General features: G+C 42.8%; 7 protein-coding genes and 1 pseudogene across 10 annotated transcripts in view; 6 read left to right on the forward strand and 2 right to left on the reverse strand.

Annotated features, from left to right (window-relative positions):
- Positions 1–3450, forward strand: part of LOC106567723 (G protein-activated inward rectifier potassium channel 4) — a 5859-nt gene extending 2409 nt beyond the window's left edge. The window contains exons 3-4 of the mRNA XM_014137343.3: positions 1–1159; positions 1306–3450. The exon at positions 1–1159 is cut by the window's left edge and continues 57 nt beyond it. Coding sequence (XP_013992818.2) covers positions 1–1159; positions 1306–1502 — 1356 coding nt within the window. The 3' untranslated portion in view covers positions 1503–3450. The remainder of the gene's footprint in view (positions 1160–1305) is intronic.
- Positions 3451–4788: 1338 nt separating this feature from the next.
- Positions 4789–16785, forward strand: LOC106567722 (centromere/kinetochore protein zw10 homolog). 2 transcript variants are annotated; one of them, XM_014137342.3, is made up of 15 exons: positions 4789–5000; positions 10650–10784; positions 11002–11103; positions 11317–11554; positions 12170–12322; positions 12575–12769; positions 13062–13213; positions 13745–13927; positions 14193–14422; positions 14551–14622; positions 14714–14883; positions 15105–15235; positions 15732–15863; positions 15996–16198; positions 16369–16785. In XM_014137342.3, exons 1-15 carry the CDS (start codon positions 4896–4898, stop codon positions 16493–16495), a joined length of 2328 nt encoding a protein of 775 aa, XP_013992817.1. In that variant the 5' UTR covers positions 4789–4895; the 3' UTR covers positions 16496–16785. The 2 variants fall into 2 exon arrangements, with proteins under 2 accessions (XP_013992817.1, XP_082816434.1); XM_082960308.1 differs by lacking the exon at positions 4789–5000 and adding an exon at positions 10388–10412.
- Positions 16786–17453: 668 nt separating this feature from the next.
- ddx10 (DEAD (Asp-Glu-Ala-Asp) box polypeptide 10) lies at positions 17454–89331 on the forward strand. 2 transcript variants are annotated; one of them, XM_014137340.3, is made up of 18 exons: positions 17454–17794; positions 18607–18667; positions 18768–18898; positions 19033–19191; positions 19340–19460; positions 19676–19865; positions 25031–25157; positions 25273–25435; positions 26111–26195; positions 29762–29863; positions 38952–39039; positions 40533–40621; positions 40979–41333; positions 60222–60341; positions 61190–61360; positions 67971–68027; positions 84765–84910; positions 88911–89331. In XM_014137340.3, the coding sequence occupies exons 1-18, from the start codon at positions 17579–17581 to the stop codon at positions 89098–89100; spliced, it is 2571 nt and encodes an 856-aa protein (XP_013992815.1). In that variant the 5' UTR covers positions 17454–17578; the 3' UTR covers positions 89101–89331. The 2 variants fall into 2 exon arrangements, with proteins under 2 accessions (XP_013992815.1, XP_013992816.1); XM_014137341.3 differs by having other exon boundaries at positions 84771–84910.
- Positions 89332–102741: 13410 nt separating this feature from the next.
- On the forward strand, positions 102742–105457 carry yk005 (LOC399947 homolog). The gene is given in 2 exon segments (NM_001139995.1): positions 102742–102783; positions 103302–105457. A coding segment is annotated over 1 exon segment (486 nt). The 5' UTR covers positions 102742–102783; positions 103302–103412; the 3' UTR covers positions 103899–105457.
- A 1358-nt stretch (positions 105458–106815) lies between these two features.
- Positions 106816–113120, forward strand: si:dkey-183i3.5 (thread biopolymer filament subunit alpha). Its single transcript, XM_014137338.3, has 10 exons — positions 106816–107493; positions 108672–108883; positions 109448–109508; positions 109611–109706; positions 110447–110623; positions 111001–111126; positions 111294–111407; positions 111528–111634; positions 111722–112086; positions 112944–113120. Exons 1-10 carry the CDS (start codon positions 106879–106881, stop codon positions 112961–112963), a joined length of 1893 nt encoding a protein of 630 aa, XP_013992813.1. The 5' UTR covers positions 106816–106878; the 3' UTR covers positions 112964–113120.
- Positions 113075–131962, reverse strand: LOC106567719 (myb-binding protein 1A-like protein). The gene is made up of 26 exons (XM_014137337.3): positions 131597–131962; positions 131085–131180; positions 130859–130942; positions 129720–129794; positions 129417–129524; positions 129097–129287; positions 128807–128974; positions 127934–128051; positions 127463–127752; positions 127250–127360; positions 126872–126997; positions 124461–124667; positions 124245–124353; positions 124033–124129; positions 122851–123017; positions 122556–122681; positions 120724–120855; positions 120263–120436; positions 119586–119743; positions 116895–117114; positions 116619–116750; positions 116360–116428; positions 116025–116138; positions 115422–115526; positions 115209–115333; positions 113075–114410 (listed from the first exon to the last, which is right to left on the reverse strand). Exons 1-26 carry the CDS (start codon positions 131786–131788, stop codon positions 114125–114127), a joined length of 3780 nt encoding a protein of 1259 aa, XP_013992812.3. The 5' UTR covers positions 131789–131962; the 3' UTR covers positions 113075–114124.
- A 5293-nt stretch (positions 131963–137255) lies between these two features.
- LOC106567717 (linker for activation of T-cells family member 2-like) lies at positions 137256–142203 on the forward strand. Its single transcript, XM_014137335.3, has 12 exons — positions 137256–137378; positions 138594–138698; positions 138933–138975; positions 139213–139256; positions 139520–139565; positions 140063–140079; positions 140765–140806; positions 140977–141007; positions 141125–141198; positions 141656–141712; positions 141876–141944; positions 142082–142203. Exons 2-12 carry the CDS (start codon positions 138596–138598, stop codon positions 142111–142113), a joined length of 558 nt encoding a protein of 185 aa, XP_013992810.1. The 5' UTR covers positions 137256–137378; positions 138594–138595; the 3' UTR covers positions 142114–142203.
- Positions 142204–143081: 878 nt separating this feature from the next.
- LOC106567718 (replication factor C subunit 2-like) overlaps positions 143082–144179 on the reverse strand; it is an 11973-nt pseudogene continuing 10875 nt past the window's right edge. Inside the window, exon 11 of the transcript XR_014380147.1 lies at positions 143082–143425. The product of XR_014380147.1 is annotated as a replication factor C subunit 2-like (transcript). The remainder of the gene's footprint in view (positions 143426–144179) is intronic.

Raw genomic sequence — 144179 nt, forward strand, 5'->3', positions numbered from 1 at the left:
TTCCCCAGCACAAATAACAACTTCCCAGCTCTCCCACCCCAGCCAGTCTCCTCTGCATCCCCCCAGTCACATCCCAAGAGCCCAACCCCCCATAGGGTTGTTGCAGGATTGATCAGCCGGGAGGTAGACACCGGCCAGTACATCATTCCCACTGAGGAGCCAGAGGAGCCTGCCACTGCTCACCATGCTCACCGCAGACGCCACCTCAAGCGCTTCAGCTCCAGGTGGTACTCTGGCGCTCCTTCTGGTGGCCCCTTTGATAGCACCCAAAGCCCCAACCAAGGCACAAGTGGTGAGAACAAGCCCCACAAGCCACGCTGCAAACTTCTAGGTGAAGGGAGGCCAAATTACGGTACTGCCAACAAGCAGCGTCAACGCTATGTCACCAAAGACGGGAAGTGCCAGGTGAACCTGGGTCCCATCGAGGACAAGAGCCGTTTCCTCTCAGACATCTTCACCACTCTGGTGGACCTGAAGTACCGCTGGTTCCTCTTTGTCTTTACCATGTGCTACATTGTTACATGGGTGGCCTTTGCAGAGATCTATTTCCTAGATGCCTGGCTGCGGGACGACGTGGCCCACGTCCACGACCCGCAATGGCAGCCGTGCTTCGAGAACGTGGACAGTTTCATCTCCGCCCTGCTTCTGTCGGTGGAAAGCCAGAGGACCATTGGCTACGGCTCCAGATTGGTGACAGCCAACTGCATGGAGGGAGTGGTTCTCCTCATGGCCCAGTCTATCATTGGCTCAATCATTGACGCCCTCATGGTCGGCTGCATGTTCGTCAAAATCTCCAGGCCTCAGAAAAGGGCCCAGACTCTGATCTTCAGCAAGCACTGTGTCATATCGGAGCGTGACGAGAAACTCTGCCTTCTCTTCCGCATTGGAGACCTGAGGGCGAGTCACATGGTGGACGCCAAGATTCGAGCCAAGCTGATTAAGTCCAGACAGACCAAGGAAGGGGAGTTCATACCGCTGGAGCAATCAGAGATCAACCTTGGCTACGATACCGGAGGAGACAGGCTTCTGTTGGTCGAGCCTCAGACCATCACCCATGTCATCAATGAAAGCAGTCCCTTTTGGGAAATAGGGGCTGAGCGTCTGACAAGAGAGAGATTTGAGATCATCATCATTCTGGAGGGAATCGTGGAGGCATCAGGTTGGTTGGCTTTGAATGTTAGAATGTGATATCTAAAATCACTTGAACAAGTTTTAATGCCTTCATGTCTGTGACTGTAGCATAAGAGCTAGATGTGTAAAGATTAAACGTTTCATAATTGCCTGGCTGTCTCCTTTGTGTTGTAGGTATGACATGCCAAGCCAGAACCTCCTATACTGAGGAGGAGATTCTGTGGGGCCACAGATTTGAATCCTGCATGTCTCTGGAAAAAGGTTCTTACCGGGTGGACCATGGTGCATTTGATAAAACCTTCCCAGTACATACCCTCACCCTTAGTGCTAAAGAGAAGAGTGATGAAAAAGAAGACGAGGTCCTCTTTTAGATCAGTACTATTCACACTGAGCAAACAGCCCTTGTATTAATGTAATTTCAAGGCCATTACTTGTGAATGCCTAGGTTTCCCTCCTTAAAATGAACTTTCCTGTTGTCTCTAATATTGTGGACAAACATTCTCCAAGAATTACACATTGACATGCTAATCTACAGTGCTTTCGGAAAGTATTCAGACCTTGACTTTTTCCACATTTTGTTACGTAACAGCCTTATTCTAAAATTGCTTAAATTGTTATTTTTTTCCCTCATCAATCTACACACGATACCCCATAATGACCAAGCAAAAGTTTATTTTGTAAATGTATTACAAATGAAAATTGTAAATACCACATTTACATAAGTATTCAGACCCTTTACTCAGTACTTTGTTAAAGTACCTTTGACAAAGATTACAGCCTAGAGTCTTCTTGGGTATGACGCTACAAGCTTGGCACACCTGTATTTGGGGAGTTTCTCCCATTCTTCTCTGCGGATCCTCTCAAGTTCTGTCAGGTTGGATGGGGAGCGTCGCGACATAGCTATTTTCAGGTATCTCCAGAGATGTTCGATCGGGTTCAAGTCCGGGCTCTGGCTGGGCCATTCAAAGACATTCAGAGACTGCTGCTGAAAAACATCCCCACAGCATGATGCTGCCACCATGCTTCATCGTAGGGATGGTGCCAGGTTTCCTCCAGACGTGACACTTGGCATTCAGGCCAAAGAGTTCAATCTTGGTTTTCAAGGCCCTTCTCCCCTGATTGCTCAGTTTGGCTGTGTGGCCAGCTCTAGGAAGAGTCTTGGTGTTGTCCAATTCTTAACTTTAAGAATGATGGAGGCCACTGTGTTCTTGGGGACCTTCATTGCTGCAGAAAGGTTTTGGTACCCTTCCCTATATCTGTGCCTTCGACACTATCCTGTCTCGGAGCTCTACGCACAATTCCTTTGATTTCATGGCTTGGTTGTTGCTCTGACATGCAATGTCAACTGTGGGAACTTATATAGACAGGTGTGTGCCTTTCCAAATCATGTCAAGGGTGGACTCCAACCAAGTTATAGAAATATCTCAAGGATGATCAATGGAAACAGGATGCACCTGAGCTCAATTTCAAGTCTCATAGCAAATGGTCTGAATACTTATGTAAATATAGTATGTTTTTATTTTTAATATATTTGCAAAAATGTCTAAAAACCTCTTTTCGCTCTGTCATGGGGTATTGTGTGTAGATTGATGAGATTTCTTTTTATTTAATCCATTTTAGAATAATGCTGTAACGTAACAAAATGTAGAAAAGGGAAAGGGTCTGAATACTTTCCGAATACACTGTACACCCTTAACCAGAATTTGAACTTTGTTGACAGTGACAAGCATTCATGTGGGTGATTTACAAAGAACTTATCCAATCCTGGTTAAGTGTAGAAATGAGTATGCAGCCATGACTCCATGCTTTGTCAGTTTACAATACTGTTTATTTATCTGTGTGTCTAATTTATGGTTTATAATGGATAGTTGTAGTTGTGTTTATAATGTGTTAACTGCTACCTCCTAAATCATAGAATTATGGAGCCAATCACTATAGGGGTTGCTCATGCTCTCCTTGTTTTTGTCAGGAGTTTTGTTGTTTTGGAAGGTTGTTACATCTTCAGTCTGTTTGTTTTAAATCACAATGTGCTAAGTACTGCACAAATATGGTGTTCCTTATTTGTAGTCACGTGTATTTTCATCGTGATCATGAATGCATGATGATGTAGTGATACGGCCATTATGATTCAAAATGTGATACATTTGAAGGATGTCAGTGTCGTTAATCTGTTTCTATGTTATATGTACTCTATCCTTGATGCAAATGTATTACACATATCAGTCCTTTACAGTGCCTTGAAATGTGTCCTCCCACAGAGTTTTCAAATATGGTTGCCTTTTGACACATTAAACTTGGATTTTTGTCCTTTCACATAAAGGGACTCGTGATTTATAGTTTATAATAGGTTCCAGCTCTGTATATCCAAGAAAACGTTGTGAAATACGCCAAACGCTGCTTTTATCACATAAATGGACCTCCCCTTGACAGAGTACAACTCTACTCCAATTATCTACTGTAGTTGCTGATTTATCAATAGATCATTTATTGTCAATTTGATTCGAACATACTCTTTTTTTCTAACACTCCCAGTCCAGACATACACAGTTGAGAGGCACAGGGTCAGTCAGTCATGGTGCAGCGCCCCTGTTTGGAGAGCCGATGGCCTCTGGATGGACAGCCATTTTGCCTTGCTCAAGGGCACAACAGTAGTGATTCATAGCTGGGATCAGACCAGAAGCCCTTCAATTTCCTATTTTTGTTGCACGTAGCAACATTATTTGTTGGGCTATCGTGTCTTATCAGGTTTCTAACCTGTCCACAGGTAAGACAACTGAACAATACCATGATGTTGGGGTGGCGGGTAGCCTAGTGGTTCAAACATTGGACTAGTAACCGATAGGTTGCCAGATCGAATCCTCGAGCTGACAAGGTAAAAATCTGTCGTTCTGCCCCTGAATAAGGCAGTTAACCCACTGTTCCTAGGTCGTCATTGAAAATAAGAATTTGTTCTTAACTGACTTGCCTAGTTAAATAAAGGTAAACGTTACTGTACATACTGTAACTTGACATGCTATGGACCATGGTATTGTTCAGTATTGCTTTTTTTGGTTCAGTATAACTTCTCATAATGCATTTCCACTCAAGTCATGATATTAGTCCTTTCACATAAGGGGAAACATTATTTGGCAGTTGATGTTTTGGAAATATTTCTGCCCTTAGTCTAGACTAGGGGTTCCCAAACGTTTTCACTCATGCCCCCCTTCCAGCATTGAGGAACATCTCCTGCGTGTCTGTTTCTATGGGCACAAGCACTGTTCATGACACAAACTGTTCACACCCCTCTTGTTGGAGACCATTTTGCAGTTTTAAAGCTCGGTTTCTTGCAATTCTATACATTTTGCCATGTCTGTGTATTCATGTGATATTTGAGTAAATCAAACATTACAACAAAACCTAGGTAAAACATTAGCTGACATGGACTAGTCGATCTGGACATTTCTGACAAATTATAGGTATGTAATGACAACAGGACAACAAGATGCACTACCCAATTTCGAAATTGCACCTTGTGCATTCTACTATTATTTTAATCAAGGCTTGATAATGAGTTGGTTATTTCAGTCGGCTGTGTAGTGCTAGGGCAAAAAACAAAACGTGCACCCTGGGGGGGCAGTACCGAGCTTGGGAAACACTCGTCTAGGCTGGGCGTATAACGAAGTGGAACGCAGATTTGATTGGTTATTGTGAGCGGGCTTCTTCAACCTGCACACAGCCCTGAAGGATTTTGGTGCTAGCCAGCCAGCTGTTCTCCGAATCCAAATATGGCATCTTTCGTGACAGAAGTCCTTGCTAGTTCTGGTAAACTTGAAAAAGAAGATCTCAATGGTAAAATAAGCAAGTTGTCACGGAAAGTAGAAGAAACTAAGGTAAGCAAGCGACTTAGCTAACGTTCCCTAGACCGCGAAATAATCAAAACATTCGGCCAACTTTTCCACAAAGCTATCTAGCTTATTGTATATAACATATGTGATTTTATCGTTTGAACTCGTTTAAAACATTTGTTTTCATCGTTCGAAACAGTCTTGCTAACTACCCCAATTGGCTGTAACTAATGTTAGCCTAGCTAACAAACGTTAGCTGCTAACTATCGTGAGCTAGATGCCAACAGCCTTGTTAGTGGCAGCTAGGTGTCCCATTGTGTGGTGAACAACATTACATTAGCGCGGGCAACAGTGGAAATTCTGGAATCGGCGGGTTCTCTTCAAAATAAAAGTCACCATTGAAACAGATGCAAACGTATAAAAATAATCGAATCATGCCACAATTGACACTTCGCTAAGCCCCGCCCCAGAATATTTGGAAACCAATCGCAGCAATGGATAGAAACTGTCATCCAGTCCAACACTTCCGTAGTCGTGCACAGTCAACTCCGACTACTGTGGTTGCTGTCAACTCTTGCTCGACTCCCAAAACACGCTAAAATGAATGCGCACATACACTCCACGTCATTATTGCAGAATCCTACTCGTAAGACTACGTTTGCGTTTTAGAGTATTGACATAAGTATGATGTTGCTCATTAACTTAGCCTATAAAAGGCCTATTTTGACTATAGGTAATGTGTATGAACTATAATATTTCTGTGATATCTCTGCTGTGTGCAGCCTTGGCGGATCCCATGGGATGATGCGCGGTGCACTACGCAGATAAGCCTATTCTTTGCCATATTATAGCCCTATTCAGATGGGTAGGCTATTACTAGAGAGGTTGGTTTTGTAATTGCTATCCAAATATGTGTTATTCCAGAGGACGATTCACATAGGATTCGTTTTTCCAAAATGTCCCGTCATTAATTTTTTCAAGTTGAATCGACTCTTATGACAGAAGCCTGAGTTTTATTGTATGCGTGAATATATTTCAATGTCCTGTCTAGACCACACTGGTAACTGATAATTTGCTGCCAAATGTATAGGTGTCCCCATTAGAGGTCAACCGATTATGATTTTTCAACTCCGATACCGATTTATTGGAGGACCCCAAAAAAAGCCGATACCGATTAATCGGCCGATTTTAATTTAAAAACGTGTATAAATTAATACATAAAAATTGATATTTCATTTGTAATAATGACAATTACAACAATGCTGAATGGACACTTATTTTAACTTAATATAATACATAAATACTATCAATTTAGCCTCAAATAAATAATGAAATATGTTCAATTTGGTTTAAATAATGCAAAAACAAAGTGTTGGAGAAGAAAGTAAAAGTGCAATATGTGCCATGTAAAAAAGCTAACGTTTAAGTTCCTTGCTCAGAACATGAGAACATATGAAAGCTGGTGGTTCCTTTTAACATGAGTCTTCAATATTCCCAGGTAAGAAGGTTTAGGTTGTAGTTATTATAGGAATTATAGGACTATTTCTCTCTATACAATTTGTATTTCATATACCTTTGACTGTTGGATGTTCTTATAGGCACTTTAGTATTGCCAGTGTAACAGTATAGCTTCCGTCCCTCTCCTCGCTCCTACCTGGGCTCGAACCAGGAACACATCGACAACAGCCACCCTCGAAGCAGCGTTACCCATGTAGAGCAAGGGGAACAACCACTCCCAAGTCTCAGAGCGAGTGACGTTTGAAACACTATTAGCGCGCACCCGGCTAACTAGCTAGCCATTTCACATCGGTTACACCAGCCTAATCTCGGGGGTTGATAGGCTTGAAGTCATAAACAGCGCAATGCTTGAAAAATTGTGAAGAGCTGCTGGCAAACGCACGAAGGTGCTGTTTGAATGAATGCTTACGAGCCTGCTGCTGCCTACCATCGCTCAGTCAGACTGCTCTATCAAATATCAAATCATAGACTTAATTATAACATAATAACACACAGAAATACGAGCCTTTGGTCATTAATATGGTCGAATCCAGAAACTATAATTTCGAAAACGAAAGGTTTATTATTTCAGTGAAATATGGAACCGTTCCGTATTTTATCTAACGGGTGGCATCCCTAAGTCTAAATATTCCTGTTACATTGCACAACCTTCAATGTTATGTCATAATTATGTACAATTCTGGCAAATTAATTACGGCCTTTGTTAGGAATAAATGGACTTCACACAGTTCGCAATGAGCCAGGCGGCCCAAACTGCTGTATATATCCTGACTGCTTGCACGGAACGCAAGAGAAGTGACACAACTCCCCTAGTTATAAGAAATTCATGTTAGCAGGCAATTTTAACTAAATATGTAGGTTTAAAAATGTATACTTGTGTATTGATTTTTTTTTTTAAAAGGCATTGATGTTTATGGTTAGGTACATTGGTGCAACGACAGTGCTTTTTTTTCGCAAATGTGCTTGTTAAATCATCACCCGTTTGTCGAAGTAGGCTGTGATTCGATGACAAATTAACAGGCACCGCATCGATTATATGCAACGCAGGACACGTTAGATAAACTAGTAATATCATCAACCATGTGTAGTTAACTAGTGATTATGTTAAGATTGATCGTTTTTTATAAGATAAGTTTAATGCTAGCTAGCAACTTACCTTGGCTTCTTGCTGCCCTCGCGTAACAGGTAGTCAGCCTGCCACGCAGGCTCTTCGTGGAGTGCAATGTAAGGCAGGTGGTTAGAGCGTTGGACTAGTAACTGGAAGGTTGCATAAACGAATCCCCGAGGTGACAAGGTAAAAATCTGTTGTTCTGCCCCTGAACAAGGCAGTTAACCCCCGTTCCTAGGCCGTCATTGAAAATAAGAATGTGTTCTTAATCTGACTTGCCTAGTTAAATAAAGTTGTAAAAAAAAAAAATGTACATCTGCAAATCTGTGGCCAAAAATACCGATTACCAATTGTTATGAAATCTGCCCAAATTAATCGGCCATTCCGATTAAATCGGTCGACCTCTAGTCCCCATAATGTCTTCAAAATGACTAAAATGTAAAAACTGAAGTGTGATCATAATCACTATTTTATCGATATATGGTAGGTCCTTCCTAATAACAATGCTGCTGAACCATATTTGCACTTGAGATGCGTTTTGTGGAAGAGAAAGTGTATTTGTCATTTCCAAAACGTTTAGCGGGATGCTTTGATTATTTGCCTAGGACAGGGCTCTCCAAACCTGTTCGTGGAGAACTACCATCATGAAGGTTTTCACTCCAACCCTAATCTAGTTAATCTGATTTCAACCTGTCTAGCTGTGCCCCTCCCATTTCTCTCTTGCTAGCTCGCTCTTTCTTTGCTGTGAAAGATGCGAGAGTTTGTTATCGAAGTAGACTACGGCAACTAGTTACCTCCGTTGCAAAAATACAGAATCTTAGCAGTCGATTCCGCTTGACACCCAGAAATGGGAGTTGACACAGGGAGTCGATGGGCAAAGAGTCGAGGAATCACACCTCGTGTTTGAAACACATGAAAGCTATCGAGGGCATTACAAAAACAGCTTTCATCCAAAAACAAATTGTTTAAATGGGTAAATAATTTAACAGTGCACCAGGGATACTTGCTACTTTGATTCCTGAAATGCAGAGCAGTAGCTAGCTAAGTTATCCGGCTAGCTAATTGAGGTTGTTTTGCTGCACTCCCCGTCCTTGTTTACAACCACTCCATTCATATTAAACAACAGCCTACCTGTTGGTGGATCATTGTAGCCTACTCCGTCAACCAACTTAATCCATATTTTTTTTATTCCATTTACTACAAAAATATCCAACCTCACTTGCTACATAGTCTGACTATAGCACCACTATGATTGACCGACAATAACAACAAGCCACACGCTGTGAAACGTGTGTAGACTACCAGTGCATCTTTTTTTATGAGTTGCGCTCATAAAAACTGTCAAACTGTTTTATTAGAATGTGGTACTTAATGGCCTGTTCTTGTAGGTTATGTAGCAATGACACATATATACTTTTATTTCATTTTAGACAAAGCTTTTTCATTGTTAAAATAGTCCTATTGTTTTTGCTTCCAAAAAATGTATATAGTAAAGTAATCGACCTAACGACCATTTGAATAACCATGCCAAACCCTACTTGTTTAGCATTATACAAAGGCGGGTCTAATCCTGGATGCTGATTGGTTAAAACTGCATTCCATCCAGTGTCTATTCCACAAGTTACCACCAGCTAAAACTGACTTTTTTTTACTCTGTTCCATCTCACTGGGCAATTAATTCTCATCAGCCCAGCCAGGCAATTTATGAACTTGATCTCTACTATAAAAAGCATCTACACATTTTCTCCCATTTCTTTTAGACTAGCATTTGATTTTCAGTAGGGGAGATTTATATAAACCTTGCTGTCAGTCTCCGACATTTGCAACATTGAAATTCGATCTCCAGCTGTCCCATCGTAATGAACGTGTCCTGACGAGACAGGCAGGCAGCTTTTGAATCAGCTGGCATAATTTTTTAGGGAAATATATTGTAACGACCCTGGGTTTATAAGCGCGGATATCGACTCTGCAGCTTGAGCATGCTTTTGGGGCAGAGTCAATAGCGCTGGATTTAGGGCTAGAAGGTCGAGGGTTCGAGGCTGTTTCATTACATTACAAACACATTTAAATGCAGACAGTTTGATGTCTTTCCAACTTCAGTTTGAAGTGATTGTGTTAGCTGTGTTGTTGGCTAGATGGATCCCCTGAAAAACAGTGTCCTGCAGAGAGAGCACATTTCTTTGCCAGGCGAAATCGGGCATCATTAGCTCATTGCTATAGCTATATCAACATAAATGTCAATAGAAAACAGCTTTTAACAAACGCAAATTCAGATACTTTGCTGTTATTCTAGGTTGCACTGTTTTGACGTGACTGTAAGTTAGCCGTATTTGGCTAGCTATGAAGCAAGCGAGGTGGGATAAGAATATTGCCAGCCAGTATGGCAATGGAACATTTAGAACGAACGAATGGGCCGCATAGACACAGAAGAAAAAGACTGGGTCATGTCTTCGGCAACCGAACTGAAAGAACCAACGACCAGCCGGCTTGGGTAGCAACCTTAGATTTGTTTCGGGACTATATATTGTGGAAAGGTCAAATATTATGGAGAAATCTAAATAACGTTTTTAATGAACATAAATCATTATTTGTCTCGGGCCTAACACCCGTGGCAATATATCCTCAACACCATCTTTTATTTTGAAGGCGAACCACCGATTCCACTGTTCACGCTGTTCACGACACACACGTCTAGTTGACTACACTAAAGTTACTAGCTGGCTACAAACTAGTTGCTATAACGTTACAGATGAGGATCATGTCAGAAGTAGCTGTACCTACCAATGTGTTCTGAACAAGTTAGCTTAGTAAAAAGCTAGCTAACTAGCTTGGTATGTAAGTTAGCTAGGTTACTCTCGCACACTATACAACTTCTGATCACTCGTGACCATTCTATCTTGGGTACAAACTTGTTTTAAAATGCATACTCTGCCCAAATTGAAAAATAATGTATTGTCTCTTTTTACCGGTTGTATATTTATGCAATGTTGTATAGCTTTGACTCTTCTCGTATTTGCCTCACGCTTTGATTCTTTACCTAAATCTCACCATCTGCGTTTCTCCCATAGGAAGAGGTATGTGACATTATTAACAAGCGGTACAATGAGTTCCTACCTAGCATGCAGGGGGCAGAGGCACTTATGGGACAGGCCGAAGAGGTCTCTAAAGAAATTGACATCCTCAAAAGCCACATTGAGACAGAGGTAAGCTTCACTAACTACTCATGGATCATTGGGTTCGCCTTGTGTTTTTGGAGGTGTTATTTGATTGACAGTTGGCAGAGATCTACTGTGTGTGTGTGTGTGTGTGTGTGTGTGTGTGTGTGTGTGTGTGTGTGTGTGTGTGTGTGTGTGTGTGTGTGTGTGTGTGTGTGTGTGTGTGTGTGTGTGTGTGTGTGTGTGTGTGTGTGTGTGAATACAGGTGCAGCATAATCTACATACAGCTGTGACTGAACATGCCAAGCTGAAGCAGCAGCTGGAGAGAAACACTACTGTCATTGCCATGCTCAGGCACCTAGAAGAGGTAGCCTACATCCCTCTCAACTGTAGCTCTAACCTGGTCCCCACTGATATCTACACATGGCCCTGTTTGAACTGAATGTTATTTATAATAATGCACAGATTTATTGCTTGACTTCTGTCCTTGTGTACCTGGCCCGAGACACGAATTTGGGATGATCGTCAATAATATTGGTAAATGTTAGCATATTTACATGTTTTTCTGTTGTCGATTTAGTTTCACATTGCGATGGAGGAGTTTCACAAAGCCCTACTGGAGAAGAAGTATGTCATTTCGGCCAAGCAGTTAGAAAAGGCCCGGCACAGTGCAGACTCTCTGAAGGCGTGGAAAGGCTCTGAGCTGCCCCTGCTTAGAGCCCTCAGCTCAGAGCTCACTGTCCAGAGGGAGAACCTCATCTACCATCTGGGGGATGAGTGGAAGAGACTAGCTGTCTGGAAACTGCCTTCTTCCAAAGGTAAAAATACTCTCCCAGGCATTGTGTGTGTGGGGGGGGGGGCTGGTCTGATGCTAGGCCTCATAAGCACAGGGCTTAATTTATTGACCATGAGATGGTAGCAAGTAGCCATTCTAGGGCACTTGTATTGAGGATAAATATGTTGCCTGAGGTGTATCAGTTGGGGCTATAGCATGGAATCCCCTGATATAAATGTATTATTTAAAACATTTGACTTATTGTGGTAAATTGTGCTCTTCTAGTGATGGGGAGGGGGGGGTATTATATAGCATCGTTTCGACAATATCCAATATTATTTTTGCGCTAGTTGGCTGTACCTGCATAGCTTGTTCTCCATCTTCTTTTTAAATAGGAAGCCAATCATTTATTTCCATGACTGATCAAAACTGCTTTCTTTTGTCCCTGTACAGCAGACATTAGGTGAGCAATACGTTTGGAACATCGAATCGCAATACAATTACAGTACATATCGTGTCGGGACCTAACTATTGTGATAATATCGTGTCTTGAGGTCCCTGGCAATTCCCAGCCCTGCTTGATTCATGTTAACTCAGGTGAGCAGTGGTACCGTGTTATGCCATCACAGACACTGATTGTGTGTCCATCTGTCCTCAGAGTCGACGGGGATGAAGTCGTTCCTGAAGACGGAGCTCCAGCTGACCCTAGGCGGGACCAAGGAGCCCCAGCAGAACCCTCCCCCTCTGCTTTCCTGTGTCCTCCAGGCCCTGGCCATCCAAGGGGAACTCCAACACAAGATCAAACTCTTCAGTAAGACCCAGTGTCCAGTCAACTTTTATTTTTTTCTGTAAAGCTGACCACATTATATTGTAGTTGAACTCGTTGAAACCACCTTGTGAAATACCCCCCTATTATTTGAAAAATGATTATTTTCTGTTTGTATTAATCGGACTATTGAGTTTTAATAATGTGGACTGCCTCTGTTCTGTACATACACTGTGAGGCTGCTTCCATAGCATCCTGTTAGTCCGTCATGAGACAGCCAGCCTCTCCCCGCTCTAGGCCAGGTGCTGCTGAAGTACCTGCTGAAGCCCCTGATCATGTACCCCTCTCTGAACGTGGAGGTGTCGGAGCAGCAAGGCGAGGGCACCCTACTCTCTCTCCAGTGTGCCGAGACCCCCGAGGAGCACCCAAGTCCCTCGCAAGTCTACACCAAAGTCCTGGTGGTACTCAAGACCCTACACACACACCTGCTAGGTAGGCACTCCTGGTTTCCCACACACAGATTAAGCCTAGTCCGAGACTAAAAAGCTACAGTATTTCAATGGAGAATCTCCATTGGTCATGCTTTTTAGTCCCAAGACTAGGCTTAATCTGTTTCTGGGAAACTGGCCCATAGTCTCTTGTTTTAGAAGGATTATTGAGTTTCAATTTTACAAAAAATATTCTTTGGTCACAGCAAATATGAAACGAGTTGATATGCCAGCCGCCATTTTAGAGCCGTGCCATTGGCACTATAACGACACGTCTCTTTTGTTTTGCTTTGCAGACGTATCCGTTGCAGATGTATCAGTTGGCGAGAGAAAAGTGTCTGTCATACTGGGAGACCTGGTATGGCAGGAGATGTCTCACTGCATCATCCATGAGTGCCTCCTGCACTCCATCCCAACCAATAGCAGTCAGCTTGAACAGTACAGTGTGGTATGTATCAAAGGCTAACCAAGTACTCCGAATACACCCTTATCAGTCCCTCCAGGATTCTGAGATCCAAATTTTTCCAGCAAAATCAACAATTCCCTGCATATTATGCAAATGCTTGTAAATTTGACCAATGACCACACTATTTTCACATAAAATAGCAAAATCCTCGCAATATTATTGCATAAAACTGACCCATCACCGCAGTACAAAAAGAGGGCTTGCCATTTCAACCAATCTCCACATTTACTGCATAAAATGTTTCAATCAAGCCACACGTCAACAAACTTTTTTCCCCACGTCAGCAGATTTGTGACAAATTAGACAGTCTTTGCATTTTGCCATGCAAAAGGTCAGAATTGATGACGCAATGCAGTTTGTTCCTGTTGGTTTTATCGAAGAGGTGCAAATAACTATATTTTTGGAACTAATAACTTGATATAGACTATGTAAAGAACATTAGCTGCAAAGACGTGCTAGAAAGGAGACTTTTCATTCTGTCATTCATACCACCCTGTACGTTCTCACCCCCAGGTGATCAAAGAGACTGAGGAGTTTGAGAAGTCCCTGAAGGAGATGCAATACCTCAGAGGAGACGCCACCGAGCTGCTCAAGTACGCCCGGGACATCAACTGCCACTTTGCCAGCAAAAAATGCAAAGATGTGATTGTGGCGGCACGCAAGCTGATGACCTCTGAGATGCACAACACCGTCAAAGTGTGTGATGTTCTCCTACAGTCTATCCATGGTCTTATTTATCTGTGTGGTTTCTATTTATTAGGTACACAGTCAATAGCCACACAGATGACTCCCAATGTACAGTATGTGGTTTCTTGTGAATGCATGCACTAAATCAGAACCTACAGATACCCAGAGAAAATAAACACAACTAGGACAGGTGAACTGCTTTGCATCTTGTACTGCAGGTAAATGCACAGAGGTTGGACATGACTGTACTTCTAATATCACTTCCTGCCAACAGATCACACCCGATTCTAAGCTCTCGGTCACCAAGCTGCCCAGCCCAGGCTCTGGAGACAACAAGGGCAAGCAGAAGGCCAAGAAGCTTGAGGTGCCCCGGTTGGAGAACGAGAAGCAGCTGGGTGCGCTGACGCTGTGCCTGCCTGTGTGTCGCATCAGTGAGTCGGTGCAGCAGCTGATGGAGCTGGCCCTGCACACCCTGTCTGAGGCCGTGGGCAGCTCCAGCCAATGGTACGCTCTCATGTTACCCACTGCACATGATGACATAATATTAACTCTTCAGCTTTGGCCCAGTGTTTCCCTGAAGTTTTTAGTTTTGCGAAGATGACACTTTTCCCCCCCTCATTTGTCCCTCGAAGTGCTACCCAACTGTTCTTCACGGTGCGGAATATATTCCAGCTGTTCTATGATGTTGTGCCTACATACCATAAGTGAGTATATTCAGTTAATTTATACTATATTAGCATTTCCCCCCCGAGACTGTCTGTCTCACTGACTTCTCTCTGTGTCTCTGCTCTCCAGAGGGAACCTACTCAAGTTCCCCCACCTGGCAGCCATCCAGCACAACAACTGCATGTACATCGCCCACCACCTGCTCACCCTCGGCCACCAGTTCAGGCCACACCTGCCCGACCCCCTCAGCGAGGGCGCTGCCACCTTCGTGGACCTGGTGCCCGGCTTCAGGAAACTGGGTCAGGGAATGAGCGTGTCCCATGGCTTGCCCAGCATTAGAATGGCTACACTCTTGATGGGCTTTTGTGGGGGTTGAACTGCTGTTGTTTTTATTTCCAAAAAGGATGATGAGACCAGGGAGATTTGAGACAAATCATGTTCTAGAAACATCCCAACTCCGGTTTTGGTGAAAGGAGAATGTACATTTCTAGCTATCTGACTGTGTAGCTGTGTTCCCCAGGCGCTCAGTGCTTCCTGGCCCAGCTGAACGTCCAGAGAGCAGAGATGCTGGAGCGTCTCTCCACTGCACGCAACTTCTCCAACCTGGATGACGAGGAGAACTACTCCGCAGCCAGCAAGGCCGTCAGGCAGGTCGGTGTTCAAGTGAACCAGCAATATAGCTGAAAGAGATCTACAATTGTCCATATGATGACTGTAGCCACAAATATGGCATTAGAGCTCCAGTATTTTTCATAGAGGTTGTCTCAAACAGCAACTATCAGCCAGACATTCTAGAATGGTGAGTTAAGCATCAGTTAAAGGGATAGTTCAGGGGAAACGTATGTTTTGGTCAAACTTTGAAGGAAGCATGATTAGCATAGTAGGAGGCCATCAGTTGTTGGGACAATGCTAATTATACTAACTCATGCCCGTGGCAAAATGTAAACAACGGATTATTGTGGATGCTGTCACTACTGGCCTACAAGACAACTCAAGGTAAGAGGAATTTGACCCAAACAACTTTTGGCTGAACTATCCCTTTAAGCTTAAAAGTTAGAAATTCTTGGCTTGTATCAAATGCACAGTTACAATTCTTACAGGATGTGGTCACTGTTCCATCACTGAAAATGACTTGTTTCATTTGCAGGTCATCCATCAGCTGAAGAGGCTGGGCACAGTCTGGCAAGACGTTCTACCAGTCAACATATACTGTAAAGCCATGGGGACTCTACTCAACACTGCCATCTCAGAGCTGATTGCCAAAATCATGATGCTGGAGGTGAGGGCAGGTTCTTATTTGATAATGTGACTTGTGTTTTCTCCATGATTTTACAGAGGGCACATATTGTTCATCTTGGTTGAATGAGTGGTCTTCCTCATCCTATGGCTTCTATGCAATTTGCTCCACTAGGATATCTCCACTGAAGATGGGGAGCACCTACACATCCTCTGTCAGACTATTATCGAGGAAGGACCCCTGGTGTTCATTCCTCTGCCTGAGGAGGGCAAGAACAAGAAGTACCAGGAGGAGGTATCCGTGTACGTGACAAAGTGGATCACCTTCAAGGAGCTGGTCATAGTGCTGCGAGCTAACCTGCAGGAGATAGTCGACAGGTACAAAAAGGAACTTCTCAGCTTGTCAAATCACCATTAAAGCGATTTCATTTTCATCATAAGAAAAAAGTAAATGTATCTATAGTAGTCGTGTGTACACTTTTGGAATTGTCGTTGTTTGATTGGTATACCACTAAGTACTCTGATTTGTCTTTGTTTCCTGTCTGAAGGTGGGCGGAGGGCAAAGGGCCTCTGGCGCTGGAGTTCTGTAGTTCCGAGATGAAGAGCCTGATCCGTGCTTTGTTCCAGAACACTGAGAGGCGGGCGGTGGCTCTCAGCAAAATCAAAGACTCTTGATTCCAACAGACGACCCTAATATGCGCAGCACTTTCCTTCACTGCTGTAGAAAAGTGTTCATTAATATCTTAATGCCTAGTTGTGAACTTAAATGCAATATATAGCATTGTATACGATAACTGTGGCATATAAACTGCTGTTTTAAAATCCCAATAACGCTTCTACTTTCAGCAAAGCCATTAATGCAATGAGGACAAGCTCTACCACACTACTGCAAAAGGCTAGGGCTATTGCCTTTCATGAAACTGTTTTCTTTCTCCAATATTTCATAAAGTTATTTGTACCTGAAACTGCATTCTGAATGAGCACTGTGTGAACTGAAAAGATTTCTACATGTCTCTTCAACCATGATAATCCAAATGCTTTACTATTTTTCTTAATGTTTTGTGCTTGGAATTTTTTTGTAGTGTGCTTAGAAATTACATTGTGAGTTGATAATGCAGGAATATGGTTGAAGAAGTGCTGGTAGCTACACTGCGAAACCGGTACATCTATCAGTTAATGTATATTTTAGTTATGCGATAAATGATCATTTCCTATCAAATTCAACAAACTCGGGTTGTATTCATTATGCTGATTCAGTTAACTTTTCGTATAATTTACTCAACGCTCATCAGCGTGACAAATTTTTGTCTTCGTCAATGGAAGTTGTAGTAAATTGACCTCTTATGGTTTCTACTCATTGTAATTCCAATCCATATATTCTGCGACGTGTTTGGCGTGAACTGCACATCTATAAATTATTGATTCTTCCATGCTCTGAAGTGGAGTGAAGTCTGCGTTCCTTTCAACTTATTCCAGACTCATACTTTTGGGGAAGAAAGACACGACTGAACTACAACTTCCGTTTAAGAAAAAAAACGGAATTCAACAGCGTTTGGAATACACTGTTTCCGGTGTAATTAATACACCCCAGCAAATTTGATATTTTTCTTTGAACTACGTCACATGTGGAAGTTTCCGGTTTGCGTCGACGTCATATTTATGCGTCTACATGCTTGTGTGCCAGCGTTTACATGCGGTTTAGCTGAACCACCAAGCATTTATTTTTAAAACATTATCCTTGAAATTATTTATTTAACCATGGACAAGGGCAAACGACCAAACGTGTCCCACAATAAAAAAATGGGAAAGAAAAACCCAACCGACACCATTGACCCTGTGAAGAACTTCGAGCGATGGAAGAAGAAATACAACAAGACGAAAACCCGAGTTAAACAAGAGAAAAGACAGAAAAGGAAACCCGAATGGCAGGTGGAGAAAGAAGTTATTCAACGACTTGTCAACAAATATAACGAGGTAAGCAAGGTTTGTTTTAGCCTATGAAGTTGGGCGAGGCTAGATGGCTAGATAATTGCCTAATAAATCAGACCGATACAAATTCATGGTATAACATTAGTGTGAAACAAAGCACTGCAAAAACGTAAGTTTCTTCACAGGTCAGAATGTTGAATAAAATACACTTTAGTGGTTGTCTGTGCGGTTGGTCCTTCAGCTGGTCGAAATTTGAGGTAAAATATTCATAGGAAACTATTTGCCGTATTTTTGAGTGCCAGTACAACGTAAACACATGCTAGACTAATGTTATGAATCGCGTGCATGTACTTCTGTCTTGTGCACATTCCTTAAGTTATTTATTTTTATTTAACTAGGTAAGTCAGTTAAGAACAAATTATGTACAATGACGGCCTGCCAAGGAACAGTGGGTTAACGGCCTTGTTCAGGGGCAGAACGACAGATGTTTTACCTTGTCAGCTCAGGGATTCGATCCAGTAACCTTTCGGTTACCTTTCGGTTACTGGCCCAACACACGCTCTAGGCTACCTGCCGCCCAAATAGTTGTTTTCAATATTTACTTAGGGAAAAAACTATGTAAATCTGCATGGCTATGCTGTACAGGCAATGGAAAGCATCGCCACAAACGGTACTAGGACTGCAAATAAGCTATCACGTTTTCAGTCTAATCAAAGCAATCTAGATAGGCTAGATAACGTTTCTATTGTAATGCTAGCTACATTATTTCGCTTGACAGTGAGTTCATCATATCACTCTTCAGGGGATGTGTGTGTGTGAGAGAGAGAGAGCGTTAAACTAACACCTTTGTCATCTAGATAAATGCCAAGGATGCTGAGAGGTTTTCAGATTTCCCCATCTCAAAGAATACCCTGCGAGGTAAATATCAATTGGTTATGAAATTACCTTGACTGTGTGCCATGCAATATGGACCAACATGCCATTGTTATTCCATTGACAGTTTTGTTGTTTACTCCAGGTCTGATGGAAGCACAGTATCGTCAGCCCACAGAAATACAGAGACAGACCATTGGCTTTGCGTTGCAAGGTAAAGATGTTCTGGGTGCTGCAAAGACTGGCTCTGGAAAAACACTGGCCTTCCTCATTCCTGTGAGTACCCAATTGTTTTCTACTGTATATCTGTGCAATATTGCGAGCTGATATGAAGACAGATGCAGTGTGCATCCATTATTTGAGGCTATTGATGTGTCATTGCTGTTCACACGTGTTGGTGTTATTTCCAGGTATTGGAGTGTTTGTATCGTCAGCAGTGGACAGCCATGGATGGCCTGGGGGCCCTCATCATCTCCCCGACACGAGAGCTGGCCTATCAGACCTTCGAAGTACTCCGTAAAGTGGGCAAGAACCACGAGTTCTCTGCCGGCCTCATCATTGGCGGAAAGGTACTTTTATTTACTTTCAAGTGCCGGTATTGGCAGCTAATTTCATGTTAGTTTTGACACCTGTTGGTGTTGTTTGAAAGGAAAGGTTTGTGCCCAGTTATTATGTTGGATTCCAGAGTGTAATCTCTATGGTATGTTTTTTTTGTAGGACCTGAAAAATGAGTCTGAGAAGATCCACCGCACCAACATCATCATCTGCACGCCAGGACGCCTGCTCCAGCACATGGACGAGACTGCTGCGTTCCACGCCTCCGATCTTCACATGCTAGGTACATACGCTAGAGTTACCCCTTAGCTACTAGGCCGTCATAAAAATAGTTTCACAGTGGTATGAGCTAAAAGTTGTTTATGGGCATTTTACGTTCTCACTGTTAATGTTAAGCAACTTGGCTTTAGTAGCTCTTTGTTTTGATCTGTAGTCAGATCATTGGCAAAAGTGCTGGATTTCTGACATGGTTGTCATCGTGTGATTAATTCTTTTTAGTTTTGGATGAGGCGGATCGTATCCTGGACATGGGTTTTGCCGACACTATCAACGCCATAGTGGAGAACCTCCCCAAGACCCGTCAGACACTGCTGTTCTCAGCCACACAGACCAAGTCAGTGAAAGACCTGGCCCGCCTTAGCCTCAAAGACCCAGAGTATGTCTGGGTGCACGAGAAGGCCAAGTTCAGGTAGGGGCTCTATTATATCACACACAACAACAACGCCGCTATAGTCCAGTGTCTATAGACTCTTAGTCTTAGCATTTACAAATCTGGCAGTTGGTGTTAATGTCACTTGGATTTCCATGAACTCAGGAAATGAAACATGATATCTCAGTTAAAAATTATTGTGCCGTGTGATGTTTGAATTCTGTTGGGATTTCAGTGAGTCTCCTAAGCCACTGGTAGGTAATGCGAATGTTATTACTCAGTGATTGCAGGGAGCTTACATTGATTGCTTATACTTTTGTATATATAGTGTATGTGGACACCCCTTCAAATTAGTGGATTTTGCTATTTCAACCACACCCGTTGCTGACAGTTGTGTACAATCAATCACAAAGCCATGCAATCTCCAAAGACAAATATTGGCAGTAGAATGGCCTTACTTAAGCTCTGTGACTTTCAATGAGGCACTGTCATAGGATGCCACCTTTCCAGCAAGTCAGTTCGTCAAATATTCTGTCCTGCTGGCCCAGTCAACTGTAAGTACTGTTATTGTGTAGTGGAAACTTCTAGGATCAACAACAGCTCGGCCGTGAAGTGGTAGGCCACACAAGGTCACAGAACGGAATCACTGAGTGCTTAAGCGTAAAAATCATCTGTCCTCGGTTGCAACATCACTACCGAGTTCCAAACTGCCTCTGGAAGCAACATCAGCACAAGAACTGTTCGTCGGGAGCTTCATAAAATGGGTTTCCGTGGCCGAGCAGGCGCACACAAGCCTAAGATCACCATGCACAATGCCAAGTGTCCGCTGGAGTGGTGTAAAGCTTGCCTACATTGAACTCTGCGGCATTGGGAATGCGTTCTCTGGAGTGATGAATCACACTTCACCATCTGGCAGTCCGACGGACTAATCTGGGTTTGGCGGATGCCAGGAGAACTCTACCTACCCCAATGCATAGTGACAACTGTAAAGTTTGGTGGAGGAGGGATAATGGTCTAGGGCTGTTTTTCATGGTTCGGGCTAGGACCCTTAATTCCACTGAATGGAAATCTTAACTCTATACCATAGAATGTTGTTCTAGACAATTCTGTGCTTCCAACTTTGTGGCAACAGTTTGGGGAAGGCCTTTTTACTGTTTCAGTGTGATAATGCCCCCGTGCACAAATCGAGGTCCATACAGAAATGGTTTGTTGAGATTGGTGTGGAAGGACTTGACTGGCCTGAACCTCATCAAATGCTTTTGGGATAAGTTGGAACGCCGACTTCGAGCCAGACCTAATCGCCCAACATCAGTGCCCGACCTCACTAATGCTTGTGGCTGAATGGAAGCAAGTCCCCGCAGCAATGTTCCAACATCTAGTGGAAAGCCTTCCCAGAAGAGTGGAGGCTGTTAGAGCTGCCTGCTATCCAGGACCTCTACATCAGGTGGTGTCAGAGGAAGGCCCTAAAAATTATCAAAAAACTCCAGCCACCCCAGTCATAGACTGTTCTCTCTACTACCACATGGCAAGCGGTACCCGAGTGCCAAGTCTAGGACAAAAAGGCTTCTCAACAGTTTTTACCCCCAAGCCATAAGACTCCTGAAAAGGTAATCAAATGGCTACCCAGACTATTTGCATTGTGCCCCCCCAACCCCTCTTTTTACGCTGCTGCTACTCTCTGTTTATCATATATGCATAGTCACTTTAACCATACATTCATATACCGTATTTTCCGAACTATAAGCCGCAACTTTTTTCCCACGCTTTGAACCTCGCGGCTTAAACAATGACGCGGCTAATACACTGCTCAAAAAAATTAAGGGAACACTTAAACAACACAATGTAACTCCAAGTCAATCACACTTCTGTGAAATCAAACTGTCCACTTAGGAAGCAACACTGATTGACAATAAATTTCACATGCTGTTGTGCAAATGGAATAGACAACAGGTGGAAATTATAGGCAATTAGCTAGACACTCCCAATAAAGGAGTGGTTCTGCAGGTGGTGACCACAGACCACTTCTCAGTTCCTATGCTTCCTGGCTGATGTTTTGGTCAGTTTTGAATGCTGGCGGTGCTTTCACTCTAGTGGTAGCATGAGACGGAGTCTACAACCCACACAAGTGGCTCAGGTAGTCCAGCTCATCCAGGATGGCACATCAATGCGAGCTGTGGCAAGAAGGTTTGCTGTGTCTGTCAGCGTAGTGTCCAGAGCATGGAGGCGCTACCAGGAGACAGGCCAGTACATCAGGAGACGTGGAGGAGGCCGTAGGAGGGCAACAACCCAGCAGCAGGACCGCTACCTCCGCCTTTGTGCAAGGAGGAGCAGGAGGAGCACTGCCAGAGCCCTGCAAAATGACCTCCAGCAGGCCACAAATGTGCATGTGTCTGCTCAAACGGTCAGAAACAGACTCCATGAGGTGGTATGAGGGCCCGACGTCCACAGGTGGGGGTTGTGCTTACAGCCCAACACCGTGCAGGACGTTTGGCATTTGCCAGAGAACACCAAGATTGGCAAATTCGCCACTGGCGCCCTGTGCTCTTCACAGATGAAAGCAGGTTCACACTGAGCACATGTGACAGACGTGACAGAGTCTGGAGACGCCGTGGAGAACGTTCTGCTGCCTGCAACATCCTCCAGCATGACCGGTTTGGCGGTGGGTCAGTCATGGTGTGGGGTGGCATTTCTTTGGGGGGCCGCACAGCCCTCCATGTGCTCGCCAGAGGTAGCCTGACTGCCATTAGGTACCGAGATGAGATCCTCAGACCCCTTGTGAGACCATATGCTGGTGCGGTTGGCCCTGGGTTCCTCCTAGTGCAAGACAATGCTAGACCTCATGTGGCTGGAGTGTGTCAGCAGTTCCTGCAAGAGGAAGGCATTGATGCTATGGACTGGCCCGCCCGTTCCCCAGACCTGAATCCAATTGAGCACATCTGGGACATCATGTCTCGCTCCATCCACCAACGCCACGTTGCACCACAGACTGTCCAGGAGTTGGCGGATGCTTTAGTCCAGGTCTGGGAGGAGATCCCTCAGGAGACCATCCAACACCTCATCAGGAGCATGCCCAGGCGTTGTAGGGAGGTCATACAGGCACGTGGAGGCCACACACACTACTGAGCCTCATTTTGACTTGTTTTAAGGACATTACATCAAAGTTGGATCAGCCTGTAGTGTGGTTTTCCACTTTAATTTTGAGTGTGACTCCAAATCCAGACCTCCATGGGTTGATGAATTGGATTTCCATTGATTATTTTTGTGTGATTTTGTTGTCAGCACATTCAACTATGTAAAGAAAAAAGTATTTATTAAGATTATTTCATTCATTCAGATCTAGGATGTTATTTTAGTGTTCCCTTTATTTTTTTGAGCAGTGTATATGGATTTTTCCCGCTTTCAAATTTTTTCTCTCCAAAAAAACACATTCTGTGACATGCTCAGTTTTTTGGCGGCATGAAGCTTTCATTAGACCAATGAAATTGCCGAACGGGTTAAGGTCAAACAACTTTTTTGTTTACTGTTTAGATTAAATCGAACGCTCTCAAACTTCCCATCATTCTGATTACGGTAGTCATTTTGTCACCCTCATCATGGCAAATAGAGCTGCTGCACGGGAGCTTGGTCTTAATGAGTCGATGATAAGACGTTGGAAACAGTAGCGTGAGGAATTGACTCAGTGCAAAAAGACAACTAAAGCTTTCAGAGGGAAGAAAAGCAGATGGCCCGAACTAGAAAATGTGCTCGAAGACTGGGTCAACACACAGAGAGCAGACAGCCGGGTGTTGAGGCTTATAGACATGTGCAGCTTGTTTATGTTCAAAATAATATTTTAAATTCAGTGGGTGCGGCTTATATTCAGGTGCGCTCAATAGTCCGGAAATTACGGTACATACTACCTCAATTGGGCCGACCAACTAGTGCTCCTGGCTAACCCGGGCTATCTGCATTGTCCCACCCACTACCTGCCAACCCATCTTTTTACGCTACTGCTACTCTCTGTTTGTCATATATGCATAGTCACTTTAACCATACCTACATGTACATACTACCTCAATCAGCCTGACTAACCGGTGCCTGTATGTAGCCTCTTTTTACTGTTTTATTTCTTTACCTACCTATTGTTCACCTAATACCTTTTTTGCACAATTGGTTAGCGCCTATAAGTAAGCATTTCACTGTAAGTTCTACACCTGTTTGTATTTGGCGCACATGACAAACTTTGTTTTGATAGCAAGAAATGGGGGACCAACTCCATATTAATGCTCATGATTTTGGAATGAGATCGAGCAGGTGTCCACATCCTTTTGGTCATGTAGTGTATTTGAACAAACTGACAACCAGTATGTGGTATGGATTCAGGGGAGGTAAAAGTGGGCCGGTACATGCAACAAATACGAGTGTTGTTATGGAGGCTCTGTGAAGTCCCTAGCCCTACTAAATAATGATTTAATTTAGGGTGGATTCTCTCCCACTTTCAGGCTTGCATGGTAATTGGGTCGACCGTTAACAGACTGTTTTTATCTGAATGTCAGCAACTTCAATTCAGGTTTAGAAGCACCAGTTGACATTTTTTTATTTTTATCATTCTACTCTTGTTTTATGCTCTTGCATTTTGTTCCAGCTGCACTTCTTTTTCGATGAGTCATATGCTGATAGGCTGGTTTAGTGTTTATGCTGTTATGGCTTTGTCCTCGATGTTGAAGCTGTTTTGTTATATGGGAGAGATGAAAGAGAACTCTTTGCTTCCTCTGAATCAGCCTTATCAGGGCTCCTCAGTGCACCTCGGTGTTTTTAAACCACATTTGACCTGAAACCTGTTAGGAGCAAAGCAGGAGCACTGCACAACGGACATGCCTTGGATATAGCTTACTATTTGAAATTTCAAATACTTGTGAGTTTGCTTTAGCCTGCCTGGAGTGCCAGGTTGCCGTGGGTGAGGTTTTCACTTTTGGGACTTTCCTATTAGCTCATTGCAAAAGGCAAGTTCAGTCAAGCACAACTCAAGTTTTTGAAATTATTTTAATTCTTGCCTTTTTGAACCCAGGTCAGCTGTACAATCGAATGCAGCCCCAGCTTTAAACATTATTTTAAGGCACACAGTTCCATAGTTCTCTGTCCTCTGTAGCAACAAGTTGAAGTACAACACAAACGACCTGAAAGAGACCAATTAAAAGACTACATGTTTCTGTGTCCCCATGCAGCACGCCGGCCACGCTGGAGCAGAACTACGTGGTGTGTGAGCTGCACCAGAAAGTCAACATGCTCTTCTCCTTCATCAGGAGCCACCTGCAGAAGAAAGTCATTGTCTTCTTCGCCTGTTGCAAAGAGGTGAGGCTTCGCTAGTTTGTGCAAACGTTCCTCCATTAGGCTTATCGCTTCACGGTCTAGTCGTAGTCTTGGCTGCAAACATGAAGCCTCTCTCTTTTTCTCTCTCCCTCCGTAGGTCCAATACCTGTTCCGGGTGTTCTGTCGGCTGCGTCCGGGCATGCCCATCCTGGCCCTGCATGGGAAGCAACAGCAGATGAAGAGGGTGGAGGTCTACAATGACTTTATCAAGAAGAAGAACGCTGTGCTCTTCGCCACAGACATTGCAGCCAGAGGCCTAGGTACTAACACATCAGCCTTCTCTACAGACTGGCTGGATGTCTCTAGTCAGTAGGGACAGAGAATCTACTCTACAGACTGGCTGGATGTCTCTAGTCAGTAGGGACAGAGAATCTACTCTACAGACTGGCTGGATGTCTCTAGTCAGTAGGGACAGAGAATCTACTCTACAGACTGGCTGGATGTCTCTAGTCAGTAGGGACAGAGAATCTACTCTACAGACTGGCTGGATGTCTCTAGTCAGTAGGGACAGAGAATCTACTCTACAGACTGGCTGGATGTCTCTAGTCAGTAGGGACAGAGAATCTACTCTACAGACTGGCTGGATGTCTCTAGTCAGTAGGGACAGAGAATCTACTCTACAGACTGGCTGGATGTCTCTAGTCAGTAGGGACAGAGAATCTACTCTACAGACTGGCTGGATGTCTCTAGTCAGTAGGGACAGAGAATCTACTCTACAGACTGGCTGGATGTCTCTAGTCAGTAGGGACAGAGAATCTACTCTACAGACTGGCTGGATGTCTCTAGTCAGTAGGGACAGAGATTACATTTTGGGGCACAGCTCAAACACGAACCCTAAAATGAAATAAATATGTACTGCTCTGACACTAGAGCCAAAAGGTTGTTGCTTGTGGTGAATAATAATAATAATTCTGTTTTCTCCTCCCACTTTGCAGACTTCCCTGCCGTGAACTGGGTGTTGCAGTTTGACTGTCCAGAGGATGCCAACACATACATCCACAGAGTGGGACGAACCGCCAGGTAAAAACCCCCTTAACTGGACCTACAGTAAAAGGAAAGACATTGACTCTGTTTGCAGTCTATGCATCGTCTCCTTTAAGGGAATCTTTTCATTGTATATGCAGAGTGAGTCTATACATAGCTCTGAAAATACTATGTTTCTCCAACAGTAGTATTAAAGTGAAGTTATCACTGTGTAGTACTCCTGAATCTTACAGGGACACTGCCTTTTACACAAATGTACCCACAACAAGCCACCATTACAGTTATTGTACTGTGTGCAACAGTTGAAGATTCCTTCATAGTCAAGCCATTATCCTATCGCATCATCTCACAATCTCTCCTCTCAACAGTTGGTTGACCTCCTCACTAGACTCGCAACGGTTGACCTCCTCACTAGACTCGCAACGGTTGACCTCCTCACTAGACTCGCAACGGTTGACCTCCTCACTAGACTCGCAACGGTTGACCTCCTCACTAGACTCGCAACGGTTGACCTCCTCACTAGACTCGCAACGGTTGACCTCCTCACTAGACTCGCAACGGTTGACCTCCTCACTAGACTCGCAACGGTTGACCTCCTCACTAGACTCGCAGTGTTGTATGTTCCACCTCTCTCACTACCTCTGCCTGAAGCCTACACCCTCACACAGTCATTATACACACACGTTTTATCAGACTGGCTTTCAAATGTGTTCCAAAATCCAGAGCTTCCTTCTGTGGTGACATATGATGCTGTGTGGTATTGTTCTCTGCTAGTACAATGGTGAGTTGGTACCATTTGCAGTGCTGATAGAGAGAAAAAAATAGCTTGAGCATAGAACTTGCATCCAGCTATGTTGATTCTGAACGTGCAGTTCATTGGGCACGTGGTACAAACCATGTTTACCTCAGGTTGGTACAGTATTGTTTTGAACCAAAGTTTCGTGTACACTGAACTTCCTTTGGATAACACTTGGGAGCAGTAGAGTAGTGAGGGGAATATCTCTCAGCTTTGGCCATGTTTGCCCAACTGCAGTGCTGACTCATGGGGCTGTGTGTGATCTCTCACCGGTAGCACCCGGTAATTGCAGCAGTGTGAAAAGGAGAGGGAGTGTGTGTCTGAGACAGGAGAACAACAGACATTAGTGTGCTTTGCTTCTACGGAGCTCTGTGCAGCACACTTTCCGACAGCAGCAATGTGCATCTTAAGCAGGCAGGATGTGTTTCGAGCCGCTGCGCTGCCACGGTGATTAGTGAGCTGCTAAAATCTCTGCGCTGCTCTTCTCTCTTTTTTTGTGCTTTTGTGTTGCCGTACCCCTTGACAAACCTCTTGTGTGTCGGTTCTTTTGTGTGGCGTGACAGGACTGAAGGGTAATCCTTTCTAGGCTTATTGCAATCAGCCATTTGTATATGTTTGGAGGCTTTCAGCATCCTGCTGCTGTTGGAGTAAGATGTCCCCTAGCTGCCTGGTGTTATTCCATTTTGGGAGTCAGTGAGTTTGAAGGAAGGCCAAGTGCTCATCATGTGCACTCTACCAACCAGGGCTGTAGTGTAGCATCAGCCTCCACAGCTCTGTTTCCGTTTGTCTCTCTCCTGTGCTCGCTCTCTCTCTGTGCTCGCTCTCTCTCCTGTGCTCGCTCGCTCTCTCTCCTGTGCTCTCTCTCTCTCTCTCTCTCTCTCCTGTGCTCGCTCTCTCTCCTGTGCTCGCTCGCTCTCCTGTGCTCGCTCGCTCTCCTGTGCTCGCTCGCTCTCTCTCTCTCTCTCTCTCCTGTGCTCGCTCGCTCTCTCTCTCTCTCTCTCTCCTGTGCTCGCTCGCTCTCTCTCCTGTGCTCGCTCGCTCTCTCTCCTGTGCTCGCTCGCTCTCTCTCCTGTGCTCGCTCGCTCTCTCTCCTGTGCTCGCTCGCTCTCTCTCTCTCTCCTGTGCTCGCTCGCTCTCTCTCTCTCTCCTGTGCTCGCTCGCTCTCTCTCTCTCTCCTGTGCTCGCTCGCTCTCTCTCTCTCTCCTGTGCTCGCTCGCTCTCTCTCTCTCTCTCTCCTGTGTTCGCTCGCTCTCTCTCCTGTGCTCGCTCGCTCTCTCTCCTGTGCTCGCTCGCTCTCTCTCCTGTGCTCGCTCGCTCTCTCTCCTGTGCTCGCTCGCTCTCTCTCCTGTGCTCGCTCGCTCTCTCTCCTGTGCTCGCTCGCTCTCTCTCCTGTGCTCGCTCGCTCTCTCTCCTGTGCTCGCTCGCTCTCTCTCCTGTGCTCGCTCGCTCTCTCTCCTGTGCTCGCTCGCTCTCTCTCTCCTGTGCTCGCTCGCTCTCTCTCCTGTGCTCGCTCGCTCTCTCTCCTGTGCTCGCTCGCTCTCTCTCTCCTGTGCTCGCTCGCTCTCTCTCTCCTGTGCTCGCTCGCTCTCTCTCTCCTGTGCTCGCTCGCTCTCTCTCTCCTGTGCTCGCTCGCTCTCTCTCTCCTGTGCTCGCTCGCTCTCTCTCTCCTGTGCTCTCTCGCTCTCTCTCCTGTGCTCGCTCGCTCTCTCTCTCTCTCTCTCTCTCCTGTGCTCGCTCGCTCCTGTGCACGCTCGCTCTCTCTCTCTCTCTCTCTCTCCTGTGCTCGCTCGCTCCTGTGCACGCTCGCTCTCTCTCTCTCTCTCTTGAGAAATTGAAAATAAAAGTAACAAATGAATTAAACAGCAGCAGTAAAATAACCACTGAGGCTATATAAAGGGGGTACCTTAGTTGAGGTAATATCTCTCTCTCTGTCTGACTCTGCATGTATTTCACAGCTCCTCTTGGTGTGAGAGAACGTAGCTCTCCGCCACCTCTCTTTTCCTCTCGCACCCCGCCTGTCTCTCCCTATGCCTGTCTCTCCCTATGCCTGTCTCTCCCTATGCCTGTCTCTCCCTATGCCTGTCTCTCCCTATGCCTGTCTCTCCCTATGCCTGTCTCTCCCTATGCCTGTCTCTCCCTATGCCTCTAACTTGGTCACGAAACCATACAAAGGAGTCGTTCATGATGGTAAGAAGCGTACCATTAACTGTGCAAATTTTGCAGATTGATTGCACAAGTTATGTACACATTTGAGGTTGAGCAGAATCATTATTTTACATTATTACACCCACTCCTCTGCACTATTGGCCAATTGCAGCGTATTCATACATTTAGGACATACAATAAAATAAGAATTAGGGATGTGGCGATTATGGAATTTGGGGTAACGATTAATTGTCATGCAAATGTTCACGGTTATTGTCATAATTGTCATTTTTGGCCTTTAATGCATCTTTTGAAAATGACCTACGACATACCTAATGAATACGACACAGCTTAGTGACACGCCTGTCAAAAACAAAAATGGTGCTGACCGCTTGGAACTTCTGGAAATGAACCTTCTCATCTCAACCGTGCCGCTCTGCTCGTAAAATGAGCACCAACTTTACCCACTTCATGTCAATATGAAAAGCTGCTATTGGGTAATCTATATCTACTTGAATATGAAGTTGAATTCCCCTTCTCCTAAAGTGAATGTATTAAGAGGATGCTTTAGTTCCTTGTTAATGTACATAATTGTCGCTTACACGCTTATACAATAATTGTGCCGGCCCAAATAAGAATGCATTTGTTTTTTCCCTAACAGGTATAAGGAGGGAGGAGAGGCTCTGCTTGTCCTGCTGCCCTCAGAAGAGAAGGAAATGCTTTCCCAGCTCCAGGAGAAGAAAGTCCCCATTAACAGAATTCAGTGAGTTCACCTACAACCTCTTGTATTTCACTGGGAAGGCTGTTGGCTGTGGCGGTCTGCATGTGAGGAGTTAATACAGAACAGGTGGTGGTCTGTATGTGAGGAGTTAGTACAGAACGGGTGGTGGTCTGTATGTGAGGAGTTAATACAGAACGGGTGGTGGTCTGTATGTGAGGAGTTAATACAGAACGGGTGGTGGTCTGTATGTGAGGAGTTAATACAGAACGGGTGGTGGTCTGTATGTGAGGAGTTAATACAGAACGGGTGGTGGTCTGTATGTGAGGAGTTAATACAGAACGGGTGGCGGTCTGTATGTGAGGAGTTAATACAGAACGGGTGGCGGTCTGTATGTGAGGAGTTAATACAGAACGGGTGGCGGTCTGTATGTGAGGAGTTAATACAGAACGGGTGGCGGTCTGTATGTGAGGAGTTAATACAGAACGGGTGGTGGTCTGTATGTGAGGAGTTAGTACAGAACGGGTGGCGGTCTGTATGTGAGGAGTTAGTACAGAACGGGTGGTGGTCTGTATGTGAGGAGTTAATACAGAACGGGTGGTGGTCTGTATGTGAGGAGTTAATACAGAACGGGTGGCGGTCTGTATGTGAGGAGTTAGTACAGAACGGGTGGTGGTCTGTATGTGAGGAGTTAGTACAGAACGGGTGGTGGTCTGTATGTGAGGAGTTAATACAGAACGGGTGGTGGTCTGTATGTGAGGAGTTAATACAGAACGGGTGGCGGTCTGTATGTGAGGAGTTAATACAGAACGGGTGGCGGTCTGTATGTGAGGAGTTAATACAGAACGGGTGGCGGTCTGTATGTGAGGAGTTAATACAGAACGGGTGGCGGTCTGTATGTGAGGAGTTAATACAGAACGGGTGGCGGTCTGTATGTGAGGAGTTAATACAGAACGGGTGGCGGTCTGTATGTGAGGAGTTAATACAGAACGGGTGGTGGTCTGTATGTGAGGAGTTAATACAGAACGGGTGGTGGTCTGTATGTGAGGAGTTAATACAGAACGGGTGGTGGTCTGTATGTGAGGAGTTAGTACAGAACGGGTGGTGGTCTGTATGTGAGGAGTTAGTACAGAACGGGTGGTGGTCTGTATGTGAGGAGTTAGTACAGAACGGGTGGTGGTCTGTATGTGAGGAGTTAGTACAGAACGGGTGGTGGTCTGTATGTGAGGAGTTAATACAGAACGGGTGGTGGTCTGTATGTGAGGAGTTAATACAGAACGGGTGGTGGTCTGTATGTGAGGAGTTAATACAGAACGGGTGGTGGTCTGTATGTGAGGAGTTAATACAGAACGGGTGGTGGTCTGTATGTGAGGAGTTAATACAGAACGGGTGGTGGTCTGTAGTTTGTTTTGTCTCTTACTGTTTTAGTGCTTTATTCCCTTGTCTCCATCTTCCCACCTGCTTTTTCATCTCCACCCCCCCCCCCCAAAAACAAATAAACAAACAAAAAGGCCCTGTGAGAATGTTTTACGTTATACCATATGCTTCAAAAGAATATTTCACCTTACCAGATGCATTGGACAGATGGGGGAGATTTCACCAAGCAGACATGGTCAACAAGTGAGCCAGCTGACTTTCCTCCAATTTCTGATTCTGAAACAACCTCATGATTTTCTCTGGGAGTTCAAATATATTGTAGATGCGTGCTATATAAATGCTATATAGATATTAAGCCTGTACCCTTGTCCTGTTTACTGTGTGTGCATGACACCATCAGTTACTTGTTGTCACAGTAAGTTCTCATAGTGATGTCCTGTTTGTTGGAGCTGTGTGTGAGATGGGGAGAGGCCGAGTGGATTTGGGGGGAGCTGAGGGGCTGTGAGCGATGCAGTAAAATAGGGCAACTGTGTGAGTGTGTGTGTGTGAGTGAGAGACTGGCTCTGCCATCACAGAGGACACCAGGCCTAAGCCCCTCTGGCTAAATGCTGATAAGCACCAAGCATGATGCCCCCACAGCACATACACACACAAACTTGCGCCACTCTCTCTCTTCCACATGCACAAATTTGTGTACACACAACACACACACACACACACACACACACACACACACATCACTCTTTTTCACACTTGCACAGAAATAATTAGAACGAAAATGAATTTTTATACAGTGCTTCTCATGCCCAAGTTGCTATATAACATACAATAATATTACTCAGACATGGAGATATATTACAGCATGTAGAAACTGGCGCGCTTGTGTTCTCCACCCCATGCGCCAGGTTTAGCAGTATACCTGTCTAATATTAGTTCGCTTGCGCTGAGGTGGGAGGGGCGGGGTGGCAGTATTTGAAGTGCACCCTTGAAAACAAGGGCAAAAGTGACCATTTCTTGCAGCACATATCGGAAGATTTAAGAGCAACGAAAAGCAGGTCTCAGCGGTAACACTGGTCATGGGATGGATGTGATGAGAGCTATCCAGCCACGACGCACAGTGCCCTTATGCTCATGGAACATGAGGGTAGATTTTTGTGCAGGGAATCCTTGTATTAATAAACATAAACAAATGAACACCGTGTTGTAATAAACTCAATCAGCTATGTGCACTGAGCTTGTCTGGTGCTTTAAACACTGTTTGATGAAATGAAGAGACGTAAATGACACGCGAGGGAGCCAGAGATCAAGAATTTTATACACATTTTAATAACCTATTTTTTGTTATTTTGCCAACTAGGTAAAAATAGCATACATAAAGCCAACAAATACAAACTCTGCAGGTAGAAAATATCCTATAAATCGCATGGAGTTTTGTTCATGTTCTTTCAATCACATTCGTCTCTCTACTTCGCCTGTCTGCAACGAACTTAAAACACTGAGTTTCCAGCGCCAGTGAGCTCTGGACCAGTAGTGGTACATGGGTAAAATCACCGGGGACGCCAATCCAGGGAAAAACCAAGACGTGTTGTGATCATTTAGTTGTTTGCTCTATAACCTGTTAGTTCATATGCTCTGACACTGAGATATATATGCGCTGAGGCCGAGAAAATAATACATTCAACCACACCTTTGTTTCATCACAAAACCGGAGAGCAACGTCTGTCCGTGGGGAGTCCACAAAGCATATTGCGTGTAACAAACGGTTACAAGACCTACAGCATTGTCAAGCAAGGTAATGTTTCTGACATTTTTTAAACAACTATTGATTTAGAACCACGGAGACTTACTGCAGGTCACATTTCAAACAGGTGCTGCCTCCACTATTCCAGCACCATTTCAACATTGTCTAAACATCTATGCTTAGTCTAATACAGTGACAACTAAAAGATGCCAAAAACTATTTAGTCCAGTCAACATAAGCTAAATATGATGTGGCAGTCCATAGTACTGATTTCTGTAGTAGAAAGAGAACATGTTGGCTCACCCTACTTGTAGAGAAACGCCAGTGTCAGAGCAGCTCACAGATCATTGCACCTGTAAATAGCCCATCTGTAAATAGCCCATCCAACTACCTCATCCCCATACTGTATTTATTTATTTTTCTCCTTTGCACCACAGTATCTCTACTTGCACATTCATCTTCTGCACATCTACCATTCAAGTGTTTAATTGCTCTATCGTTATTACCTCACTACCATGGCCTATTTATTGCCTTACCTCCCTTACCTCATCTGCACACACTGTATATTATAGACTTTTTCAACTGTATTATTGACTATGTTTATTCCATGTGTAACTTTGGTGTTGTATGTGTCGAACTGCTTTGCTTTATCTTGGCCAGGTTGCAGTTGTAAATGAGAACTTGTTTTCAACTAGCCTACCTGGTTAACCTCTATGGGCTACTCAACAGCCAGTGGAATCCCGTGGCGCGATATTCAAATACCTCAAAAATGCAAAAACAATTTTTCAAACATATGACTATTTTACACCATTTTAAAGACAAGACTCTCGTTAATCTAACCACACTGTCCGATTTCAAAAAGGCTTTACAACGAAAGCAAAACATTAGATTATGTCAGCAGAGTACCCAGCCAGAAATAATCAGACACCCATTTTTCAAGCTAGCATATGTCACAAAAACCAAAACCACAGGTAAATGCAGCACTAACCTTTGATGATCTTCATCAGATGACAACCCTAGGACATTATGTTATACAATGCATGCATGTTTTGTTCAATCAAGTTCATATTTGTATCAAAAACCAGCTTTTTACATTAGCATGTGACTAGCATTCCCACCGAACACTTCCGGTGAATTTACTAAATTACTCACGATAAACGTTCACAAAAAACATAATTATTTTAAGAATTATAGATACAGAACTCCTTTATGCAATCGCTATGTCCGATTTTAAAATAGCTTTTCGGTGAAAGCACATTCTGAAAAATTCTGAGTAGATAGCCCGGCCATCACAGGCTAGCTATTTTGACACCCACCAAGTTTGGTACTCACCAAACTCAGATTTACTATAACAAAAATTGGATTACCTTTGCTGTTCTTCGTCAGAATGTACTCCCAGGACTTCTACTTCAATAACAAATGTTGGTTTGGTTCCAAATAATCCATAGTTCTATCCAAATAGCGGCGTTTTGTTCGTGCGTTCAAGACACTATCCGAAGGGCGCGTTTCGTGACAAAAAAATTCAAAATATTCCATTACCATACTTCGAAGCATGTCAAACGCTGTTTAAAATCAATTTTTATGCGATTTTTCTCATAAAAAAGCGATAATGTTCCGACCGGGAAACCCTGTTTTCGTTCAGACTGAAAATGTAAACATGGTGGAGTCTCGTGCACGCACGCCCCAGTCTCATTGTTCTCCGATCGACCACTTACCAAATGCGCTACTGTTTTTCAGCCATGGCCTGCAAAGTCATCATTCAACTTTCTGGCGCCTTTGAGAGCCTATGGGAGCGTTAGAAAATGTCACGTTATGCCAGAGATCCCCTGTTTTGGATAGAGATGACAAAGAAGGCCAAGAAATGGTCAGAGAGGGCGCTTCCTGTTTGGAATCTTCTCAGGTTTTGGCCTGCCAAATGAGTACTGTTATACTCACAGACACCATTCAAACAGTTTTAGAAACTTTAGGATGTTTTCTATCCAAATCAAACAATTATATGCATATTCTAGTTACTGGGCAGGAGTAGTAACCAGATTAAATCGGGTACGTTTTTTTATCCGGCCGTGCAAATACTGCCCCCTATCCCCAACAGGTTAAATAAAGTTGAAATAAAAAAAATCTAAGTTAAGAACAAATTCTTATTTACAAAGACGGCCTACCCCGGCCAAACCCTAACCCAGACAATGCTGGGCCTATTGTGCGCTGCCCTATGGGACCAGTTGTGATACAGCCTGGAATTGAACCATGGTGCCTTAGACTGCTGCGCCACTCAGAAGCCCAAACGGTTTCTGACTGTCATACAGTACACGCTTTTAGTTTGTTGTCCTAGTCTGTTTAAAACACTTTATCGCTAGCTTAACTTCCTTTCAGGGGCAACAATACACCAGGCCAGCTAGTTAACATTAGCATACTAAATCTAGCTACTTATTGAACTTCCATCCTCTCAGGCCAGGGGCACAATGTATGAATTTATATTTGGATTAGAATTGCTGTTATAATCATTGGCCAGTACTGAGAATTCAGTAAAACCTCAAGTCCAAATCCCTAACTCCATCCATGGCTAATTTATTAAAGGGATGATTCTAGCCACTGGACAACAACACAATGAGATGCAACAATTCAAGTCTTTTTCTGTCAATAATGACGTTTGGCTTGTGATGTAATTGGTCTGAAGCCAAATCCAAACTGGCTTCCTTTTGACTTTTTTGTTGTTGTTGGTGAGCCAGGACCATTCACAGCTGAGCTCACTCAGTTTAGCACAAAGCTGATTGGCTATTATTATTTTATTTTAAATTATCAAGCCGGGCTAAATGCTTGCTGGCTTTCCTTGTATTCAATGCTATGAATGGCAACAATGTCATACTCTTTCTGACCATACAGCATCAGATACGTTATATGCATACTGAGCCAGATTCGTTCGCTCTGATTCTCCCATACGATACATTCAGCCTCTTGCAAATTGATGGAATTGCATGAATCACAGAGAGACGAAACAGAGTGCATTCGGAAAAGTATTCAGACCCTCAGTACTTTATTGACGAACCTTTGGCATTGATTACAGCCTTGTCGTCTTAGGTATGACGCTACAAGCTTGGCACAGCTGTATTTGGGGAGTTTCTCCCATTCTCCTCTGCTGATCCTCTCAAGCTCTGTCATGTTGGATAGGGAGTGTCGCTGCACAGCTATTTTCAGGTCTCCAGAGATGTTTTCATCGGGTTCAAGTCCAGGCTCTGGCTGGGCCACTTGAGTTCAATCTTGGTTTCATCAGAATCTTGTTTCTCATGGTCTGGGAGTCCTTTAATTTCCCTTTGGCAAACTCCAAGCGGGTCTGTCGTGCCTTTTACGGAGGAGTGGCTTCTGTCTGGCGTGCTGCAGAGATGGTTGTCCGTCTGGAAGGTTCTCCCATCCCCACAGAGGAACTCTGAAGCTCTGTCAGTGACCTTTTGGTCACCTGCCAAAAGGAACCTATAGATCTCTCAGACCATGAGAAACAAGAACTTTTCTCACAAGTGTAACAGGTTGTGAGCTCTGCAAACAACATGTCCACTCCGACAATGAGAACGGTAAATGACCTTAATAATAATAATGCATGTAATGTATTAAAATAAATAAGCATAACCAAAGAAACATTGTAGATTAGAAATTATGGGAATTAATGGTACATTTACTACTGGAGATGTATGTAATGAGGCATTAATAGACACTAACAATCAAATGGCAAACAATTCACACAATGAAGTTATGAAACAATGAATGCGCACCAATTGGCAGGAGAGAACGCATTCCTGAAACACGTGCCTTGTGCATCTAAGCCACACTCCGCTTGACTCAACATTTAAAATGATTCCCAAGACACATTTACTTCACACATTACTGTAGGCCTAAGAAATACTCTCACAAACAGTGTTAGGTTCAAAGCAGTAGCCATTTTATGGAAAAACCAACAGCCTATCGACCAAACATTGAGTCAACTAAATGGGAGGGTCAACCCTAGTTAGGCCGACATTATTTTAGACATCTTCTATTTTGGATGTGTGTGAAAAAAATGGCAGTTTAGGCTACGTGTCCGTATGCTCATTATGAAACGATGCTGGTAAACCTTGTATTTAGAACTTATTTTCCTGTAAAAATTGCTTGGTTTCTGTTTCATATTATTACAAACCAAGCCTTCCGTAGGTTACCCTTAACCTAGCTCTATAGCAGTGTTTTCCACCAGCCAAATAGAAAAAGTAGCCAGCCAGGGAGTTCCGGGCTGAGGGGTTCGAGAATTTAGTTTGTTTGGTGGCCTCTAGTACATTATTATGCCTTGATGCCATCTGAAATACAAAGCTAAATTATTGAGGACTTTACCGACGTTTACCTCCCAGATTGGTAATGAGTTGTGGTATTGAGTAGAAAGTCATGACCTTTGAATTCATGCATTTTCAGTCATTTCAATTTTATGTTTGTTTGTTCAAATGATGTATTTAATTGTCTCAGCTGCTGTGGACAATTAGGTAAGGAAACCAGTGTCATTTTGTAATTTGGGTGAACTATCCCTTTACCAGTTTGACCTATCAATCACTGTGGAGGGGGCAGGATGTCTGTGTCAAAGCGTTGGTAGGATTTCAGACATGTCAATCACTGGGTGGGACTTTGAGGGAAGGCGGTAGATTAGTATTCTAGTCAGAAACTTTATCTCCGGACACCCCCAACAGTGTGTGCACCACCACTTTTATACAAAGTCAGGCGCCCATGACATACAGGTATGATTAAAGAATTAAGCAGGTGTTAAACTTGGTCTTAGCTACACAGAAAACAGCATTTGACTTCTCCATTGTCGACACTGTAGTCAAACCTATATCAGTATCTTTAATAATGCCATAATAAGTATCATGACAATGAGAACGGTAAAAGACTGGAATAATATTATATGTAACGCATTAACAGACGCTACCGTAACCAAACAAACATTTGTAGATTATAATTTATAGGAATGAACAGTAAATGTACTACTGGTGATATATGTAATAGGGAATTCATAGACACTAACAAACACAAACAATTTACACAATGAAGTTATGAAACAATGAATGTGCACAAATTGGCTGGAGAGGGAAGTGCATTGTGCAGCCGTACTCTGAAAGATGGACAATAGTGAGTGCCCCCCAATTAACCTATGAGTGTCTTTTTTTATGGACTCTCCCTGACTTCCAGAAGACCTGACAGATAATATGCTCTAGAAGGGTTGTTTTCGTTTTCACTCCCCCTCATTGATGGACTGGTGTAATAAATATGGTGGAAACTCACTCTGGTTTATGCTAACACCCAACCAATGGCTTCTAAATCTATTAGGGGAGGGAACAAGTGTAGTGAGCAAGTATACACTTTGAGCTAAGGGTTAGGGAATTGGAATGCAGCCCTGGTTCTTACCTCAAAACAAAACATCCTTATTTCAGCCTGACTGGTTGTTAATGTTGTCATTGGACAGTTAGGGAGGACAGTTGCTCATTTCCATGTCATCCCCACTATACTATTCCCATTCGGTCTCCTGTGGCCTCTGTGACACTGAGGTGGGCAATGGAGAGGAAAATTGACATTTTAGATGTGCCCCTTCTCTCACGCAAAGCTGCCTGGCACAGAGGGCCACTAGACCTTGACAGAGAAGAAGTCCGTCCATTACAGTGCTACAAATGGACTTAGCTGGACTAGCTTTTTCATAGAAGGAAATAGTGCTAGATCCGATATGACATGCTGTGACCTAAATGTTTTGACTTTTTTTTTGGCTGAAATGATCTCTTGTCCAATTATGATGATGATGATAGATCAACTGTTTTCAGGCTCATCATGTGTGCATATATATGACCTTTGATATGAATGGCAAGTTTGTTTCGGACCACTCTAAAAACCTGTGTGGGGGGGGGGTTAAAAATGATTTTTCCATGATTGTCCATGCATCTGTGACCTTTTGACCTTTTTTTGAATAGATTTTACAAATGTGATTTGTGGATTCACAAAGTATTTTCTTGTTGCCAGGGTGAACCCAGAGAAGCTGACGAGCGTGCAGCAGAAGCTGGAGGCCTTCCTGGCCCAGGAGAAGGAACAGAAGGAGCGAGCACAGAGGGTCAGTGTCCTGGAAGGGGTGTAAAGGCAGGGGGGGGGCGAGACCATTACAGGATTGGGATGGATCAGGGGTCAAGCCATTAGCTTTCCAGGACAGGAGTTATTTTCACCCGTAGTGCTTACACCCATAAAATCTAGAGTTGTCACTGGGATGATAATGCAGGGTCCGACATTAACGATGGCCCACTGGCCCGGGGACAGTAAAAACATGTCGTGCCAGTGGATCTTATCAACTTCTGAGTGCATTTTTGCATTCCAGTTCAACGTTTACCTCCTGTTTTAGTCTACCGTTTGAAGACTACGCGCGGAAAAGTCATGGTATTTACATTTGACCAATATGCTTGGGCTTTCGTTTAAGCACCACCACGCTCCCACGAGTCAACAACTCGAGCAGTACATGAGCCGGTGCCTTCACACAGCACACGCGCGAGCTGTCCGGAGCAATAAGAAGCGGCCATCAATCTACTCACCCGCTGAGCTGATTGTATTTTGAGCTAGGGAAAGCGATTTACAGAAGTAAATCTTCAATAGTGAAGATACTAGAAATATGCTGGCTACTGTTGATAGTCTGCACAAAGACAGCTAGAAAAAGACATCTAGTGGTTGTCTAGGCTAGCCTTCTGTAGCCAGGTCAATATCTCTTTTGGAACACTATTGTCTTAAAGGGGCGCAGCTTCTGATTTTGAGATTGTCATTTTAAGAAGAAAAACATACTTTACAAACAAAAAAGGAATGCAATTAATAAAATGCTCTTCTAAAGAATAAAGACTTTCATTTCTAAATTATTAGTTTTTTAAATTCATATCATAGTAACCAAATGTGGCTTAATAGCTGAATATAGAGAGGGCGCGTACCAACCTATACAGCCTGGATGACCCCAATGCATTTAAAAATGACATCGCGTCCCGGCCAGTAGAAATTTTGTTCGGCCCGTAGATTTTTGGACAACAGGCCCAACCTGTAATGGACTGCATTTACATACTGCATTATTTACACTTCTGACTAAAATGTGATTGAAAATGCAAATTGCATATGTTATGCACCTACAGTGTGTTTTTGGCTCTGTCATTAACACCCTCGTTGCCTAGACGGTACAATTGTTATACCCATTTCTTTTGTACTCATAACGGGATTTTTTGCCATTTCATGCGTCATCAGATTGTTTAATCATCATTTCAAGTTTAATGTATGTGCACAAATACAGCGAAGTTAATTTCTTGCCAGCTCCAAACCCAGCAATGCTGTAATCAATATCAACGTAGCACTGAAAATAACAGAAGGTAGAACAAAAACAGGAGAGGGAAAAAATAAGAAATCATTTGAGACCGGCAACACATTTCTCCAGAGGAGAGAGCCCACTCGAAGAGGGTCCCTTATCACCAGCTTGCACCATCCCGTATGATTCATCGCCTCCCTCGGCTGGCTGTTCGAGGAGATGGCAGTTGTCGATATCGCTCACCTTTCCACCCCCCCTCTCCCTCTTTCTCTGTGCAGTGTTTCGTCTCCTACCTGCGCTCCGTCTACCTCATGAAAAACAAAGACGTCTTTGATGTGTTCCAGCTCAAGCTCCAGGAGTATGCAGCGTGAGTAAGAGGGAAACAGGCCATTTTGAGCATTTATCTATCTCTAGCGGTGGAGTGCTCTTCTTAGATCTGCTGTAATTGTTTAGGGCTTCCCAATCCTGAAAGAATGTCAACCAGGCCACAATGTGCCTGTTTGTTGTGCATGTGAGGGGACTTGGACATCATTATCCACAAGGCCTTAACAGAGAATATGGTGTGGGGCATCATTAGAATACGCTGTGTCATCCCATCATTTAAGCATAGAGTTGCTTAGCTTTAGCCATTGCTAGCTATTTTAGCCTTTTTGGACCATGATGAACCAAACATTTTAGTAAAAGTCCAACTTGATGTCATTCTTCCCTTTGGTACTTTTGGTAGTTCTCTGGGCCTCGCTGTTGCTCCAAGGGTGCGTTTTCTCAACAAAGTCCAGAAGGAGAGAGCAGACCCTGGGCAGAGTGGCGGGCCGGGAGATGTGGCCCAGTATGAGGAGGAGAAGGAACTAAAGAGCTTCAAGGCTCAGCTCAGAGGAGACGGGCGAATGTCCGAAGCTCAAGAATCCCAAAGCTCAGATGAGGAAGATGAGGAGGACGAGGAAAAGTTACAGCCTGGTCCTAAGGGTCTCATCTTCGGGGCAGATGAAACCGAGGAGGATGAAGATATGAGGGACTTGGACCTGCTCACAGTGAAGAGAAAAGATATCTTCAGTCTGGAGGAAGTTGACCAGGATGATGAGGTGAGGTGCTCCTGCCTGTTGTGGTGCCAGTTCTGTGGACACCAGTGTCTCTTAATTCTGGACCTGGGGACCCAAAGGGGTGCATGTTTTTGCCCATGGCTCTACACACCTGATTCCACTAATCAACTCATCAAACCTTTTGATTAGTAGAATCAGGTGTGTAGTGCTCGGGGGGAAAAAACCAAAATATGAATCCCTTTGGATTTCCAGGACCATGATGAGGAGACACTGTACACTTAACGCCTTACTCAAGTTGCATTTACTTATTTAAAGGTCCAATGCAGCAGATTTTATCTCAATATTAAATCATTTCCGGCTAACAGATTGCTGCGATTTGTTTTCAATTAAAATAGTGAAAAACAAACAAATATAGCTGCTTAGCAAAGAGCAATTTCTCAAGCAAGAAGTTTGCTAGGACTGTGTAGGAGTAGTCTGAGTAGGGAGCGGACTGTGTAGGAGTAGTCTGAGTAGGGAGGGGAAACTGAAAACTGAAAACTATCTCTTATTGGCAGAGGTTTGGAACTCTTTCTTATTGATCTATTAACTCATTTACTGCCTGGTGATGTCAGGCAAAAACTCCATCCCACCAAAACGGTGAAATTTCAGATGGTCTTTTCAAACAGCACTTACACTAAAAGTGCATTATCATTTTCACAATTTCACAGTATTCCAATTTCGACGTGTGGATATATACAGTCTCTCTCATGAAAGTCATGTTTTTGGCTGCACTGTTCCTTTTAACATTTTTTGCTTCATACAATTACTCCACGTTGTTCTCCATAGAGTATATATAAACCCTCCATAGATGTTAAACAAGCCATTTGGGCTTTTGTTCGACTTTGATATGTGCTGTGTGTGCTTTTCTGCCTCATTTTGGAAAGCTGCCGTGTCTGTGTGTGTGAACAATGCAAGCGGGAAAAGGTAGAATTAGCATGCCCAAATAATTTAGCAACCACAATCAAAGCTGTCGGAGCTCAGTCAGGAGCCACACTGCCAACAGAGACATATTCGTCTCTACAGTCAAGCACAACAAGCATCTGTTTACAGTCACGGCCAATTTCAGGTAGGAAAATGGTTCTGGAAACTGACAAAATGGCCAATTTGTAGAAACCCAGATGGCTATATACATGCATAGCCTAGGTACACTTTGTTTACATGCATTTGTAGTCTCCAGTTGGACAAGCGGTTCAGTTCCATCTCTAACCATCCGTTTTCTACTGAGTTGCCAACTTGCAATGCCTTTGTCTCATATACAGTCATGACTGAAATGACTGGCACCCTTGATAAAGATGAGGGGAAAAAAGACTATGAAAAAATGTAAATATAATCCTGAGCTATGTGATGCCTCGAGTCATTATCTCTTGGTGTGCTTTAGCCTGGCTTTGCTTTGTTTTTCTGTAGAGTTCACTTAGTTTGGTTCTATAAAAGCCTCAATCACTCCACGCATACCTGGCAGTGGATGATCCTCATGGATGTCAGATTTAATTTGGGGCAGATGGTTCCTCTCTGCTGGAGAGAGAACCTCTAAATCACTGTCGGCTTCCCGTTCCCACCTACGTGTACGTTCCTTAACAGGGGATGTAGATGCTGAAGTGGTGACCTCATCACAGTAATAACGCTGGTTTGGGTGATGAGCTTCTAATCCAATTCAATGGCTGAGACAAAGCTGTCTGTTGCACTCGTCTTTGTTAAGTGAGGAGTAGGCAGCTACAACTCTTAAACCCCTACACAAGTGCACGCTACTAGTCTGATTCAGTGTAAACTTCCTGCTCCTTTCTCTGGAATTGGTGTCAACTGATTCGAAATAGGTCCTTCCAAGCTTTTTCTCGCTTATATTTAGTTGCTGTGCACCTTGGGGCAAACAAAATGGGCTAGCTCCCACGTGAAGTTGAAAATAAAACAACCTAGTTTTCCCCTAAAGAAGACCGCTGTAGGGTAGAAACGGTTTGGAGAAGAAGTGTTTGAACAGAGGTCAGGGTGAGTTTAGCCAGCTCAGGCTAGCTATTTCATTGACTCCTCTGCAGTGGGCTAAGAATATGCTGTAGGCGGCCGGGGTCACATCTACTGTGCCTTCAGCTGGAGTGTGGGAGGCTGCGGAGTGCTGGCTTTCCATCTAGTCCGACATGATTCACTGTCTTTAAATGGGGTGAGAATCTTCTTTTTTTTGCCCTTCAAAACATTAAAAACACCTTCCTAATATTGATTTGCAGCCCCCCTCTTTGCCCTCAGAACAGCCTCTGTTTGTCAGGATAGACTCTACAAGGTGTTGAACGTGTTCTACAGGGATGCTGGCCCGTGTTGACTCCAATGCTTCCCACAGTTGTGTCAAGTTGCCTGGGTGTCCTTTGGGTGGTGGACCATTCTTGATACACACGGGAAACTGTTGAGTGTGAAAAACCCAGCAGGCTTGCAGTTCTTGACACAACCGGTACGCCTGGCACCTACTACCTTACCCCGCTCAAAGACACTTAAATCTTTTGTCTTGCCTGTTCACCCTCTGAATGGCACACACACTATCCATGTCTCAGTTGTCTCAAGGCTTAAAAATCTTTCTTTAAACCTTCTCCTCTTCATCTACAGGGTTTGAAGTGGATTTAACAAGTGACATCAATAAGGGCTTATATCATTCACCTGGTCAGTCTATATCATGGAACGAGCAGGTGTTCATGTTTTGTACACTGTCTATTGATTGAAATGGCCACATTTACGTTAGATCATTAGCAGTCAAACATTTATTTTTGGGCCATTTAATATGAAATGAATGGTTTTAATACAGGGATTTCTTGACCTGAATAAGTTAACGTTCCACTTAAGAGTTAATGAATATCGAAGAGACTGTGAAAACTCTGAAAGTTGCCCAAACTCTGAGAAACACCATATACTTTACCCCCAGCATGTGACAGTAATTAAGTTGTTACGATCGCTGTCTGGACTCTATGGCTGGGAGTGCTTTTATCGCCTTCTCTATAGAGATCCGGAAGACCTCACCCCTGTCACCCCAGCTTTTCAATCCGGCCGGCAGGGTCTGTTCCGCTCTGTTACCTCTGAGATTGTCATTGTACCCGGTGAAACAGAAAGCCCCCTCGCTACTGTCTTCTGTCCTGATCCTGTCCTAGAGGGTTTGGGAAGCTCCTTCAGATAGAGGTGTTTCAATAATTATTGGTTGACGTTGTGCCACGTTTTAAAGCTGCAATATAATGCTTTTTGGGCGACCTGACCAAATTCACATCATTACCATTGAAAGCAAGTCAAAGAAGCAGTAGATCTGTTCTATATGTGCTATTTCTATGCTCCCAGGTCTTAACTTTTGTTTTTGTCTTTTACTTTCGGTTTTGTTCTACAGCTTCAAACAGCTGGAAATACTATATTTTTGGTTTGATAAGATATTTCACAGCGGTTTAGATGGTACAATGATTCTCTACACTCTAGTTGCTTGTTTTGTCACACAAACTAAAATTAGGAGAACAATTTAGAATTTTAGCAACCAGGAAATTACGGAGTGATTCCTGCATAGTGCATCTTTAAAAGATCAATAATGTAAATGACTTACTTGAATCTCTGCGATCTTCTGGCACAAGGTATAGAGCATATTCATACGCTACTAATTTATGCCTTAAAGGGGAAGTTTGCTTTTATAACTAAACCTCTCTTTTGCATGTAAATGGCATGTTATAGAGGGTCCAGACACTTTGTTTTTTGTGATTTCACTTGTTTTTGAGAGACTTACCCCAACCAGCAATTCACTTCCTCAACCTTCTTTGTGCGTTATGGCGGTTCTGAAAAAACATGAACACATGCTCCAACAACACCCAAATAGGTCCTTTAGAAACAGAAACGCTCTCAGTACAGTGATGCAGGTCTTTAGATGTTGTGCACATGAAATTGTCATTCCGAAATGTATCCGCAGCGTATTCCATTTTGTGCAACTCAACCCGTTTCCTCTATACAGCTGTTCCATTCTCCGTGTAGCCTGCTGCTAGAATGGACGGAGAGGTACTGCTATAGTCGCAACAAAATGGAATATACAGTACATTCGGAAAGTATTCAGACCCCTTCACTTTTTCCATACTTTGTTGCGTTACATCCTTATTCTAAAATGAAAAAAATAAATAAATAAGTATAATCCTCATCGATCTACAAACAATACCCCATAATGACAAAGTGAAAACAGGTTTTTAGAATGTTTTGCAAATATATTAAAAATAAAACTTTATTTACATAAGTATTCAGACCCTTTGCTATGAGACTCGAAATTTAGCTCCGGTGTATCCTGTTTCCATTGATCATCCTTAAGATGTATCTACAACTTGATTGGGGCCCAGCTGTGGTAAATTCAATTGATTGGACATGATATGGAAAGGCACACACCTGTCTATATAAGATCCCACAGTTGATAGTGCAAAAGGCACATTACAGCCCGCTTGGAGTTTGCAAAACGTTACCTAAAAGACTCTCGGACCATGAAACAAGATTCTATTGTCTGATGAAACCAAGATTGAACTCTTTGATCTGAATGCCAAGTGTCACGTCTGGAGGAAACCTGGCACCATCCCTACGGTGAAGCATGTTGTTTTTCAGTGGCAGGGACTGGAGCGAAGGTTCACCTTCCAACAGGACAACGACCCTAAGCATACAGCCAAGACAACGAAGGAGTGGCTTCGGGTCTGAATGTCCTTGAGTGGCCCAGCCAGAGCCCGGACTTGAACCAGATCGAACATCTCTGGAGAGACCTGAAAATGGCTGTGCAGCGATGCTCTCCATCCAACCTGACAGATCTTGAGAGAATCTGCAGAGAACAATGGGAGAACCTCCCCAAATACAGGTGAGCCAAGCTTGTAGTGTCATACCCAAGAAGACTTGAGGCTGTAATCACTGCCAATGGTGCTTCAACAATGTACTGAGTAAAGGGTCTGAATACTAATGTAAGTGTGTGTAAATTTGCAAACGTTTCTAAGAACCTGTTTTTGCTTTCGTTATGGGGTAGGTGTGTGTGGCTACCGATTCCGCATGGCGCCCGAAAAGCCGCACCCACGAATTTGACTGCCGCCAGTCAAGCTGCGGTGCCTCCGGACGCCCTCCGGCTCGCCGGCTTGTCGGCGAAGCGGCTGCCTGGTCACCTCACGCGCGTCCCGCACTCGACTCTAAGACCAAGCTCCCGTGCAGCAGCTCTATTTCCTTTTCCAACAGCCAGATCAATCGCCTTCAACTTGAAAGCTGCATCATATGCATTTCTGTGTCTTTGTCATGATGAGGGTGACAAAATGACTACCGTAATCAGAATGATGGGAAGTTTGAGAGCGCTCGATTTTAATCTGAACAGTAAACAAAATAGTTGTTTGACCTTAACCCGTTCGGAAATTTCATTGGTCTAATGAAAGCTTCATGCCGCCAAAAAACTGAGCACGTCACAGAATGTGTTTAAAAAAAAAAAAAAAAAAATGGAAAGCGGGAAAAATCCATATTTTAGCCGCATCATTGTTTAAGCCGCGAGGTTCAAAGCCTGGGAAAAAAGTTACGGCTTATAGTCCAGAAATTACGGTAATCTGTTTTTGAATAAAGGCTGTAATGTAACAAAGTGGAAAAAGTGAAGGGGTCTGAATACTTTCCGAATGCACTGTAATGTTGTGGATATACACAGAATTTCATTTGTATATTATCTAAAGACCTGCATCACTATACTGAGTTCCATTTCTTAAAGGACGTATTTGGGTGTTTTTGAAGCCTTTGTTCATGTTTTTTCAGAGCCCGCATTCTACACAACGAGGATGAGGAAGTGAGTTGCTGATTAGGGTATGTTTCTCAAAAACAAGAGAAATTGCCAAAAAAGTGTAGGTCCCTTCTATAACACCCCATTTATGTAAAAAAAAGTACAAATGTTGTTTAACATTTTTTTTTTCTTCTTCTCCTTTAACTAAAAACATTAGGGTCAATCAGTGTTTTTTTTGTCCGTTCTATCATCGGATAACGTAATATGAATAATTTTGGGGGGAATCACTAAACGTTAATAAGGCTTCCCGTTAATGCCATCGTTAATCTTCAGCTTCTGTCTTTGAGGTGGTGCTAGCCGTTCATAATAACACATCCCTCATTCCCAGGAGTTGTCCTTTAAAATCCTGCTTTGTTAGGATGAGATTGATTGAAGCAATCGTGAGAGCAGCCCGCAATAACAATCTCAGGAGAGGACAGGAGCCTGTCGACAGTCCTCTGTCAAATGACACCTTTCATTGGGAACGCAATGCACCGCAATTCCATTATCCTAATTGCATCCTTGTCGTCCCCTCACCCTCATTTTGAAGAGACTGTTGAAACTGTCTCCTGACAAAAACAAATCCGTTGGACATCACCTTAAGGTTAAGGTCTATCGTACAGATGGTATGCTAAAAGCTAATGATATAATAGGAAATGCTAGAATGTCATCTCTTTATCAAAGCCTATTGGTGTTTTTTCAGACACTATAGCTTAATTTATTCTGACTATAGAAGTTTTATATACACAAAAGTATGTGGACACCCCTATTTCTGCCGCTATCATTGCTGACAGGTATATTACATTCGAGCACACAGCCATGCAATCTCCAGAGACAAACATTGGCAGTAGAATGGCCTTACTGAAGAGCTCAGTGACTTTCAAAGTGGCACCGTCATAGGATGCTACCTTTCCAACAAGTCAGTTTGTGAAATTGATTGCAACACTCACTACCAAGTTCCAAACTGCTTCTGAAAGCAATGTCAGCACAAGAACTGTTCATCTGGATCTTCATGAAATGGGTTTCCATGGCTCAGCAGCCGCACACAAGCCTAAGATCACCATCCGCAATCCCAAGCATTGGCTGGTGTGGTGTAAAGCTCGCCGCCATTGGACTCTGGAGCAATGGAAATATTTTATCTTGAGTGATGAATCACACTTCACCATTTGGCAGTCCGACAGATGAATCTGGGTTTGGTGGATGCCAGGAGAGTGCTACCTTCCCGAATGCATAGTGCCAACTGTAAGGTTTGGTGGAGGAGGAATTATGGTCTGGGGCTGTTTTTCATGGTTCGGGCTAGGCCCCTTAGTTCCAGTGAAGGGAAATCTTAACTCTACACCATAGAATGATGTTCTAGACGATTCTGTGCTTCCAACAGCTTGGGGAAGGCCCTTTCATGTTTCAGCATGACAATGCCCCCGTGCACAAAGCAAGGTCCATACAGAAATAGTTTGTCGAGATTGGTGTGGAAGAGCATGGCTGGCCTGAACAGAGCCTTGACCGCAACTCCATCAAACACCTTTGGGATGAATTGGAATGCCGACTGCAAACCAGGCCTAATCGCCCAACATCAGTGCCCGACCTCACTAATGCTCGTGACTGAATGGAAGCAAGTCCCAGCAGAAACGTTCCAAATTCTAGTTGAAATCCTTCCCAGAAGAGTGGAAGCTGTTATATCAGCAAAGGGGGACCAACTCCATATTAATGCCCATGATTTTAGAATTACATGTTTGGGGGTGTCCACATACTTTTGGTCATGTAGTGTACCTTGACTATCGACCTTAGATGCCTTAAGGCTGGTGCATGCTGTGTTTTGCTTTCCGAGTAAGTGCTGTAGAGTTATTACTTTCAATTTGGCATTCGGCAAATGTGATGAAATAGTTTGACACTGAGCCTCAGGGAACTTTTTTTCTATTCAGAGGAATGCTAGTGTTAGATTAGGTTGCACCTCAGTTGTGTTAGTTCATTGCTGTCTTCCTCTCCTTTAAATCTATACTGAACAAAAATATAAACGCAACAATTTCAAAGATTTGACTGAGTTACAGTTCATAGATGGAAATCAGTCAATTGAAAAACTCATTATTCGCTAAGCTATGGCGCAGCCATGGGTGAGCTTGGGAGGGCTTAGGCCCACCCACTGGGGAGCCAGGCCCAGCCAATCAGAATTACTTTTTCCCCACGAAAGGGCTTTAATAAAGACCGATATACTCCTCAGTTCCCCCCACCCCCAGATGATCCCGCAGGTGAAGAAGCAGGATGTGAAAGTCCTGGGCTGGCGTGGTTGTGAGGCCGGTTGGACCTACTGCCAAATTTTCCAAACGACATTGGACGTGGCTTATGGTAGAGAAATTAACATTCAATTCTCTGGCAACAGCCGTATTGAACATTGCTGTCCACATTTTAGTGGCATTTATTGCCCCCAGCACAAGGTGCACCTGTGTAATGATCATGCTGTTTAATCAGCTTCTTAATATGCCACACCTGTCAGGTGGATGTATTATTTTGGCTAAGGAGAAATGCTCACTACCAGGGTTGTAAACAAATTTGTGCACAAACAAAAATAGAGAAATAAGCTTTTTGTGCACATGGAACATTTCTGGGATCTTTTATTTCAGCTCATGAAAAATGGGACCAACACTTCAGTATACTAATGAGTAAAAGGATTATCTCAAACGATCAGACTATAGAGACTCCATCCATTGCATAATGCTAAGTCCTTTTAGGTTGTTTTGACGCCCCTGTACCCCCTGTTGATAGTGGTGTTTGATCCGGCCCATTGATTGAAGGATTGTTTGGTTAATTGATTGATGAGCGTCTGATTCACACTCTCGTCGATTAAGTTGCCCTCAGCCATTCATGTCAGAATGGGCAGCCTCGGCTGACAGGGAGAGGAATGCTCCTCAACACACAACTGTCCAGTGATGAAACAAGCAATAAATCACCCCTCTGCGAGATTTAACTTACCCTCTGCTTATGATATACTGTGTGTCTAAGCATCACATTTCATTGAGTCTTGTGGAATCATTGTTGAAGTTGGTTTGTTTGATGTCCTTGCCTAACGAAATTGCTAAATACGTACGAACATGCTAATGATTTTTTTAACTAAGATTTTGTTCAACTTTGAAAGGCAGGACCTTTTTAGATTTGTGAATTCCTTCGCTGCGACGACAGCTTGTCGACTCTAGCTGCTAAGCTCACATATCGCAAATTTCCATTATCGCTCCCATTCAAGAAGCCAACCTGCCCGCTTCCTAACCTTGAGAACATTTTAACATTTAAGATAAGAGCAACATGCACTGGGAAGTCCAAAGGTTGAGGAGAGCAGAGCAAATTGGTAACACATGCTCTTCAATCGGGATAAAAATGTCTGAAATATAGATGGGGTAAGAACTGACTCAGTGCCCCCCCCCATCTCCTTAAGTCTTTTCAAATGCGTACAGAAAGCCATGTGCCTTTGTGCAAACTGCTGCTATTGGATTCCTCCTCAAATAGTTTATTTTCCTCAAGAATTTATTTTCGACGGGGCCCATAATTTTTTCATAAATGCAGTGCAATAACTTCACACCCAATGATATTTAATTGATTCAGAATCGCGGCGAGACTCTGCCTCCTGTGGGAAACGCTTATTAAACTGGGAGGGTTAGGAAATGAGGTCCTGAGGTGAGAATCCCAACGCCTTCCAATTAGATTCTCAGTGGGGAGATAGAAACTGGAGGGGGAGTGACATTTACTGGTTCGGTTTTGACAAGGGAGGTGGGACGAGGGACGGGGGGGTTGTTGTCTTGTACTGCTAATGATGTGCTGACCTCATTATGTTTATGAAGTGAATTTTGCAACAGGTTGAATGTTGAAGTCTAATTCAGTAGTTGGCTGAATGAATGACCCCCCCCCCCCCCCCCCCAGACATATTTTCCTCTGCCACACATTATTGCATTGCTCCAGTAGTCTGCTAGTGTCCGTTGTTGTGCAGAGAAGTTAATTTTGTTCAGAACACTTGATGCGTCTTTTGAAAAGGGCTCTCGAAATTGATGGCACTACCTTCTGATGGCGGAATCTGGGTTTGTCAGCAGAACAAACTATAGAAATGTAATGGTTTGCTCTCCTTTTTTTCTGAGATGACTAAAGAGAACCTTCAATAGATGAATAGTGTGAGTCATAGAAATATAATTAATAGAACTGGCTTGGAAGCGCTAACCCTGGCAATTTGACTGGGAAACTCATGGGTACACTCGCAATGGCCTGGTATTGTGATGAAATGATTTTCATGCTAATTTGGAATGTTATATCAAGTGATGCTGGATTTCCATGGTAATGTGGGATGTTCATTCAAATTATGCTAACTGATGTGGCTCATGCAATGGAATGTATTTGTTGTATTGTCAGTTGAGTTGACCCAACTGATTGAAGAGTACAATTTCTGCTTTTAGTTCCTGGCTTGGGTACACTCAAAATGGCTGCCAGCCCACCCATTATCGCGTCATTGAGTTGGGACGTCCGTTCTATTAATTCTTTCATTCTATTTCTATTGAGAAAATTAACAATTGTCCTTCATTTGGTTGGGGGAAATCTAATATCTTTCGGTATGACAAAGCATCCCAGCATAATAGCCAACAATTTAATGGGCTGTTTTAAAGAAATTTACCGCCACATGTTTTTTAATCACGTTTTTCTCTCTAACAAAAGCTCACATCAGTTATTCCTAATTGAAGATGGCGATCAATGTCCCCAAGGGAGGAATTACATTTATTGAACCATAAAATGCACCACCTTGCCAATTGGACCCCAAATACATCAATATATGGTTTAGTGAGAACGCCTACATAAATTGTGTGGTAGAAATTCTGAAAGCCGGCCATTGAGGCAGCGCCTTGTAGCCCTAGGTCATTCTGAAGTGAAAAATAGTTTCTTAACATAAATATTGCATGTCAGATTATTATCTTCTGAGTGCCAGCTCAGCAGAGTCTACTGCTGGTTCGTCAAGTCATATTCCAAGGGTTTGATTAAGACCCTAGGCAAAGTGCCCTCCATCGCTCTGGATATGGAGGACATTCTTTGGAATGTGTCAAGGAAAGTTGATTTACCCTCCTGCTTTGACTACATCGACAACATCGTTTGTTCACACGGAATCATTCCTAGGGGATAATCACTGTCGCGAAACGCCAATTCGGGAGTGAAATATGTTCATCAGATTCCCTTTGTTTATGTTATTGCCTAGTGTCCTTGTCAACCGCTTAACCAGAGATCTAAATCTGGGCAAACATTGGAACGCTGTAAAGCCGACAGGTTGTATTTAGGCCAGATTCTAATTAGAGGAGCAATTGAAAATGTGTTCATTTCTTGAATAATAATGAACGAGTTGAGGAACTAACCTTTCATTGAGTTGTATTATTTTCCAGAGCCCGGAGTTAATTATCCTTTTTATACCATGGCTATAATTTAACACATTTGCAGGTACAAATGTTTTCAACATCCACAGAAGTAGCTAGCAAGTTTTAATTGTGACAGTAGTTGCCTTAGTAACCAAACAAGACTTATTAGTTTTAAAGTTAATTTCCTGCAATTCTACACAACTTTCCATGATTCATGCCATGGGAAGGAGAGAATGTTGTAGCAATTTTATAGCTAATTTCTTGCAATTCTACACATTTTTCCATGATTCATGCCATGTTAATATATCTGATTGAGAGTGACTAACAAAATCACAAGGGTTCCTGAATGGGGGCCCCTGGAGGTCAGGGCCGCTCGGCGCACATTCGGGCATGATAGCAGGCTAGAATAACTTACCAATCAAATCATCTTTTTGCTGACATGGCTAATTGAGCTACTGTCAGGGACTGACATAACAAGAGAGAAACTGCTGATGCACAATCAAATATGGCACCTTGTGTATTCTACTATTCTAACTCTCAACAGGAAGTTGAGACCCCGACTGATGGATAATTTATTTATCTACAGTGCATTCTGAAAGTATTTAGACCCCCTTCACTTTTTCCACATTTTGTTACGTTACAGCATTATTCTAAAATGGATTCATTGTTTTTTTCCCTCATCAATCTACACACAATACCTCATAATGACAGTGAGAAAAGGTTTTTAGAAATATTTGCACATTTATTAAAAGTTAAAAAACATTACTTACAGAAGTATTCAGACCCTTTGCTATGAGACTCAAAATTGAGCTCAGGTGCATCCTGTTTCCATTTATCATCCTTGAGCTGTTTCTACAACTTGATTGGAGTCCACCTGTGGTAAATTCAATTGATTGGACCTAATTTGGAAAGGAACACACCTGTCTATATAAGTTCCCACAGTTGACATTGCATGTCAGAGCAAAAACCAAAACATGAGGTCGAAGGAATTGTCCTTAGAGCTGCGAGACAGAATTATGTTGAGGCACAGATCTGGGGAAGGGTATCTAACATTTCTGCAGCATTGAAGGTCCCCAAGAACACACCTCCATCATTCTTAAGTGCAAGAAGTTTGGCACCACCAAGACTCTTCCTAGAGCTGGCCGCCTGGCCAAACTGAGCAATCTGGAGAGAAGGGCCTTGGTCAGGGAGGTGACCAAGAACCTGATGGTCACTTGACTGAGCTCCAGAGTTCCTCTGTGGAGATCATCAATCAGGCCTTTATGGTAGAGTGGCCAGATGGAATCCACTCCTCAGTAAAAGGCACATGACAGCCCACTTGGAGTTTGCCAAAAGGAACCTAAAGGACTCTCTGGTCTGATGAAACCAAGATTGAACTCTTTGGCCTGAATGCCAAGCGTCACTTCTGGAGGAAACCTCTCACAATCCCTACGGTGAAGCATGGTGGTGGCAGCATCATGCCGTGGGGATGTTTTTCAGCGGCAGGGACTGGGAGACTAGTCAGGATCAAGGGAAAGATGAATGGAGCAAAGTACAGATATCCTTGACGAAAACCTGCTCCAGAGCTCTCAAGACTTCAGACTGGGGCAAAGGTTCACCTTCCAACAGGACAACGACCCTAAGCACACAGCCAAGACAACACAGGAGTGGCTTCGGTACAGGTCTCGGAATGTCCTTGATAGGCCCAGCTAGAGCCTGGACTTGAACCCGATCGATCGTCTCTGGAGAGACCTGAAAATAGTTGTGCAGCGACGCCCACCATCCAACCTGAGAGCGCTTGAGAGGATCTGCAGAGAAGAATGGGAGAAACTCCCCAAATATAGGTGTGCCAAGTAGAGGTCGACTGATTAATCGTAATGGCCGATTTCAAGTTTTCATAACAATCGGTAATCGGAATTTTTGGACACCGATTTAAAAAAAATAATATATATTTTATTTTTTATGTATTTTTTTAAACCTTTATTTAACTAGGCAAGTCAGTTAAGAACACATTCTTATTTTCAATGATGGCCTAGGAACGGGGGTTAACTGCCTTGTTCAGGGGCAGAGCAACAGATTTTTACCTTGTCAGCTCGGGGATTCAATCTTGCAACCTTACGGTTAACTAGTCCAACGCTCTAACCACCTGCTTTACATTGCACTCCACGAGGAGCCTGCCTGTTACGCGAATGCAGTAAGAAGCCAAGGTAAGTTGCTAGCTAGCGTTAAACTTAGCTTATAAAAACAATCAATCAATCATAATCACTAGTTAACTACACATGGTTGATGATATTACTAGTTTATCTAGCCTGTCCTGTGTTGCATATAATCGATGCGGTGCACATTTGCGAAAAAGGACTCGTTGCTCCAACGTTTACCTAACCATAAACATCAATGTCTTTCTTAAAATCAATACACAGAAGTATATATTTTTAAACCTTCATATTTAGCTAAAAGAAATCCAGGTTAGCAGGCAATATTAACCAGGTGAAATTGTCACTTCTCTTGCGTTCATTGCACGCAGAGTCAGGGTATATGCAACAGTTTGGGCCGCCTGGCTCGTTGCGAATTAATTTGCCAGAATTTGTGATTATGACATAACATTGAAGGTTGTGCAATGTAACAGGAATATTTAGACTTAAGGATGCCACCTGTTAGATAAAATACGTAACGGTTCCGTATTTCACAAAGAAAAAAAACGTCTTGTTTTCGAGATGGTAGTTACCAGATTCGACCATATTAATGACCCAAGGCTCGTATTTCTGTGTGTTTATTATATTATAATTAAGTCTATGATTTGATAGAGCAGTCTGACTGAGCGGTGGTAGGCACTAGCAGGCTCGTAAGCATTCATTCAAACAGCACTTTCGTGCATTTTACCAGCAGCTCTTCGCAATTTTACATTGACATTTTTGTCATTTAGCAGACGCTCTTATCCAGAGCGACTTACTGTAGTGAATGCATACGTTTGATACTTTTTTTTTTCAGCATTGCGCTGTTTATAACTTCAAGCCTATGAACTCCCAAGATTAGGCTGGTGTAACCGATGTGAAATGGCTAGCTAGCTAGCGGGGTGTGCACTAATAGCGTTTCAAACGTCACTCGCTCTGAGACTTGGGAGTGGTTGTTCCCCTTGCTCTGCATGGGTAACGCTGCTTTGAGGGTGGCTGTTGTCGATGTGTTTCTGGTTCGAGCACAGGTAGGAGCGAGGAGAGGGACGGAAGCTATACTGTTACACTGGCAATACTAAAGTGCCTATAAGAACATCCAATAGTCAAAGGTATATGAAATACAAATCGTATAGAGAGAAATAGTCCTATAATTCCTATAATAACTACAACCTAAAACTTCTTACCTGGGAATATTGAAGACTCATGTTAAAAGGAACCACCAGCTTTCATATGTTCTCATGTTCTGAGCAAGGAACTTAAACGTTAGCCTTTGGCACATATTGCACTTTTACTTTCTTCTCCAACACTTATTTATTTGAGGCTAAATTGATAGTATTTATGTATTATATTAAGTTAAAATAACTGTCCATTCAGTATTGTTGTAATTGTCATTATTACAAATGAAATATCTTTATTTTTTTATTTTTTTTTTAAATCGGCCGATTAATCGGTATCTGCTTTTTTTGGTCCTCCAATAAATCGGTATCGGAGTTGAAAAATCATAATCGGTCGACCTCAAATGGGGACACCTATACATTTGGCAGCCAATTACCAGTTACCAGTGTGGTCTAGACAGGACATTGAAATATATTCACGCATACAATAAAACCCAGGCTTCTGTCATAAGAGTCAATTCAACTTGAAAAAATTAATGACGGGACATTTTGGAAAAACGAATCCTGTGTGAATCGTCCTCTGGAATAACACATATTTGGATAACAATTACAAAACCAACCTTTCTAGTAATAGATTTTAATGATGTATTATATTAAGGTAAAATAAGTATTCATTCAGTATTGTTGTAATTGTCATTATTACAAATACATTTTTAAAAATCGTCCGATTTAACCGTTATCGTTTTTTTTGTCCTCCAATAATTGGTATCGGCGTTGAAAAATCATAATCGGTCGACCTCTAGTGCCAATCTTGTAGCGTCATACTCAAAACTTGTCTGTAATCTCTGTCAAACGTGCTTCAACAAAGTACTGAGTAAAGGGTCTGAATACTTATGTAATATTTCATTTATTTTTATACATTTGCTAAAAATTAAATTGTGTTGATTGAGGGGGGGCAATTTATTCTGTTTTAGAATAAGGCTGTGTCTGAATGCTTTCCGAATGCACTGTATATACAGTACCAGTCATGTTTGGACACCTATTTTTACTATTTTCTACTTTGTAAAATAATAGTGAAGACATCAAAACTATGAAATAACACATGCAGTCATGTTTTAACAAAGTGTTCAACAAATTAAAATATATTTGAGATTCTTCAAAGTAGCCACCCTTTGCCTTGATGACAGATTTGCACACTCTTGGTATTCTCTTAACCAGCTTCACCTGGAATGCTCTTCCAACAGTCTTGAAGGAGTTCCCACATATGCAGCATATTATAGTCCCACTAAGGGCAAACCAGATGGGATGGCGTGTTGCTGTGGTAGCCATGCTGGTTAAGTGTGCCTTGAATTCTAAATAAATCACAGACCGTGTCACCAGCAAAGCACCATCACACCACCACCTCCATGCTTCACGGTGGGAACCACACATGCAGAGATCATCCATTCCCCTACTCTGCGTCTCACAAAGACACAGCGTTTGGAACAGAAATCGCAAATTTGGACTCATCAGACAAAATAACAGATTTCCACCGGTCTAATGTCCATTGCTCGCGTTTCTTGGCTCAAGCAAGTCTCTTCTTATTGGTGTCCTTGTAGTGGTTTATTTGCAGCAATTCGACCATGAACGCCTGATTCATGCAGTCTCCTCTGAACAGTTGATGTTGAGATGTGTTGGTTACTTGAACTCTGAAGAATTTATTTGGGCTGCAATCTGAGGTGCAGTTATTTTGCTGGTTTTTGAGGCTGATAATTCTAATGAACTTATCCTCTGCAGCAGAGGTAACTCTGTCTTCCTTTCCTGTGGCGGTCCTCATGAGCCAATTTTATCCTAGCTCTTGATGGTTTTTGCGACTGCACTTGAAGAAACTTTAACATTTCTGACCTTCATGTGTGAAAATAACTGTTTCTCTTTGCTTATTTGAGCTGTTCTTGCCATAATATGGACTTTGTCTTTTACCGAATACGGCTATCTTCTGTATATCAACCCTTCCTTGTCACAGCACAACTGATTGGCTCAAACGCATTATGAAGTAAAGACATTCTAAAAATTTACTTTTAACTTCTTGGGGCTATGTGGGACGCTAGCGTGCCACCCGTGGTGCACCCTATCAACAGCAGGTGCATTTCAAGAGCGGCAAATTTGAAACCAAATAAATGTCAAAATTCAAATTTTTCAAACATACAACTATCTTACACCCTTTGAAAGATAAACATCTCCTTAATCTAACCACGTTGTCCGATTTCAAAAAGGTTTTACGGCGAAAGCATAAAGTTAGATTATGTTAGGAGAGTACATTGACAATAGCTGTGTGTAATGTTTTGTCAATTCAAAGACAGGGTCACCAAAACCATAAAACCAGCTAAAATGATGCACTAACCTTTTACAATCTCCATCAGATGACACTCCTAGGACATTATGTTAGACAATGCATGCATTTTTAGTTCTATCAAGTTCATATTTATATCCAAAAACAGCGTTTTACTATGGCATTGATGTTGAGGAAATCGTTTCCCTCCAATAACCGGCAGTCAAGTCAGCACCACAAATTAAATAATTAAAATTAGAAAACATTGGTAAAATATTATATTGTCATTTAAAGAATTATAGATTTACATCTCTTGAACGCAATCAACTTGCCAGATTTAAAAATAACCTTACTGGGAAATCACACTTTGCAATAATCTGAGCACTGCGCCCAGAAAAATATGCTTTGCTATACAGACAAACGGCCATGTTGGAGAGATCTAAAATCGAAAATACTATGTAAATAATCCATTACCTTTGATTCTCTTCATCAGATGTCACTTCCCGGAATCCCAGGTCCATAACGAATGTAGTTTTGTTCAAAAAAGCTCATTTATATCCAAAAAGATCCGTGTTGTTAGCACATGATGTAAGCCAGCCGGACTTCTCGTCATGAACGAGGGGAAAAAATATATTTACGTTCGTTCAAACATTGTCAAACGTTGTATAGCATAAATCATTAGTGCCTTTTTTAACCAGAACATGAATAATATTCAAGGTGGACGAATGCATTCTCTTTTATAACGTATTGGAACGAGGGTACCCAACATGAACTCGCGCGCCAGAGTCTAATCGGCCATCACCGTTCCATGGCTCTTGTTCGGTCAGATCTCACAGTAAAAGACTCAAAACACTTTGTAAAGGCTGGTGACATCTAGTGGAAGCAATAGGAAGTGCCAAAACATTAATCAACCCCTGTGTGTTTCAATGGCATAGGCTTAAAGGTAATTCAACACATCAGGTATCCACTTCCTGTCAGAAAATGTCTCAGGGTTTTGCCTGCCAAATGAGTTCTGTTATACTCACAGACACCATTCAAACAGTTTTAGAAACTTTAGGGTGTTTTCTATCCATATATAATAAGTATATGCATATTCTAGTTACTGGGTAGGATTAGTAACCAGATTAAATCGGGTACGTTTTTTTATCCAGCCGTGAAAATACTGCCCCCTAGCCCCAACAGGTTAACAAGGCACACCTGTTCATTTAAATGCATTCCAGTGACTACCTCATGAAGCTGGTTGAGAGAATGCCAGGTGTGCAAAGCTGTCAAGGCAAAGGGTGGCTACTTTGAAGAATCTCAAATCTAAAATATATTTGATTTAACACTTTTTTTGGTTACTACATGATTCCATAGATTTTATTTCATAGTTTGTCTTCTATTATCCTACAATGTAGAAAATCGTAAAAAATAAAAACCCTTGAATGAGGTGTCCAAACCTTTGACTTGTACTGTATATACTTTTTTTACTCTGACATGTCTGAGACTCACTTTGAGAGAGTAGGCTGCTGCTGTAGTGTACCACTGACCTTCGTCTTGATTCCTACCTCAGAAGATAGGCCAGTTGCCCTGTAAATTGTTTGACATAATTTGTTAAGAATTAAACTATTTACTACCAATAGAGATGGCAAAACTGCACTCTGTCAGGGGCTGGGAAATGCATTTTGTTGCACAGTTAGGCAAAAAAATCCGCTGAGGCAATGTGTGGACAGTCCTAGTGGCTCTCTGTAAAGATGCTTAGTTTGTCTTGGTCAGCATTCCTGAGTCTCCCGTCTTAACCTGCTGACATAATGGCAAAGTTGTCTAGCAACCTGTAGCCAGGAGTAGCAGGGACTGAGTGTTTCAGGCAGGGAAGTCAACATGATCAATATTATGAGGTGTTACATTAGCAGTTTAAAATGTTAGGTTTATTTAAGCAATAAGGCCCGATGGGCGGTGGTATATAACCAGTATACCACGGCTAAGAGCTGTGTCCAGGCACTCTGCTTAGCATCGTGGTTAAGAAGAGCCCTTAGCAGTGGTATATTGGCCGTATATCACAAACCCATGGTCCCTTATTGCTATTATAAAGTGGTTACCAACGTAATTAGTGCAGTAAAAATGTGTTTTGTCATAGGCCAATCAGCATTCAGGGCTCGAACCACCCAGTTTATAAATGTAAATATATGCAGCATTGTTATCATTTCCCCTCTCATTACAGGAAACTGACAGTAACACCATTAAGAAAACAGAAAAAGAGACCAAGTTCAAGGAGGCCAAGAAAGTCCTGAAGAGAAACTTCCAAGTCAACACCAAATTAGTCTTCACTGAAGAGGGACAGGTTTGTACAAACATTTTTCTACATTCCATTTTATTTTGAGTCAGATCCAGTAATACCATTTTTTGGCTTCAGGCTCTGCATCAGCTAAATGAGAGAACCAGTTTGTTTACAGGCAATTCCACGCTAACGGATTTACACTTAGATTTTTCACTTTAAAATGTCTGCCAAACAAAAACCAGGGATTTTAAAGTTTAACAAAACATCCAACTCTATGCACAATGACTCCTTTGAATAATTTGCACAATCATTTGTATTAATAAAACATGTGCAGATACAAAGTTTGGTAACAGAATAAAACTGCGGGAGATTTTACTGTAATTCTGTTACCAAATGTTGCATCTGCACAGTTTTTCCAGTTATTGTTTAATTTCTTTATTAATTACGGTAAAATCTTCCTCTGGTAACAGAATAAAACAATATTTGTATCTGTACAGTTCTTCCTATAAATGTGTTTTTGTAAAATTCTGTGGAACATAAAAGTAGTCCTTATGCATAGAGTTTTGTTAAACTTTGAAATCAATGGTTTTTTGTTGGTATACATTTTAAAGTTACAATTCAGTCTCAGCGTAATTCCTTCACCATCACTAACATCATTCAGAGAAAATTAGATGGCACCTGTGATTTTTAGTTGTGTTGGCTGTATTGATGCCCAGCCAGCTGCAAATGTAATTAAGGAGACTAAAACGTGTGTGTATGTGTGTTGTATGCCCTTTTTTATGTGTGCGTTTGTGTGTGGGTAAATGTTTTTGTGTGTGCATATGTGTTGATTCCTATCCAGCTAAAATGAAATGGCACCATTGCAGTGTTGTGATTTAACTCTGTGTTCGTCTGTGCCCCTCGCTCTCCAGATGGTGCAGCAATGGCCCCCGCTCCAGAGGACGGCCGTGCCAGCCACAGAGGGGGAGGAGGATGATTGCACGTCAGGCATCAATGTGGAGGAGGCCAGAGAGAGGCTGCGTCGAGAGGACCAGGAGTTTGACAAGCTGGAGTACAGACGTAAAGTCAAAGAGAAACACAGGGTAAGACTGTAGTACAATCATTAAGTTAATCAAACACACAGGTGAAGACTGCCGCACAACCGTCAAAGGTCAGTCAAAAAAAATGCATCACATCAAGCAGAAAAAGCAGGCAAAACTGTAGACGGGTAATGACAGAAGCAGAAACACAGGGTAAAGACTGTAGTGCAGTCACCGCGTCAAACGGTTGCTTCACAAGCCCATACAGCAGCCTCGGGCAGGAGAAGGTTAGCCGATTATTTCCCTGCATCAGTTGGGAAGGCAGCATTTGATCCTAATGGTGATCCTCCTGCACTGAAGAGAGGGGGGAAGCCTTGACAATGAAGTAGTACAAACTGCATAATCATAATGTACATGCCATAATATATTCCTGTATTGTTACTGCTGCAAGGTCCCTTATGGTACCTTAGCACCTGGTTGGATGTTTATACGAATCGCTGTCAACGGAGCCAGTTAAATGCTCTAACTTAATCTCCCCACTCTGCACCCAGCAGGTACTGTATGAAAAATAAATGTCACAGCTGTGACACGTGCACACTCACACATACGCATATATATATACACACACACACACACTCACACACACACACACACACCCGCGCGCGCGCGCGCGTGCACGCCGAGGTTATAACCTCAGTGATTGAGGACAGGCATGGGCCAGATGGGTCTCTGGAATGACTTGAAGCAGCTGTTGGAGCTGCACAGTATCAGTGGGGACCAGATGAAAGGGAAGGCAAGACCAAGCCTTCAATGTGCTTCCAAATGGGCTCTGCACATTAAATTCAATAACCTGTTAGATTAGGGCAGAAAAACTTATCAGAAACTAGGTGGTCTTTATAGTCCTTGTATTGGGCTTCATGTTTGTTTATATATATATATATATATATATATATATATATATATATATATATATATATATATATATAATAAACATGATTGATCTCTAATTGCCTTTTTTAGCCTTTATGTATAACAAGGTCAAAATGTAAGCGACTAAAAAAATATTCTCAGTTCCACTGCAGTAAAAGCTCAAAAATGTGGGCTAGTACAGTACTGGGGCTCAAACTCTGGATGTGAGTGTTCTAGATTTGCCCAGAGGAGAAGGCAAAGCCTGTCCTGCTGCACCCGTCCCTCCCACTCCAGGTTCTATTTTTAATCCCATATATAGTATATCGCAGGTTGAAACCTAAATGGAAATAACAGACATGTCTGAGTCTGGCACACAGCTTGGGAGCCCACAGGCAGGCGGGGAGATTAGGTTCAGTTAATATTTTCCAGAGCGAGCTTCGTTTCTCCACTAAAATAACTGCAGAAAGTTTGCTCAGCTTATCTGATTTGCAGAGAAAGTACTTTTCTTGCCAGTGGATAAATATTGACTGCTGGGATAAATATTGACTGCTGGATGCTATTGTCTCACCCGCTCGTTGCTACGTTATTTTTATTTTATGAGATTATTATCTTATGATTTGATTGGAAGTAGCAATGACTGGCCTTTGAAAGGCATGTGTTGTGGTGAGTATTGATAAGGGAATATATACAATGTGTAGAAAACTCATATAGAACAGAATGAAGTCATTTTAGCAGTGTAGTCAATGTCAGGCTTTTTTTCACACTTATGCTATATAATTACCTTCTACTCAATTAACCCAAAGCTAAATACCCCACTAGTATTTCACTTTACTAGCAAAAGTTACAGTTCATCAAAACCTGATGAGGAATTGAAAAATGTTATGGGTGACAGGGATGAAGCAGACGGAATGGCAAATAACTCTGGCTGCACAACCGATTGGCAAACGTACTGCAAATGTATAAATAAGGTGACTAAACTGAATAAAAAGACGAAGCTACACTTTAAAACAAAGATAAATGACATAAAGAATGATAGTAAAACGTTTTTGGAGCACCTTAAATGAAATTTTGGGGAAAAATGCAAACTCCGTTCCATCATTCATTGAATCAGATTAATTACAAAACCCATTGATATTGCCAACTACTTACATTATTTTTTAATTGGCAAGATTAGTAAACTTAGGCATGACATGCCAGCAACTAATGCTGACACTACACATCCAAGTATATCTGACCAAATTATGAAAGACAAGAATAGTAATTTTGAATTCCGTAAAGTGAGTGTGGAAGAGGAAGTTTTTTTGTTGTCTATCAACAGTGACAAGCCACCGGGGTCTGACAACTTGGATGGAAAATGACTGAGGGTAATAGCAGATGATATTGCCAGTCCTATTTGCCATATCTTCTATTTAAGCCTACTAGAAAGTGTGTGCCCACAGGCCTGGAGGAAGCTAAAGTCATTCCGCTACCTAAGAATAGTAAAGTCCCCTTTACTGGCTCAAATAGCCGACCAATCAACCTGTTACCAACCCTTAGTCAAGTTTTGGAAAAAATAGTTTGACCAGATACAATGCTATTTTACAGTAAACAAATTGACAACAGACTTTCAGCACGCTAATAGGGAAGGACATTCAACAAGCACAGCACTTACACAAATGACTGATTGCTTGAGAGATTTATGATAAAAAGATTGGGGTGGCTGTTTTGTTAGAATTCAGTGTGGCTTTTGACATTATCGATCAGTCTGCTGCTTGAAAAACAAATGTGTTCTGGCTTGACACCCCCTGCTATATTGTGGATAAGGAGTTGCCTGTCTAACATAACACAGATGGTGTTCTTTAATGGATGCCTCTCCAACATAATCCAGGTAAAATCAGGAATTCTCCAGGGCAGCTGTCTAGGCCCCTTACTTTTTTCAATCTTTACTCATGACATGCCACTGGCTTTGAGTAAACTACCCAACTGAGGCCTGTCCTCTTTCCTGTCTAAGAAAACATTAACAGTAGCTAGGTTTCCATCGTATTGCCGACAGATTTTCATTTGAATATTCTGAAATGAACATAAAGAAAATATGCGCATTATCCCACCAGTGGTGTTTCTTCACCATTCGGACTTGTTGCGGATAAAAGTCAGTGCGTGATGACAGTGCGTGATGACAGTGCACTCAATGTACTTTTTTGCTTAAGTTTTCATGTACCAAATAAAAATCTAAAGTTCAATGTTTTTCCATCGCATTTTCAACTCTACTGATAGTTTTGTCAAAAACTGTTGAGTTAAATAGAAGTGTGCCTACTCTGGTTTTGGCACATGCGCTCTAGCCAACAGCTCACAGATACAGTGCGAGTAGGCTAGTCTACATGATTAGTATGGATAAGAGCGATTTAATATTTGTTTTTGTCAAACGGCAGTCAAGCATCAATCATCATGTCACCAGAGTAAGACCCTCGATATTTATTGGGAAGGAGCATCAAGATCACAGTGCACTCTCACCACCCTGTGAAGTTCAGCATAATTTATTTAATCTGTAGCCTAATAAACGGCATGGTTTCCCGAGTCACCGTGAGAGGACAACACCATGTCATAGCGTGACTCCAAGTTTACTTCGATATGATGGTTATTATATCAATATTTGCGCATAAAGGCGTTTGTACCACCATTTATCACATACTTAATTTTACAGACACAAAAAGATCCCACCGTGTCGAACGAACAAATTCTTTCGCCATTTATAAAATTGTACCGAAGCTACCTGTTTCCACCATCTGTAGTGATAAAAAAAAAAAAATACAGTATGACGTTACTCCCAAAAACTATGGATGACAATGTGGTTAATGTCAAGCATGCATTAGCTCTGCTTAAGTGTTGTGTAGGTGAGCCACCTCCCCCGTAAAGGGCGGCCCTCGAGTGGCTCATCTCATTGTCTCGACAATTAAGTTATGCCGCAGGCACTCCCCCCGCACGTCTATTAGGCATGGCTGTTGTGATTAACGCCTTGTCCCGTTCATTTGTCGTGCTCGCCGAGCATTGCCAAGAATGGTTGTTGTGATGACGGCTGACGCGTGAAGGGAAAAACAGACACTTTAAAAATCCATTTACATTTCTGTACAGCGCGCTGCCTATGACACTCAGACGCGTGTCCAGAAATCAATTAGCAGCATTCACCAACATGAATCATTCCTGGCTGGCTGGCGTGCTAAATATCCCTCATGTAGCTAATGCTCTGTCTCTGGCTGTACTAAGGCCCTACTCAAACACTGTTGTCATCATTTGACTTCGGTGACAATGGGATCATTTTAGTTCGACTTTCTAACTGAACTTTCCCCCCATACTTCTACAGTAGAGAGCCAACCCCTCTGGACCACTGTAGCTACTGTAACTGCACACATCATGCTGACTGAGGGACCGGAGGCATGCTGACAGACTGCCAACTAGATGGGCAGTTACTAGTCTGGTGGCCGTGGCCCATACTAATGGAGGGCGGCTCAGTGGGGAAAATGTATTACTCTCCCTAGACCGTCCTAATAGATCCATAACTTATTGGTTAGTCACGACTCCCTCTGGTACTCACTCTCTCTTCTCCCACTTCCTTTCTTATGCTCTTGCTATCGCTCTCCCTCCACCACTTTCCTGCATCGTTTGGAGGCCGGGCCAGGGTAGATTCCCATATTTTCATTCGGTCACGGCCCTGTGCTCCTCGCTAGCCTTGTAAAATGCTTTAGAAACCCTCCCCCCTGCTCATACCTTGTGGCCTGAAAACCAATGAGAGCCAGGTGAAAACCAATGAGAGCCAGGTTCTAGCCTTCCTCCCATATCAGGGACAAATGAGAAGGGAGTGGATGGCTGTAGGACAGCAGTCATTCCCCTCCTTCCCACCACACACACACACCCACCAGTGGCGGTTGGGGCTGTTTAAGATTAGGGAGGACCATTATTTTTGTTGCTTGGCCTTATTTCCAGGGTAGGCTGTCATTGTAAAATAATTTGTCCTTCACTGACTTGCCTAGTTAAAGGATAAATAAAAATTATATTACAGCATATTGGATGACTGTCATTCATATTCCATTCACCCAGCTCATTGATTGATTTAGGCTACTAAGTGATACTAGAATTTGCCCTATACCCATCATAAGGTTGCTACAACCTAGTCTACAAATGAAAGTTGATAATATAGGTGCACAGGTCGAGAGACAAATTGGAGTAAGAGCCTTGCACACTCTTGCCTGCATCTAGCTGATCTAGGGTATAATCATTAGTCCAAACAGTAGTTGCAAACAAGTTTCTATTAGACAAATTCAGCTATGTTTATCCCTGTTTCATTCCATTTGCTTCCATTTCAGAAATGTTTTTCAACAGAATCGGCAGAATGAATACACCCTTGATCACCTGCACACACAGTTCACTTTCATAGCAGCCACATACAAACAGCTTCATCACTTTGCTCGTTGTATAATTCCTTCTCGCATATTTTATTTTATTTATTTCACCTTTATTTATTTCATCTACACGCTCTCCTCTCACCTTTTACCTTCGCTTGTGGACTTCAGTGTTTAATTGCTATATCGTAATTACCTCGCCACTATTGGCCTATTTTATTGCCTTACCTCCCTTATCTTACCTCATTTGCACACACTGTGTATATATATACTACTTTTTTGTACTGTATTATTGACTGTATGTTTGTTTATTCCATGTGTAACTCTGTTGTTGTATGTGTCGAACTGCTTTGCTGTATCTTGGCCAGGTCGCAGTTGTAAATGAGAACTTGTTCTCAACTAGCCTACCTGGTTAAATAAAGGTGAAATAAATAAAACCATTTTTTTTAAAAAGGTCACGTTAAGGGAGAAAGAAAGGTTTATGGCCCGAATCACTTAGTTTCCTGCCTAGCAATAAAGATATTCTGAAAATTAGAACCTAACAATAGTCTGTATGTATTGGATAATGGCACAATCATTTGGCCTTGGGCTCATAAAATGTATTTAATATATGGCTCATCAGGCTTTCATTTTAATGCCGATCAAAGCTCTAATCAAATCTATATGCTTTAGAATGACACTTCCGGTTTGGGCGGGAAATACTGGAGTACTTATTTATTCTCTGGATGGAACATTTTGTAAAATACCGGGAAAATATTCAACCCTAATACATTCTAATGCAAGCTGTGGTTTTCACTGAGTGACATTTGGAGCAGTTATTAAGAACTCATGAATCAGCTGCTGACATTTCCTAATGCATTCTCCCGCCGCATATAAATAGGCTTCTGTTTTCACACACTATCATTATTTTTCGCCTCTGGGGGGGGGTTTCACTCCCGTGTCAAGTCGTTTACTGTGGTCAGTTCTCCCTGAATATGCCGTGTTGACCAAATGATAATGGTGGAGGTCTGCTTTATTTGGACTGTGTTTTGCAAGTCAGCCATTTTGTTTAGATTTGTCTGGTGTTTTTTTCCCACCTGAAGGATGTGGCTGTCTCTCGATACTCTATTGCGACCTGTCTAACCTCCACTCCTCTGTCTGCTCTCTTTCTTCCCATCTCTTCTATGACCCATGGGAAATGTCTTAGCTCAGAGGCAGTAACCAGAGAATCTTATCATAAAAAAAAAAATCTACATAGAACAAAAAAGAGAAAGCATATCATCTAATGAAATACAGCCATTTCATCCCAAAACAACCTGCCCTGAAAGGCATGGTTTGTCAGAGATATACGACACCTAAATCTGGTCAGACTGACATTGCTCTAAACTCATTCTCCCTCTTCTCTCCCACAGGAGAAGAGACTGAAGGAGAACGCTGCCAGAAGAGAAGCCAGCAAGCAGTACACTGAGGTAAGTCTCTCTCCTCCATTTTACATTAGAATTTCTCCCCCCCAACCCCCCTCTTTAAAAAGCATGTCCATCACATCCTGAATGGGTTTGACTCCAGTCGCTAGCTCCCCTTCACTAGCGTTACGTTAAACCGTGGCTGTTTAAAGGGATACTTCTGTCAGGATGCTGCCATTGAACTCCAGTCTAGCTTCAAAAGGAGAGACAGTCTCTAAAAGTGAGGGCCACACTCTTCCCCCTCGTCTTTGTAACAAAGGCAGAAGGAGCATTCTCTCTTCAGCCAATGTCAGACGAAGAACACAGAGTCCCCTGATGCCGATGTAGCACTTAGCTTTTAGATTGGAACAGAATTTATTGAGGAGAGAATGGGACAAGCACAATGGTACTTTACAGGGTCATTAATGTCAGCCCCTCTAGTGAGTCATGTGAAGTGTTACCTTCACAAAAGGGGACATGTTTTTCTGCAGACAAATTCCAAACGCTCCATAGAGATTCTCTATCGCCAGCTGAATTGGCTCCACTCCTGCCACGTGAGGATGAGACTATGAGAGAGAAGTGCCTTGTCTTACGTAAGACCCCGGTCACAAAGCATCTGGGGTGTCTTCAGCAGAGGCGAGTGCCTCTTCCTCTCCGTGTAATATTAAATCCCCCTCTTCTCAGCTTGTGTCAGTCTGCCCGCCCGCTGAATTCGTCTTGCGTAATGTGGAAATCTAAAATTCTTGTCTTCAACCTCAGCATAATTACCATGCCAGCACTCTTTCTTTCTCTCCTGTCAATCAAACACACCCAGTGTCATTACATTAATGCTGGCTTGCAGTGATAGATACTCCGGAGGTGTTAGGGCGGCATTTCTCTAATCCCCCTTCCGGCAGATCTTCTGATGCCTCCCATCACTCTGGTGTATAGCCTACCTCACGTCTCCTGCTCTGTTTAGCCCTCCTATTTGGCCTCTTCAGTGACGCGGGACACTAATAAGGGGAAAATGAATGCAACATCTGAATGCGGCGTCATGGGCGGGATTATCATACACATCCTATCCCCCCTGATCTCGTTCGACGCTGACTCCACTCCTACGCCATAGACTTCCTATTGAGTTAAATCAGACATTGATGAATACTTCACAATTATCCCGCATTTCATTGGGTTCAGAATCCACATTTCCCATATTTCTTTAAAGATGCACTACGTAGAAATGGCTCCGGCATTTCCTGGTTGCCAAAATTCTAATATTTCGCTTACTATCAGTTTATGTGACAAAACATGCAACTATCGTGTCGCAGTTTTCACCAATCGGTCGATCTCCAAGCCATTCCTAGTAGCTCACCAAGCGTTTCTGTAAAAATAAATACGATAAAGCCTTGCGTTCCTATTATTATTATTATTATTATTTTATTTTTTTATTTTATTTTTTTCATTTTGCACTGTTGGAGGTAGGTGCACTTGATTCAGCAGCCCTAGTGCTGTTGGTGGTAGGTGCACTTGATTCAGCAGCCCTAGTGCTGTTGGTGGTAGGTGCACTTGATTCAGCAGCCCTAGTGCTGTTGGTGGTAGGTGCACTTGATTCAGCAGCCCTAGCGCCGGGAAGGCAAGGTGTTCCCATTTTGAAGCACTTTATGTGTCTGAAAGTAGATCTCTGCCTATCCGGCAGGCCCAGAGAGAATATCAAGTGCACCTTTCGGCCTACCACTAGCCAATCAGATGACTCAGATCACTGTGTCTGCACAGTTTCCTTGAGCCATAGACTGGTAAAAGAAGCCTCGACCACACAGCAAAGTTGATAATGTGAGATTTCAACACTTTTTTTAAAACCATGACTAGAGAAAGACTCAACGAATACAGCAAAGAGCTGCTGTTATTATGAGTTAGCTTATAATTAAGTTATTCAGCACTGTCAACACTTTGCTCAACAGGTTTATAAGCCATGAAATGTGCGTTCTCTCTAATTCCACTCACGCTGCAAGCAGCCTGCAGCTGCAATGAATGAATATAGCGAAGTGTTTTGATAAGCTTGCATTATTATTGCTGCTTGTCTTTTTTAATATAGAGAAATATTTTTCTTTCTCTGGTCGTAGGAGTAACACCATTCATTTGAACATGAGGCATAAATAATACCGTTTGACTTAAGTTTCGCCATCAGCTGGAGGAGGGAGCCTCGCATCCGACTCCCCAGCCACCTCCTCTCTCCGTCCCCCCCTCTGACTGACCATCTGATGCAGGCCATCAGTCCAGTAAAAAGCTGTGCCTCACAAGTAATACAACAAATTATCTATCAGTGTGATCATATACCTAAAATGTTGAAATGTCATTTCAAAATGGTCTGAGCAGAACAACATTGGCGGGGCAGTCCAAGCGTAGCCAATATGCAGTGCTAATGTATTGGGCCTACAACACAAACCTCATGTTAAACAAATTCTAATAATCTGAGGGGTAGAGGTCAGCTTGCATTTTGACTTGGTGATCTTGACTTAGTTAAGGTTGGTAGGCATCCCAAATGGTGCAGTGGTCTAAGGCAGTGCTAACTGTGCCACTAGAGATCCTGGTTCGAGTACAGGCTCTGTCGCAGCCGGCCGTGACCAGGAGACTCATGGGGGGCGATGCATAATTGGGCCAGCGTCGTCCGGGTTAGGAGAGGGTTTGGCCGGCAGGGATGTCCTTGTCCCATCGCGCACTAGCAACTCCTGTGGAGGGCCGGGCGCAGTGCACGCTGACACGGTCGCCAGGTGTACGGTGTTTCCTCCGACACATTGGTGCGGCTGGCTTCCGGGTTAAGCGGGCGTTGTGTCAAGAAGCAGTGCGTCTTGGCTGGGTTGTGTTTCGGAGGACGCACGGCTCTCGACCTTCGCCTCTCCGGAGTCCCATCGCTGCAATTCTCGTACGGACAAGACTGGAACTACTGATTGGATACCATGAAATTGGGGAGTAAAAGGGGTATAATCAAAAAATAAAATGTTGGTGACCACTGGTGTAGAGAATTATTGTACCATCTAAACCGCTGTGAAATATTTTTTCCATAACTAAAAATATTGTATTTTCAGCTGTTTGAAGCTGGTGTACAAAACCTAAAGTTAGATGCAAAAATGAAACTTAAGAATGGGAATCATAGAAATAGAGCACATAGAACAGATCTACAACTTCTTAGACTTGTTTTCAATGAGAATTACAGATTTATCAACACATTTCTGTGAATTTGGTTGGGTATCAGAAAAACCTACAGCTTTATCAGAAAAATCTGAAAAACGTACAGCTTTATCAGAAAAACCTGCAGCTTTAAATCTGCCCATTTTTTATGTCGCTTTTTTCTCAATTCGTTCATTTTCTGTTGGCCCTGAAGTCTGCTCTTATGTTTTACCAACTGCATGGTAAACCAGGCCGCTTCATCCTGGTATTGATGGGGCTGTGTGTTGAACTATTCTTCGCCATACCGAACACTTCTCACTCTGCCATCCTCCCACTCACACAGAGACAATTAGAGCATTACAGGCTGTCTCCACTGGGCAACGGGCCTTCAACCCTCCACCGTCGTCTCATTTATCATCGCTAACACTTTTCCCCAAAGCCTGCGAGCGCAACCATGGTGCCCTCAATAAAGCAGCAGGCCAGACTTATCCAGGCTAACGCTTGGGGAGACTTCATGCTTGTTTGTTAAGGATTTGGAAGGAATTGGGAAAGTCTTAGGTCAGATATAGCTTGTTAACAAAATTAAGTGCCTTCTACACTGGCCTTGAGTTTCAATTTTTTTTTGTCATTTTGAAGTTTTGCTTTTGTGTAGTTTTCTGGTCCTAGAGTAAATAAGACCTGAATAAATAATCTTCAAGTTCTCTGGGCAAGATAAAGATGCAGCATCTTGCTTCTAATGGTGCTATTGATCATATAAGCACAATGCCCAGTAGTTGGATACCTTAAGGCAGGTATTCCCAAACTGGGGTACGCACAATGCCGTCGGGGGTACGCCAAATAAAAATGTGATTCACAATTATTTTTCTTTTTTTTTCACATTTTCAAACAGTCCATTTATATTTTCCAACGGGGCTTGACATTTGGGTGAGGTTTTTTTCTCACCTGATTAGCCTCATTTCACTGCCAAAAATGAAATTAAACCATCTAGTGTTCAGCGAAATAACAACACAATGTCAAATAATGAACGTCCAATCACATTAACTGTTACTCTCTCGCGGGAATTACACTAACGGTCTGTATGTAGCCAAATGTACTTGCTGCTCCTTCCATTTGCTCGAAAATTGATAAATGGTTAAAAAAAGTAAGGCCGCATCCATAGACACACATACCAGCAGTACTATTGTACACCTGCACCTGTCGACGACACAAGTTGTTCTGCTTCCACGAGCACATCCAATGCTAGCATCAGTAATTCTACATTTGTTGTTAGCCCAGCTAGCATGGACACTGACAGTTGTGAATCTGATGCAGCCGAAGAGCTACTGCCCGCTTACCCGGGAAAGCACCGAACAACAGACCGGGACGTTGGACTATCGAAGAGGTGCATATATAATCACTACATTGATTTGGGCTTCACTGATATTGGGAGTAGTGCCTTTCCTCAGCCACAGTGTGTTATATGTGCAAAGTACCATCTCACAACTCAATGAAACCTTCACTTTTGCGTAGACATTTAGAAACAAAACATGGCAATTTAAAAAATAAGCCACAGGAGTTTTTTGAGTGAGAATTAAGGACTTTTGAGTAGTAAGACATGTATAAAAGCAACAGATACCATTAATAAGAAGGGGCTAGAAGTGTCTTATATGGTGAGCTACCGAGTGGCTAGGACAGGCAAGCCCCATACTATTGTTGAGGACTTAATTCTTCCTGCTGCTGCAGAAATGGCTGGGACAATGCTGGGGGAAAAGGCCCCAAAAAACTAAACAAAAAAACTATACAGACAATCCCTTCATCAAACAACTGTTTCACGATGCATCAGTGACATGGCAGGAGATGTTTTGAAACAATTACTGCTTCGCATACAAGCCAGTGAATTCTATGCGTTACAGCTGGATAAGTCAACAGACGTGGCGGGCCTGGCACAGCTCCTGGTATATGTCCGTTACAGTTATGGGGGGTCAGTTAAGGAAGACATCCTCTTCTGCAAACCACTGTTTTTGCACTATGCAATGATATGGGCAGCGACCATGTAACGCTTTTACAACATACAGAAGTGCGCTGGTTATCAAGGGGCAAAGTATTGACACGTTTTTTTTTAAATTGAGAGACGAGCATAAAGTTTTCTTTACTGAACATAATTTTCACTTGTCTGACCGCTTGCATGATGACGAGTTTCTCACACGACTGGCCTATCTGGGTGATGTTTTTTCTCGCCTTAATGATCTGAATCTAGACTTACAGGGACTCTCCGCAACTATATTCAATGTGCGGGACAAAATTGAGGCTATGATTAAGAATTTGGAGCTCTTCTCTGTCTGCACTAACAAGGACCTTCCTCCAGTCCACTTACCGATATCTGAATAAGAGAGCCTCATCGAAATTGCAACAAGTGCTTCTGTGAAAATTGAATATAATCAGAAGCCACTGCCAGATTTCTGTATTGGGCTGTTCAGAGTATCCTGCCTTGGCAAATCGTGCTGTTAATACACTGATGCCCTTTGCAACCATGTACCTATGTGAGAGTGAATTCTCAGCCCTCACTAACATGAAAAACTAAATACAGGCACAGACTGTGTGTGGAAAATTATTTAAGACAGATTCTCCAATACAACCCAACATTGCAGAATTATGTGCATCCTTTCAAGCACACCCTTCTCATTAACCTGTGGTGTTATTCACTATTTTCGATGAACAAATAAAGTTGTATATGTAAGATGGCGAAAGAGCCTAGTGTGTGTGGGTGGACTACATGACCAAAAGTATGTGGACACCTGCTTTTCGAACATCTCATTCCAAAATCATGGGCATGTAATATGGAGTTGCCCCCCCCCCCCCCCCCCATTTGCTGCTTTAACAGCCTGCACTCTTCTGGGAAGGCTTTCCAATAGACATTTGCTGCAGCCATGAGCATTAGTGAGGTTGGGTACTGGTGTTGAGCGATTAGGCCTGGCTCGCAGTCGGCGTTGCAATTCATCCCAAATATGTTTGATGGGGTTGATATCAGGGCTCTGTGCAGTCCAGTCAGGTTCTTCTACACCGATCTCTACAAACCATTTACGTATGGGCCTCGCTTTGTGCACAGGGGCATTGTTATTCTGAAAGCGGAGGGCCTTAGCCAAACTGTTGCCACAAAGTTGGAAGCACAGAATCGTCTAGAATGTCATTGCATGCTGTAGCGTTAAGATTTCCCTTCACTGGAGCAAAGGAGCCTAGCCCAAACCATGAATAACAGCCCCAGACCATTATTCCTCCTCCACCAAACTTTACAGTTGACACTATGCATTCGGGCAGGTAGCATTCTCCTGGCATCTACCGGAGTTCAATCTTGGTTTCATCAGACCATAGAATCTTGTTTGATTCCTTTAGTTGCCTTTTGGCAAACTTCCTAGCGGGCTGTCATGTGCCTTTTACTGAGGAGTGGCTTCCATCTGGCCACTCTACCATAAAGGCCTGATTTGGCGGAGTGCTGCAGAGATAGTTGTCCTTCTGGAAGGTTCTCCCGTCTCCACAGAGGAATTCTGGAGCTGTGTAAGAAGGGCCATCGGGTTCTTGGTCACCTCCCTGACCAAGGCCCTTCTCCCCCAATTGCTCAGTTTGGCCAGGATGCACCGGAGCTCAATTTCAAGTCTCATAGCAAAGGCTCGGAATACTTATGTAAATAAGGTATTTTAGCTTTCTCATTATGGTGTATTGTTTGTAGATTCATGATTAAAACATTTTAATACATTTTAGAGTAAGGCTGTAACTTAACAAAATGTGGAAAAAGTGAAAGGGGCTGAATACTTTCCGAATGCACTGTAAGGTGAGTCAAAAGAAACACGACAATAATATACAAGTGCTACATAGCGAACATTACAAATACAACTGTTTATATGGATTCTCATGATAATTAAGTAGGCATACGCTACACAGTGTGTGAATTGATGCTCTGTGTCACACGCAAATTTCAATGGCGTCCCGCCATGCGTTTTCGGCTTAAGGCTGCATGATGCGACAAATGACTCTTTGGAAAAAGTTTCATGAAAGGCAATCGCGCTGCTCTGTTTCTTGCGCAGGCTGCACACACTTCATCAGTCTCTCATTAACAATTTGACAAGCATATGATATTCTCACCCATCAGACTATTCTCAATTGAATCTGGTCTTTACATAGTGCCTGTAATATGTGTGGAATTTTTATTTTGTTTAGAATGGCCATAAAAAAAAGTAATCTATATCCTGCACTTGAATAGCGAATGGAAGATACGTGTGGTTTGTAAAGCAGATGAATGTGCTTAATTTTAAGAATGTAGTAATCAACAGAGCAGCACGAGAAAGCTGTCCTTCTCTTTTAACCTTGTTGTGACTGGCCACTATTTTTCACATACGATTGCTCATTGACTGGGCTTATAAGAACACATGTATCACTAGGATATGGGCTCTCCAACAGTGTTCCAGGTGTCTTGGGCCTAAAGGCTATGTTTAGAGTTATTTGGCCACTTTAGTTGTTACAAACCTTTTCAAAACATATAAGCATAGGGCCTCCCGAGTGGTGCAGCGGTCTAAGGCACTGCATCGCATTGCTAGAGGAGTTACCTCAGACCCGGCTTCATTCCCGGGCTGTGCCACAATCTGCCACACCCTTTGCTGACGTGTATAAAATCAAGCACACAGCCATGCAATCTCCATAGACAAACATTGGCAGTAGAATGGCTTTACTGGAGAGCTCAGTGACTAGGGTGCCACCTTTTTCAACAAGTCAGTTTGTCAAATTTCTGCCCTGCTAGAGCTGCCCCAGGTCAACTGTAAGTGCTGTTTATGTGAAGTGGAAACTTCTAGGAGCAACAATGGTTCAGCTGCGAAGTGGAAGGCCACACAAGCTCACAGAACGGGACCTCTGAGTGGTGAAAATCGTAGCGCATCTGTCCTCGGTTTCAGCTCTCACTACTGAGTTCCAAACTGCCTCTGGAAGAAACTCCAGCACAAAAAATGTTTGTCAGGAGCTTCATGAAATGTGTTTTCATGACCAAGCAGCCGCACACAAACATAAGATCACCATGCGCAATGCCAAGTGTCGACTAGAGTGGTGTAAAGTTCGCCACCATTGGACTCTGGAGTGATGAATCACGCTTCACCATCTGGCAGTCCAACGGACGAATCTGGGTTTGGTGGATGCCAGGAGAACGCTTACTGCCCGAATGTATAGTGTAACCAACTGTAAAGTTTGGTGGAGAAGGAATAATAGTCTGGTGCTGATTTTTCATGGTTCGGGTTAGGCTCGTTAGTTCCCGTGAAGGGAAATCTTAAAACTACAGCATAGAATGACATTCTAGACGATTCTGTGCTTCCAACTTTGACAACAGTTTAGGGAAGGTTTTTTCCTGTTTCAGCATGACAATGCCCCCGTGCACAAAGCGAAGTCCGTACAGAAATAGTTTGAGATCGGTGTGGAAGAACTTTACTGGCCTACAGAGACCTGACCTCATCCACATCGAATATCTTTGGAGTGAATTGGAATGCCAACTGCGAGCCAGGCCTAGTCGCCCAACATCAATTCCCGACCTCACTAATGCTCTTGTGGCTGAATGGAAGCAAGTCCCCGCAGCAATGTTCCAACATCTAGTGGAAAACCTTCCCAGAAGAGTGGAGGCTGTTATAGCAGCAAAGGGGAGGACCAACTCCTTATTAATACCCATGATTTTGGAATGAGGTGTTTGAGTGCAGTCATTAATCTTGACTGCCGGTTCACCGTAACAGCTGTACACAAGGTAAGGTATTGAAAACAGGATGCCAATAATTTTGACACCTATCTAATCGAGAGAAAATAATAGTACTTGCTTAACAAAATCTCTATCTGAGCAATTGTATAATATAGCTCAGTATTTGTATTTATTTTATCAAGGGTACCAATAATTTTGGACCTGACTGTATATGTTGATTTTATGTGATGTGCTTCCAAATGTGACACAGTTCAGTCACGTAAAGAACATTTCATATACAAAGCTGTTAGGCTTTGGAGGCCCTTATCATCCTCGCACAGACCAGTGCACAAACATGAACATTTTGATACTGGCCCTACCAAGCCCACTTAGCTTGCTGACGTTTGAGTGAAGCTGATTTAACCACCACTCACTCCAACTCTTTTAAATAGAGATATCCCAAGACTAAGATTTATCAAACAAAGCCCCCACTTCGGACAGATGGCATTTTGCTTGACTCATTTCCAAACCCAGGATAAGTGTATTACTGTGATGGCATGCCAAGAGAACCACAATGCCCGGACTCTCTGCATCAGAAGTTGAAGTTAGAAGGGGTAACCGCCCTTTGTTGGTATTTTAAAAGTAATCTTTGCAGAGAATTTGGCAGCAGCCTGATGGCCAATCCAGTGTTTCTCTGCTCCTCCTGGAATAATTATATCCGGCAGAGTCCGAGAGAACTGGAAAACAGCCGTTGTCATCCGTTTCAGGAGGCCGTCCACTGTTTCAAGATGGCAGCTGTCATGTCTGTTCTTTTCCCACTCTCTCTGGGGGATACCCCGTATAACAAGCATATGCAAATGTTGATGTGTGGATGCAGCGATTTAATTGTCCAATCGATGCCTCGGCGCTGGTGTTGAGAAGAGGTATCCATACCACCCTTTGACAACCGATTCTCATTGGACCTGGTGGTGCTCTTGTGCTCAGTTATCACATCTACAGTATTTTGTACCTGAGTCGGTGCTATCATTTATTGCTTTCAATTGATACCTAAAAGCCTCTCTCAAGTGTTCTATGCAGCAAATTAAGTATTGTGTATTGTTAATTACTTCGCTTGACCGACCAATGAACAGATTCGAGTTTTGCACATAGTTTTGGTGTCCAAATGGGTACGAATATTATCTAATGAGCAGTGTCAATGTTACGCTCAAGGCTTTTCGGGTTTGTTCACTTCCTTGTCTCATAACTTTCACTATATTATCTATAAACCCTCTCAGATTTAGCATCTGTGCATTTTCGAATCCTGGCAAGCCTTTTAGGTCTTACTTTTATGTAATCCTGATGAGAAATGCCGGTGGTAGCTCTGCATGCGCCAATGAGTTCAGACAGCCTAATGTCTGACAGGTTAGTAATAAATGTTCCCTCCATGCTGCCTCAGACTGCTTTCCACTTTTCCCAGAGTTAGACTTTCAGAGATGAAGCTCTAAATGAGAATCCATCACCAGGGGCCTGAAGAGATTTGATTAAAGTCCACCAGGGAGCGTGAGCTGTGGTGGCATGTCAGAATTTCTCCTAAAATACTTATGTGTTCTCATCAATCTGTCCTCCCTTCTCTTTTATTGCTCCCACACTGGGATTTCTGTCTGTGTTAGTGTTTTGTGCCTAGTTGTTGGCCCAATGTTGATACAGAGGCCATGCTTTAATCAGTAAACTCCTAAATTGAATGAATAGGTGGAAATAAGGAATCCTGGAGGATCTAGATGACCGTGTCCTGAAATATTAATGCCTAGTATTCCAGCGTTTAAAGCGTCACATACATTTGATGGTCTCCTAAATGCTAAGTGATTACAGCATTTATTTAAATATTCATTGGCTAAAGTGCTGGCTGGAGCCATTCTAAGCTGGCACGAGGCATGGATTTTGCCTGTGTACACTTGTGTGTGTGTAGATTGAGACATCTTAATCGACGTGACATCCCAGGTGGTGCCTCTGAAGATGTGTGTTAAACTAGCTGACACAGTAAAGGCTTGTAAAAGAAGTCTGTGCGCACACACAAGGGAAATAAACATTGCATGATGTTGAATGTCAGCTTTTTACTTTGACCTTAAAATAATGGTGGTGCCTTGAAAAGCTTTGAGCTAATAATAATAATATATTTATTTTATATAGCGCTTTTCATTTTAAACAAGAATGTCAGTCGCATTGAAAACAAAAACAAATGTAGGCATCTTGCAGTTCATGGTTGGTCTTCCACAGCTTCAGATGTCTAGGCAGTTGGTCTTCCACAGCTTCAGATGTCTAGGCAGTTGGTCTTCCACAGCTTCAGATGTCTAGGCAGTTGGTCTTCCACAGCTTCAGATGTCTAGGCAGTGGGGGCTTCCACAGCTTCAGATGTCTAGGCAGTGGGGGCTTCCACAGCTTCAGATGTCTAGGCAGTTGGTCTTCCACAGCTTCAGATGTCTAGGCAGTGGGGGCTTCCACAGCTTCAGATGTCTAGGCAGTTGGTCTTCCACAGCTTCAGATGTCTAGGCAGTGGGGTCTTCCACAGCTTCAGATGTCTAGGCAGTGGGGGCTTCCACAGCTTCAGATGTCTAGGCAGTGGGGGCTTCCACAGCTTCAGATGTCTAGGCAGTTGGTCTTCCACAGCTTCAGATGTCTAGGCAGTGGGGGCTTCCACAGCTTCAGATGTCTAGGCAGTTGGTCTTCCACAGCTTCAGATGTCTAGGCAGTGGGGTCTTCCACAGCTTCAGATGTCTAGGCAGTGGGGTCTTCCACAGCTTCAGATGTCTAGGCAGTTGGGGTCTTCCACAGCTACAGATGTCTAGGCAGTTGGGGGCTTCCACAGCTTCAGATGTCTAGGCAGTTGGGGGCTTCCACAGCTTCAGATGTCTAGGCAGTTGGGGGCTTCCACAGCTTCAGATGTCTAGGCAGTTGGGGGCTTCCACAGCTTCAGATGTCTAGGCAGTTGGGGGCTTCCACAGCTTCAGATGTCTAGGCAGTTGGGGGCTTCCACAGCTTCAGATGTCTAGGCAGTTGGGGGCTTCCACAGCTTCAGATGTCTAGGCAGTTGGGGGCTTCCACAGCTTCAGATGTCTAGGCAGTTGGGGGCTTCCACAGCTTCAGATGTCTAGGCAGTTGGGGGCTTCCACAGCTTCAGATGTCTAGGCAGTTGGGGGCTTCCACAGCTTCAGATGTCTAGGCAGTTGGGGGCTTCCACAGCTTCAGATGTCTAGGTAGTTGGGGGCTTCCACAGCTTCAGATGTCTAGGCAGTTGGGGGCTTCCACAGCTTCAAATGTCTAGGCAGTTGGGGGCTTCCACAGCTTCAGATGTCTAGGCAGTTGGGAAAGGCAGTCAGTAGCAGTAGCTTGAGAGGAGGGAGCCAAGCCAAGCTAAATAAACTGGCTTGCCGTCATCATTCCTGTAACTCCGTGGGTTACCACCAGTTATTTCAGATCAACCCTCATTAAGTTAAAAACTAAAGAAGTTGATTGAAAAATGCAGTTATAAAAAAAAATAACGAACATATGCACAACATTTAGAGCTTTCTGTTGGGGACCCCACGGCGCCATGGCAACCACTGAACATGACGTTATTCATATATAATATGACATCCTGTTTCAATCAATACATGGCATGCCATATACTGTGGAATTTACAACTAAAGGTGCTCTGAGTATTGTATTGTTTAGTTATTTTCCAGACCGTATCTGTAATATGTCTAAAGGGTTTTCAGTTTCTACGGTAACACTGGCTCCTCTCTCAGCTCAGTATGGCATTCTTGTTTTGATGAGTCCATAGGTCTCCCTTCAGGGGGCTGAGATTGCACTAACTTGAACATCTGAGACTGTACTGAAGATAATGAGATGAGACCACGCACCGGCTTGCTTGGTGGTGTGGAATTATGCTGCCAGTTCTTCAGTATATTTAGTTTGTGATACAGTCGGCTTTGGTTTTTTTGTTGTAATTACTAATATACTGGTCAAAGTGAGAGAGAGAGACTCATTGTCGCTGTTAATCTGTAGATAATGATCAGGTTAGAAAAAATACAGTTGGGCAGTATACCATATTTTACTATACTGAACAAAAATATAAACGTTACATGTCACAATTTCAAAGATTTTACTGAGTTACAGTTCAGTTAAGGAAATGCGTCAATTGAAGTTCATTAGGCCCTAATCTATGGATTTCAAATGACTGGGCAGGGGTGCAGTCAGGCCCAGCCAATCAGAATGAGTTTTTCCCCACAAAGGGGCTTTATTAAAAATGTAAATACTCCTCAGGTACCAGTGATGTAGGCCTAGATAAGCATGTTTGTGCAACGGTAAGAAACCATGTTATGTAACAACTAATTAGAGTCCCCTGGAAACACTGACCAACACTTTGGTTCCTACCCTGTCAATAATTCCTCCTTGGCTTATTCATTCATTATCATGTCAAACAATATATTCAAGGTGCTGCCCACTATATTCCAACCATAGAATTAGATGAATCATTCTATTTCCATGATCCCAACAGTTCACCAATTAACTAGGCATAGATCCCCCCCATATTATGCAGCTCTGTGGGGAACAGTGTGGTAATGATAACAAAAATGCAGAAATTGATAAATGCTGACAATTTTAGTTTGAAGTTAGTTAGAACCGTATAAAATGTTCAGTGTGGTAGTGTTTCCACCCTAGGGTCATGAACTACTCAAAGCATATTTAGAAAGTTTTTTTATTGATTTGTAACTGTCCCTGACGTCAGCATGAGGCAGGGCGAACTCTTGTTTTTATTCTGTTCAAGTGGATATGACAGGACTGTTATTGCCGCAGGTCTTGCTAGCAGAATTTCAAATGAATCGTACAAAAGCCAGGTCTCCATTCAGGATTGGTTTACAGCGCGCGCAGACACTGAATCTGTCTCACTGCACAGCAAGACTAGCGGCAGGAAACTGCTGCTGCTGATACTCCTCCTTAGTGTTCGAACATTAGGTTAAGCACAGATTAGATTTCCCCCCTAGATACTAGAATTGCTACAAGTCCCACCCCATCCACATTTTGTTGCCTCTGGGTCGTAAATGAGTATAGGAGTCGATAAGATCTCTAACATGAGAAGAGTCAAAAACTGGCATACTGTGTACTCCCCTTCCTCAATAAAGTGCTTGAGCGGTTGTTAGCCTCACAAATCCAACAACATATAGCATCTCATGAACTTTTTGAGCCCCTCCAGTCAGGCTTATGGGCTATGCATAGCACTGAAACTTCCTCGGTAAAGGTAGTGAACGACAATCTCTGTGCTGCTCAAGCTGGGAACATCTCCATCCTCCTGGACCCGTCTGTAGCATTTGACACTGTCATCAGATTTTAACTGGCCACATCTAGAGGCTTCTTGGAGTCTCCAGAACACCCCTTGCCTGGTTCCACTACCCATCTGATAGACAACAAATTGTCTCCCTTGGAAACTGCAGATCTGCCCCAGCCCCTGTATCACAAGGTTAGGTCCATTACTGTTTATTATTTAAATGCTACTCCTTGGTCAGTTTCTCCCATCACTTTGGACTCAGATTTCACTATTATGCAGATGCATATGTACATCTAGATCCACTCAAAAAAGTCTGTCATCGTGTTTAGTTTTCTCCCTGGTTAGTCTGTCATCGTGTTTAGTTTTCTCCCTGGTTAGTCTGTCATCGTGTTTAGTTTTCTCCCTGGTTAGTCTGTCATCGTGTTTAGTTTTCTCCCTGGTTAGTCTGTCATCGTGTTTAGTTTTCTCCCTGGTTAGTCTGTCATCGTGTTTAGTTTTCTCCCTGGTTAGTCTGTCATCGTGTTTAGTTTTCTCCCTGGTTAGTCTGTCATCGTGTTTAGTTTTCTCCCTGGTTAGTCTGTCATCGTGTTTAGTTTTCTCCCTGGTTAGTCTGTCATCGTGTTTAGTTTTCTCCCTGGTTAGTCTGTCATCGTGTTTAGTTTTCTCCCTGGTTAGTCTGTCATCGTGTTTAGTTTTCTCCCTGGTTAGTCTGTCATCGTGTTTAGTTTTCTCCCTGGTTAGTCTGTCATCGTGTTTAGTTTTCTCCCTGGTTAGTCTGTCATCGTGTTTAGTTTTCTCCCTGGTTAGTCTGTCATCGTGTTTAGTTTTCTCCCTGGTTAGTCTGTCATCGTGTTTAGTTTTCTCCCTGGTTAGTCTGTCATCGTGTTTAGTTTTCTCCCTGGTTAGTCTGTCATCGTGTTTAGTTTTCTCCCTGGTTAGTCTGTCATCGTGTTTAGTTTTCTCCCTGGTTAGTCTGTCATCGTGTTCGGTGTACTTTTATATACTTACTTATTTCTATGGGATTTTATTGCTTTTCATCCTGCTGCATGTAAATGTATTATTATTGTATGCATATTAAGCCTACACATGCGGCATGGCTATTGCTTCAATGTCATCCACTAAGCTTAGAGCTCTGCCTTTTATTCCATTTCATGTGGATATCGTCATTAAATCAGCAAAGTGCATTGAACTATTGACTTACCAGCGCTTTAGTCTGTAGTCACAAGAACGTAGGAAAATCCATCCTGCAGGTTATGTTTGGAAAGTTCTGAAAGGGGTAGAGTGTATTGATGTAGCTAACTCGGTGTCCCATAACATTTCATGCTCATGACCCTTTCTTTCCACGGTAGCCTTTGACCTGATTGCGGTAACAGGCCGCGTCATGATACGTACTTTAAATTTGTTTTATTTTTTTTGTTCAAACAATCAGTGGCGGAGGTCTTTCACACGTCAGATGGCCTGATACATTTTGTCTGGATAGAGCTGTTGGTTTAGAAAGCAGAGCTTTGAAGACTGTTTTCAAAGCCAGTTGAAATTGAGCAGCCCACCTTCTAGTCATGAAAATCAGCATAGGTCTTAACGTTCCATCAAGTTGCTAAAAACAGCAATATTGGCCCCTCTTCAAGGCTTTCTAGAAGCTATTAATAGTCTGGGAGGGGCAAATAAGGCTTGTTGAACACTGAGGTTAGCGACACGGATTCAGATATGTGGAACAAACAGGGCCCTCTCATTATAGCTGTCCATAGAGAAATCTGCCACGGATGCGTTTGTCCCAAATTCTTTCATAAAATGGCGTCCCTGTGGGTCTGAGAACCCGGGCTCATTATCAAGTGCGTTCCACTGGGCAGTTTCATCCATTTTAAGTAGATCAATTATTTCCCTCTCCCTCTCTCAGTACCTCCCCTCTCATTCCCTGCTTAGATTAAAGAGCACCCAGTGAAACACCTTGGAACTTCCACTTGTTTTATTTGTAGCTTTTATTGCCCTCCGAATATGTAGGTTACGTTGTGTGATGGAGATCCACGGGTTATTAGTGAAACACACAGAAGCAGAGTGGTTTGGTGCCCCCGATTCTTGTGTTTACGCTGCTCACATTGAGGCTTACCCCTCTGCCTGTCTCTGTAAACCTTTTTATCGAGCTGCGTTTATCTTGCCCCTCTTCTTTTAACCTGCTCTTGCACCAGGCAGAGTTTGTTTGACTCACTGCATTAACCTTCTAGGTATTTTGTATCCGTCAGGGTTTTGCTGTGAATATATTTTCATACTATTATTTTGGTCCGCCACTGCAGTATTATCGCTGAGTTCATTTAGGGATGTGATTTAGTGTGGCTTGGCAAGCTTTCTCTTCGTGAAAGATAACATCCATTAATTGGGCACACAAACATTGGTACATACACATTACTGTTTATGGGTGAAGTTTTCTCCCTCTAACCATGTTAATTCATTGATTGCATTGCTAATGCCAACTGCTAATTTCCTGTCTTACCCTCACAGTTACACCTGTACCTTTTTTTAAATGTGTCTGTTTTCGGTCAGTAAGAACTTGTTTCAAGACATTCGGTGAAACATTCGTAGGGGTTCATATAGTCTTCACGCAATTGGTTGATTTGCTTATTGGATCCAACACCTGAGGTATTTGTAGTAATGGTGTATTTTGTCCCAGGAGCAGAAGTCCAGTGAGGAGGAGGATGAAGAGGAGGTGGTAGCGTACCTGGGCGGTTCTGATGGAGAAGAGTTTGACCCCAGCACACTGCCCGACCCGGACAAACTACACTACGACTCAGAGGAGGAAGAAGACGACCAGATCAGGTAAAAAAAGGCTACTGTACCATCTAGTCTTTAGGCTGAAACTGGATCCATGATAGACTAAAGGCTCCATACAGGGCTTTTAAAATTGCTTGACAATGCGCAGCCCCTACCTGTACGGATTTTGTGATGAGTAAATCTGAAAGAACAGACATCAATTCGACCAAGCATAGATTAGATGTCTGGATATCACTGATGCATTCCAATCCTTTCAAAACTACCAGACAGAGTCGAGAAGCCGTGGTTTGACATTTCTCAAGGAATCCATATTGGGGGAAAAAATGAGATGCTCAGCATTTTAGGCCTGGCGGTCTGTCGAAGAGGGGTTGTTTCTATTGAGCATTAATAGATTCATTAGATTTGCGATGTTGTATCACTGCTTGGCTGCCTGGGGTTATTGGGATTTGTTGTGTAATTGCCTCCGGAGCAGAATTATACCCTTTCCAGGAGGGAGTACTCACTCTGTAGCTTGCCGAGGAATTGATCGCGGGCGGACAGCAGATAGGCCATAAAGTGTGTAATTAGAGGCAGATTTAAAGTGGCAGCCGAGGGTGAAGGGCAACGTGGCCTCTCGCTACAGGGTTATGCACAAAGGATTTAAAGGCGGAGAGGCAGCCAGGACGAGGCTTCTGGTTTGCTGCTCCACGTCTTCCTGTCTTTTCTCAATGTTTTGTCTACTACGGCAGTGGTTCCCATCCAGGGGTGCTAGGCACTTGAGGAGACTCATGAGACCATAGTCTTACTGGTAAAATGACAATGAGGGGGTACTCCGGGCAGAGCACAATTCGGTTGGTGGCAGAGTAACTGGAAAAGGTTGGGAACCGCTGTACTACGGACTATTGTCTTTGTGCTCTCGCTCTGACTTGTTTCTACTTATCTCCCTTTCAATTGCTCATACTTCTCTCTCTCTCTGCCTGTCTTTCGCTCCCTTCGCCTGCATTTATTCCTCCCTTCGGCTTCCTGTGTGTGGAGGATCAGCAGATGTTCCTTCCTCCTCCTCCGTTAGCCCAGAGGGCTGCAGGCGAGAGCAGATTTACAGTCTGCTCCACTTCCCCGCGTTCACTGCATGACAACGATGGCCCTTTACCACGCAGCTCTACCGCCAGCCTGCCTGTCTCTCTCCCCAGGACGCTGGTTTATACTAGGGAGGGATTTCTCAGAACGCCACCACTTATATATCACCCTCTCCTTGACACCTTCTACTGCACCTCCTCCTCCTCTCTTTCCCTCTCTCTCTTTCCTCCTAGTGTCTTCTTCTGGCAGATTTCCACACACCACTATCTGTAAGAGAAACCTCCCTGTGCTGCTTGTATAAGGCCTGGCCGTTGTTACAGCGCAGCAAGAATATACTGTACTGTCCATCCATTCACTCTGGGCTTATCCCTGCTGAATCCATCCATGCCTGTACAGGCCAATTCTTCTGTCTGACTCCATTGCTCACATCCTGTGATGATGATGAATGAAAGTGTAATTGAGTCTCCCTGTCTGACTTAACCGCCGAGCTGTTTGACCATGATCTCCAGGGCAACAGATGGTGGAATGATGCATGGTGGTAGGATTACGGAGTAGCGGATGGATGGATGTCCCCAAGATGGCTCTAAGGCCAATTGGCTGTACCTGGATATAGACATTCATAAGCATGTTACTTGCTAACCCGTTAGGGAAGCTATTGATCGACGCACAGCCTTGAGCAGCCCATATTTCTCTTGTTTCTAGCACCATGTTAATGATGTATAACCACCACCAGGGGGACAGCAACACAACTTAAGCCATGATTGACACGAGGGCCGTAACATGTGAAACATTCCCTCATATCAGTTGTTAACCCCATTCCACTCTATACTTTATACACTAGCACATACAGTTCTGTTGGCGAAAAGCCTTAAATAATTCAACAGAGACTTAGATTTGACAGTGATTGAACCGAACAATACAGGCAGAAATGGTTTGGTTAAATCATCCTCAGCACTACACAGTACATTGAGCCTTCCTAAGCTTTGGAACTTATGTAAAGATGAATTTATTTATTTAAGATACAGTACTAATTGTTCCATCATAGACGTGTAGATATATAGGGTATGTTATTGCCACTCGGTTGTTAATTTTCCGCTGGTCAGGTTCTTGTTCTCAGCCAAGTGGCAGATAAGATACAGCTTGGCTGGTGTGTTATGGCGCCCAGGAGTATATTAAACACAATACTATATGAGACCTGCTGGCCTGAGGAATTAAATTGAGTCTACAGCAAAAACACTTAGGGTAAGAACAATGATACAGAGGCACAGAAATCTGACGAAGGGGTCAGTTAAGGGGTAAATTAGGAACTTGTCAGAATGAGTCTCATTTCTGCTCTTTGAAATCTACTGTTGCTGCTCTTTTGGCTATTATAGATGATAATTGCAAATATATCTTCTGATCAGGTGGGACCATTCCCCAACTTCTCATGTCTCACAATCTGTACCGAACAGATGTGCTACACACTATGTTCTTCATTTGGGCTCAGGTTGTGTTCACCATGGGCTAAGGTTAGAGAACCACCCTGTCAGCACTAACAAAACAGCAAAGCAAGACAAATGTACCACTGCTATTCCCCTTTCCTTTTTACTTTGGGTGAAATCACTCCTCCTTATGGCTAGCGGAAAGACTGTCAAGAAAATGCGCTTGCCTACATGTTTGTGGTTGGCAAGATTAATGTAAAAGTAACTCGCCAAACCTTACTAATGTACACACCTGGGTCCTGATTCGTTAGACATGAAATGGAAGAAAATGGGCCGAAACGAGAAGAGGCCATCTGAACTTATTCATTCAAAAAATAAAAACCGCTTGTTTTAGTTTTCCGTTGCAAACCGTTTTGTTACAGTGTGCTAGAGCTGGGACGATGAACCCAATGTGGCCATTTTGCTGATACATGTATCGTTCATTATGATAAGTTGCCTATACTAGAGAAATGTGAAGTTTGAAATTAAATAGGTTTGGTTATATGTTATCGTTAATGGGACAATTGATGGCTACAACAATCAAAATAGTAGTAGTAGTTTAAAGGGTAAATTGCATTAATTCAGTTAATTTATTGTGATATGGATTTTTGGCCATAATCGCAGAGCTCTATGGTGTGCCCTAATGAATATGACCCCAATGGGGTTCTGCATGCATGGCAGCCATTTTGTTTTACCTAGTGCTCACCACCCAGTCCTAGAGCTGTGGAGTGTCAAAAATCGGAGACATGGATAATAGGAGCGATGGCTCGATCAGCAACGACTCATCGTTTCATTCTGCTCCCTGTTGACATGATAAAGCATTCCCATCTCCCTTTATCCACACCATTTGACTTCATGAAAGACTTAGACTTGTTTTGTTCGGCTCATTTGTTCGATTAATTCCATTATGCCATCACTGGTGTCTGATCATCTTGACACAGAGAGTCCTGGAGATCTCTATAGAACTGCTTCTTTCCACACCATCTCACAACTTTTGAATAAAGAGAGCCAGTTATTATGTGACGGATGCCTCTTTCCATCCCTCGATTACAAAGAAAACCAACAGTGGGCTACCGCAAGCAAACAGCTAGCAACATTGGAAGACTTTTAACCAAATTGCCTCTGTTGCATTCCTCTACGCCCTTCTATACAGATTCCCATCAGATTCCCATATTCCCATAATCCAATCAACTAAGGCCCTGTGTTTTGGACAATCATGCCACATGACCTGGATTTTAACCTTTTTATTTAAAGCTTTTTTCATCAAACAGTCACATTTTCTTTTTATGTCAGTTGGTCCAGCACTATCCCCAGACAATTGCTTTTAATTTTTGGGGTAATTCTAATTTCTGGAAAAGGCTTAAAATAAAGGTTCTTAACAAGGTCATGTGACATTAAAGCGCAAAACACAGGGTCCCTACTCATAACCCCTTTCATACCCATCTCCATAGATTGGCCCTCAATATAAACCCAACTCCCCTTGATATGCGCTGAACTGATTGAACCCTTTCTCCTATCTCTGTTTAAAGCCCTGCTGCTGGGACGAGGAAGCGCATCCGCAGTGACCGCATCGATGACTCGGGTGAAGAAGAAGAAGAGGAGGCAGCAGGGAGCAGGAAGAGACCCAGGCAACAAGCAACCGCCAAGCCCCTGGACACTGGCCTCTCTCTGGCTGAGGACGAAGCACTGGTCCTGCATCTGCTGGGGAACCGGAGCTAGGGCTAACAAATCCCCCAACACTGTCTTATGGTCTTGTCATTATTTTGGGAACATAAAACAAATGTTAGTAACAAGTGACCTGTTATTGTTTTACTGTGATTACGTGTGCTTGTTTGATACATAAAATGTAATTCAATATGTAAAACAAGTGCTTTAGCTAGTACCCATCCACATACTTTTAAAAAATGTCCTCAAGTGTTTATTTGAAATACAGTAATTTGCTCTACCTTATGTTTTGTTTCTCATTGTTCTAAAATACCCTTTCAAGTGCCCATCTATTTCATGACAAAGTAATCACACAGCCATTTCCTTGGCATGTGTGTTTCTCTGCATCTCGTTCCAAGTGATGTCTCTTGTAATATGATTAGATTCTAGCTCGATGCAGGTGCAGCACGACCACCGTTCACTCACTTGGTTAAAGCCCGAAGCCCACTTTCAGCTTTTTCATTTCACAGATGTAAATTACTTTGGCACATTCTAGAAGGAAATGAATGTATAATTCCTTCAACCCCCTGTGATCTCACCAGAGGAGAGATCCACACTACAAGGGGGACTGGCAGGCTGACCGATGTACATTGCGGACATGCTTTCCCCAGCTCCCGAAACCTCTCTGTTTTCTGTCCCTTTGCCAATTTTGTCTTAAATTCCCTCTCTTGCTGTCCCGATAGTACTTTTTACTCTTGTTGATCGCCATCAAACTGTTATCCCCCACTACATCTCACTCCTCTTTTCAGTTTTGTTCTCTCCATCTCTCACTGGCTCTCTGGTTCAGCACGTATACATTTTTTTCTCTCTCCCTTCACTGCAGTTCCATGTTTTGAAAGCTGCTCTGCCAATGCAGCCTCCGATGACTTCAAACCACTGCCTTCTTTGGTGAAGCATAAAGCGCTGCATCACTTGTGCCAAAAACAACAGTAATGTTATACCTTCATGTCTCAGTCGCAATCTGCGTCCTATCACCTGTTATTGCGATTTTTTCCCCCATTTTAGGACTTTGATGCTCAGCTATAGCGCTATTTGACTTGATAGAAAGGAAAGATCCATTGACTGTAATATTAAAATACACTATATATACGAAAGTATGTGGACACCCCTTAAAATGAATGAATTTGGCTATTTCATCCACGCCCGTTGCTGACAAGTGTATAAAATGGAGCACAGACATGCAACCTACATAGGATTTTCCACTGCCAATGTTTGTCTGACTGAAAAGCTCTGACTTTCAACGTGGCACTGTCATAGGATTTCCAACTGGTCACTAAGTCAAATTTCTGCCCTGCTAGAGCTGCCCCGGTCAACTGTAGGTGCTGTTATTGTGAAGTGGAAAAATCTAGGAGCAACAATGGGTCAGCCGTGAAGTGGTAGGCCACACAAGCTCATAGAATGGGATCGCCGAGTGCTGAAGCACAAGAACTGTTCGTCGGGACCTTCATGAAATGGGTTTCCGTGGCCGAGCAGCCGCACACAAGCCTAAGATCACCATGCACAATGCCAAGCGTCGGCTGGAGGGGTGTAAAGCCCGCCGCCTTTGGACTCTGGGGCAGTGGAAACGCGTTCTCTGGAGTGATGAATCACACTTCACCATCTGGCAGTCCGATGAACAAATCTGGGTTTGGTGGGTGCCAGGAGAACTCTACCTACCCCAATGCATAATGCCAACTATAACGTTTGGTGGAGGATGAATAATGGTCTTGGGTTGTTTTTCATGGTTCGGGCTAGGCCCCTTAGTTCCACTGAAGGGAAGTGTTATTGCTACAGCATACAATGACGTTCTAGATGATACTGTACTTCCAAGTTTGTGGCAACTGTTTGGGGAAGGCCCTTTCCTGGTTCAGCATGACAATGCCCCTGTGCACAAAATGAGGTCCATACAGAAATGGTTTGTCAAGATCGGTGTGGACCAACTTGACTGGCCTGTGCAGAGCCCTGAACTCAACCCCATCGAACATCTTTGAAATGAATTGGAACGCTCACTGCGAGCCAAGCCTAAAACCCCCAACATGTAAGTACCCGCAGCAATGTTCCAACATCTAGTGGAAAGCCTTCCCAGAAGAGTGGAGGCTGTTATAGCATCAAAGGGGGGACCAACTCCATATTAATGTCCATGATTTTGGAATGAGATGTTTGACAAGCAGGTGTCCACATACTTTTGGCCATGTAGTGTAGGCATGTCTAGGATTGCAGAAGTCCCTTTACGGTAATACTCTCAGGTTTTCCAAAAATCCTGGACTAAGGAGTCCCGGATTTCCTTATTCCTAATTACAGGAATATTCTAACCGGGATTTCTAGGGGTTTTTAGAAAATTACTGGAATTTTGTTATCCTAGTTTGACAAAACCGCATTGGAAATTTTAGGACTTCACTAAATTCAACTTCTGTGTGACACGTCTTAATATTATACCTCCGCTTCTACACTTTGATCTCAGCCCTCTTCTGTATCTGTAGTGCACTTATCCCACATACTGCCTCCAGAGAGAGACCCTACTCATTTGTTCAGAATAATGGGGCACAGTTGGCAACAGGGACTTCAAGGTATTCCATTACTGTTATTGGCATCGGTGGTGCAGCTTATTATGCCTCTCACAGAGTGGGTTGATGTTGTTTGAGGCTCACCTGGATTGGAGCCAAAGGGGCAGCTTTCAGGCCCCCAGCACTTTATGTTCAAAGATTACATGGGCGTAGGCCTTGCTCACGACTCCCCTGTGATTGACATAACTTAATTTAGCAGATCCCGAATGCTGTAGAATGCCAGGACAGGCTTTTTCCTAATCTGTCCACCCCAGAGTATTTTTATTTTATTTTACATTTGTCTCCTCCTGTTACAGATTTTTGTTGTCACCATGACAGAACTGATCGCTTCAAAATATGTTTGGGACAGATTTTCTTTCCTGAAATCCAATAGTTTCCCATTTAGTTCTATTAGTAGTTATGTCTGAAAGATGTCCTTAAACCCACTTAGTGCGCCTGAACGGTCACCTTCCACTGCAGTACTTGTTTTTCCTTTCTGTACGCTCATCTCACTCCCCATTTAACACATCAGTAGTCAGTGGGGTGCCTCAGTTAACCAGGGGAGCTGCATTATCTTCACAGCAATTTTACAGTAATGCACTCTCAAAATAGAAAGGCAGCAAATCGCTATTGTTGCTTCACTACTTAAATTGCCTCCTTTTGTCATTGTAATCATTTTTGTGGAAAAGCTATACAAAAATGTATGGTAGTGTAAAACAATCTTGAGTCTTTGAATATACGCAGGGTTGGGTAGGTCACTTTCTAAATGTAATCCGTTAGTTACTTGATTACATTCCGTTACTTTTAGATTACTTTCCCCTTAAGAGGTATTAGAAGAAGATCAACATGTATGTTACCAATTGAACGACATCTATTGCAGATTAAATCAATGTTAAAGTTTAAATAGCTGGCCATATATAGATGTTAAATTTGACTTTATGGATTGGTTATGTAGGCTTCTTCTAACCCATCACTTTCCACTGCATATAATAATACGATTAAATTATTTCTTTACATTAACCAAAGTCTATCAGAATTCCAGTCATTCCAATAAATGTTATACCCCTTGATCTTCAAGAATAGGACTTGAAAATATGGAAGTATTGGTTAGGCAAATTGCTTTACCTGAGCATAACCCCAAAACGAAGGACTTATTAGCCAGCCCTACTCTGTTGTTTATGATTTTGTTGTCATGGAGGACTGATTGGGATCATTGAGTCGAGTTGAACTATAAATGCTCCTCTCATGGAACGGCTTTGAGCACTACTGAAATTTGCTATTTACATGTGAAAAATGAATTCCATATGCAGCATTTCTTATAGGCCAATTTGTTAAGAATTTTGTTGGTGACATTTTGATATCTAGTAAGTCACTCTGGATAAGAGCGTCTGCTAAATGACGTAAATGTAAATAATATGCAGCTGTTTAAAGGGCAAATCCACAGATGAAACAATAAAACGGTCGTCCGACCTCTGTTTTTATTAAAAGCTGAGGAATGGACCTGGAGAAATGTAACCACTCTCAGATGAATACACTAACCATCCATGATATCAAAATTGTTTTAACCATGTTATAAGGCTGTACGGTGTTTTGTATTTCTCCAATGTTTGTAAACATTATAAATGTAAAGTCTTTTATATTTTGGGTTCTAAAATATGAACTAAACTCCATGAGGCATTTATAAATTATATTCTTCAAGAATCATTTATACATTATATTCAAGAATCAATGGATATATAAATATAGTTTAAGTCAAAAAATGGATGTAGCAACTACAGATAGACTTAAAGGGGCAATCAAAAGTGTGCGAGTTTGAGCATGTGTCCATTAGGCCTATGGAAAGAAAATGTATCAGCATGAATTAGATTAGCAATAAAAGCCCCACTTTTATTCCACAGGCTGGGATCTTCACTATGCAGCTGTTGCAAGTAGACTACACCACTGCTGTCATCCTTACCTCCAGGTGTTTATTCAAGTTGGATAATCTTTGGATGCTGACAGCAGTCACACCATTGGAGACATAGCTTGGACTGTAGCCTACAAAAGTCTATTCATGCTCTTTTCCCGCGATCCATCAAACACATTTGGTGTGTCATCATAGTGGTATCTGACTTGTGGTCAGACTCGCTCAGGTGGAATAAACTTGAGCCTTTTTTCAATGCTGATTTGAATGTCATTGAGAAAACAGAAGTGTCCTCTTTTTGTTGTTGTTGCAAACATCCTTTCTGAATATAAAAGTAATCCTCAAGGTAATCATCTAGTTTTTCAGAAGTATCTGTAATCTGATTACAATATTTTAGCTGGTAATGGATTTACAGGTACCTTTTTGCTTTTGTTGTAATCCCTTACATGTAACGGATTACATGTAATCCATCCATGATGTAATCCGTTACTCCCCAATCCTGAATATACAGCAATCAGCAGTTGAAACAATAACAAAGCGTCTCCCAGCTCCTGTTTCAGTAAAAAACTGAGGTAGGGGGCTGGAGAAATGTAACCACTCTCAAATTCAGACAGAGCTATGGATGCAAGGACTGACCATTCATCATATCAAAATTAGAGTTTTAACCTTGTTTTGAACCTTTAGTGTTTGTTTACATTTACTTTCTTTAAAAACATTGGAGTTAAACAAGCTTATATTTTGGGTTCTGATGGAGTAGGACAGTTGAGCTAAGTTCTTGAGGCATTATATTCAAGAATCAATGGGTACGTATCATTCATTTATACAGCGCCTTCAGAAAGTATTCATACTCCTTGTCCTATTCCACATTTTGTTGTTACAGCCTGAATTCAAATTGGATAACATTCTTTTTTATTTCACCCATCTACACACAATACCCCATAATGACAAAGTGGAAACCATGTTTTTAGACATTTTTGCAAAAGTATTGAAAATGAAATAGTTATCTCACTCATTTACATAGGTATTCACACCCCTGGGGTCAATACTTTGTAAAATGTAATTTGGATGTGTTGTGGAAATTCTTACACAGGGACACTCAAAGTCAATCTTAAATGAATCATTGTTCATTTGTCAGCGTGCTGGAGAGGTTCCAACAAACTTAATGCACCATAGTGAATGTCTGTCAGAAGCTCTGCCTGGGCAGTCCCAGCAGTTGTCTTATATACGGCTATACACAGACAAGTTATATTTGCATCATTTAGCATAATTCATTACCATTTTGTTTCATTCATGTACAGACCAAAACTGGTTCATAACATGTGACAGACCAATACCTCACTAGGCTTCTTCTCTCTAAACTGAGACCTTAAAACCTGAGATTTCTTTCGTTCAAAACAAAGGTCTGGGCATACTGCCAAATTGCAGCTACTGATAGTGAGGATTGTTCAGTCAGTCACTTGCATGAACACAGAAATTGGTTTATAGAACAGCACGTATAACATTTTTATCAGAGGCGATTACAGCTTTGAGTCGTCTTGGGTATGTCTATCAGCTGTGCACATCTGTATTTAGTGATATTTTCTCCCATTCTTCCATGCAGATTTTCTCAAACTCTTAAGTTAGATGGAGAGCGGTGAACAGCAATCTTCAAGTCTTTCCGCAGATTTTCAATGGGATTCAAGTCTGGGCTTTGGCTGGGCCACTGAAGGATTTTCACATTCTTGTTCTGAAGCCATTCCAGTGTTGCTTTGGCTGTATGCTTGGAATCATTGTCCTGTTGGGATGTAAATCTTCACCCCAGTCTAAGGTCGTTTGCACTCTGAAGCAGATTCTCATCAAGGATTTGCCTGTCTTTGGCTCCATTCAGTGTTCCCTTACCAGTCTACCAGTCCCTGCCTCTGAAAATCAACCCCATATTATGATGCTGCCACCACGCTTCACGGTAGGGATGGTGTTAGATGGGTGATGAGCTGTTCCTGGTTTTCTTACTTTGCATTCAGACCAAAGAGTAACATTTTTGTCTCATCAGACCACAGAATATTTTGCCTTATGATCGCAGATTGCCCAGATTGGTGAAGTGCTGTAGAGACTGTCAATCAGTCTTTCGCGTGCCTTTTTGCAAAGTCCAGGCGTGCTGTCGTGTGCTTTTTTTTTTTTTTCTCAGGAGTGGCTTCTGTCTGGCCACTCCCATCAAGCCCAGATTGGTGAAGTGCTGTAGAGACTGTCAAGGTCCTTCTTGCCCAATTGCTCAGTTTCGTCGGCCAGCCAGCTCTAGGCAGTCTGGCCGTCCGTTTCCCACTGCTCTTGCATACTTTCAAAACTCTAGAAATAGTTTTATACCCTTCCCCAGATAGATGCCTCATCACCAATGTTCCCTCTAAATTGCACAGCCAGGCAGTAGACCGAGACTGCCACACAGAAATATCAGCCCACAGAGAGAAACACAAGATTGAACTTCATTTAACTTTCTAGAGCAGTGGTCACAGACTGGTCAATCTCCAAACATTTCTTTAAAAAACTCGACGATAAAGCCTTGCGTAACAATTTTGTTTTATTTGTCTTGGACGGTAGGTGCACCCGATTCAGCTGCCCAGCACGCCGGGTAGGCGAACTGTTGCCATTTTTAACCATTTCATGTATCTGAAGCTACAAGCTCTGCTTTCCCGGTGGGCCCAGAGAGCAAATCAAGTGCACTGTAGGTCTACCGCTGGCCAATCGGATGGCTCAGATGACCGTGTCTGCAGTAACGTAGCAGGCATTAAAGAAAGCTACAGCGAAGTTGATACTGTGAATTTTCTAAACGTTTAAAACAATGACGAGAAAGAAACTCAACGAATACAGCAAAGATATGCTGTTATGAGTGAGTTCATGTTTAAGTCCTTACTCCGCACTGTCAGCACTTTGTATTCAACACTTATAAAGCCATAAAATGCGCGTGCTTCCTATTTCCACTCAGCGCTACAACAAGTACTGCAGCAGTAATGAATGAGTAGAAAAGTGTATCTTTAGGCTTGGTGTTATTATTAGCGGCTTGGGTTTTTTCTAATATCGAAGAATATTTCACTTTCTCTGTTCCTAGGAGTAACAACATGGACTTGTGCATGAGGCAAAAATGTGGCGCGACTCGAGTTTCGCCATCAGCTGGAAGACGGTGTCCCTTTTTGTTCATGGTCAGTGGAGGAAAGGGAGAGCGGAGGGATGCTGTGGCGGACTTTGTCTGCTGCTGTCTCCCTCCGCTGAGACTGACCATCAGATGCAGGCACCATCAGCGCAGTAAAATAAAAACGTATGATTTTAAATGTATGCTCACTCAGCTGTGCTTCACAAGTAATACAACAATGGATCTATTACCGGTGTGATCATATAGCCTTCCTCAAATTCTGAAATATATATGTTTTAAATGGCCTGATCAACAATGCATTGGCAGAGCAATTCAAGCAAAGCCAATATGCGGTGATAATGTATTGAGTGGTAGTGGCTAGCATTTTGTCTCAAAGTGATCTTGACTCAAAAGGTTGGTGAACACTGTTCTAGAGTTTTCCCTATTAACACTATCAACGTTTCCCTTTACTATGGCAAATGTGATCGAATCAACCTAATATTAGCCACTTTCAATGCAACATACCGAAACAAAGCAAACTATGCAAGAGATTTTGTTGTAGGCAGAATGCATCGGAGTAGGATTCTATTGCATTGACACACACTACTCAGCCAGTACTCTACGCAGACCTGTGTGGCATAAACAGAGCTGCAGTAGGCCTATATTTAAAATAGACCATTGCAGTATATGGGTCTGTGCCATTTACTTTGACAGACTGTGTTTACAGCATGAGTGGTCGCGAGTAGGTGCGCTTGTTTTGAGATCAAAGCGAGAGTCGCATGTAGCCACGTGTGCACATTTTGTTCATATCCTTTGTTAGTTAGTAAGTTTGTATCCCAGTTATAGATCATTTGTGGTCAGCAATAGGGAACTGATTGCTTCCTTCAAGAGCACAAAACGTGTACATTTCCAGACATCTTTGAAAAGCAAGTCAGGTAAAGAGCTTTTTTTTTTTTTACTTTAAAGGGGCAGTGTTGTATTTTTAGGCAGGCTTGAATAGACTAAGTAGCCAATAGGCAGAGGGTAGCATAATGTGTCTGATTCTCTGTAAAAATTATATGGGCAAAATAATGCATTTTATTTAGTAAAGTGGTTTCTTGCATCAAACAACACAACATTTTTAGCCTTGGATTTCATGGTATAGTTTATTCACTGTCAACTGTGGGACCTTATATAGACAGGTGTGTTTCTAAATCATGTCCAAACAATTGAGTTGGCCACAGGTGGACTCCAATCAGTTTGTAGTGACGTCTCAAGGATGATCAAAGGAAATTGGATGCATCTGGGCTCAATTTGGACTGTCATAGCAAAGGGGGTGTGAATAGTTATGTAAATGCAATTTCTGTATATCATTTTCAATGAATGTGCTAAAAGGTCTAAAAAACAAGTTTTCACTTTGTCATCATGGGGGAGAGAGAAAATCGATTTAATTCAGGCTGTAACACAACAAAATGTAGAATAAGTCAAGGGGTATGAATACTTTCGGGAAGGCACTAAGTCCACAAATTGATGCAGCAACTGCAGATTGCAGAGACCTAAATATTGCAAAGCCGTAAATCCCCATTTCAATGCAGTCTGGGGGTTTTCTACAGCAAAAGACTAGAAGGCGTAATGTTTTGATGCCACCCACTTATTCGAAGCGTATCTGGCTCTTGGCCTTAGAAAAATATGGCTTGAAGTCTGTCCCCAATTTTGGAAATGAAGCAGATGGCCTTTTTGCGGCGTTGTCGTTGACTCCCCTTTTTTGCCGTGCTCAGAGTGAGTGAGTGATCCAGGGAAGACTGCATTACCGGGTTTTAGCGCAGAGTCCTCTGCCTGTCCTTTCCTACTAAATCTACATAATTAGAGAGAGGGAAATTGAGACTGAAGAAGACGGAGCAGCAAAGTGAGTTTCTACCACAATGACCTTATCAAACTTAGCGGGAGCAGCAAACAGTCGGGGCCCCGCTCACTGCAGTGACAAATGGAGCTGATGAAGTTTGTGTGCGAGGGTGATGGAGGGAACCAGTTCCTTAAGTTTGCGGCTGTCTGTGCCCACAGTCATCCATCAGTGCTGTGGTGTTTGCTTATGAAGTGCCCTCTCCACTCGCCTAGCCAGCCAGCCACAGCCAACTGCCTCTTGGACGGACCTTTTCATTACAAGAAAGCCGTTTCCCCATTTTGTTCAACTTTTTCCACCCTTATCTTCCTGACTTTATGCGCAAAGTACATACTTGATCCACTGATTTGGCCGACAGACCATAGCCCTCAAGCTCCTCTTTGGTCACTTGCAGTGCCTTCAGAAAGTATTCATACCCCTTGACTTAATCCACATTTTGTTGTGTTAGAGCCTGAATTCAAAATGTATTCAATATTTTTTGTATCACCCATCTACACACAGTACCCCATAATAACAAAGTGAAAACATGTTTTTATACATTTTTGCAAATTGATTGAAAATGAAATACAGATATCTAATTTACCTAGGTATTCACACCCCTGAGTCAATACTTTGTAGAAGCACCTTTGGCAGTGATTACAGCTTTGCGTCGTCTTGGGTGTCTCTATCAGCTTTGCGTCGTCTTGGGTGTGTCTGTAGCAGCTTTGCGTCGTCTTGGGTGTGTCTGTATCAGCTTTGCGTCGTCTTGGGTGTGTCTGTAGCAGCTTTGCGTCGTCTTGGGTGTGTCTGTAGCAGCTTTGCGTCGTCTTGGGTGTGTCTGTAGCAGCTTTGCGTCGTCTTGGGTGTGTCTGTAGCAGCTTTGCGTCGTCTTGGGTGTGTCTGTAGCAGCTTTGCGTCGTCTTGGGTGTGTCTGTAGCAGCTTTGCGTCGTCTTGGGTGTGTCTGTAGCAGCTTTGCGTCGTCTTGGGTGTGTCTGTAGCAGCTTTGCGTCGTCTTGGGTGTGTCTGTAGCAGCTTTGCACATTTGGATTTGGGGATTTTCTCCCATTCTTCCTTGTACATTTTTTCAAGCTCTTAAGTTTGATGGGGAGCAGTGGTGAACAAGACTTTCCACAGATTTTCATTGGGATTCAGGTCTGGATTTTAGCTGGGCCACTCAAGGACTTTCACATTCTTGTCCTGAAGCCATTACAGAGTTGCTTTGGCTGTATGCTTGGGATCATTGACCTGTTGGAACGTGAATCTTCGCCCCCAGTCAGGTCATTTTCACTCTGAAGCAGGTTCTCATCAAGGATTTGCCTGTATTTGGCTCCATTCATTGTTCCCTCTATCCTTACCAGTTTCCCAGTCCCTGCCACTGAAAAGCATCCCCATAGCAAGATGCTTCACGATAGGATGGTGTTAGACGGGTGATGAGCTGTGCCTGGTTTTCTCCAGACATAGTACTTTGCATTCAGGGCAAATAGTTACATTTTTGTCTCATCAGACCACAGAATATTTAGCCTTATGATCTGTCTTTCACAATGCCTTTTTGCAAACTCCAGGCATGCTGTCGTTCCTTTTTCTCGGGAGTGGCTTCTGTCTGGCCACTTTCCCATAAAGCCCAGATTGGTGAAGTACTCTAGAGACTGTTATCCTTCTGGCAGGTTCTCCCATCTCTGCCAAGGAACTCTGTAGTTCAATCAGAGTGGTCCATGGGTTCTTGGTCACCTCCCTGACCAAGGTCCTTTTTGCCCTTGCCCAGTTGCTCAGTTTGGTCGGACAACGAGCTTTAGGCAGTCTGGGTAGTTCCATATTTTTCCCATTTCCCACTGTGCTCTTGAAAACTTTCAACACTCTCTATAAATTGTTTTATACCCTTCCCCAGATATTTGCCTCATAGTTTCTGCTCTGACATGCATCGTCAACTGTGGGACCTTCAAATCAAGAACGCGAAGCGACCATCTCTGTCGGCGTCATTGCATGAGGGAATCTGTAACTCCTTATATAGACAGGCATGTTTCTTTCTAAATCATGTCCAAACAATTGAATTGGCCACAGGTGGCCTCCAAGTTGTAGTGACGTCTCAAGGATGATCAAAGGAAGTTGGATGCACCTGAGCTCCATTTGACGTGTCATAGCAAAGGGGGTGTGAATACTAATATATAAATTAGATTTCATTTGAAATAAATGAGCGAACATTTCTAAAAACATGTTTTCACTGTCATTATGGGGTATTGTGTGTAGATGGGTGAAAAATGTATTCACATTTTTGCCACCATTTTGAATTTAGGCTGTCACAACAAAATGTGGAATAATTAAAGGGGTATGAATACTTTCTGAAGACACTGTATTATCAACGCCTCTGTCTCTGTATAACCATTGCATCTCAACTGGCCCTTGTAATAGCGTAGAGCGGTAGAAAATAACCGTGCCTCCATATACCATTGCCATAGCATATCATCACATTGCCGTAGCATATCATCACATTGCCGTAGCATATCATCACATTGCCGTAGCATATCATCACATTGCCGTAGCATATCATCACATTGCCGTAGCATTGAGTAGACGGTTCCATTTGTTGACTTTTGTTTTCCTAATTACCTTGTTGATGTTATTATGAGGTCTGGTTTGTTATCCTGAGGGTGCACAGTAATGACATTTACAGCTCATGTTAATGTTGTTCTCTGTGGCTTCTCTAGAGTGTATTCATAGGAGTAAAGGGGCAATCCGCAGTTAAAACAAAGTGTGCATCCCTGCCACTGTTTAGGTAAAAAGCTGAGGGATGGGGATGGATAAATGTAACCACTCTTTCTATTCTGACCTCAGGACATGGTTTAGGGAGTATACTCTTGTTGTAATGTCTGCCTTTGCTGTTGGCCAAGTCGAGCATTTTTGCAATGGGCCACGTAGGCCTGTCCTACTACTGTTCCTGGCTGTGTCAAATGGAGCCAGTCACCTCTCTTGACAAGGAAATGCTGCTTTAGCCTACTACAAATACAGTCCAGTGATTACTGTATTGTCACGCAATAGGATACTTCATGTTGATTTATGATGTGAAGGGATTGATTTAGAGGTTGTCCAGCTTTCTCCCTCATTATGAATGTCAATCATCTCTTATCAATTCCTTTGACACCAGCTTTGTTTTTAGCCAACCTGCATCACCATGGCAGTCTGAATGCATTTAAATAAGGTCACCTTATAGGGGCAACCAAAAGTTGAAACAATAACAAAGGCAATTCCCTGCCCTTGTTTTGACAAAAAGCAGAGGGATGGGGCTGAAGAAATGTAACTACTCTCAAATTCATAGATGGAGCTATGGATGTAAGGACTGACCATCCATGATATCACAATTATAGTTTTAACCATGTTGTGAGGTTGTATAGTGTTTTGTTTAAATTTACTTTAACATTGAAGTAATATATATCTTTTTAATTTTTTTTTATTTCACCTTTATTTAACCAGGTAGGCCAGTTGAGAACAAGTTCTCATTTACAACTGCGACCTGACCTGAGAGAGAGCAAAAAAGCAGTGCGTCAAAAACAACAGAGATAAACAAACGTAGTCAATAACACAATATATATATCTATATATATATTTGTGGTTCTGATGGGGTTAGACAGTTAAACTAAGCTCATAATGGATTTATGTTCTATTGTTCAAGAATCAATACAGTATCTTTAATGTATAACTCCAAAATAAATGTAGCAACTGCAGATTGCGACTTTAAGGTCAAAAGCATTGTTTTAGCAATTTAAGCGCATGATCATGTGAACTAAAAGTGCGCGAAATTAAATGACAGAGTCCTAAATCGACTGACTATGGTCATGACGCTGTGCAGATGATTTCAGCACCACGAGCGCAGGAACAGCTCCACACTATTTTACATGCTAGTGCTGAAGTGCTTACACGCATGTGATGACTAACAGAAAGTAAGTAGGGGTTCAAGGCGCATATAGGTACTGTATGCGGAGTCAGTTTTTCGCCTAAATATATTGTTCCGTTTATTGTTCGCGTATCTGTTGGTATACCCTTGATGTTATACTGTAGACGTTTTAATTTCCCCTACGCTTTTCAGAAGCAGAGGAGCCTGTAGGAGGCGATGTAGACTCCAGTGACGAATGTGGAACACAGATGTGCATCCAGTGTGTGTGTGAGAGAGAGAACCATAGACTGTAAAAAGAACAGAGTACAGCTTTTGCATTGTGTGCTAGGCTACGTCATTGTGATCCCCGAGAATTCTCTCTGCTCCTCACATCTTCACTCCGACCGGTCCTCGACTCTGAAACGGCTTCGACTAGATAGTATCACCAGGTAAGCGATTAAAACATATATTTCCCCCTCAAACAGTCTGAAATATACGTTCCTATTGTTCTCTTAAATGTCTGTCTCTTGAAATTACCCTACATTATGGTAATGACCATGTCTTGTGTTTCATGTAAGGGAATTCATTTAATTGGGCTATAAGAATTGTAGTAGTCTATGATATAAGCCAATCTCCATGATCTCATATTGATACTATTCACATAGGAACTTTTGCGGTAAATTTATTGGAATTGTATGGAATTTAATGATGTCTCTCGTCCAACTATAATAATAATTCTGATTTCTGTTCATTGGAGCCATGAATTTGTTGTTATCTCAAAACTGAAGCGCAATTACGCACGGCTAATAGTCCTTTCAATTATTTAAATAATTGAATCGGGCGTGCCATGAATGGTGAGCCTATACACGGAGGGCATATATGCTACTGTACCCCCCTGCTCAATGTCATTGGCGTATTGTATAGTAACATTTTGCTACTGATCTCAAAGGGGTTTTAATTTCCATAGGTCAATCTAATGGGACAATCGAGGCGTTTGATTCCATTTGCCTCGTCGCACTGAGGTTGGAGAGAAGGACATTAGCCTACCACCCCGAAGTGAAAATCAAACCCCAACGAAATGACAACCAAGGAGTCAGAGAATGTGGGTCTCTCCATACCACTGTGCATCTACAACGGTGCTTCCCAAACCAACGGCACCTGCATGGACCAAATGGACCGCTTCTTCCAGCCGTTCTCCTCTACATTTGCGCTCATGGTGCTGGTGGCCATGATCATTGGGATAATATTGGTTTCCCTGGCAGCATTTCACTTTAACAAGAGGAGGATGAAGAAGAGAAAGATCCAGCGTGCCCAGGAGGAATACGAGCGTGACAACCGCAGCCCGTCCACCAAGGCGAAGAGAGAACCCACGAGACCATCCATTATTGTCCGACCGTCGCCTCCAGATAGCGAACACCGGCCACACTCCGTTGTCCAAAATACCAGTTGTCACATTCAGGAGGACCCTGGTACCTTACCCATTGCAAAGAATGAGTCAGAATTGGATATGCCACACATTGAGAAAGGGAATGGACAAGTCCTGGAAACGGTCATCTTGTCTTGATAACGCTGCAGTTGAAAATGTTGGGACTTTGTAAATAGACAACATATCCACGTTATAGTTCAGGTGTAACTGACTGAAAGAAACTCTTAACATCAATTTGGGATTAACTGGGATAAGCAATATGGCACAAAAATAAACACTATGACCTCAAGGAACTATGTTTGCCATTTCATCATAAATCACACTGAGTGGATTAATATCTGTGCCACGTTTATAAATCGTGTATTAAAGTAGAATAATTCAGTATATTATAATACATTTGTGGGATCATTTCAGCAAAGGACCATTTGGTAAAGTATTCTACAGTGAAGACAGGCTATGCGTGAAGGATAATGATGCCCACTAGAAAGAGCGCTGTCTATGGTGCTGAAATGTATATTCATGTGCCGCTAGCACATTTCCTTGTGTAGATGTAAATTGCTAGTCGTCCTTGAAGTATTCTAAAGTATTTATTTCTACAACTACTATTCTACTCCTGGACTTGCAAATTGTAGAATTAGATTTCTAACTAAAGGACTATTCCCCTAAAAGTTCCCTCATCATTTTTTAAAAGTAACTGTCCAGTGACAATCTCACTTTTAAAAGTTCATATTCTGTTATCTCATACCCAAATAATGTTGTTGACTTTTCCTATACACGTATTTGTGACCAAAGCATAAAAATAAACCTCAAACTTATTTCTCAAACAGACCATTTCGAAAATGCTTACTATTTCCTCAGAGGATGATGTCATCCTCCTGAGGAGAATGAGCTGGTCAATCAACAGTCTATTTGCATTAATATTTCTCAGAGTGATATGTGCACAATTCTGTTGTTGGGGTACACCCACACCATTCCAACATATAAAAACATACTTAATTACCTTTTTTTTTTTTAAGAAAACTATTTCACTCATATTGTAATGAATTATAGGTCATATTTAATAGAAATCTGGAAACACTGGACAGTTACTTTAAAACCAGTACCACATAACAAGATTGACTTTATACATCATTCAGTAGCTACTGTCAGGCTTGAAATGGGTGACAGCACATTTAATGTAATATGCTCTGGTGACCATGCATTCCTCTTAGTGTTAATCCATTTTATTTTATTTCGACAACGCTTTCAAAAGAAAAGCAAGTAGATGTCGAAAGATGCCTTAAGAGGAACTAGACTCCGATTGGCATGTGCTATGTATGGCACCCTTTTCCAAAGTTTTACAGAAGCTATCAAATAAAGCTTTTAAGTCGTGTTTGAAAAGGTTTCACAAACCTACTTCAGGCTTTTTGGTTTTGTTAAAAGTGTGGCAAGAGGCTTAAGTTGTAATTTTGTTGCAATTAGTTAGTGCAGACTGCATTTAAAAATAGACTCAGATCATTATTTTCAGAGTTACATAGTTTAATTTAAATGATGTATTTTTATTGGTAGTTGATCATCTGCGTTTAGTTTGTAATAATGCACTCTTACAGATGTCATGAACTTTCATGTGCCAGGTGATAGCTGTGGGTCTTAATATAGCACTTTCACTATTTATAATGTATCCTCTGAAATGTAATAAATCGTGAATCATAAACAAATATTTCTTAACGCTTTTTGTCTTTGTAATGCAAGTGACATTTTGTCTCTTTTTCTACCTCAAAACAAACCGAATATTTTTGAAATATGTAGCCTGTAACATAATTTAACATTGTGACGCTGGAAAAACCCCTATGTTTTCTGAGCTTCACTTTTGAGTGAATCCTCTCAAAGAACCTCGGCTCTACCCATAACCACAGACCTACCCTTGACTTGAGTCTAAAGCCACGTCCACTTCTCTTCTGATTGGCTGGCTCATTGGGGAGTTGAGTGCTTTGACAGGTTCTCCTCTAAGAGGGGTCTATGGCAGCGGGCCAGGAGCAGTCACTCCCAGTGAGACTGGGGCCCATGGCCAGGTGCCAGGAGAGCATGTTCCTAATTGTCTCCTCAAAGACAAGCCCTGGGGCCCTCATCCCTGGCTGGGCTCCAGCTCCTACTGGACATACTGCTGCTGGGAGTCTCTCAGCGGAGCTGTCCCCAGACTAATCTCCTTGGAGAGTGTGGGGACAAATAGATCCCTGCTATTTACTCTTTGTGAGTTGGATTTGCATTACAAGGTTATAAAAGCGAAAACTCAAAACGAGCTGCATATTTAGTTGATTACTGTTTTTAGGGCTGATATGTGTATGGACACGTTTTGAGCTCAATGGATTGGACAAAGGAGATGACCTCAAACGGAACTGTCTAGTTTTACATGAAGAAAGATGATCGGTTTAAAAATCCACTTTTCTAGGTGTTTAAAGCATACTGTACATTGTCTGGAGTGGATACCCGCCCCGTCCATTACCCCCCACCTGGTGGGTTGAGTGCTGAAGCTTCTATATAGTCTGTTCCAGCATGTTGCATACCATATTCCTCTGTCAAAAGCCCTGCTGCTCATCCTTAGGGGATGCTCATCCAAGAATGTTTAGTGATATACTATTCACCTGCCCTTCACAGGCAAAGCCCAGGGAATGATTTATGAGCGAAGCCCTCAGTGAAGCGGTAAAATAAAAAAAAATACAAAAAGAGGGCTCGATATCACGACACTCAAAGATAAAACTGAGATCAGTCCTTGCCAGGCAATTTAACAGCTGTGCTAAGTGAAGCCTTGGTGTGGAGAAAAACATCCATCCAGTGTGAAGGCAACATGAGTCAGGTAGGCTGAGATTCTGGAAAGACATCAGTCCCTAGTTGCCTGGGGGACAGAGGTATCACTCCTGACACTTTTGTGGGAGTAGAGTGCCTGTCGGGCAGACGCTGTCCTGCCTGTGAGCCCAGCTACCTGCAGTGACGTGAGCCGCCTCCCCAGCGAATGGGTAGCCAGGGAGGGCAGCTGCCTCCTTACAGGGCCCTAGTGTATATAAAACCCTGGGAGTCTGTATGCCTGTGACTATAGCACTCTGAGCTTGGACACCCCAGCTTTGAGGCTGCTGCTGCTAAAATGGCTGAGACTAACCTGAGAATCAGTGGGGGGGCGGTGAGGTTTGGGGCCACCTATGGGGGCAACAGGCTCTTCTCTGGGGGCAGGAGCGGTGGGGGTGGCGGCGGAGGGGCCGGAATGGCCCTCTCCAGGTCTTTTGGAATGGGCGGGGGTGGAAGAGCGGGACTCGGTATGAGAGGAGGGCTCGGGCTAGGCATGGGGATGGGAATGGGGGGAGGCCTTGGGATGGGAATGGGGGGAGGCCTGGGGATGGGAATGGGGGGAGGCCTGGGGATGGGGCTGGGAATGGGAGGTGGAGGCGGTCTTGGGATGGGCATGGGTGGACGTGCCCTGGCTCTAGGAGCCGGCGGTGGAGGTGTCAGTGCAGCAGGGTTCAGGGCTGGCGTGGCCCCACTCAGGGCTCGCTTGGGCGGCCGGGTCTTCAAGATCGGAGGCTATGGCTTCAACCCGTCTTTCCTGAGCTCCACCACTGCAGTGGGTGGTGACGTGGGTGTCAGCCCTGTGCCAAGCATCGACCCCTCGCTACCCTCGCTCGACACAGTCCAGGTGACCCGCCTAAAGGAGAAGGAGGAGCTGCAGGTCCTCAATGACAAGTTTGCTACCTTCATTGACAAGGTATGTCATGCAAATATTACACACTTCATACAGGCAATATCTATTTTAATCCATCTCAGTCATATTTTAAGTGCACTTTAAGAATACAGTAATTCGCTATGCTTCATATTCATGCATAAATATGGTCCCATGTGTAAACTCAATATTTGTACAGGTGCTTGAACAACCAAATTAATTAAACTCTATGTACTACTGCTTGAACAAATTAATTAACATTATGTTGATCAGTATCCTCTACCCATCAACATCCTACACACCCTAATCCTCTCAGGGCGTGACCTTTTATAACCTAGGTGGATTTCTCATACAGATGAGGATTGACCGATGCATAATTTGTTTGTGCTTAAACCAGTTGAGGATAGTATTAGATTGTCCATGTTTTGAAATTGATAGCAATGCTCATGTAGGCAGTCAACATTGTTATCATGCAAAAACATTATGCATGTATCAGTTGTACACTGAGTGTACAAAATATTAGGAACACCATCGTAATATTGAGTTGCTCCGCCTTTGTCCTCAGAACAGCCTCAATTGGTTAGAGCAAGGACTCTACAAGCTGTCGAAATCGTTCCACAGGGATGCTGGCCCATGTTAAACCCAATGCTTCCCACAGTTGTCAAATTTGCAGGACGTTCTTTGGGTGGTGGACCATTCTTGATTCAGACGGGAAACTGTAGAGCGTGAAAAACCAGCAACGTTGCAGTTCTTGACACACTCAAACCAATGCGCCTGGCACCTACTACCATACCCCGTTCAAAGGCACAGAAATATTTTGTCTTGCCCATTCACCCTCTGAATGCCACACACACAATTCATGTCTCAAGGCTTAAAAAGTATTATTTAACCCGTCTCCTCCCCTTCATCAACACTGATTGAAGTGGATTTAACAAGTGACATCAATAAGGGATCATAGCTTTCACCAGGTAAGTCTGTCATGGAAAGAGCAGTGTTCCTAATGTTTTGTCTATATTGTGCATATGATTTGATCTGACTAAATAAAAAAGAACAGGCCCATTGGAATGTTCTGAATATCCAAAATCAATCAAGCTCATTGAAATTCAAACCCATTATTGGAGAGGAACAATAGACTGTATTTCTATGTTGTAAACTAAATAGAAATCTATTTGTGTAGTGTATTCATCAATCTGGCCTCTCCCGTGCTCTTTCATGGTCCCCAGGCTCGCTCTCTGGAGCAGACCAACGCTGTGCTGAGGGCCAAGATCGCCATGTTCACCAACCCGGAGCAGAGCGGCCCTGCCAACACCTCCATCCTGCTCACCTCTGCCATCGGTACCTACAAGATCCAGATTGATGGGCTGTCCGCCACCAAGGAGGCCATCGTTGCTGAGATTGAGCACTACAAGAGCATCATCGAAGATGTCCAGAGCAGGTGGGTGAGGTTAGATTACATAATGAAATAAACATTGACCCTATAATACACAATACAGTGAGTATAGTGATCCCACAATACAGTACATAGACTATATACACAATACAGTACATAGACTATATACACAACAGTCAAGTGTCACCACAATGCAGTGAATCAACAACACAGTATCATAAAGTGGGGTCTAGTGTTAGTCACTAATCTGTCTGCTGCACCAGGCCTGAGGAGAGAAAGCTCTCAGCCTCGTGTAGATGTGGTGACTTTGCTTTATAATTACCTCGGCAGATCAATGCATTTAATGCTCAGTTGGAGAAAAATCCAGCAGCAGATTCTTGAGCCTTTTGATCTAAAGAGAATCTGCATCCTACCAGCACACAGCTTGACATTCTATTGATGCTGCGGAAAATAATAAAATACCCACATTTGTTTCAGACGAGTACACAATATATTACCCTTTAAACTCACCAAGCTGAACTGTAGACATTAATGATATATGAAACCTAATGCATACATTTGACTCAAAGTTAATTGATATAAAACCTTCTATTGGTTTTATGTTGAAAGGTTTGAGGAGGAGACAGCCCAAACCAAGTCATTAGAGATGGACTGGACCACATTAAAAGAGGTATGGATACATCATGGTGTTATCAAACTACCAAAGGATTATTCAAACTATGAATAACATTCTGTTATGGCTACTAAAACCACTACTCTCATGCTTTAACAGGAGGTAGACAATCTTTACATGAGCATTTTTGAGCTTCAAACCAACATTGGCGGACTGGAAGATCAGATTGGTCTCTCAAAGCAGGTGTATGATGCTGTGAGTACAAAGTATTTTACTGGAAAATTCTTGCTGAACTTGCTAGGGGAGGGGTGTTCAGTGCACATTTAGGCTCTATAAAATGAGCAAACATGAAAAATGGTAAACTCCCCCCCCCCCCCCCCGGTTCACATTTGTATTAGAATTCTACATAGACACTGTTCCTTGTCTGCTCCTGTACTCCACCAGTAAAAGCATTCCTTCCTGAGCCCTCTGGAGATGCTCCCTTGCCCAGGCGCTGCATTAAAATGTCTCCCCATCAATTATGGAGATTCAGACAAGCTGACAGCCAGCACTCAACACTAAGCACTGCTGCTTCTCTCTTTCTCGCTCACTTAAATCATCCAGATGATCACCGCTGCAGAACCAGACCTTTCATAAGTGTTCACAACATTATGGATTCACATTACACATCCTCCGAGCCTCTCAGTATCCTAGCTGCATCCTAAAATGGCATAATTGGTACACAGGAGGGACAATGTGGGCCTATTATTCTAACAACACGGTTGCAGTAGATTATAGTATACATGGGGATCAACAATGAGTACGGTACATTTACCAAAGCGATATTGGAAAGTGTTCCAATAAAGGCAACATGCCCAACAGATGTTGTCCACAGTGAGTCTCGATACAGTACTTCACATATTTTAAAAGCTGTATTATGTTGCCATAGCCACAAGGAAGATTAAAACAATTGCACGTTGGACATAACACATTTCCTGTTGTGCTTGGTGTTGTAGAAAGTGAAGGAGGTGAGGAACATCATGACGGGCAGTGTGAGGTCAGCCTTCTCCATCTCGGTGGACAACGCGGCCCAAGCCCAGGACCTGACCTCTGCCCTGTCGGAAGTCAAGTCCCACTACGAAGCCCTGGCCCAGCGCAGCAAGCAGGACGCCCTTGTTTCTGTGCAGGACAGTGTATGTACCCTTCAGCGACCGACAGTATCTAGTCTGCATTTTCTCAACCAGTCTATTGGTCCATCAACTTTATATTGCATTAACATAAAAGTGATCTCAAGTCTGTCAGGCAGTATCTAACGATAACTAGTTGCAAAAATGATTACTTGTTTTGCAAACACCATTGGAACCAGTACAACATTCATTATCTCTCGTTCCTATCTGTGTTGCGGTCTCCCCCAAGTGGATGTTCTTAGTATTGCACTCAGAATACAGTATTTTAGCCGACGTTGCCTTCCAGCATCCAACCCCAAATTTTATGTTTATTTCTCAAGTTTGCGTAGACTAAGACTAGTGAAGGCAAATGTAACCTCCCTTTTTCTTATTTCAAACCCCAGCTCTCCATGATGTCCATGACCTCCCAGCCCAGTACCCAGACTCTGACCCAAACCAAAGAGGAGCTGCGCATGTACAAACTGCAGATCGACTCAGTACAGAGGGAGATCGACAGGCTCAAGACCCTGGTAGGAACATGACCTTGTCTACCCTAAAGCTCGTCTGAAAGTATACAGTCTCAAAGAAAATGTTTCATTGATTTCATAAATGACAGTAAGTATCCCAGTACTATCTCCTGACAACGTAATGCTCGCCACAGTGTGTCAATACGCAGGACTGATCTCTCCCGTTGTAGAACATCCAGTTGGAATCTCAGGTGGATGAGGCAGAGTCCCACTCCAGCTCCCACACAGAGACCTATCAGGAGCAGGTGCTGACCCTCAAGTTGCAGCTGGATGACATCAGAAAGGTAAGGATGGGGTACAGAGTCATCCACAAGTATACACCAGTAAAAAAAAATATCCTATAAGCCACTTTCATGTGCAGTTTCTAGGTGCAGCATAACCCATGAATCATGCTCTTCTTCCAGCAAATAACACACTATGGTCAAGAGTACCAGGAACTCCTGGCCAGTAAAATGTCTCTAGATGTTGAAATCACTGCATACAAGAAGCTTCTGGACAGTGAGGAGACCAGGTAAGAGAGTAGGGTCTCATATAAGTACTGATTGGCCCTCTCTGAAGTTCTATGATAGTCATGTATTTGTGATGCGTATGGTTTCAGACTGAAGTCAGGAGGTGGTGTGACCGTGCACATGTCTAAGACAGCCATTGGAGGAGGGGGAGGTGGGGCTGGACTGGCCCTGGCCCTGGGAGGAGGAGGAGGAGGTGGTGGCGGAGGAGGCGGTGGCGGCGGGGCTGGCCTGGCCCTGGGAGGAGGCGGCGGTGGCGGAGGAGGCGGCGGCATGGGTCTGGGCGGTGGCTACAGAATGGGCATGGGCGGAGGCCTAGGAGGTGGATTTGGAGGGGGTCTGGGCAGTGGCTTTGGAGGATTTGGAGGAGGTCTGGGGTTAGGAGGGTCCTTCGGAGGAGGAGGGTCCTTCGGAGGCGGGAGCAGCTACATGTCCTCCAGCATGAGCAGCAGTGGACGTGAGTACAACTCCCATCTCTATGAACTAGTTTAACTTATCTGTAATGCCTCCTTTAAAACAATATCACACTCCAAAATCAAAGTTTTCTATCCTCAAAAGTATCATAATGTCAAGATAAGTCCATGTCACAGGCCATCCATGCTGTAGATCCACAAGCAGAAAAGAACCATGGTATTTCCAGATTTGTTGTACGTGTCTTTCAATTTATTTGGGTTGAGGCTTATAGCTGGGCGGCAGGTAGCCTAGTGGTTCGAGCATTGGACTAGTAACCGAAAGGTGGCAAGATCGAATCCCCGAGCTAAGTTAAAAATCTATCGTTCTGCCCCTGAACAAGGCAGTTAACCCACTGTTCCTAGGCCACCATTGAAAATAAGAATTTGTTCTTAACTGACTTGCCTAGTTAAAGGTTAAAATAATAAATTAAATAGCGGGGTCTACACAACTGATTGCTTGGGACATGGACTCATCTGAGAGGTCTAAAAAGAAGTTAAATTTGGGAGTGTATTGTCCCTTTACCTTCTGAAGTTCAGCCATGGAGAATGGGTGGGACTTCCAACTTCATTGGCTGATCCCTCCTGATGTCATGTCCAACTGGATCATCAGGAGGGCTCAGCCAATCGTGAAGAAAATGTGCTATTTTAAAATGGTGCTGCCCTAGGTCATGTGTTTTGTTCTATTTTATTTTTAATCCAAGCCCCCGTCCCACTGGTGGCCTTTTGGTAGGCTTGTAAATTAGAATTTGTTCTTAACTGACTTGCCTGGGTAAAGGTTAAACTTAAAAAAGACTAATAAAGATGACTTTCTCTATGGGTGCAATGCAGACAATTCCTCATTGGACCACTCTTTCCCTTCCAGTCTCTTCAACAGTGTACTGAGGACAAACCAGAGAATCTGCCTACATTGACCCAGCTCCATAGGTTTGAGATGAAACCCTGTTTGGTAGAATTACTAAGAAAAATCAACAGTTTCTGTTGTGACTTGCCATACTCAATGTAACAAATGTTTTATATCAATAAAAGCAGTGTCATTTCACCATGTGCAACACATTCAATAGGCTTGAGGTCTACTAGCATAATCCCAAAGGCCTGGATTCAAGCCGACTGCGCCACATCGAGAACGCATGCAAGGAAAATGTTGCATATGTCAGCTAAATCCAAAATGAACTTTAAATGGCGCATAGCAGACAGTGTGATCGGACATTTCATACAAAACAATGACCAATTATTATTTGAATACTTATCAGTTCAGAGGCTTGTGAACACTCCAGAATTTTGCATAAGATTCACACTGGTGTGTTGGGAGGGGGTAGGGCAGCAAAGGGAACATACAGCCTAAGGCCACAAACAAACCTCACCCTTCCTTTGTATGAAAAGAATATCAACAGGAGCTCTTCGTAGAGCACGAGACCCCATCTTCACAACCACAGGCTCTCTCTCTGGCCTTGTGCGACGCATTTGATTAAACTGGAATACAACAAAATATATTTGTACAACCCGAGTGTGTACGGGGGTCTAAGTACACACAAATATGGTCTAGATAGTCCACTTTATTCTCCCCCGCCTCCCTTCTGTTTGCCTGCAGGCTGTGTGGTCTTGGCCTTCTTGGTCGGACCCTGTGCAGGTGTCCCTCCTGGCTGTTAATACAGGTGTCCCTCCTGGCTGTTAATACAGGTGTCCCTCCTGGCTGTTAATACAGGTGTCCCTCCTGGCTGTTAATACAGGTGTCCCTCCTGGCTGTTAATACAGGTGTCCCTCCTGGCTGTTAATACAGGTGTCCCTCCTGGCTGTTAATACAGGTGTCCCTCCTGGCTGTTAATACAGGTGTCCCTCCTGGCTGTTAATACAGGTGTCCCTCCTGGCTGTTAATACAGGTGTCCCTCCTGGCTGTTAATACAGGTGTCCCTCCTGGCTGTTAATACAGGTGTCCCTCCTGGCTGTTAATACAGGTGTCCCTCCTGGCTGTTAATACAGGTGTCCCTCCTGGCTGTTAATACAGGTGTCCCTCCTGGCTGTTAATACAGGTGTCCCTCCTGGCTGTTAATACAGGTGTCCCTCCTGGCTGTTAATACAGGTGTCCCTCCTGGCTGTTAATACAGGTGTCCCTCCTGGCTGTTTCCTCTTGTTGTTTCTTTTCTTCTTTCCTCCCTCTGGTTTCCCCAAAGGGACTGTGTTGGCATCTGCTGCCCCCTGCTCAGAGACAGGCAGTTGCTTCTTGCGGTTCTTTCTCTTCTTAGTCTCGGGCAAGAATCCTTTCTTCTTCTTGGGAGCGGTCGGCTCAGCCTGGTCTTCTTTGGTTTTCCTGGTTCTGTCCCTTTTGGGCTTTCTGTTAAAGGTGGAGCCACAAAACATGGTATTAAAGCAGGTATTTTCAAAGTGGTGTCTGCAGATGGTCCACGGCCATGTCTCAAAATATAAAAAGTTTGTTTTTTAGAATGTAATTTCTTTAATGAATATTACTAACAGATTAAACATTTTATGTGGAATAGAGAGTAGAATATTATTAATATAGCTTGTATTCCTAACCCTGGTCTGCCTGGGAGGCTCACAGGGATATTGGTATCCACAGTACTCAACAAATCAATAGGCCTGTATTACCCCAAAATGTATTTTTTTTAACATAAAGCTTAAATTACAATATCCTAAAATTGCAGGATATTCACTTTAAAGAAAATCTCTGCCCCATGACAAAACATGTAGAACTGCAGGAAATTAGCTTAATTCTCTCCGATGCCAAGAGGTGGGCTTTAAATGTTTCTTCCCAGGGCCCGAGACTTGGTTCGTCTGACCACGCACTGCCGAAGTACTAAAACTCCTTGTATCTCACTCGTTGTGTTCTAATTATGAGGGGGTCCCTTATGAAGTGGCTGTCACAAAAGGGGTCTCCGGCCCCAAACAGTATGAGAACCAAAAGCCAAGCTGCTCTGTTGGCATACTAACACGGCAGTTCTCTTACCAATTATCTGAAATAGTGGAAATGCTCAAAGTTTCAACAGTACTCACACCCCCATCCCCCCAAAATAGCTGACATATTCAGTAGGTCTCAATGATATGAGTATTGTTGGTACAATTATTTCCCAATGACATGGCACTGTAACAGTAAGCATGTGGCTGAGTTACTCACATGACTCCAAAGTGTTTCATAACAGCCCAGTAGGTGTCCTCCATCTGTCCAGTCTTCCTGAAGCCCAGAACCTCTCTCATGGACTGAATAACCTTTTTGAGGGGCTCCAGATCCACAGACAGCTTCTGTAAAACACAGGAGACAAGTAGGTTAAAGAATCTGGAAAGACAAAAATGATGGGGGGGGTGGTATTAAAGGGATAAGTTGCTTTACCTGCTGGTTGACAGTTTTGACCAGGAAGAGACCGAGCTCCAGGGCTTTGACCAACTTCTCCTGGACCACCTTGTTCTTACCAGTCTCGACTACAGTCTCCAGACTCTGAGGAGAACATCCACAACCATATCAGTAACAAATCAGCAGCTCCAGGGAGAGATAGGTCATGTACAGATTCATCCAAGTCAAACCTAGAGATTAAACTGGATGAAAAACATTGTTAAAGTTGATCCGTTTTTAATGAAACAGGCTTTAGAAGAAAGTTAGGGGTCGTACGCACATTCCAGGCGGCCCCTTAATTGGGTAGGACGGGCTGATCGGAATGGTATCAAACATGTTTTCAATACCACGCCATTATTATGAGCTGTCCTCCCCTCAGCAGCCTCCTGTGACGCACATCCTTAAATACGTAGGGGCTGGACTAAAATAATAATGGAAAATAACAGGGAGGGCCCCACACACTATTTATGCTCCCAATTTACCACAATATGATTTTTCCCATGCTTTGCAGTAATGATGTGATATAGAGATTGATTCCTGTGGTGTTTCACACAGTGACATGTTCTCTGATGTCTAAGCTTGGGTGAGGTGTTTGATGCCTACCGCTGCCACACGGCCCACCGCCTGCTGAAGCAGCCCTGCCCAGGGGTCGCCTGCTAACAGCTGCTGTACCTCTCTGCTCTGCAGCCCCCGTAGCACCATGGCACTGGCCTGGCTCTGTGGAACACACACGCATACAAAATGAAACACTCAATGGGAAGATGATTTTGTGCAGATCAGTGGTATTTACCGTCAGTCTGAAAGGATCATTGGCTGGGAAGAGTGTGGTCCGTTATCACTGTATTAAAACTAGAGTTGGTAGAAGTTGAACCTAACTACTGGTCCAGGGTCAGATGCTTCTTTTTACTGGTAATTGTTGTTGAGCCTACTAGTCTTACCTGTTGGTGTTCTCTGACTCCTGTTGTGATGTGTTCCACTGCGGTCACCAACAGGTTCACACACAGAACCTACACACAACACAAGATAATCAACCTCCAACAGCATCGCGTTACACCAGCCAACAGACTTCTTGACACTAGATGTGGGGATTCTTAGAAAGCACAGAGCAACAAGGGGAAACACCAACGCATCTTCAAGTGTTTATGCAGTCATTTGAATCAATAGAGAGCAGTGTGGATGCGGTTGTTGTTGACTCACAGGGAAGCGGGTGAAGAGGTCGACAAACATCAGGCCTGACAGAGGGCTTTTCCTGCGCGTCATGAAGGAGCAGAGCGCCCCTTTAAAGATGGCCGACACCCTCTCCACATCCACGTTACCCATGAACCTCAGCTGCAACACCGAGATTTCAGTAGGTTGGTTTCATACAAAAGACGCACTAATAGTAAATACTCGGCCTACATTAAGGTTGAATGCTAAGGGTTGGTTAAGGAACAATTGTCACTGTCGTCAACTCTGAAAGGTAAAGAGGCTTACCTCCTCAGTAGAAAGTGTTGTCTTGCCGTCTGCTGAGGCCCCGGGCACACCCCCTCTCAGCACCTTGACCAGGTACAGAGATGCACTGAAGAAGTAGAGTGACACTGAGGAGTCAGACAGCTTCTGGGTTTTGGTCATGAGTTTCTCCAGCAGGTCGTGGAGCTCCCCCTGTCTGTCGCCTACGGTCTTACAGTACTGCTTGGCCCGGCACAGCTGGTTCCTGGGGGTAGGAGAGGACGAGGGTGACGTTGACTGATCAGTGTGGCAGGATAATACTGGAAACTGTTGACATGACAAGATAATCTGTTTCCCCAGACAGAATACATCCGTCTTCAATGCACCTGCATATGACAAATTCTTTCGAGGTGCATAAAGAGAAGTAAAGCATAAATCCTGTCTCACATCTCTTATACATTGTGAGGTGCTTTCAGTATTAAAGGAAAACTCCATCCCAAAACATTTGGTATTTGTTTCATTAGGCCATTGTTGACCGTTTCAAAATGTTTTTCTTGTCAGCAATCAAATTTTCAAGAGTACATGTGCTCCTAAATTGAAAAATGTGGAACAAAACACATTTGGGAGCACAATGAAAGTATTTGAGGAAGGAGGTTGCCGTGGCAACAGTGGAGAGCTCCCAATGTTTTTGGCGTGGAGAGATGATAGAGCCAACATGACACATTGGGCTGGGCGATATCGTCTTTCAAGGTATTCCATTATGGATCCACATACCGGTATAGACTTTTACAATACCGCCTATAAAAAAAGTATTTTGATAGTGTTATACAGATTGCACTACTTCACTGTCAGTTTTGTCCTAGTATGGTTGAATATAAATCAAATCAGAATGGAGAAAGACAATTAAAACCACTTAGAATGTATTTGTTGCCATCCTAGGGTCATGGCCTACTCATAAAACGTACCAGTCAAAAGTTTGGACACCTAATCATTCAAGGGTTTTTCTTTATTTGTACTATTTTCTACATTGTAGAATAATAGTGAAGACATCAAAACTATGGAATCATGTAGTAACCAAAAGAGTGTTAAATCAAAATATATTTGAGATTATTCAAAGTAGCCACCCTTTGCTTGATAGCTTTGCACACGCTTTGTTGTTTGTCACTGGCCTACACACTATCCCATAATGTCAAAGTGGAATAATTATGTTTTTCAAAATGTTTACAAATTAATAAAAAGCTGAAATGTCTTGAGTATTCAACCCCTTTGTTATGGCAAGCCTAAAGTTCAGGAGTGCAAATCACATGGACTTACTCTGTATGCAATAAGTGTTTAACATGATTTTTTAAAATAAACTACCGTAATTTCCAGACTATTAAGCGCACCTGAATATAAGCCGCACCCACTGAATTAAAAAAAAGATTATTTTGAACATAAATATGCCGCACATGTCTATAAGCCGCAGGTGCCTACCGGTACAATGAACTTTACACAGGCTTTAATGAAACACGGCTTGTAACAAAAATAAATAGGCTTTAACGAAACACGGCTTGTAACAAAAAATAAAAAATTAGCAGTAAGCTTTAGTTGTCTTTTTGCACTGAGCCAATTCCTCACGCTGCTGTTTCCAACGTCTTATCATCGACTCATTAAGACCAAGCTCCCGTGCAGCAGCTCTATTTCCTTTTCCAACAGCCAGATCAATGGCCTTCAACTTGAAAGCTGCATCATATGCATTTCTCCGTGTCTTTGCCATGATGAGGGTGACAAAATGACTACCGTAATCAGAATGATGGGAAGTTTGAGAGAGCTCGATTTAATCTAAACAGTAAACAAAAAAGTTGTTTGACCTTAACCCGTTCGGCAATTTCATTGGTCTAATGAAAGCTTCATGCCGCCAAAAAACTGAGCACGTCACAGAATATGTTTTTTTTTTTAAAAGCGGGTCAAATCCATATATTAGCCGCGTCATTGTTTAAGCCGCGAGGTTCAAAGCTTGGGAAAAAAGTTGCGGCTTATAGTCCGGAATTTACGGTACCTAATTTCTGTACCCTACACATAATTGTAAGGTCCCTCAGTTGAGCAGTGAATTTCAAACACAGATTCAACCACAAAGACCAGGGAGTTTTTCCAATGCCTCGCAAAGAACGGCACCTATTGGTAGATAGGTTAAAAATAAAGCAGACAATGAATATCCATTTAAGCATGGTGATGTTATTAATTAGACTTTGGCTGGTGTATCAATACACCCAGTCACTACAAAGATGCAGGCGTCCTTCCAAACTCAGTTGCCGGTGAGGAAGGAAATCGCTCATGGATTTTCACCATGAGGCCAATGGTGATTTTAAAACAGTTAGTGTAATGGCTGTGTAACTGTTTAATGGGTCTGGAAAGCTCTTAGAGACTTACCCAGAAAGACTCTCAGCTGTAGTCGCTGTCAAAGGTGATAATAACGTATTCGAATGTATTGACTCAGGGGGTTGAATACTGATCTAATCAAGATATTAGTGTTAATTTTCATAAATGTTTTAACAAACGTTAGAATTTTTCTTCCACTTTGACAGAGTATTTTGTGTAGATTGTTGACAAAAAAAAGACAATTAAATTCCACTTTTTAACAACAAAATGTGGAAAACATCAAGGGGTGTGAATACTTTCTGAAGGCACTGTATGTGTCTGAGGGTAGTGGGTATGTTTCTGAGCCAGTGTGTGTCTAAAGGCACTAGCATGACGTACTTGAAGATGTCTGCGGCCTTGCGGAGAAAGTCCTGCTCCTGCTGGTCGCTCTCGGAGCTCATGCCGCTCTCAATGACGCTGAGCAGGGGCTCCACCATGCCCAGCACCAGAGGGCTGCTGCCCTGCCTGGCCAGGAACACCTCCACCAGGTCCAGCACCTGGAACACAGCATAGGACCAGGGTCAGCACCCCATGAACACAGGGGGACCATCACCAGAAGAACAAGAGAGGCAGTGTTAGAAATAGCAGTGCTAGAGTAGTGTTTCGCCTATATTAATTTAGCAGTGAAATCGTTGCCACCACTCCATGTAAAAATAATAAATATATAAATTACGTAGAAAGATAAAGGACCTATATATATATTTTTTACAAGATCATCTTTAAGAACTAACAATCACCAAAATAGAGACTAGACAGTCGGGGAGAATCCAAAATTCCAAAACTGTCATTGCATGGGGTCCCCATTGATTTTGTAAAGTTTAAGTCACTCAGATAGCATAACAACACAGCATAAGCCATGGCAAAATGTGTAGTATTGCAGGAAATGTGCTTTAAAACAGCAACATTTTGCCACTGCGGCCAAGAAGATTTGGGGTTGGCCACGCCGACTACCACACCTTTCACACTTACAACTCTATCCAAACAGGACAGAAATGGTTATCTTGTCATGTGAATACCTTGATCTTGAAGTCTCTGACGAGGGTCTTTTCCTTTTTTAGCTTGTCCTTCTCATCCTTCTTGGCCTGCATCTTCTTCTTCTGTTCTAGGAACAGTGATGCGATGCTGCCGTCCAGCTTCATCATGGCTTCATCGTCCAGCTCGTCATCATCGCTGCCGTCCACTTTGGTGGCCTGTGACATGCAGCAAGAAAGACCCGGTCCAGTTAAAAACGTCTAGAACAGCACTGTGTACCAATGTCTCTGCTTTTGACCCCCCACCCCCACCCACCCTCACAGAGTGAGGATTTCAATGAAACCTAAAACCGCTAGAATCTTATCCAGAGCGACTAACACAAAATGCATTAAAAAAATTACGGCTAAAAACAATTATTTCTTGAGCACTATAAGTGAAACCTTGAAAAATAAGAGTACAGTACAATCCCAGAGCTAGAACAAAAGACCAATCACAAGACACCTACCACGGCACCCTGGTTCTGTAGGACCTTCATCAGCTCAATGCGGAAGTTCTGATCCACCTCACCCCCCTCCTCCATGGCCTCATCTTCACCCTCATCAGAGTCGTCGTCTGATGCATCCGACTCTTCCTCATTCTGGAGAAGCAAGTAATACATATATTTACGAAGAGTAAAAATAAGCAATGGCTGTTATGGGACACTAAACAATACTAAACAAAAATATATAGGCAACCATTTTTTAGGCCTTGCCAATGCATTAATATTGTAATTATTATTACATTCTAAAATGGGAGAATAATGTGGACTTGCCGGACTAAATAAACTGGATGCGTGGTGATAATAAAGACATGAATAGTGGTAGCTTCACTCTCACCATTTGAATCTCCCCATCACTGTTTTTATAATGAGAAAGCGTGCAAAAACCAGGTTCCTTTTGTAATGGGAGGATTTGGATAGGAAGCCAAGTTGAAGCCAGCATTAGATGTTGTCCTCCTCATAGTAACCGCTCACGGTTTTACCGCAACACCTTTCAATTGTAGCGGCGGGGAATAAACTAAAGTGGGCACATCTCACAAAAACGGAAATCGTGGATAATAAGGGGAGCAGGAGAACTTCTAGACTGGCTACAATAATTACAAGGTCTTTTCAAGCCCCAAATTGAGGAAATGTCAGATTTTCAAGGAAATTCCAGTACTTGAATTTCTGAGCTCCAAATTCAAGTAGGCTACTTCAAGCCCCTTCTATTGTTTAAAACTGCAGGTGTAACATTGAAACCAAAATGCATTTGTCATGTTATTTCATTACTATATCATATTGAGAAGAAGCACACTAGGCAATGTCATTTGTTGTCATTATATCCAGAATAATTCATAGGAATAGAGTTGGGTGGTATGCAATAGTCTATCCTACACAATTGCGCACTGTTGACTTGGTGTTCAATCCGAGGCACAAAAACATGGACTCATTTGATGGTTTCCCTGTTAAATCTAACGAGACCCTGCTGTAACACATGCAGACAACAACTGATGATCAACATCAACTGGCTAGGGGTATTAGATCCAATGTGGATCCTGGCACAACTGTCTTCGCAAACACCTTTCCAGCACTTGGCCGGTTGCATCGCATTCGCCATCACAACAGCTGTTTGTCACTTGACTGTCATTCAAAACATTCCTTCCTGGATCAGATGATGACGTGAAAACATCATGGTGTAATTAAACAGCTTGACACCAAATACACATCCAATCGTGTTATGAATAATTATTGAAGCAGCACGTTAATGACAATATCGATTTAGGTTTTAAGTATCAAGGTAAGGTGACTCTTTCAGTTAGAAGCATTCCATTTTGCAATAGCATACATTCTGGGGGGGATTTGTGTGCCCATGAAAACTGTTTCACCTCTTAACATAAGCAGACATGAAATGTTAGGTAGTTTCACTGCATTTAACTGCTAGATACAGGTTTATTACAGGGCTCAAGTTCAATGTCTAATTGAACTGATTAATGCTTTATATATGATATGGCGACAACTTACACTGCCACAAATGCAAGGACCGAAAAGTCATGTTTTGGGTCACACGATTTTGGACAAATCCGTCAAGACACCAACCAAGAGAAGGGGTTAAACATAGCTATATTCAATAAAATGTGAAACCTATGTCCCCCCTTATATATCTTAATGTAACGACATGGGGAAAAAATGGCTAACTATTATCAATGAGTTATCAATAGCTGTAACATGTTGTCCAGCATAGGAAATCCTCGCTGGTACCCTAGTTTATAGAAAAACCCTGATGTAGATTTGTGAACGTGACCAGTTGTGAAAGAACTGACCATCTCTTCATCGTCTTCATCATCCTCGCCTTTCTTTTTTTTGTCTTTCTTCTTTATTTTGTCAGAGTCTGTATCATCCGTCACCACGATGGCACTGTCCTCCTCATCTTTATCTGGGTCCAGAACCTAAAGACACAATCAGTCAAATTAATGGACATTCCTGTAATATATCAACATTTACTTTCACAAATCAACAGAAGTTTTACCTTCAGTGAACACAACGTAATATTTTTATGCCACATTTAAAAACTACAGCTCTGTAAGAGTTCAGTATTCTCTAGTCTGGGAGACTTACATCCAAGATGGCGGTGAGGGCTCTGGCGGTGACGTGGGGACAGATGTTGGAGAAGACAGTCCTGCAGACGTGGCGGATGTGTCTACTGGGCTGGGACAGGAGTGAGAGCAGGATGTCCACCACCACCTCAGCCCAGTGGGGCTCCTCCTCTCCTGCTGCTGCAGAACCTGGATTAACAGGACATGTGGTTACAGAGACATCCCATCAAAGGCTACCATACTGAACATAGAGGCTGGTATTTATACCAACCTTAAGCCGGGTGTACACTACACGACTTTCAAAATCGTGACATCGTTAAACCATCTTCCCTGTAGTTTTTTTGTCGCGCAAATGTAGTGGTGTGCACACTAAATGATCTGGCAGAGACAGGGGTCACACACTACAAGATTCTTCACTTGGTGTTGAGGATTGTCGATACCACGCTGTCTGGCGAAAACAACGATGTGATTAGATTTAATGTCGCTACAACGACCTGTGTCTCAAAGCAGTCTCAAACGTTTTCAGTCAGACATTCACGCTTGCCATACAGTTGAAATATCTAGCCAACATTTTTAACATTGCTCAGTGCTGTAACGATTTGACACTCTGGCTTTGATTAAAGGCAAGTACAAACGCATTCTAGTAGTAGTCATCGCTCCTTCTTGAGTCTACACATTCTGGGTAATGCGAAACAACATCTCTCTGGCTTCTTCTCTGGCGAGCTCTCATTGGCCGCTGTCTATTGCTCATCACCGTTCTCAAAACTTGTCGTTGCACATCTCACACTACAAGAACATTGCAGATTGTGCCGAAAAAAACAAACATATTTGAACATTTTGGGACGTCTGGGACTGCTCAAAAACAAGATCGGTAGCCCTTAGATTGAGTCTCTGACCCTCTCACATTTAACGAGCGGCGGTGACGGCCGTAGGCAACGATATTGGGATTTTGTCTCCGATTTCAAAAACTTGTCTGGGACAGCTAAATCGAGGCCAAAATCGTGTAGTGTACACCCGGCTTCACTGTCACTGTACAACTGTGAACCAGTATGGATGGGAAATAGCTAAATAGATGGTTTCAATATATGGAGAATGAGTACTTCTTTCCTTGTCACAGATTAAGACTGGGGTGGTTTTGGCAAACTCAACTCTTCAGTAAGATTCGGTTGGCTCTGACACATTCCCTATGGACATGTGGTCTTACCGGTTACCGGCTTCTTCTTCTTCTTGGACTTCTTCTCTTGGGCTTTTTCCATGCAGTTCTGCAGATCCTGCATCAGGTCTACCAAATCCTCTGGAGCCTTTACGGTACAAGCAAACATGTATACATAAACGTGGGATAAAAAGGACAAAGTAAAATGATGTATCTAAGAAATCTTGCCATACTACTACAATCATTTTACAATCATTACATACCTTGAAGAGGTGAATGCCAACCAGCAGGAAGAGTTGTTGGAAAGCAGATGTCTCTGGAGTCTGGCCTTTCTTAGATTTCTTCATTAGAGTCCCCACTGACGCCAGCATACTACATCATAACAGGTTCACTATTGGCTTACATTTTTCTTACACCAACCTTTAAATCCCCCCATCTCTACCTCTATATGATAAATGTACAGTCAGTGTGGTCCGTACCTGTCCCAGGCCTGTCTCTGCTCGGGGCTGAATGGCTGGGTGCTCTGAGCGTACTTGGGCTGGTTGAGCAGGCTGTCAGCGTACCGCACCAGACAGAAGATCCACATGGAGCCGTCAGCCATCACACCCTGTACGTGCCTCTGGTTGCGGGCTGCCACCTCAGGGGAGTCGCCCAGCAAAGGCAGGTGGTTGATGTGCTGCAGCAATCTGGAGGGGTTGGGAGGTTAGAGACGTGTTAATAGGATGTGTAGTGTAGGGCAGGGGTCGACAACAGGTGCCCGAAAATCATGGGGTTTATTTGGACTTTAGTTTTTGGACAAAACAAATACTAAAATCACCAGGAATTCAGCTAAAATACATTTAATTTAAGAAATTTGTTCCCAAATATTCCCACAAATAGAAATATGTGATCATGTCTCAATGTAATCAAGGTATGAAATTATTGTATTTGAAAATATATTTTGGGGTTTAGTTGTGGTCAATTTGCAGTAGGGCTGGGCGATATATCGAATTAATTTGAGTAATACGAATGTATGTTTTAGCGCTATGTTCCAAATGCCTGTATCGCAAGACCCTAGGTTTTTATTGTGTTTGTTTTCATGAGCGTTTTGTCTTTTTGGTCTTGTCTCCTTCGCTGCTTCTGTGCACGGTGCGCACCTTCCCACTTACAGACAGACACCAAGCCCCTCCCCCTGCCACACAACAATGAAGAAAGATCACTTCTTCCTCTCTGGAAAACAAGCTGTTTAAACTTGCTATTTGCATTGGAGATTAGACGATTAGACGTAGAACAGAGCAGATCCTAATAAAACCAGAGTATCAATGTTGTAGAAAATGTATGAATGCTCCATTTGTCACGAGCAGCATTTTAGCCACAGACTTATGTGCTAGTCTGTATAAATGTGCAATGAGCCTAAAAAATCTTCTTGCTCCTTTTCTTCTTGCTCTTTTGCACCCCAGTATCTCTACTTGCACATCATCATCTGCACATCTATCACTCCAGTGTTATTGCTAAATTTGACGAAGTCAGTTCGCCAAATTTCTTCCCTGCTAGAGCTGCCCCGGTCAACTGTAAGTGCTGCTATTGTGAAGTGGTAAAGTCTAGGAGCAACAATGGCTCAGCTGTGAAGTGGTAGGCCACACAAGCTCACAGAACAGGACCACCCGAGTGCTGAAGTGCGTAGCATGTAAAAATCGTCTGTTCTCGGTTGCAACACTCACTAGCAAGTTCCAAACTGCCTCTGGAAGCAACATCATCACAAGAACTGTTCGTCGGAAGTGTCATGAAATGGGTTTCCATGGCCGAGGAGCCACACAAAAGCCTAAGATCACCATGAGCAATGTCAAGCGTCGGCTGGAGTGGTGTAAAGCTCGCCGCCATTGGACTCTGGAGCAGTGAAAACGTGTTCTCTGGAGTGATGAATCACACTTCACCATCTGGCAGACCGATGGATGAATCTGGGTTTGGTGGATGCCAGGAGAACGCTACCTGCCCGAATGCATAGTGCCAACTGTAAAGTTTGGTGGAGGAGGAATAATGGTCTGTGGCTGTTTTTCATGGTTCGGGCTAGGCCCCTTACTTCCAGCGAAGGAAAATCTTAACGCTACAGCATACAATTACATTTTAGACGATTCAGTGCTTCCAGCTTTGTGGCAACAGCTTGGGGAAGGCCCTTTCATGTTTCAGCATGACAATGCCCCCGTGCACAAAGCAAGGTCCATACAGAAATGGTTTGTCGAGATTGGTGAGGAAGAACATGACTGGCCTGTACAGAGCCCTGACCTCAACCCCATCAAACACCTTGGGGATAAATTGGAATGCCGACTTCGAGCCAGACCTAATCGTCCAACATCAGTGCCCGACCTCACTAATGCTCGTGGCTGAATGGAAACAAGTCCCAGCAGCAATGTTCCAAGATCTAGTGGAAATCCTTCCCAGAAGAGTGGAGGCTGTTATAGCAGCAAAAGGGGGGGACCAACTCCATATTAATGCCAATGATTTTGGAATGAGATGTTCGACGAGCACGTGTCCACATACTTTTGGTCATGTAGTGTATATTGTAAATCTGCCAGAAGTTTAAAGAAAATGTAGATATGATTTTTAGGCCATATCGCCCAGCCCTAATTTGCAGTGTACAAATGATTATAACTATGTCCCGGTCTCCAAACCATCCACTCCAACAAATAATCATCCCGTGGCTTTAATCTAGTTACCTACCCCTGGTGTAGGGTATCTAGAGTGTAACGTAAATGAACACTCACGCTATGGAGTTGCCCCTTTAAAACCACACATGTTTAAAACTTAACTGACTATTCCAGCCACCTACCATTGTAGCCATGCCCTTCATCTTTGACTACCCCACAGCTTGTTTTTGGAAAGTGATAAAGACTGTAAAGTAGTCTTATCTCACCCAAAGAAGGAGTTGATGACAATGGCTCTGGTCTTCTCATCCAGGGGCACTGACAGGGTGGCTTCTGTCTCAAGTATGTCTGGGGTGGCCTTCTTAGCATTGAAGAACGCATGGAAAAAGACAAACCTGGCGCAATGGAGGACAAAACAATGGGTCAGCATCTATGCTACATTCATGACTATAAAGTGCCCTTCAGAATACAATAGTTATAGTCATAGAAATGTTGGGAAGATTATTACGCACCTCCAACTTGGCACAAGAAAAATATCAGCCTTTGCTGCTCCCAAAAGTGATATCACCAAGGCATAATCTAAAATCACTTTGGGGAGCAGCAAACAGTGAGTGACATGACATTTTCCCTGCAGTGAGATCTCTCACCTGGCTACATCCATCACTAGAGCCTCCTCTCTCTTCACCTGGTTGTTCTCCGCGATGGAGGTTAGGCGTGGAATGATCCACTTCCTCAGGCGGAATATACAGTTCTCTCTCCTAAGGATAGAGAGAGTCAACAATTCAATGGGATACTTCTGGTTTAGAAGCTAGAAGGCATATATTAGTCATTCTAGGACATGCTCCAAGAGTTCTACTCACTGGACTCCGCCCTCCTGGTTCTCCTTCTGCCTGCGGGTGCTGAAGTCCAGGCAGCTGTCCAGCCGGGGGTTGAGGAACATGTCTTTGAGCCAGTCCACGTAGCTCTGCAGTGCGGTCGGCTGCAGATGCTGCACAACCCTCCAGAAGGAGGGCACCACGGGGTAGCCCTGGTTGGTGAGCAGGGAGAAGGCCACCATCACCGCCAGCTGCTTCTCCGGGTCATCGCAGCCCTGCAGGAAGTCACCAACGTACGTCTCCATCTCGGGGGCAAACTTAAAGCGGTCTGGGAGCTGACGGGGCGAGATGAGGGCATACTTGTAAGTCAATATATATATTTTTTAATTACCTTTTTGGATAAGTGAGCATCTTACTACATATTTTCTGTGACCAACTAAGATGCCAGCAGCTTCACTATGTATTTCTATAATCTGGTGCAGTCATGAGTCGACAGACATTTGTAGGGAGACTGACCTGTGCAGAGACCACGTGTTCCCCGTAGGCCCTCATCACCTCTCCATTTAACACCTGTTTTAGCTGGGCCAGAGTCAACAAGGGCAGGGCACTACCCAACAGCCGGTAGCTCAGGTAACTGGGGCACAGAGAGAAGACAGCCCGATGTCACAGAAAGGCCAAAAAGATCATCAAGGACAACAACCACCGAGCCACGGCCTGTTCACCCCGCTATTATCCAGAAGGCGAGGTCAGTACAGGTGCATCAAAGCTGGGACCGAGAGACTGAAAAACAGCTTCTATCTCAAGGCCATCAGACTGTTAAATAGCCATCACTAGCACACAGAGGCAGCTGCCAATATACATAGACTGAAAATCACTGGCCAATTTAATAAATGGAACACTAGTCACTTTAATAAATGTTTACATATCTTGCATTACTCTTCTCATATGTATACACTGTATTCTATACTATTCTAATGTATCTTAGTCTATGCAGCTCTGACATTGCTCGTCCATATACTTATATATTCTTACTTCCTTTGCTTAGATTTGTGTGTATTGGGTATATGTTGTGAAATTGTTAGATATTACTGCACTGTCGGAGCTAGAAACACAAGCATTTCGCTACACCTGCAATAACATCGGCTAAACACGTGTATGTGACCAATAAAATTTGATTTGTTAGAACAGCTATGTACATCGACAGCACAGGAAGGAAAACAAGAACATACATGGGGGGAAATGCTTGCATTAAATTAGAAAAATGACTGGGGGAAAAAATTTTATTACACGGGTCTAGGCTACAGAACTTAATTCAATCATCTAATATTCGGGTTCAGGGTCCAAATGTGAGTGAGGAGCCAACAGTCTTAACCCCAATGATGTGCTTACTGTGTGGGCCCTGGCTGGTCTTTCAGCATGCCGTTAATGATGGTCTCCCTCCAGAAAAGCTCAAAGTTGTCCTCCCTCAGAGAGATCTGCAGCAGGTCCAGAGCCACCGCAGGCAGCAGGCGGTCCTTCTTGACTGAGCGGGCCGCCATCTTCAGTACATCTGTCAACCTAAGGGAGAGGTTGGACAGGAAACACAGATTTGATTTTACATTTAGTAAGTGTGTGTGTGTGTGTGTGTGTCATCCTGACCATGGAAAAAACCATAGCCCTAGTCGTAAAAAGCTGCTCACTTAGGGATATTGTCCATGGTAATGATTGTGGAGGTGCCCAGCAGCTTCTTCAGCTTCTTGGGCTTGAGCACCTGGGGGAACCTCTGCATGGCCACCAGGAGGAGCTGCAGCTGCTCAGGGGTGCTGAAGGCAGAGGACAGGTCTGTCTGCAGGGCTCCCAGCAGCACCTCCTCAAACACCTCCTCTGACGTCTGGAGAAACACACAGACCAAACAACACACAGGTCATACCGACTGCACCATTCTACACAAGGATTTATCACATTGAGACACCATTAGAAGAGTGATACACTATGAAGTAGAGCTGGCTGAGTCACTCACCTCAGACAGGATGTCCACCATGGTCTTCCTGGGCAGGTCCCGCAGGTGTTCTCTATACTGCGATAGGCTCTGGAGGAGCTGCACACACTCCAGCACCACCTGAGGCTCCTGTCACACACACACACACACACACACACACAGTGAGTAAGAAAACTAAACACACACTGAAGTTTGAAAAGTAGAGACCGAGCTAGGTCTGGTAGTAACAATAAGAGGGACATATGTGCACTTCAATTCTCTGTGCAAAACATGGTATACTAGTCTTCTCTGCCAAGCCCATGGGTGATCTGGTGTCATTCTTACCTTTGGAAGGCGTGTCGACTGAGACAGGGCGAGCACACCAAAGAAGTTCCCAAAAGCAGCATTTCTGATGAGTTTCTGTGAACATGAATATAAACGTCACCATAAGATACTGTGCAAAATAGAGTCCTTCATTGGCTGATTACATGAAGTATATGGATGTTAGTGAAACGCTCCCGAACGGCGCAGCAGCCTATGGCACTGCATCTCAGTGCAGGAGGCATCACTACAGTCCCTGGTTCGAATCCAGGCTGTATCACATCCGGCCGTGATTGGGAGTCCCATAGGGCGGCGCACAGGTTTGGCCAGGGTAGGTCGTCATTGTAAATAAGAATTTGTTCTTAACTTACTTACCTAGTTAAATAACGGTTACCGTAAATTCCGGACTATAAGCCGCAACTTTTTTCCCAGGCTTTGAACCTCGCGGCTTAAACAATGACGCGGCTAAAATATGGATTTTTCCCGCTTTTAATTTTTTTTTCTTAAATAAAAACACATTCTGTGACGTGCTCAGTTTTTTGGCGGCATGAAGCTTTCATTAGACCAATGAAATTGCCGAACGGGTTAAGGTCAAACAACTTTTTTGTTTACTGTTTAGATTAAATCGAGCGCTCTCAAACTTCCCATCATTCTGATTACGGTAGTCATTTTGTCACCCTCATCATGGCAAAGACACGGAGAAATGCATATGATGCAGCTTTCAAGTTGAAGGCGATTTATCTGGCTGTTGGAAAAGGAAATAGAGCTGCTGCACGGGAGCTTGGTCTTAATGAGTCGATGATAAGACGTTGGAAACAGCAGCGTGAGGAATTGACTCAGTGCAAAAAGACAACTAAAGCTTACTGCTAATTTTTTATTTTTGTTACAAGCCGTGTTTCGTTAAAGCCTATTTATTTTTGTTACAAGCCGTGTTTCGTTAAAGCCTGTGTAAAGTTCATTTGTTTCAATGTACCGGTAGGCACCTGCGGCTTATAGACATGTGCGGCTTATTTATGTTCAAAATAATACTTTTTTTTAAAATTCAGTGGGTGCGGCTTATATTCAGGTGCGCTTAATAGTCCGGAAATTACGGTAAATAAAAAATGTATTATAAAATTATAAATTTACCACAGTATCTAACTTTAGTCACATCACATGCTTACCTTTTTCACTTTCGCCAAGTTGTGCTTCTCTTTGATTTGATCAAAAGCTGTACGCAGAGGTACCTCCTCAAACACGCTCAGTACCTGGCAACCAAAACAATGACAGAAATCATGCATCAGTAACAACCTCTTATATGTTATGTAGTAACACCTTCATAACTCCTTCGTAAGACATGTACAAAGAAATAGGATGTTGGTCAACCGTTTGATGTACTATTGACATTACCTGTCCCAAAGCCAAACTGAAGCCTGGCCGGGCAGCCTCTCTAGTGTGTGCCAAGCCATCCACCAGTCTCTTCAGGGTGTATGTCAACTCATCTGTCTAGAAAGGAAAGACAACACATACGTTATAGCAAAATGTCAAGAACTCTATGGACCCATAAATGTAACATGTATGTGTGTGGTGGAACATACACCTTCTAAACAGACAGTATGACAGCAACTCAAATGCATATAAGTAGAGTAGCATTCCAACAATCAAAACTCTCAACTCAACACACGTGGCCAGGTGTGAAATAGGTTGTTTAGTTTACAGCTGTGCCAAACTTGATATGAATAACGTTAATGTTATTTCCAGTTTCTCTAAAGTCCAACACCCACCAATAGCATAAATGTGACAACGTGCCTAACTAACCAGCTACTGTAGTTGGTTTAGCAAGATAAGTAGGCTACGTTGGCTAACGAGCTAACTCTGTAGCAGCTAACTGAGCAACTGAGAGCTGTCCCAAACACACCAACCTTTTCACTAGTCTTCAGATATTGTATGAGATTTTCAATGGCCTTCAGCCGTATCTCTTGTTCAGGTTTAGCGATATCCCAGAAGAAGTCCAGGAACTCGCGGTTCTGTTGGAGAATACCCTTGGCATCAGTAATTTTCGGTCGCGCTGGTTCATTTTCTATCTCCCCCATTTCTACATGCATCGCATTCATGCCATGTGACAGTAGGGAGATAAGGGTTTTGAGTAGACGGGATACCGTTTGGGTCAGATTTGACTTTTCTTAGCAGGTTAGGATAATTTACGTAACTGGTTAACGTTGGGGAAACGAATAGAGTTATCTAAAATATATATATATTTTTTAGTTAATTTGACAAAAGCTGTATCGCTTTTAGCAGAGGAAAAGGCCAAGCAAGAGGCATAACTGGGGTCAAAATCTGTCTTCTCCAGCAGGTGGCTTTTTAAAAATGTTATTCGCTAGTCAAGCAATGTTTTTTTTTTGGAGGTCGTGGAGTGTCGAATTTCGTTAATAACAATATAATAACGTATTTACTGTGTGACTTATTTGATCGAATCGAAGTTTCGTAATGATTCGGTTGTTACGATTGTATTGATATAAGTAGGACACGTGACATCCCGGCAACTTTGAGAAAAAACACGTTATAAAATCACTAGTTACCACATCCACAAAGTCATAAACCTTCTTAAAATGTTACTTTAAACCTAACCGTAGCCACACTGCTAACCTTATGCCTAACGCGAAATTAAGACCAAACCATTTTTGTGTTTATACGATATTGTAAATGTTGACCTTGTGGCTGTGGTAACTAGTGGAAACCGTTTTGCCTGTTGTTCCCACACATATCTGTCCTCTCATTGGCTAGAATGGCCCCACCTGATCTTGCTTCCTCCGGACTGTCTTCCATTTTTGAAGACTTTTCTTTTCACTTTTAGAGCGCCAACGAGAGTATCCGATGGATTTTTTGGATCAATGGTTCCTAAACTTTTTATAGTTCCGTACCCCTTCAAACATTCAACCTCCAGCTGCGTACCCCCTCTAGCACCATGTTCAGCGCACTCTCAAATGATGTTTTTTGCCATCACTGTAAGCCTGCCACACACACACTATACGATATATTTATTAAACATAAGAATGGGTGTGAGTTTTTGTCACAACCCGGCTCGTGGGAAGTGACAAAGAGCTCTTATAGGACCAGGGAATAAATAATAATATTATAATAATCAATACTTTTGCTCTTTATTTAGCGATCTTACATATAAAACTATATTTGTTCATCGAAAATTGTGAATAACTCACCACAGGTTAATGAGAAGAGTGTGCTTGAAAGGACGCACATAACTCAGCAATGTTGGGTTGTATTGGAGAGAGTCTCGGTCTTAAATCATTTTCCACACACAGTCTGTGCCTGTATTTAGTTTTCATGCTAGTGAGGGCCGAGAATCCACTCTCACATACACTACCGTTCAAAAGTTTGCGGTCACTTAGAAATGTCCTTGTTTTTGAAAGAAAAGCACATTTTTTGTCCATTAAAATAACATCAGAATATCAGAAATACAGAAATACATCAGAAATACAGTATAGACATTGTTAATGTTGTGAATGACTATTGTAGCTGGAAACGGCTGATTTTTAATGGTATATCTACATAGGCATACGGAGGCCCATTATCAGCAACCATCACTCCTGTGTTCCAATGGCACGTTGTGTTAGCTAATCCAAGTTTATCATTTTAAAAGGCTAATTGATCATTAGAAAACCCTTTTGCAATTATGTTAGCACAGTTGAAAACTGTTGTTCTGATTAAAGAAAACATAAAACTGGCCTTCTTTAGACTAGTTGAGTATCTGGAGCATCAGCATTTGTGGGTTCGATTACAGGCTCAAAATGGCCAGAAACAAAGAACTTTCTTCTGAAACTCGTCAGTCTATTCTATTGTTCTATTTTTGCCTATTCCATGCGAGAAATTGCCAAGAAACTAAAGATCTCGTACAGCGCTGTGTACTACTCCCTTCACAGAACAGCGCAAACGGCTCTAACCAGAATAGAAAGAGGAGTGGGAGGCCACAGTGCACAATTGAGCAAGAGGACAAGTACATTAGAGTGTCTAGTTTGAGAAACAGACGCCTCACAAGTCCTCAACTGGAAGCTTCGTTAACATTTACATTTACATTTTAGTCATTTAGCAGACGCTTTTATCCAGAGCGACTTACAGTAGTGAATACATACATTTCATTTTCATTTCATGCATTTTTTAATTTTTAATTTTTTAATTTTTTGGACTGGCCCCCCATGGGAATCCGTGGGTTTTAGTACCCGCAAAACGCCAGTCTCAATGTCAACAGTGAAGAGGCAACTCTGGGATGCTGGCCTTATAGGCAGAGTTGCAAAGAAAAAGCCATATCTCAGACTAGCCAATAAAAAGAAAAGGTTAAGATGGGCAAAAGAACACAGACACTGGACAGAGGAACTCTGCCTAGAAGGCCAGCATCACAGAGTCGCCTCTTCACTGTTGACGTTGAGACTGGTGTTTTGCGAGTAACGGTTTACTCAAATAGTATTTTACTGGGTGACTTTCACTTTTACTTAGGTCATTTTCTATTAAGGTACACTATATATACAAAAGTATGTGGACAACCCTTCAAATTAGTGGATTCGGTTATTTCAGCCACATCCGTTATTGACAGGTGTATACAATTTGAGCACACAGCCATGTGATTTCCATAGACAAACATTGGCAGAAGAATGGCCTTACTGAAGAGCTCAGTGACTTTCAACGTGGCACTGTCATATAATGCCACCTTTCCAACAAGTCAGTTCGTCAAATTTCTTCCCTGCTAGAGCTGCCCCGGTCAACTGTAAGTGCTGCTATTGTGAAGTGGTAAAGTCTAGGAGCAACAAAGGCTCAGCCGCAAAGTGGTAGGCCACACAAGCTCAGAGTACGACAGACATGTGCTGAGGCACGTAGCGCATAGAAATCATCTGTCCTCGGTTGCAACATTTACTACCGAGTTCCAAACTGCCTCTGGAAGCAACGTCAGCGTTGGGAGCTTCATGAAATTTGTTTCCATGGCCGAGCAGCCATTCACAAGCCTAAGATCACCATGTGCAATGCCAAACGTCGGCTGGAGTGGTGTAAAGCTCGCCACCATTGGACTCTGGAGTAGTGGTTCTGCTAGTCACATTCTGCTAAAGATCCCCAAAGCACACACATCCCTGGGTTGCTTGTCTTTCCAGTTCGCCGCAGCTAGCGACTGGAACGCCCTGCAACAACAATACAGGGCGACTGGAACGCCCTGTATTGCTACCATGCTATGTTGTTGTCTTAGGTCTCTCTTTATTTAGGGTTGTGTTGTCTCTCTTGTTGTGATGTGTGTTTTGTCCTATATTTTTATTTGATTTATTTATATTTTTAATCCAAGCCCCCAACCCCGCAGGAGGCCTTTTGCCTTTGGTAGGCCGTCATTGTAAATAAGAATTTGTTCTTAACTGACTTACCTAATTAAATAAAGGTTAAATAAAAAAGTTGAAACACGCTCTCTGGAAGGCTGAATCACGCTTCACCATCTAGCAGTCCAACAGATGCCAGGAGAATCCTACCTGCCCCAATGCATAGTGCCAACTGTAAAGTTTGGTGGAGGAGGACTAATGGTCTGTGGCTGTTTTTCATGGTTCGGTCTAGGCCCCTTACTTCCAGCGAAGGGAAATCTTAACCCTACAGCACACAAGGACATTCTAGGCAATTCTGTGCTTCCAACTTTATTGCAACAGTTTGGGGTAGGCCCTTTCATGTTTCAGCATGACATTGCCCCTGTGCACGAAGCGAGGTCCATACAGAAATGGTTTGTTGAGATCGGTGTGGAAGAACTTGACTGGCCTGTACAGAGCCCTGACCTCAACCCCACCGAACACCCTTGGGATGAATTGGAACGCCGACTGCGACCCAGGCCTAATCGGCCAACATCAATGTCCAACCTCACTAATGCTCTTGTGGCTTAATGGAAGCATGTCCCCGCAGCAATGTTCCAAGATCTAGTGGAAATCCTTCCCAGAAGAGTGGAGGCAACAAAGGGGGAACCAACTCCATATTAATGCCCATGACTTTGGAATGAGATGTTTGACGAGCACTTTTGGCCATGTAGTGTATCCTTACTTTTACTGAAGCATGACAATTGGTTACTTTTTCCACCTCTGTGTCCTATGAAGCAAAATATACATTTGGTCATATTCACAGATTCACAGACTATTTTGGGGGCTTTTTATCATTTAAGAATATTCCCTTAAAGGGAAATTCCACCACTTTCAAACTCATTTTCATTATCTCCAGCACAATATCAGTATACGTGTGAAAATTGTGCATTTCTATGTTTTGTAGAAAAAAATAGGAAGTAAAAAAGTTATACTCGATGAGATCATTAAAAGTTTAAACATTTTAAAAACGGTGCTTTTCAAATTCGCGGTGAGGAGGGAGCAATAAAAGTCGTTGCAGGCTTTGAAAATCACTGTTTTGTTTGACTTTTAATCATTAAAAAAAATATCCTTTTACCCCTTTTTCGTGGTATCCAATTGGTAGTTACAGTCTTGTCTCGTTGCTGCAACTCCCGTATGGACTCAGGAGAGGCGAAGGTCGAGAGCCGTGCGTCCAACAAAACACAACCCAACCAAGCTGAACTGCTTCATGACATGATGCCCGCTTAACCCGGAAGCCAGCCACACCAACCTGTCGGAGGAAACACCGTATACCTGGCAACTGTGTCAGTGTGCATGCACCCAGCCCACCACAGGAGTCGCTAGAGTGTGATGGGACAAGGACATCCCTGCTGGTCAAACCCTCCCCTAATCTGGACGACACTGGGCCAATTGTGCACCGCCCCATGGGTCTCCTGGTTGCGGCCAGCTGCGACAGAGCCTGGACTCGAACCAGGATCTCTAGTGGCCCAGGTAGCACTGCGATGCAGTGCCTTAGACCACTATGCCACTCTGGAGGACTTGACTTTTAGTCTTACCCTGTGATGTCACAGAGAAGCAGCTTTAGGACTTTTCTTCTTATCTTTTTAAAACACAGATCACAGAAACGTGCTGTTTTCACATATGCAAACACTGGTTTGGTACTGGAGATAATAATGAGGTTATGGGGTTAAAAAGGTTAAAAAGTGGCAGAATTGCCTTTTAATTAAGAAAGAGCCAGGGCAGAATTTCCCAAACTTATTGGAGTAGGTATAGCCTATGCCAGCTGGCTTACACCTGTGTAATAATAACCTAATCACAATATAACGGCATCCATTTGGAAACATTTCTCTTTATAAAATGATGTTTTCTCCACAGACTTCTTCATACGCTACAGCAACAGGTGTTTCTCATGCTGTATGACATTGTATAGTGTTTTTCGTCCCTGGTCCCAGAAGGCCACACAACAGCACCTAGAATGTGAGGACCCCCTATAATCAGTATTGAAGAACACTGAAATATGTTTACAATTACAACAAAGCAAATTACAAAGTCCATTTAAAAACCATGTGTTATGTGCATGGGAGCTATCCCTAAAGCAGTCACTGAAAGGTGTAATTTCTTGCACCCTCGTTAAACCACAGTGATGTAGGGAACCTTTTAGAGGTGGTCCACTAGACTCTCCGTCCAGCCCCCGGATCGAGGCGGATGTGGTAAGGAGTTCAGTTAGAAACAGGAAGCTCTTTCTGCTCTCCCCCTTCACAGCTCTGTTACAGTAACCTGTCTGTAAGTGGAACTGTCAGTGAGATGGTGGTGGCCTGAAGAGGCTTTACTAAAGGTGAGAACACAATACGTGTATTTCTATTGGGGATAGATAGACTATATGAAGAGGTTCAATTTCAGAGACGCATCATGTTGTGTTATTGTCATCCTCATACCAAGATGAAGACTTAATTGGAATTATACTGTCTTTCAATAATGTACCACATTGTACCACTTCAGGAGTCTGCTTTGAAATGTCAAAAAGATCAACCAGCAATCATGGAGTCCCCTTGTTCAGTCCGCCAATTTATTTGGTATGATGAAGTTCAGCTGAGTGTGTAAAAAATGATGCTAAGAGTTGAGTTTGATGCTACGGGTTGAGTTTGATGCTAAGGTTTTTAACAATTAAAACAATGTAACTAATTATGTTGAACTGTATACTCATATATGTTTCAAAACTCTTCTCTTTGGTATATAAATTATAGACCATTCATTAATACTTTATTAGTCTTTATTAGTATTAGTGATGTAGATCATAGTCACTATTTTGTTCAAGGTAAATAAACATACAAAATGTATTCCTAAGTGTATTGTTAAGTTTGATCAATACCACATGTTATGCCGCCACCCTATCTCTATACATTTGGCTTTTATCTACCTTTAATCACAAAATCGGCTATCATTTGCCCTAACCAAACTTTGTTTTATAAAAGCGGAAAGTGTTCTTATCTTCTGGTGCAGATACTGTATCCCTGAACCAACAGGGGTATTCAACACAATACCAACATCATTCTTCTTTGGACGTTTCAAGTTAATAGCATAAGAACATGTCACTCCTCACTGAGTGGGATCAAGACATTACACAATGGTGTTTGGCTATAGCGCTGTGATGACCACACACATCCTGTGGGTAGCTTCAGGTTGTTTACAGGAACACATGAACAATTTCTGCCAAGTGAGGGGTTTATTTCCAACAGTTTAGTCCTTCTTTCCACTTAGTTTTGGTGCCCATAGAGATGATATGTAAGTAATCATTACACCCTTGGTCAGTATCTGATGAACTTGAGGTATTTTCATGACAACATTGGGTGAGCAGGAGATTTGTGTTGTTACAGCTGAATAAGGAACAAGTTTGGCAAACACCTGTCAAAGAGAGAAGTTATTTTTAGTAAAAGTGAAAAACAGCAGTAAGCAACTATTCTTGGTGAATTTATGATACAGAAGAAAACTATGGAGGATATAAATGATATCATTCCAAAGGCAAATGCATTGTTGTATAATTTTCCCATAGGCATGATAGCCATCTTCAGCCTACAAGGAGCTGTCCTGGCCATTGTGTCTGCGGCATCTCTCAGTGTCTTCTCTGCTTTCTGTCTGTGGTGCAGGAGGAAAACCAGTGAGTGGCACTGCATTACAAATTATGACATTTATTACATATTTACTAGGCTACATGTCCCACTAATCAACCTGTAAATCTATTCCAATATCATGAAATCTTAAAGTAAAAATATATTTGTCATGTAGCCATAAAGCTAAATTAAAATACTTAATTTTCAACTTTGACTCGTGAAATAATTTTCTTAATCAATCCGTAGTGTGTTTAAAGTGTTCCCCTTTTCCTTGTCTGTAGAAATAATACATGAAGAGAATCAAATTTATGACCCTCAAATATTGTAAGTATAACATTAACATACATATTAAATAACTGATGCACTGTAAGACCAAGCATGATCTTATCGATATAGTGAAGATTATTATAGATAAATAGCATAATACCCTATGTAATTCCTAATGTACAATTGAAATGTTCTATAATTCATAAAATAGCCGTTTCTATCTCATGCTGTAAAACTATTTAACCTCACTATATGACAAGATAATTTTTCATCACGTAACTCTGCCCAACTCAGCCAACGCGAAGGAAGCAGATTTGCAGTAATGCGATCTAAAACAGGTAAAATGACATTGTGATTCATCATACCCTTTGGGGCAGATTCCCGGACAGAACAAGCCGTATTCTACTTAAATTAATACGGAATAAAATAAAATCTAAAAGGATTTCACAAGTGGCTTCATTATTGTGAATTCCCTTCCCATAGTGAATGCCTGAATGCATCTATGTAATATGCTGATGGTTGTTATGGCTATCGTGTGCTGATCAACAGTAAATCATATGTTCTCACTACTGAATCCTTCCTGAATCTCTTTTTTTTTTAGTCACACGACCCAACCAGATTATAAGAGAGCTGCCTCCAACACCAGTGTAAGTAGACTACTCATACATTTAGGTCTTATGCCCGTCCTGCTTTTGTCTATGTCTTGTTCCAACATGACAGCTGAAATGACATTTTTTTTAGTTCCTTAAAACTGGATGGGTAACAAAATATATACTTGGATAAATATTTTATACACGCGAACAAGAGTTTCTACAGTTGGAGAAAATCTAAAAGAACATTGGAATTTCGTTTTTAGCTTCCAGCTCACACCTGTTGGTTGTCATGTCTGATGTAATGACCACAGACCCACTGGGCACACACTGGTTGAATCAATGTTGTTTCCACTCATTTCAACAAAATTACGTTGAAGTTCAATTGACGTCTGTGCCCAGTGGGGATTTACCCCCTGACCCCATATTGGCTATGGTCTGTATTTACCTTAGGTGGCCCCTCAGCACTTTATCTTTGTCTCCAGATATGCTAGTAACAGACAGCAGATATGCAACACTCACAATAAATACTTTGAATGTAATTTATTTTACAGGGAACAAACACCACAAGGTAGGTTTTATTTCATTCTTCATGTCCAGCAGACCTTCCCATCCACTTGCATGGGGTCAGTGCCTAAAGAGTCTGTAGACAAAGCTTATAAACAAAACTGAACCAACTGGACCCAGAATTTGAACAGATTATCAACATACAGGTAACTGCCAAAAAAAAGGAAACACCAACATAAAGTGTCTCAATAGGACGTTGGGCCCCCAGGAGCCAGATCAGCTTCAATGCACCTTGTCATAGACACAAGTGTCAGGAACTGATTGGAGGGATGTGACACTATTCTTCCACAAGAAATTCCATAATTTGGTGTGTTGTTTATGGTGGTGGAAAACGCTGTCTCAGGTGCCGCTCCAGAATCTCCCATAAGTGTTTGATTAGGTTGAGATCTGGTGACTGAGACAGCCATGGCATAAGGTGTATATCGTTTTCATGCATTGCTCATCAAACCATTCAGTGACCACTCGTGCCCTGTGGATGAGGGCATTGTCATCCTATGGGGGTATAGTCATGATAGCTAAAATAATGGCCTGCCCAGCATTGTTATACATGACCCTAAGCATGATGGGATGTTAATTGCTTAATTAACTTTGGAAGCACCTGCTTTCAATATACTTTGTATCCCTCATTTACTCGTGTTTCCATTATTTTGGCAGTTACCTGAAGGTATTGTATGTGTGTATCTTTACAGTTGTGAATGAGGAGCAAGCGAAGTATCAAAATGTTGCAACAGGTAAATATTATCTGTTAGTAATTGTATTAGGTATATACAAATGCCAAACGTTTCCATTTTGAAAACACTGAGACCTTTCAATGTGGAAACAGTATCACTAATTCACTACAGTTTTAGCCTGCACCAAATTCCTCAGCACTAACTAAGACTTTTCAATTGTGTTATATTAGCTCAGATGGGAAGCGTTGAACCAACATATGTGTAAGTATCTATCAATGCTTGGTCTCCATTTAAAATATAATATACTGTATAGTCTACTTACAATTAATCTGAATTTTAGTTTGTGAAAAATAATACATGTGCTTATTGTTTTTACAGAGATCCAATCCCAGCGTTAGTGTACCAGAATGTTAATGAGAGTACAAATGCAGACACCAGAGATTCAGAAACGGGTAAGTATGATTTATCCAGTGACGTGAATATAGTATGTAGACCTATGTCTATGGTTTTATCAGATGGAATAAAAATGTTAAAAACTCAAAATGAACAGATAAGCAACCCCCGTCCCTCTCGCCCACTCCCTGGGCCTTTTTATTCATCCAAAACATAAAGAATAGAAAGATGGGAGGCCCCACTATTGATGCATTTTGTAGAGCCCGTTACTGTAGGGGGATATCCTCTCAGATAATGTAATCTGCTGCTGTTGAAAGTAATGTCAAGCTTCAGCTAAAACCACAACCATCAAAAGGTACAGGCAACAATACATGACAGTCTACATAGAGTAACACAATCTAACATCCTCTCAAGACAAGTGTGATCATTTATTCGCATGTGTTCTGATTGTCACTTACCTTATTTGGATGTCAGAAATGTTAAGTATCATTTGATAAACATATTTCTACTTTCTAGATGGTGATCAATATGAGAATGTTTTTCCAACTATTGACACAATCAGCCGTGGCTCTGGTATGTACTTTAGAATGACTAAATAAATGTAGGCCTATCCCTCCTTTGAAATTAGCCATATTTATGAAGATCATGTTGTTTTTATGAAAGAACATTATCTATTTGGAGTAGATTTCTTATATTTTATGTTGAACTAAGATTATTTCCCACCACCTCACAACAGATGGATCAGATTACGAGAACTCTGAATTCCTGGAGCAAGTGAAGATGGGGTTAGAACCGTTAGAGGACGGTAAGTCACCATAGTGCTTTATAACGAAGACAACACTTCTGCTATGAACGTAGGACGAATGCACTAATTGTAAGTCGCTATGGATAAATTACTACAATGTAATGAACTAAGAATTGAGACTTCTAATCTCGTCACAGATGAACCAGATTACGTGAACGACACTGACTGATATGGAATCTACATGCTCTACGAGTGGATATCTATGGGAATGGACTTTTCTCTTTTGTTGAGCTGCTTGAATAAATATTAAGTGATAATGGTATGTATGTCAATGTGCTATACCAGAGCAATGCCATTTTAGGGTTAATGCCCAAAGATGTATTACTTCATCAGGAATTCCCTTGAGTCAAAAAATGTGAGGAACCATGTACAGCAGGGATGGGCAACTGACAGCCCATGGATCAATTTCCAAAACTCAGTCAGGGTCTCAATTTACTGTTGAGAGAGAATAGTAGAATACACAAGGTACACTTTTGAAATGTGCAGTTGTGCATCAGCAGTTATGTCAGCCACTCAATTAGCCCATGCCAGCAAAATTATTTTAGATTGGTAAATTAGACTAGCGGCCAGTTATCTAAACTTGTAGTAATCATGTTGGAATTACTGCTCGGGGCCACCATAGATCATATTAACTGCTGTTTGTCTCCACCCTATGGCAAAATGTGTAGAATTGCAGAAAATCCACTGAACTGCTACTCTCCCCCCATTGCAAAATGAGTAGAACTGCATACAATGAACTCTAAAAATGTAATTCTTCCCCATTCTCTAAACTATTTTTGTTCACAAGGTGGTGGGAGGGGCGCAACAATTTGGCTTAAGCCCCCAAAAGGCTAGGGCCTGTTCGGATTGCATGTGTGGGTATGGATGTGGGTATGCAGACCTGCGAGCCACTGTGGCCCCTCATGAGTTCTGATTTGTGGCCCCCACCCCATCAATGTTGCCCATCCCTGATGTACAGTATTTTTGATTGTTTTAGTGTTACTGTGTAACTGTCACCATCTAGTCATACAACATGAATACGAGACAGCTCCGAATGCTCCGAAAAAAATTACATTGTCAGTGTGTATTAATAAATAAGTCCTTACTACAAAACCTATAAATGTACAACCTCTTTATAGACTAATGTGATCTGTCAGGTCATAAAAAAACATTGATTTATTACAGAAGTGATTTTCAATAGTATTTACATTAACATGCTTGTATAAAATACAAAATGTATTTAACCCAGAAATGTTACGTCAACGCAAGAAACTGCACTGAAACAGGGAAGGACAACCTGGACATGCTCAATAAGTAACTTATGTTTTCGTAATGAACACAACCCAGGAGAGAAAGAGACAGGTGGGGAGAGACGATGGGTGGGTGCGGTGTTAGCTGAGAGCAGGGGTGGCCGTCTTGCTGCACAGTCGACCCAGGAGGCCTGCCATCTGCATTAGGGAGTTCACGCCCTCCGCCACCTTCATGTGGGTGTATCCCATCTCCTGAGAAAAGGGACAATACCAAGTAAACAAGGAGAGCGATGCCGAAGCGAAATTGATTAATACTATGGTGTGGCTTACTTTCCTATGCCAAGTCTGGCACTTTTCTGCCATTTTGTTCACCCAACCAGAGATGTACATAATGTACAGTGAGCAACAAAAGTATTGGGACAGTGACACGTTTTGTTGGTTTTGGCTTTATACTCCATCACTTTGGATTTGAAATGATACGAGGTTAAAGTGCGTCTGTCAGCTTTAATTGTAGGGTATTTTCATCCATATTGGGTGAACCGTTTAGAAATTACAGCACTTTTTGTACATAGTCCCCTCCATTTTAGGGGACAAATTCACTAGTAGTAAAAAGTTATGTATTTGGCCCCATATTCCTAGCACGCAATGACTACAAGCTTGTGACTCTCCAAATTTGTTGGATGCATTTGCAGTTTGTTTTGGTTGTGTTTCAGATTATTTCTATTGTAAATAAGAATAGAATGCTTTTAAACACTTCTACATTAATGTGGATGCTACCATGATTACAGATGATCCTGAATTGTGAATGATGAGTGAGAAAGACGCACAAATATCATACCCCTCTCACCATTACTATAACATGGGAGATTAGCATTTTATATCAAAAATCTAATCAAATTTATTTGTCACATACACATGGTTAGCAGGTGTTAATGCAATTGTAGCGAAATGCTTGTGCTTCTAGTTCCAACCATGCAGTAATATCTAACAAGTAATCTACCAATTC

Source organism: Salmo salar, chromosome 13, assembly GCF_965601325.2.
Source record: "Salmo salar chromosome 13, fSalSal1, whole genome shotgun sequence".
NCBI lineage: Eukaryota > Metazoa > Chordata > Actinopteri > Salmoniformes > Salmonidae > Salmo > Salmo salar.

Coding starts and splice junctions, on each gene's coding strand:
- si:dkey-183i3.5 (XM_014137338.3), top strand. CDS start 106,879: ATGGCTGAGACTAACCTGAGAATCAGTGGGGGGGCGGTGAGGTTTGGG. Junction 109,707..110,446: donor CAAAGCAGGTGTATGATGCT/GTGAGTACAAAG, acceptor TTGGTGTTGTAG/AAAGTGAAGGAGGTGAGGAA. Junction 110,624..111,000: donor TTGTTTCTGTGCAGGACAGT/GTATGTACCCTT, acceptor TTCAAACCCCAG/CTCTCCATGATGTCCATGAC.
- ddx10 (XM_014137340.3), top strand. CDS start 17,579: ATGGACAAGGGCAAACGACCAAACGTGTCCCACAATAAAAAAATGGGA. Junction 40,622..40,978: donor AAGCTCCAGGAGTATGCAGC/GTGAGTAAGAGG, acceptor TACTTTTGGTAG/TTCTCTGGGCCTCGCTGTTG. Junction 84,911..88,910: donor GAAGAAGACGACCAGATCAG/GTAAAAAAAGGC, acceptor CTCTGTTTAAAG/CCCTGCTGCTGGGACGAGGA.
- LOC106567717 (XM_014137335.3), top strand. CDS start 138,596: ATGATAGCCATCTTCAGCCTACAAGGAGCTGTCCTGGCCATTGTGTCT. Junction 138,699..138,932: donor GTGGTGCAGGAGGAAAACCA/GTGAGTGGCACT, acceptor CCTTGTCTGTAG/AAATAATACATGAAGAGAAT. Junction 141,945..142,081: donor GTTAGAACCGTTAGAGGACG/GTAAGTCACCAT, acceptor ATCTCGTCACAG/ATGAACCAGATTACGTGAAC.
- LOC106567722 (XM_014137342.3), top strand. CDS start 4,896: ATGGCATCTTTCGTGACAGAAGTCCTTGCTAGTTCTGGTAAACTTGAA. Junction 14,423..14,550: donor GTGGGCAGCTCCAGCCAATG/GTACGCTCTCAT, acceptor TGTCCCTCGAAG/TGCTACCCAACTGTTCTTCA. Junction 15,864..15,995: donor CCAAAATCATGATGCTGGAG/GTGAGGGCAGGT, acceptor TTGCTCCACTAG/GATATCTCCACTGAAGATGG.
- LOC106567719 (XM_014137337.3), bottom strand. CDS start 131,788: ATGAATGCGATGCATGTAGAAATGGGGGAGATAGAAAATGAACCAGCG. Junction 129,525..129,719: donor AGTCGACACGCCTTCCAAAG/GTAAGAATGACA, acceptor TGTGTGTGACAG/GAGCCTCAGGTGGTGCTGGA. Junction 126,998..127,249: donor CTAGTGATGGATGTAGCCAG/GTGAGAGATCTC, acceptor CCATTGCGCCAG/GTTTGTCTTTTTCCATGCGT.